Source organism: Jaculus jaculus, chromosome 9 (assembly GCF_020740685.1).
Source record: "Jaculus jaculus isolate mJacJac1 chromosome 9, mJacJac1.mat.Y.cur, whole genome shotgun sequence".
Taxonomy (NCBI): Eukaryota; Metazoa; Chordata; class Mammalia; order Rodentia; family Dipodidae; genus Jaculus; species Jaculus jaculus.
In genome coordinates this window covers 77,254,976-77,399,154 of record NC_059110.1, presented here as the reverse complement: position 1 = coordinate 77,399,154, position 144,179 = coordinate 77,254,976, and the positions used below count along the sequence as shown (strand labels likewise).

At 43.4% G+C, this 144,179-nt stretch overlaps 3 protein-coding genes and 1 pseudogene across 5 annotated transcripts; 3 read left to right on the top strand and 1 right to left on the bottom strand.

Moving 5' to 3' along the window:
• Nucleotides 1–26,089: 26,089 nt before the first annotated feature.
• Nucleotides 26,090–70,267, top strand: Trpv1 (transient receptor potential cation channel subfamily V member 1). The gene is made up of 15 exons (XM_004672386.2): nt 26,090–26,397; nt 27,316–27,482; nt 27,556–27,708; nt 28,207–28,347; nt 28,450–28,748; nt 29,613–29,792; nt 32,384–32,542; nt 33,794–33,889; nt 36,379–36,449; nt 44,077–44,242; nt 44,650–44,716; nt 47,823–48,139; nt 49,088–49,215; nt 49,897–50,012; nt 70,095–70,267. The coding sequence occupies exons 1-15, from the start codon at nt 26,114–26,116 to the stop codon at nt 70,265–70,267; spliced, it is 2,517 nt and encodes an 838-aa protein (XP_004672443.1). The 5' UTR covers nt 26,090–26,113.
• Nucleotides 55,903–56,451, top strand: LOC101612638 (annotated as a pseudogene).
• Trpv3 (transient receptor potential cation channel subfamily V member 3) lies at nt 70,266–116,002 on the top strand. Its single transcript, XM_004672385.2, has 20 exons — nt 70,266–70,371; nt 81,538–81,672; nt 82,923–83,043; nt 94,354–94,458; nt 94,584–94,670; nt 95,616–95,770; nt 96,487–96,663; nt 98,249–98,389; nt 99,981–100,261; nt 102,152–102,328; nt 103,235–103,393; nt 104,072–104,173; nt 105,476–105,549; nt 107,823–107,988; nt 111,126–111,192; nt 112,591–112,865; nt 113,851–113,963; nt 115,117–115,196; nt 115,653–115,655; nt 115,908–116,002. Exons 1-20 carry the CDS (start codon nt 70,299–70,301, stop codon nt 116,000–116,002), a joined length of 2,586 nt encoding a protein of 861 aa, XP_004672442.2. The 5' UTR covers nt 70,266–70,298.
• Nucleotides 116,003–123,841: 7,839 nt separating this feature from the next.
• Aspa (aspartoacylase) lies at nt 123,842–142,125 on the bottom strand. 3 transcript variants are annotated; one of them, XM_004672383.2, is made up of 6 exons: nt 141,749–142,125; nt 139,054–139,249; nt 136,598–136,691; nt 132,394–132,501; nt 128,826–128,935; nt 123,842–125,048 (listed from the first exon to the last, which is right to left on the bottom strand). In XM_004672383.2, exons 1-6 carry the CDS (start codon nt 141,982–141,984, stop codon nt 124,851–124,853), a joined length of 942 nt encoding a protein of 313 aa, XP_004672440.1. In that variant the 5' UTR covers nt 141,985–142,125; the 3' UTR covers nt 123,842–124,850. The 3 variants fall into 3 exon arrangements, with proteins under 3 accessions (XP_004672440.1, XP_045015023.1, XP_045015021.1); XM_045159088.1 differs by having other exon boundaries at nt 123,842–124,010; XM_045159086.1 differs by lacking the exon at nt 123,842–125,048 and adding an exon at nt 125,135–125,302.
• Nucleotides 142,126–144,179: the final 2,054 nt, after the last annotated feature.

Sequence of the window (144,179 nt, the reverse complement as noted above, 5' to 3'; positions counted from 1 at the left end):
CTCGAACTCATGGCAATCCTCCCACTTACCTCTGCCTCCCAAGTGCTGTGATTAAAGGCATGTGCCACCACGCTGGCTAATTTTATCTTTTATTAAAGATTGAAAGTAAATTTGCATACTAATGAGATGGATGTGCTTGTTTGACAATCCAATCCAAAGAAAAACTTATTTGATATTTACTAAGGATGTAAGGACACAAAGGAATGATGGTAGGGGAATACTAAATCTGTTTTTTGTAATTAAACTATTTTATTTTAAAAGAGCAGAAAACTTTGTAAGTACAGTAAAAGCAATGTTACTAATAACATACCAAGGCCTTGAATCCGAGCCATGTTTCAGTTGGCATTCATTGGTGATGTGTGGTATGTAGTTTGGCAGTATACACAGTACCAAGTGTGAGTTCATAACCAAAGCTGCAGTGAAGTTGCGTGATGCAACTCTTGCAGGCAGGGGCTGCCAGAGAACTCCTACAATTAATTTTGAATTATTATTATTATTATTATTATTATTATTATTATTATTGGTTTTTCGAGGTAGGGTCTCACAATGTAGTCTCAGTATGACCTCGAACTCACAGTGATCCTCCTACCTCTGCCTCATGTACCACCACACCTGGCTTGAATTAATTTTTGATTATTGAGTGCTCAGAAACCTTTCACTGTTGTCAGTGTTTTTGTTTTTTTTTTTTTTTTGCAACCACCATATTCAGGTATGTAACCACATATGGAGTTATAACCCATAGTTTAAGAAGCTTTGCTTGGGCTAAGGAGATGGATAAATGGTTAAAAGTGTTTGCTGGCAAAGCCTATTGGGTCAGGGTTGAGTCTTCCAGTACCCACATAAAGCCAGATGCACAAGGTGGTTCATGTGTCTGGAGTTCAGTTACAGTGGTAAGAGGTAGTTGCAGTCTGTCTCTCTTTCTCCTTTCAAATAAATATATTTTAAAAAAGAAGCTTTGCTTGGGGCTGGAGAGATGGTTTATCAGGTAAAGACTCTTGCTTTCAAAGCCTGTTGACAACCCAGGTTCAATTCCCCACACATACAGGGTGGCACATGTATTTGTTTGCAGTGGCAAGAGGTCCTATGGTGTGCCTATTCTCTCTCATTGCAAATAAATAAATAAAAATAAATAAATAGAGGCTTTGCTTTAAAGTATGCATGAGTTCTCTGCTTTCTACCTATATCAGAAAGTCTAGCTTTAAATTTGAGAGGAAGAGCCAGACATGATGGCTCATGCCTATAATCTTGGCACTTGGGAGGAGAGGCAGGAGGATATCCAGAAGTCTGAGGTAAGCCTGGTCTACATAATGAGTTCCAGGCCAACCATGGGTGCATAGTGAGACTCTATATCTAAAGCTAAAATTAAGCAAACAAACAAAAACCAAAAAAGAATCAGAAAAGAAAAATTTCAACTGAAGCTTAGAAGCCCCAGAGGAGACCAGTGCAGTTGTCACTGTTCTTGGGCAGGGCATGTCGCCTGTCTATGCTTTATTTTCTTATCTATAAAATCATACCCAGTGTCATGACAGAGTCTGACGAGAGAGAGAGAGAGGGAGAAGTGTGTATCCCAATCTGGAACATTATGTGCACTCAGTAAGCATTCATGACAGTGTTGTTGTCATTGTGATCATAGGTGTCACTTGCCACAGGAAGTATATAGGTGAGTTTTCTGTACAGGCATAGAGGTGAGTACATAGAGGTGAGGGTAAGCTTATGGAATCCCAGCATCCATAGGTCTCACCTGGCACCTGAAAACTGGCTAGGTTGTGTTGCGCCCCTCCCGCCAGCAGGAAGAACAACAACAACAGGATTCTTCTCAAGCACACTTTATTGGGAGCTCCAGACTGAAAGAGAGAAGGACCCTGACCCTACAGAGCCCCAAGCTTATATACTAGTGGTCAGATGATTGTGCAGTGTCGTCTGATTGGCTTAAGTCTCATCAGCTGACTATGCATCACCCAATCGGGATAGGTGAGCAGCCATGTTAGGATAACATCATGTGCTCATGCACAGACAATTAGGATACAAAAGCAGTAAACAAGCTGACACAGCAAAGCCTGATAAAGCCAGCATGGCTTCCCACAGTAGCTGACACAGCAAAGCCTGATAAAGCCAGCATGGCTTCCCACAGTTCCCCCTTTAAAAATTGTTTTGAACCTCAGGATACCCGATCCAGGACCAGCCCTCATGATGGCCAGTCCGATCAAGGGTAGAGCCCAGGACCAAAAGCCTGCTTCAGCACCTTCCCGAGTGCAATGGAAAAATCCCTTCAGGGTGCAAAGGCTGCTCATGCAGGAATGTAAGCCTTCCAAGGTGCAATGACAACAAGGTCACTTGGTGTGCAAAGGCCTTACAGTAAGCAGGGTGGAACTAACCATTTTGTAGGCTTGCCAGCCACACTTGTGGAGATGCTCCTTGATCCAAAGCTATAAGTGCCTGAACAATCTTTATGTTATCCTGGTGACGTTGTCGTCTGATTCGACAGATAAGCCAGAGACAGAACACCATACCACACAAAAGGGCTGCTCCAAACATAGCCACCCCCACCCATTCCTTAAAGAAAGAAAATGCAGAAGATAACCAAGAAGTAAAATCTCCCAAAGAGATTGGCTCCAAATGAGTTCCATTCAGCTGTACAATCTGGAACAGTAACTTCCGAGATAGCTGCTCTCCTTTACGCGTCCAGTTTCCTGCCAAAAATTCAGCTAGCTTGTGACTCTGATTAAAAGAAGCAGTAAAATTAAATTGCAAAGGAGTAATACACAAATGTTGATACTGAGACACACATCCAAGTTGTATTATTTTATATAATTTCTCTACTTGATTCTGCACCAAATCTACTCTTTGATTGACTAGATGAATACCAGCAAGAAGGTGTGTATTAATTGTTTCTTGTGTTTTTAATGCTGTAGAAGTCTTTTCTACTATATTATTAACAACTTCCACAGTTTGGGCCTGAAATGTCATGGCAATAGCAGCAGTAGTTGCTGCTGCAGCTGAAATGACGATGGCGGAAATGATTGCTGTAGTAATACCAAAATCTCTTTTATGACGAATAAGTCCTACTAAAGGAAAGGTATTTGGATCCGCCTCTATTGGAATGGGGACAAAAGTAGGTAATTTTACTATTAAAGCTAGATTAACTCTAGCATTCCAGCACTCTGCAAGCCAACATGTGATATTTCTACAATCTATCAAAGAGATGTTAGTGCTAACATTTGCTGTCAGAAAAAAGAATGGAGCTTGTACACAAATTGAGGCTGGATTAAAGCTACTATTAATCCATTGGTGATTTTTATTTATGTCTTTAATATAAATTTTATCATTTATATTAACTCTAACTGCTGAAACATTCCATAATGCATGTTTAGTTCCCAATAATCCTGCTAAAGCTGACACATCTGCCATTGCACCGGCCTCATTGGACAGAAGCCATTTATACCAGGGCCAACCAGCACTATTACTAAGAGTATCATCTCCTTTACTTTTAAATTGGTAACGCCTTAATGGAGGGGTCATTTGAAATCCCTGTAAGATCTGTTTCTGGATTTTATCTGAACTCTGACATGGAGTAAACATCGGAGGAAATGCATAATTAGGTTCACACCAGGGAGCACCTTTTACATTACTAGCATTTATCTTAAGATTGGGCTGTCTAGAAGGGACAGTCACTTCATTCTGTATCAATAATGTGGTAATATTAACATTTGTAACATTACCTCCCTCTCCTGACCCATTTTGTTTTTCCTTAGTAATCTGAGTTAAAGTTGCAAGTATTATACTCATATCAACTTTAGACTTTTCTAATGGGTCCTGCCAAGCACTAAGATTTTGTTTTTGTAATACAATACATGGGGGAGCTAGGTTCTTATTACCCTGGAAAAAACACAAAGTGCCATTCAGATGAAAAGAAGTTTGATTATAAATTGTTGGTGTTTGCATAGGATCCCTGATGTAAGGCATTTCCCCTTGGCAAGATGTGGAAAATAGAGTAGGTAAGACACTAGAATATGAATGAACTGGCATAGGGACAGGCCATGTTCTGGCCACAGCCCAAAACTGCATCTTAATTCCCTTTATCATCATCGGCAGGAACAGGCTCAGGATCATCAGTAGTAATACGGAGGTTGTCATTCCTTGTTGTCTCATGACGCACGATTCGAGTCAACCGCTCTGGCACCCAGATAGGATCAGCTTGGCCCTGTGGAAAAACACAAACAGCTCCCCTGGATCTGGCTATAACTGGATTTGGGCCTTTCCAGACATTTTCAAGTACATCCTTCCATTTTGCATCTTCGTAACAAGGAGGGGATTGGGTCACATGACGATCAGCTGCCGTCAGACCCGCAGCATCAATTGTCAGAAAATTCAAAGTAAAAAGTACTAGAGATAATTTATTCTTTGGGGTGTGGCCTTGGCCTATTCCCCTTTTTTGTTTTTGTAAGTATTCCTTAAGAGAACGATGGGCTCGTTCAACAATGCCCTGCCCTTGTGGATTATAAGGAAGGCCAGTAGTATGAACTACTCCCATAGCATCACAAAAGTGGCGAAAACTTTTAGCAGTATAAGCAGGGCCATTATCCGTCTTCAATGCCCGGGGCTTACCCCAAGCTGCCCAGGCCTCCCGACAGTGAGTGATAACATGGTGAGTACGTTCACCAGCAAGGGGAGAAGCATGAACAATACCTGAACAAGTATCAATAGATACATGTACATATTGCAATTTACCAAAAGATGAGATATGAGTAACATCCATTTGCCAAATTTCTCCCGAACGTAGTCCTCGGGGATTAATACCAACATGAGGAGAATGTAAGAAAGGGACGCGAGCAGGACAGTTAACTACAATGTCACGTGCCATGGCCCGAGAGATATGAAATTTTTTGCGTAATACTGCAGAAGATACATGATACAAATTATGAAAATCACGAGCCTTAGACAATGTATCAGAAGAGAATAAAAAAAAGGCTCTGGTGGCTTTGTCAGCAAGATCATTGCCAACAGCCATGGGACCAGAAAGCATAGAATGAGCTCTAATATGTTGAATAAAAAATGGGTTAGTTCGAGACCAAATTAAACGTTGCAGCTGTGATAAATGTACAGCAACAGGACTAGTATCCTTAATAAGACCTGCTACTTCTAAATTTTTAACAGCATTAACTACATATTGAGAATCAGAAATTAGATTAAAGGATTCACTGAAAAGTGCAAATACATGACACACAATTTGACATTCTACTAGTTGAGCAGTATTCGGTTCAAATTGTACAGTAACTGGTTGTTGTCCCTGAATAACATAAGCTCCAAGACCCGTCTTAGAGCCATCGTAAAAGAAGCATTTATCCCATAAGTTCTAGCAGCTTCTGTAAGATCCTTGAGTTCCTTATATCCTATAGCTTCATGATATCTATTATTGGTATTAGGATCCTCAAAGACTGGATAAGCACTAGCCAGCTTTTTCCAAGTATCTGGTTTTATCAGACTACATCCGGACGAAGGACGTGCCCCAAACGGAAGTCGGCCATCTTGTTGTTTACATTTTTTACTCATAGAAGTATAAGCTGGAGGAGAAGCAAAGACGCCATCTTGTCTGGGTCTAGAACACTCCCGACCACATTCAGTCTCTACTTCCTCAAAATCCTGTTCTTCCTCTGGAGTTAATTCTTCTCCCTCAGATTCACTAGAACTTTTTATATATAAATTTGCAAGTTCCATTAAATCTGGATATAACTTAGGACCTGAATTTGGCCCTTCCTTTTGTGATTTATTTTTATTCTGCGCACTTTTATTCTGTTCTATTTGAAACCTAGGTTCTCTTTTTATTTTAACCTTTTTTTGTTTTCCCCTTTTACTTTCTTCAGACTCTGACATACTATCTTGATGATGTGCTAATATGCGTTGACCTTCCCTGATCACTTCTTCACAATGTTTGTCCTCCAAACAGGATCGCACCAAACGCCATAAGGGCTGTGTACCTGCGCGCAACTTTCGCGTTTTTGACTCACGGTCAATGTCTCTGCCTAATTTATCCCAGCAGGTCAAATTTAAACCTCCAGTCAGCTCAAACCAAGGCGCTATCATAGCCACTTCTTCCAAAAACCCTTTAAGAGTTTTATCTGAAATCTTAAGTCTACGTTGTGTTAGTACTTCCTGAAGTGGCTCCAAAAAGGTGGAGTGGTGTTGTCCCATTTTGCAACCTTATGTATGTTACTTAGAGATCAGTTACAGGCCAAAACTTATCATATAGCACCAGGGGAACTTACCGGTACCGCCGCTCCGTATGTTGAGTTCTGAATCCTCCCTCGGAAGTATCCTCAGGGGTCCTCTCAATTGGCCGTTTGTTGACAAGTTCCCGGGTTTCGGCACCACTTGTTGCGCCCCTCCCGCCAGCAGGAAGAACAACAACAACAGGATTCTTCTCAAGCACACTTTATTGGGAGCTCCAGACTGAAAGAGAGAAGGACCCTGACCCTACAGAGCCCCAAGCTTATATACTAGTGGTCAGATGATTGTGCAGTGTCGTCTGATTGGCTTAAGTCTCATCAGCTGACTATGCATCACCCAATCGGGATAGGTGAGCAGCCATGTTAGGATAACATCATGTGCTCATGCACAGACAATTAGGATACAAAAGCAGTAAACAAGCTGACACAGCAAAGCCTGATAAAGCCAGCATGGCTTCCCACAGTAGCTGACACAGCAAAGCCTGATAAAGCCAGCATGGCTTCCCACAAGGTTGGTTGGTTGATGGGATGGCAGTACAAGCAAGTTGGGCAAAAGGAAGGTGGGGAGGTGTGTGGAGGCAGGTGTGGTGAATATGGCTCTGCAGGGGTGACCCCATGATGGTAAAGGACCAGATATGGTGGAAGAGAAGATGGGCTATGGACCCAAGGTATAAGGCTGAGGGCTGGGACTTCCTTAACAACTACTGAGAGGCTGGGGGCATGGTCAGGATGACTGGTGATCAGGAAGTGGGGGTGGGAGGCACTTCTGATGCTTCAGGTAAGCAGAAGGGGCTTCCAGGTAGAAGGAGGGGTGAGTGGGAGGCACAAAACAACTCAGGTAGAGGACAGAGAAGGAGAGGCTAGAGATGACAACAGAGAACATCAGATTTGGGGAGCAGAAGAAAGACGGTTTCTTCATAGGTAGGGGATGTTGAATGTAGATAGATAGAAGCAGAATTCATACTGAGACATGCCAAGGAAAGGATTGCTTTCTCTACCTGCATGTTCTGGGAGGCATGGAGGGAGCTCAGAGCTGGCCTGAATAATGGATGAAGGTGTCAGTGGCTTGGAGATGTCAGATGGGTCTGGGGACATCCCCAGGCAGGGCAGGGGTGGATGGCACTAATGGAGAGGACTAGCTATTGAGAAACTCTTGTGCATGGGGAACACATGGCCAAGAGGAGCAGACACAGAGATTAAGAAGGAAGTGCTGAGGAGGAAGAGGAGAGCCAGGACCCCCCAGCAGACCTTGGAGCATGAAAAGTTGTCTGTAGACTCTGGGGGATACTGTTAGTACCTAAGGGCTCTGCTAACACAGGTTTAGCAACATGTACTATCTTTATGGGAATCAGAAATTACCTTGGAGGTTAGGAGGTGGCCCTGCTGAAGTGTTAACCAAGACTTGTGGGTATTGCTCTGGTCCACATGGTTAGAGGAAAAATGGTTTGACCCTGCTGGCAATGAAACAGGTAGGGACCACCATAAAAAGACAAAAGATAAATAAACCCTGGCCCTTAACCTGTTAGTTAAAATCATGTTTAGAATAGCTTTGTCATAAAACACCATGTCAGGCCATAAGGCAAGAATGTTTACAGACTGGAAACCCCTTCTGACACAACCTAGTGAATAAGAGATAGAGACACAGGTGACAGACAAATAAGGACAAGGGAGTCCTCTAGTGTCACTTACTCTAGTTAACTTAAAAACTACTCATTTTGTAAACTAAAATATTTTTTTAAAGATTATAAAAAGGAGCTGGAGAGATGGCTTAGTGGTTAAGGCATTTGTCTGTGAAGCCAAAGGACTCAGGTTTGATTCCCCAGGACCCACGTAAGCCAGATGTACAAGGTGGCACATGCCTTTGAAGTTCATTTACAGTGACTAAAGGGCCTGGCATGCCCATTTTCTCTCATAATAAATTACATTAAATTACAAAAAAAAGATTTAAGGGCTGGAGAGATGGCTTAGCAGTTAAGGCACTTGCCTGCAAAGCCAAAGAACCTCGGTTTGATTCTCCAGGACCCAAGTAAGCCAGATGCACAAGAGAGTGCTTGTATCAGAAGTTCGTTTGCAGTGGCTGGAAGCCCTGGCACGCCCATTCTTTTTCTCTCTCTGCCTCTTTTTCTCTCTAAGATAAATAAATAAAAACAAAATTAAAAAAGAGTTAAAAAATTCCATTCATTTTGGAGAGCACGCAATTCAGTTAGCTTCTTGCCAGCTTGCAGAGATTACACCTCTGATATGTGAGCTGTCACTCTTCTCTTGAGCTGACAGACATCTCAAAGTGTACTAAAATGGAATAAAAGTCTAGCCTTCTCTGTCTTCATATTGTCTCTGTTCTCTTTGCTGCCCTGGCCTTTGAGTCAGTCTGCTCAGCTCTACATGTAGATGTGTTGGTCATTTGAAAGACTGGAATTCAGAGTGAATTTGGCCTGTTGCCTATTGGAACAGGCACATACATGTTGCTTCTACCTGACATTTGCACTTTCTCAGCCAGTCATGCACTGGAAGTTTATCCGCTCTATCACGGGGCTGTTATGAAAGATGATGATGTCAGCTTTAACTCAGCAGTTTCTGAGGGAATTGACTACCTGCTAACTCACCAAGGATAGGTCCATCCAGGATGACTGGCAAAAAGAAAAGACACTTTGTCTCCTCAAATCATGCTCAGGACTAATAGATAACTACCAAACTTTAACACTCCTCCCAAATCAAGAAAAGCCTGCTGCTCCCATGTGTTAGGTGAAGATCATCTGATACCCTTTCCCCATCTGTGGCTCAAGCTGAAGTACCAGGAAAGGAGCCTGGTCTGTGGCATTTTTTTTTAAAGTATTTATTAGCATTTTCCATGATGATTAAAAAAATCCCATGATAATTCCCTCCCTCCCCACCCCCCACACTTTCCCCTTTGATATTCCATTCTCCATCATATTACCTCCCCATCACAATCATTGTACTTACATATATACAATATCAACCTATTAAGTACCCTCCTCCCTTCCTTTCTCTTCCCTTTATGTCTCCTTTTTAACTAACTGGCCTCTGCTACTAAGTATTTTCATTCACACGCAGAAGCCCAGTCATCTATAGCTAGTATCCACATATGAGAGAGAACATGTGGCACTTGGCTTTCTGGGCCTGGGTTACCTCAATTAGTATAATCCCTTCCAGGTCCATCCATTTTTCTGCAAATTTCATAACTTCATTTTTCTTTACTGCTGAGTAGAACTCCATTGTATAAATGTGCCACATCTTCATTATCCACTCATCAGTTGAGGGACATTTAGGCTGGTTCCATTTCCCAGCTATTATAAATTGAGCAGCAATAAACATGGTTGAGCACGTATTTCTAAGGAGATGAGATGAGTCCTTAGGATATATGCCTAGGAGTGCTATAGCTGGGTCACATGGTAGATCAATCTTTAGCTGTTTTAGGAACCTCCACACTGATTTCCACAATGGCTGGACCAGATTGCATTCCCACCAGCAGTGTAGAATGGTTCCTCTTTTTCCACATCCCCGCCAACATTTATGATCATTTGTATTCCTGATGGTGGCCAATCTGACAGGAGTGAGATGGTATCTCAATGTAGTTTTAATCTGCATTTCCCTGATGGCTAGTGACGTGGAACATTTTTTTGGATGCTTATATGCCATTCGTATTTCTTTCTTTGAGAATGCTCTATTTAGCTCCATAGCCCATTTTTTGATTGGCTTGTTTGATTCCTTATTAGTTAACTTTTTGAGTTCTTTGTATATCCTAGATATTAATCCTCTATCAGATATATAGCCGGCGAAGATTTTTTCCCATTCTGTAGGTTACCTCTTTGCTTTTTTCACTGTGTCCTTTGCAGTGCAAAATCTTTGTAATTTCATGAGGTCCCAGTGATTAATCTGTGGTTTTATTGCCTGAGCAATTGGGGTTGTATTCAGAAAGTCTTTGCCAAGACCAACATGTTGAAGGGTTTCCCCTACTTTTTCCTCTAGCAGTTTCAGAGTTTCAGGTCTGATGTTAAGGTCTTTAATCCATTTGGACTTAATTCTTGTGCATGGAGAGAGAGAAGAATCTATTTTCATCCTTCTGCAGATATATATCCAGTTTTCCCAACACCATTTGCTGAAGAGGCTGTCTTTTCTCCAATGAGTATTTTGGGCATTTTTATCGAATATCAGGTGGCTATAGCTACTTGGGCTTACATCTGGGTCCTCTATTCTGTTCCACTGATCTACATGTCTGTTTTTGTGCCAGTACCACGCTGTTTTTGTTACTATGGCTCTGTAGTATAGGTTAAAATCAGGTATGGTGATACCACCAGCCTTATTTTTGTTGCTCAGTAATATTTTAGATATTTGAGGTTTTTTGTGATTCCAAATGAATTTTTGGATTGTTTTTTTCTATTTCCATGAAGAATGCTTTTGGAATTTTGATAGGGATTGCGTTAAATGTGTAGATTGCTTTTGGTAAGATTGCCATTTTCACAATATTGATTCTTCCAATCCAGGAACAGGAGATGTTTTTCCACTTTCTAGTGTCTTCTGCAATTTCTTGCTTGAGTGTTTTAAAGTTCTCATTGTAGAGATTCTTTACTTCCTTGTTAGGTTTATTCCAAGGAACTTTATTTTTTTTGATGCAATTGTGAATGGGAGTGATTCTCTGATTTCATCCTCTGTGTGTTTGTTGTTAGCATATATGAAGGCTACTGATTTCTGTATATTTATTTTGTATCCTGCTACATAGCTGTAGGTTTTGATCAGCTCTAACAGCTTGCTAGTAGAGTTTTTAGGGTCCTTTATGTATAGAATCATGTCATCTGCAAATAATGATAACTTGATTTCTTCCTTTCCAATTTGTATCCCTTTTATGTGTGTCTCTTGCCTTATTGCTATGGCTAAGACTTCCAGACTATATTAAATAAAAGTGGGGACAGTGGACACCCTTGTCTTGTTCCTGATTTTAGTGGAAAAGCTTCCAGTTTTTCCCCGTTTAGTAATATATGTTGGCTGTAGGCTTGTCATAAATAGCTTTTATTATATTGAGATATGTTCCTTCTATTCCCAGTCTCTGTAGGACTTTTATCATGAAGGGATGTTGGATTTTGTCAAAGGCTTTCTCTGCGTCCAATGAGATGATCAAGTGATTTTTGTCCTTCAACCCGTTTATGTGATGTATTACATTTATAGATTTGCGTATATTGAACCATCCCTGCATCTCTGGGATAAAGCCTACTTGGTCAGGGTGAATGATCTTTTTGATATACTCTTGTAATCTGTTTGCCAATATTTTATTGAGAATTTTTGCATCTATGTTCATGAGGGAGATTGGTCTGTAATTTTCTTTTTTTGTTCTATCTTTGCCTGGTTTTGGTATGAGGGTGATGCTGGCCTCATAGAAGGAGTTTGGTAGAATTCCTTCTTTTTCTATTTCCTGGAAAAGCTTAAGAAGCAATGGTGTTAACTCTTCCTTAAAGGTCTGGTAAAATTCAGCAGTGAATCCATCTGGACCTGGGCTTTTTTTAGATGGGAGATTATTGATAAGTATTCGGATCTCCATGTTTGTTATTGGTCTATTTAAGTGATTAATCTCATTTTGATTTAATTTAGGTCGGTCATATAAATAAAGGAAATCATTCATTTCTTTCAGATTTTCATACTTTGTGGAGTATATGCTTTTATAGTATGTCCCTATGATTTTTTGAATTTCTCTGGAATCTGTTGTGATGTTACCTTGTTCATCTCTGATTTTATTAATTTGTGTCTCTTCTCTCTTTCTTTTGGTCAGATTTGCTAAGGGTTTATCAATCTTGTTTATCCTTTCAAAGAACTAACTCTTTGTTTCATTAATTCTTTGGATTGTTTTTTTGTTTCTATTTCATTAATTTCTGACCTAATCTTTATTATTTCTTCCTGTCTACTGATTTTTGGTTTGCCTTGTTCTTCGTTTTCCAAGGCTTTAAGGTGAAGCATTAGGTCATTTACCTGTGACCTTTCTAATTTCTTAATATAGGCACTTAAGGCTATAAATTTACCTCTTAGAACTGCCTTCATTGTGTCCCAGAGATTTTGATATGTTGTATTCTCATTATCATTTGACTCTATGAATTTTTTGATTTCCTTCTTGATTTCTTCATTGACCCATTCATCATTTAGTAGTGCATTGTTTAGTTTCCATGATTTTGTGTATGCTCTATAGCCTTTCTTGCTACTGATTTGTAGTTTAATTCCATTGTGGTCAGATAGAATGTAAGGAATTATTTCAATTTTCCAGAATTTGTTAAGATTTGCTTTGTGTCCTAATATATGGTCTATTTTAGAGAATGTTCCATGTGCTGCTGAAAAGAATGTATATTCTGCAGCCTTTGGATGAAATGTCCTGTATATATCTGTTAGGTCCATTCCTTCTATGACCTCATTTAGTCCAGCTGCCTCTCTGTTTATTTTTTCCTGGGATGACTTGTCAATTGATGAGACTGGGGTGTTAAAGTCACCCACTACCACTGTGTTTGGTGTTATCTGTGACCTTAGTTCTAATAGTGTTTGTTTGATGAATTTGGGAGCCCCCATGTTAGGTGCATATATGTTTAGGATTGTAATGTCCTCCTGTTGGAGTGTGCCCTTAATCAATATAAAGTGACCTTACTTATCTTTCTTGACTAACGTTGGACTGAAGTCTACCTTGTTAGATATTAGGATAGCAACCCCTGCTTGTTTTCTAGGCCCATTTGCTTTAAACACCGTCTTCCAACCTTTCACCCTAAGATAATGTCTATCCTTTGTAGAAAGGTGAGTTTCTTGGAGACAACAAATTGTAGGATCCTGCTTTTTTTTTTTTTTTTTGGTTTTTTGAGATAGGGTCTCACTCTAGCCCAGGATGACCTGGAATTCACTATGTAGTCTCAGGGTGGCCTCGAACTCATGGTGATCCTCCTACCTCTGCCTCCCAAGTGCTGGGATTAAAGGTGTGTGCCACCACGCCTAGCTGGATCCTGCTTTTTAACCCAGTCTTTTCGTTGGGGTATTGAGGCTGTTGATATTAAGAGATATTATTGAAAGGTGTGTATTTATATTTGCCATTTTTTTTTTGTGGTTCCGGTTCTACCTGTGCTCTTTTAACAAGTATTTGAGTATTGGTTGTTTTTTCTAGGTTCCTTATATGTGTGCTTTTCCTTTTCTTCAGCATGGAGGATTCTATCAAGTATTTTCTGTAGAGCTGGTTTTGTCTTCAAATACTCCTTTAGCCTGCTTTTGTCATGGAATGTCCTTATTTCCCCGTCTATTTGAATGGATAACTTTGCAGGATAAAGTAACCTTGGTTGACAGTTGTTATCTTTCAGAACTTGGAATATATTACTCCAAGCCCTTCTGGATTTAAAAGTTTGTGTTGAATAATCTGCTGTAATCCTGATGGGCTTACTTTTGTAGGTAACTTGATTTTTCTCTCTAACTGCTTTCAATATTTTTTCTTTGGTGTGTGTGTTTGGAAGTTTGATTATAATATGGCGAGGAGAGGTTCTTTCCAGGTTTTGTCTGGCTGGGGTTCTAAAGGCTTCCTGTATCTGTATTGGCACCTCTTTCCCAATTTGGGGGAAATTTTCTTCTATGATTTTGTTGAAGACACCTACTATGCCTTTGGAGTGGAATTCTTCTCCTTCTACTATGCCCTGAATTCTAATATTTGATCTTTTCATAGTGTCCCGAATATCTTGAAATTCCCACTCATACTTTTCTATAAGTTTGTCTTTCTCTTTGTTGGCTTGTATTAGATCTGCCACCTGGTCTTCTAGCTTAGATATTCTGTCCTCTCCTTCATCCATTCTACTGGTGAGATTTTCTACAGAGTTTTTGATTTCACTAACTGTGTTCTTCATTGCTAGTAATTCTGACTGGTTTTTCTTTATTATTTCTATTTCCTTATTTATGTCTTGTATTGCCTTCTTTATTTCATTAAATTGGTGTCCTGCATTTCTTTGATACCTTTGATTTCTTCTTTAAGTTCCTCTTTGACTCCTTTGATTTGTTCTCTGACTTCTTTGAACATACTTACAATCATTCTTTTGAAATGTTTCTCAGGCATTTCCTCTAACTCGATCTCATTGGAGGTCATTTTTGATGCATTAATACTTTTAGGTGGATTTATATCATCTTGCTTTTTAGTGTTTCTTGTGTTATAATGTATATATTTTTGCATCTTGGATTAAGTTAATGCTTGGATTTTCTAGCTAGCTGGGTATTCTTAGCTGTATCAATTGGTTTGATGTTATATATTTTCAGGGTAGGAGCTTGAGGTGTTAGATGTGGCTCTTAAGACTCTGAGAGTATCTACAAAGGTGCTCCTAGGGGTTGAGTTTCCCTGCTATGGGGGTATTCAAGTAGGCTGAGTGGAATAAAATACAGGTAGATTCTAAAAGTTAACTAAACACTGTACCCATTCAGTCAAAAACAGCCCCAAGTATGTATGCCAGAGTAGTTATTATAACAACCAGATCCTCTATCAACAGAGAGGTTAAGATTTCTGGTCTGTTGAGGGATCCAAGTCAGCTTATGACCAAGTGAGACCTTTCCCTGGTGCAAACCCAGTTACCTTGGATGAGTTTGGTCTCAGTCAAGTTGCTGCCTGGGTCATCGGGCTGCTGTTGTGATTTCTGGAGCTGGGCACTGGCTTTTTCTGCAGGGCAAGCCAAGCCTGGCAACTGTGGCCCTGCAGATCAGCTCCCCCACTGGGTCTGTCAGCAGCTGAAGCTTCTGCTTCTGGGTCGGCTTTTGTTGCTGCTCCTGGGTCTGCTGCTGCTTGGGTCGCTGTTACCGGTGCCGGAGCCGCTGATGTTGCTGCCAAACTCTGCTCCTGCTTGGGTCCTGCTGTCAGCTCAGGTTGGCGTGGCTGGGTCCTGGGACCGCTGCTCTGTTCACTGGAGCTGGGCTCAGGCAGTGGGGGAGGGGAGGGAGCCGCAGCTGCTCCGGTTCTCTCGCTGCTCCACGTGTTCTTCTACCTCGCGGTCTGCTCCACCGCTGCTCACTGCCGCTCTCCCTTCACGTTTCCTGAGTTGCGGAGAGCGCAGTGTGAGTGGAAGCTCCCGCACCTGGCTTTTCCTTCGGCTGGAGCCGAGCCTGGTGGCTTTCTGGTGCGCCCCGCCGTCGTGGTTGGCCGAGCTGCTGGAGCCGCTTTTGCCGGCCTGTGTGTGCTCTGGATGCTCTGGAGCTCTCCTACTTCTCCGCTGCTGCTTCAATTTCCTATACACCTCACTTTTTAGTAAATGTGTGTATTTTGCTGAGTTTTTTTTGGTCTTTTTTCCCCCCAGGCTGCTTTGGCGTGGTACCTACGCTGCCATGTTAACCGGAAGTCTGTGGCATTTCTTTTGATAACCATTTTATTTATTTATGGGTCCTGGGGAATTGAACCTGGGTCCTTAGGCTTTATAGGCAAGCACCTTAACCACTCTCTCCAGCCTAGGTGCTTGAATTTCTACTGTTTTCATGCCATAAGATCTTGCCATATGATACCAGTGAGTCCTTTATACAATAGTTTCCACCTCTGGGCAGACAGGGCCCCAATGAATCAGAAGCAGGAGCAGAACTACCGAGCTGCACTAGTCCTGAGCATATGCACAAAAGAATATATGTCAGCATACCACAGACATTCTTGCATACCAGTGTTTATTGCTGCACACGTTCCAATAGTCACAATAGTCATGGGATTAAAGGCATGTGCCCCCATGCCTACCCAGCAGAAAAATTTTTATTAAGATTTTTTTCCCCAACATTTGAGAGGCTGAAATAGGAAGACCATTGTGAGTTCAAGGCCAGCCTGAGACTGCATAGTGAATTCCAGGTCAGCCTAGGCTAGAGTGAGACCTAACCTTAAACAGCCCTCCCCCCAATTTTTTTTTTTTTTTTTTTTTTTGCTTATGTGTGTGTGTGGTGTGGTTTATGCATGTGCATGTGCCTTTGAGCACCTCATGTGGTGGGTGGAACAGAAAGCCTGGTGTCCTGCTCCATCACTATTCCACCCTTTCTTGTTTGAGCTGGTATCTCTTACTGATCCTGAAGCTTGTCATTTTGCCAGCTCTGACAGTTCCTAGGTCTTTGCTCTCCTATGTGGGTTCTGAAAATTTCAGCTGGGGTGGTCTCAGGCTTCCTCAGGTCCTCATGCTTGTGCAAGAAGCACACTTAACTGCTGAGCCATCTCTCTAGTCCTACTCTTTTCATTTTTGACACTCACACCCACACCCACACACACACACACATTTTGATCTTAGACTTCCTGATTACCCTCACTTTATTTCCTTCCCTTTCCATCAATACTCATCTTTGTTTCTATTAATCCCCATCTAACATCCATGCCTTTTTTCCCCCACACCTTTTTTGACCCACTGAGTTAAATTAGGGGTGCTTGCATGACTATTGGTGGAAGGTTACTTACTGTGAAATGGGCATGATTCCCTCTCTCCTAGTAACTACTAGTGGTTGGGAAGTGTGAGGTCATATGAATCCTTTTCCCATTCATGATGAAACATCAACGGGCTCAGTCTGATGCAGGAAACTGGTTGCTATGAACTCACAGCACTCCTACTCATCTTCCTGCTTTTATAGCTTCCTGCTCCCTTTTCTGCCAGGTTCCCTGAGCCTGGGAGGGGCTGGTCCAGGTGTCCTGTTAGAGGCAGAGCACAAAGTAGTCACTTACTCTCAGCAATTTTGTCAGCTATGTAGCTTTGCATTAACCTCTGCCCATTACAGTATGAAACTTCTGTGATTGAGGCTTCAAGCACTACTAATTTAGATACTAATATAGATACTTAGAAGGCAGGTTGACATGCAGCCCCTTTAGCATAACCACAGTAGTAGATTCCCTCTTAGGGTGTATGTCTGTAGCCATGGGCTTTTGGCTAGGTTTACAGTATCAGGCATGAACTCCCTCCTGTGAAGTGACCCTCAAATCTAATCAGAAAGTGGATGGTTACACCAGTAACATTCATGCCACTTTTGCACCAGTGAGCATACCTTGCCTGGCAGGTCAGTTGTGGAGTATACAGGGTTCACTGTTGGGTAGAACTGATAGATTTTCTCCCCTAGCAGGGTACAGAGAAAGTTATCCTGCAGGGAGGCGTCTTCCATCTCGTTCCATCTTAATTTCTCTGCATCCTGCAACTGAAACATGACACTGGAATTTAATTCAGCCATAAAGAAGAGTAGTTATGTCATTTTTAGGAAAATGGATGGAATTAGAGATTTTCATGTTCCAGACTCAGACAATGTTTTCTCTCACATGTAGAATCTAGATGAAAAAAATATGAATGTAGAAAATGGACCATGTGGAGGGAAGAAGAAGTCTAAGAGGTATAAAGAGATGGGGGAGGAGACAAGTGAGGATAAAGGGGGAGACAAAAGAAAATATATATCATATGTTTTCTTTCAAATGGTGTACCTAGACTGTGTGTGGTAAGGGGAGAGGGAGAAAAGGGGACTATTTAGGGGGAGGAAGAGGATTAGTAGGAGGGGAAAAGAGAAGCTGATGGAGGGGAAAATATGAGCAAAAAGCACAATGATGTTTGAAAATGTCATAAAGATGCCTGGGTAAATGGCTCAGAGGATAAAGTGCTTGCCACTCAAGACTCAGCACCTGAGTTTGATCCCTAGACCCCCACATAAAAATGCTTGAAGCCATGGAGGCTTCTGTCATCTCAGCACTCTGATGGGTAGAGACAGGAGAAGTTCCAAGGAGCTCACACAAAAAGAAAATGTCATGAGAGGCCCATTATTTTACATGCATATTAAAATGATAAAAATTAACAGTCGCAGTTTTTTCTATTCCAATAATAATAATAATGATAATACACACACACACACACACACACACACACACACACACATATATATATATATATTTTTTTTTTGGAGACAGGTTCTCATGTAGCCCAGTCTGGCGTCGAATTTGCTATGACCCGCCCACTTTCTTTTTCTTCTCCTCCTCCTTTAAAAAAAAAACAAACCAAAAAACTTCTATTAGCTGAGCCTTTAATCACAGCACTGGGGAGGCAGATAGGAGGACTGGCATGAGTTCAAAGCCACCCTGAGACTACAAAGTGAATTCTAGGTTAGCCTGGGCCAGGAGTGAAACCCTACTTTGAAGCCCCTCCCCCACCAAAAAATACCTTCAATTGACACCTGCCATTCATGTTCACAAGGTTCTCTGATCACATTCCTCTCTGACTACTCTCTTTTGTACACTCTCCCCTATCCCCTCCCCTAAATCACTTCTTTCCAACTGGTCCCTCTTCTATTTTGTTGCAATTTTTTTTTTTTTTGGCCCTCCTATTATGCAGGTCTGGTGTAAATATTGTCAGCCACTGTGAGGTCATGAATACAAAGACCACTTCCTGTTTAGAAAACAGCATTCCAAGGCACTCCTCCTCTTCCTTTGGCTTTCTTTCCACCACTGCTTCCCCAATGGTCCCTGAGCCTTGGGGGATGTGGTAAAGATGTCTCACTTCTGAACACTCCACTGTTACTTCTCAGCACTTTGATGAGTTTTAAGTCTTCCCACTGATAATGCCATCTAAAAAGAGAAGCTTCTTAGCTGGGCGTGGTGGCACATGCCTTTAATCCCAGCACTCGGGGGGCAGAGGTAGGAGGATCGCCATGAATTCAAGGCCACCCTGACACTACAGAGTGATTTCCAGGTTGGCCTGAGCTAGAGTGAGAGCCTACCTCAAAAAAGCAAAAAAAAAAAAAAAAAAAAAAAAGCTTCTCTATGCTGAATTGAGGAGTTGGGTTCCTCTTTGTTGCACTATGGGCTTGTCTCAGCTGACTATGTCACTTAGAGGTTCCCAGTTTTTTTTTTTTTTTTAATGTGGGTGTTCAGGATTCTAACATACTCATACTTACATAGCAAGCACTTTGCTGACTGAGCCATCTCCCCAGCCACATGATATCAATTTTTAATTAACTATGTTGTTATCAAATGAGAAATATTAGAATTATTAAGAGTAAATGATGAATTTTCTGGAAAAAATGTGACCTATCAAAGGTCATTGCACATAATTTACATTCAACTGTACTAATTTCCTGAGAATTAACAAGAAGTTATATAACTTTAAGCGAAAATAAAAAAGAGATGTTATTATACTCAGTAAAAGGAACAAGCCACAACGAAATCAAATTTCAGAAAATGAAATCCACAGAAGTAGAAATAAACTGTTGCCAGGGCCTGGAGATTATTGTAAGGGAGAAAGAAGGTGTGGGGAGGGCATCTCCTCTCCCTCTCTTCTTCCCTCTCATCCTTCTCCCTTGTCCTCCTTCCCCCTTCTCCTCTTCTTTCTTCTTCTCTTTAATTTAATTTAATTAATTTATTTAGAGAGAGGCAGAGGGAGAGGGGGAGAGAGAGAGAGAGATGGAGAGAGAGAAAGAGGGATGGGCACACTAGGGCCCCCTTCCACAGCAAATGAACTCTAGAGGTATGATCCATTTTGTGCATCTGACTTTATTTGGGTACTGGGGAATCAAACCCAGCCTGGCAGGTTTTGTAAGTAAGCACCTTTCAGTGTTGAGCCATCTGTCCAGCCCCTTCTTTTTGAGATAGGGTCTGGTCTAGCCCAGGCTGGTTTCCAACTTGCAATGTAGCTGAGAATGATACTAAACTTCTGATCTTTCTGTCTTCATTTCAAAATGCTGGGATTGTAGTTATATACTACCATGCCAGAGGAGGTTTGTTTTTGAGGAAATAAAATATTCCAAAATTCATTGTAATAATGGTTGTAGAAATCTGTGGATATATCATAAATCATTGATATTTTAACAACAAAAGAAAAAAAAAAGGCAGAACTAGGAATAGATATTTGCACTCTTATGTTTAGAGCAGCATCAGTCCGAATGGCCAACAGGTGGAAGCATCCTTGTTGTCAATCAACCAGAGAATGGGCAAGCACAGTATGGTGTGGACACACAATGGACTGTCACTCAGCCTTCAAAGGGAAGGAAGTCCGACACATGCTGCCATATGGGCAAACCTTGCTGAGTGAAAGAAGCCAGTCACATAGGAATACTGTCTCATGGAAGGCACTTGATTGAATTCTTAGCGACAATAAGTAGAGTTGTGCTTGGCACAGACTGGGAGAATGAGGAAGGAGGAATTGTTTAATGAAGTCAGAGTTTGAGTTAGGAAAGACAGAAAATCTCTGCTTGTGTGACAGTGTGAATGTAATGGATGCTGCTTAATGGTGTACTTAAAATGGATAAGATGGCTTTTTTTTTTTTTTTTTTTTTTGAGGCAGTGTCACACTCTAGCCCAGGCTGACCTGGAATTCCCTCTGTTGTCCCATGCTGGCCTCAAACTCATGGCAATCCTCCTACTTCTGCCTCCTGAGTGCTGGGGTTAAAGGCATGTGCCACCATGCCTGGCTAAATTTTGGGATATATATTATCTTACTATAACTTAAAAATGATAAAGAATTCTAGGGGTCATGTTAACTGAATTTTAAATGGCATATGTAATAGAAAAAGAAGTGTGACACGTCCTGCACGTCCTTAGCTCTAATGCCCAGAACAGCCATATGGTACAGATTTCTCCCTGTAATCTGGGCGTGGAAGTCTCTGCCCACCCACAGCCTGGGGTTGTTGCAGGGCCTGGGAGCTGGGTTTGGTGAAGCTCTTTGTAACCCCTTCCGTGGGATCTGTGGGAGTGACTCCACTTTAGCGCCTCCACTCTGGCCATAATTGTGCTACTCCTGTGGGGCTGCAGTGGGCTTCTGGCCCTGGTTACTTCCTCTAGGCTATGTCTGTCTGTGGCTTGTTCAAGTCCCATCAGGTTCCTAGTGGTACTGCTCTAATGGCTTCTGCAGGGTACTTTGGCTTATAGCTTCTATGCACACCCAGAAAGACGGCGACTTTTCTTTAGCAGGTCCTAGGAGAGAAGTAACCAACTGTGCATGATGAATACACTTGTCTCCTTGCCTTTAGGATTGTCCCAGGGGAAGTGAGAAAGCAGACATTCATAACTTTCTGTAGTTCACTGAGGAACTCCACTTGAGAAAAGCTGGGACCTGACAGTCCTAGAAGCCCTTCAACCTCAGTACCCATCCTGATCTCGAACACGATATAAACCTGAGGCCCAAAGAGGCACGGCCTCTGGACACCTCCCCAAATACCAGGCTAATACTGTGTGACTGGTGCCAAGAGGGTCCCACTCCTCCTTCACTTTGAAAATAGGGTGGCTCTAAGAGGCTGAATGCTGCATCTCTGACTGTGACAATCCATCTGGAGAGCTGCTCCCAGACCATGACATGTGGGAGAGGTGAGTTTGGGAGGCTGAGGCTCTTCTGCTCCAAGAGCTCAGGCTGGACCAGGCTTCAGGCAATAAGTACACTGTGGTCCTGGCATGGTTGGAGGCGGGCAGCAGCTAAGTGGTTTCTGAAAAAGGGCAAAAATGATGGGAAAAGCTTTGGGATCCTCTGGGAATCAGAGCCGTGGCAACAGCAGCTGCTGCCATTGCTGGAAATGCTTCCTTGAACGGCAGAGTATGCTCACAGCCCACCCCTGCAGCTCATCCAGGGGAGGGGCAAGGACCCTCACACAGGCAGGAAGACAGCTCTTCCCCCACACCAGACCAACTCTCCCACCAAGAGCAGTTGCTGCCTGCTCCCTGGTGCCTGCCAGGTCTGGGGTGTGCCTGCACCTAGCTGGTGAGTCCCTTCTCCATTTGATGGCCAGTGCAGATATTTTTAGAACGGTTATCATAAAACTCACAAGCCAGGCCTGCCACTTTTCGGCTGTGTGCAATTCCACTGGCCTCTTGAGGGCCTCAGTTACCCCATCTGAAAACTGGGGCTAGGAAGAATGGCTGTTTCAGGGTTGCTGGGAGGTGAAAGTGACACTGTTGAACACTTGCTTGGCTGATTATGGGCATGGGGTCAGTGGAAATGGTGGTTGTTAGTGTCTTGTGCTTGTTATATTGGTTCCTGCACCAAGGGTATCGAGGCCGCAGCTGTTGCAGAGGTTGGAGGTTTGTGGTGGAGGATTTTAGCATACTGGCCTTGCTGTGTGGAGGGTGAATGCAGGGCTGGCTGGCAACGGTGGGCAGAGGAAGCCTGGGTTCTTGTCCCAACTCTTCTCTCTGTGCTTCCTGGCTTTGGGAGCCCATAGTTCTATGTTTTTCCTGACTTGTTGCTCAGCTTGGAGGAGCGGTGAGAACAGTGGGGCTGACCATGTTGCCTTAGCTTCTCAAAGCTGAGGGAGGAGGGAGGTTCTCAACATCCTGCCAGCAGGGCAGCTTTGGGCTGGGCAGAGGCAAATGGAAGAACTACCTTCAGGATCTCCTCCCTGGGCTGGGAGAAAGGGGGCACTCTTCCTGGCTGCCTGGCTCTGGTGGTGAGACAGATGCGGAAGTCAAGCCAAGTCTTGGTGGGCAGGCTTTAGGGACAATCCTTTAGTGCATGTTGAGTTTGTAGCCTTGACGTAAAGCTGAATCCTTATCTTCACCAGACAAATAACACGAGTCTGCCTAAAACACGGCTGCATTTCCCCTTGATCTCTTTAAAACCTTTGCAATGGCAGGAATGGCACTGGGGAGTACATGTGCGTGGGTCACCCCAAGTCTGGCTACAACAGACTGTCCTGTCTCTGTCTCCCTCCCATCCCACTGCAAATGCCTCTCTCAATACCTTTACCATCCTTACGCGTGGGTAAATCTTGGTTTCCAACGGGGAACTAGGTGGAGAGTGTGCAAAGCTCATTCAGGGTTTGTTGATTGACTGAATGATGATACCTTGAGAACTGTTTCCTGGGTTTGGTTAGGTTGGGACCAGTCAGAGAAAAAGGCAGTATCTTAGCCAAGAATACTGCTGAAAAGTTCATGGGGCTCATGCTGGTAAGTTCTCTCTTGTTGGGCTGCTAAGAGCTGCTAGCCAAAGATTTCCTTTTTTTTTTTTTTAAAGTTTTTCAAGGTAGGGTCTTTCTCTAGGCCAGGCTGACCTGGAATTCACTCTGTAGTTCAAGGGTGGCCTTGAACTCATGGTGATCCTCCTACCTCTGCCTCCCAAATGCTGGGATTAAAGGGGTATGCCACCACTCCCGGCACCAGGGATTTCTTTATCTTGGTTTAGCAGTCAGCCTTACCAGAGGGGACCATCGACATCACTGGGAGGGTGAGGTATGAGACATGGCCTATATATTATTTGCACATTGTTTGTAGTTTGGAGCTTTTTAGGGTGCTTGTTTAATCAGGAGAGTGCTTTAGGTTTGGGGCTTCTGCCTAGTGCCATAGGTGGCAGTGTCTGGTATGATTTTTTGCCCACCCTGACCCTAGCACAGGGGTCAAGTTTAGCATGTGAGCAAGAACCCTGAGCTTTCCAGAGAGGTGGTAGGGTACTAGAGATGTTCCAGAATCTAGATTAAATCGAGGTTCCTGTTCCTATATGTGTGACCTTGAAGTAGTGACATGACCTCTCTGTGAACTATTTGTCTCTTGGAGATGTTGTGAGAAATTGAGTGAATGCAAGTAATGTGTTTGGGGCAGTGTTTGCTTTGCACATAGTATGTGTTGGAACATGTCAGCTATTCTTATTCTCATTTACCTCCAGTGTCTTTCATTTACTTGAGAGAAAGAAAAAAAAAATATATGGGGGAATGAGGTACACCAAAGCCTCTAGCCACTGCAAACAAACTCCAGATGCATGTTCCACCTTGTGCATCTGGCTTACATGGGTACTGGGGAATTGAACCTGAGTCCTTAGGCTTCACAGGCAAACACCTTAACTGCTAATCCATCTCTCCATCTCCATCATTTACTTATTTTTAATTAGTCTTTGTAGTGTTGGGGATGGAACACAGGACCTCATGCATACTCAGCAAACATTCTACCATCGAGCTCATCCCGAGCCCTGCTGTGTTTTTAGAACCAACGAGGCTCCTACACTACGAACAGTCTTTGCAGGAAATTATCTTTCGACAGCCCTGTCTAGCACCTAGTCTCCATTTTTCTGAAGCTCATCTTGGCTTCCACACAATTACGTCTACATTCTGCTGTCCACACAATCATGTCTACATTTTGCTTCTTGGCCTTCAAGGCCTGCAGCCATCTGCTCCTGCCATTCCTCTGACTTCCTCTTTACTAGCTGTCCCTGGGTCCCATCTTCTCCCCAGCCTCAGCTCAGCTGCTTCACTTTCAGGCTCAGTTCATCTGTCACCTTCTCCACAAAGCCTCTGACAGGATCCAAAGCCCTCTATGTTTCATCTGTCCTAGCTCTGCCTCTGGTCAGAGCTGTGGCATAGTGCTGGACATCCATGGGATGTCACAGATGGGTGGGTGCTGAGGGTGGCTGGAAGCAGGACTTTCTGTGGCTGGTAATCTTCCCTATAGGAGTGGTCACTTGATGTACAAATCAGAGACTAAGCGCTCTTTAGAGCAGACCAGCAGGGGAAGGAGAGGCTGGTGCCCAGCTGTCTGCCCACTGTACATTGATGAGGATATCTCGTTTTATTTTTCCTGGCTCTGGACATCAGAGCACAGCTGATTTATTGGCCTGGCTTGGCCATGTGTTTGGCATTTGTATTGCTTGAACTTTCCCTTGAAAATGAAGGACTGGAAAGCCCTTTTTGGATGGTTGCTTTCCAGAGTCCAGACACGGCTGGCTGGAACATTAATTCTCCATATGTGACATTTTCCATAGCTGATGGCAGAAATGAGCATGAGGAGGGTCCGTGTCTTGATTGCTCTCATTTCTCATGCAGACACTAGGTCAGGCAAAGTCACTGCCCATGAGGAGGTCACAGGGTACAGGGAGTGAAAACATAGAAATATCTAGACCACATGCTGGGCTGTGCTAAGAGGGCTATGAGAATGGATAGATCAGGAGTCTGGCTGCTTCAGAAGGGGAAAGGGGGCATGGCTGATGCAGGGACAAGGGGGCTTTGTGGAGGTGGCTATATCAGTGCTATATCCTGAGGGGAGGTTGCATCTGAGAGCTGGGAGGATTTGGAGGAGAGGAAGAAGAGAAAGAAGAAGAGGAAGAGGTGGAAAAATCACCTTAGGTGAAAGTACCATGGGAACAAAGGCCACTGAGATGGGGCAGTCTTGGGCACCAGAAAGTGGGAAGCCAAGCAGGTGGAGGGGCTTCCACTTAAGCTGGGTGGACCCACCCAAGTAGCCAGTTTACCTCTAGAGGCTCAGATCTGAAAGGTCTGCCAGACCCACGTCACTTCAAGCCTCAAAGTGTAGGCTGGGATGCTTGAAATACACTAATTTCACAAAAATGGCCAAAAGCTGCACACCTCTTTCTAAGTCAGTGGCTGAAGCAGACATGAGGAAGGGCACAGAAAGGTAGTACGAGTGGCACATGGGCATCAGGTGCGGAGGTCTGCGCAGTGCACAGTGGGGATGTTACCCCTTTGTGGGAACACAGACATCCTAGCTCTTCGGGGCCTGGTCATCTTCATCACCCTCACCACCAAACCAAGTTCTTCCCTGAATCCAGTACAAAATGAGGCCATTCTTGTGATTTCTCTATTCCTATTTGGGGAGACAGGCAAAGCAGTGGTCTTCAGAACAGATAGCTGAGGCCCAGGGAATTCCAGGGCCAGGGTCCTTGTGACTGCAGCCCCAGAACATGTTGGCTCTAAACTGGAGAATGTGACCACCTCAAAATTAAGAGCTGTGACTACAGGACCACCTGGGTACTGCAAGCCTGCTCGCTTGGGGTGCTGGGGTTGGGGGTATGGGCCTGAAAGCTTTAGATTTAGGGACTGGGGTAGCACTGGGTGGGATTTGGCAGTGTCTTGCTTCACAGGATCCTTGACAAAGAGAGCAGGGAGGAGCTAGGAAAGTGACTCTTCAAGCTGGACACAAACACCTTCCCTGTGGCTATCTGCAGGTTGCAGTGCATTGGGCCACAGAAGACCTGGGAAGGATGGAGAAATGGTCTAGCTTAGACTGGAAGGCATCTGAGGCTATACCCCAAGAAGACTCTTGCCTGGATCCCCTAGAAGGAGACCCTAATTCCAAGCCACCTCTAGCCAAGCCCCAGATTGTCATGGCCAAGAGCCGCACTCGGCTCTTTGGGAAGGGTGACTCTGAGGAGGCATCACCTATGGATTGTGCTTATGAGGAAGGTGGGATGGCCTCATGCCCTACCATCACCGTCAGCTCTGTGGTCACTCTACAGAGACCTAGAGATGGTCCCACCTATGCCAGGTAAGTCTGGAGGCCTTTTCCTGCCAGAGTCCAACTGGCTGTGCTGCTGGTAGCCCTGGTGATGGGGCTAATATCACAAAATGACACTGCTTCTGGGATCAAGGAGCTGGGGAGCCTTCAGGGGTGGGCTGTCCCAGTGTCTACGCTCATATGACCTCATGGGACACAATCATGGATACTGGCATGTATATACTGATCCCAGCTGCCAGTATATTTGTAGGTGTCTAGGCATGGGATATTTATGATCCCCCAAAACTTGGACATCAGGGTCAGGTGTGGTGGCGCACGCCTTTAATCCCAGCACTTGGAAGGCAGAGGCAGGAGGATAACCTTGAGTTCAAGGCCACCCTGAGACTACATAGTGAATTCCAAGTCAGCCTGGGCTAGAGTGAGAACCTACCTTGAAAAACCAAGAAAAAAAAAAAACCAAAAAATGCCACAAAAAACAAACTTGGACATCGAGTTCAATACCTGGAGCTTATAGATTAAGAGGGCAAACAACTCTACTGAGGAGTTTATCGGCCCTTTGCTTCCTTCAAGGCAAGGCAGGAGGACACTTAGATTAGTGAGTTATGGCAGTGTAATGATACATTTTTATTCAGCAGGGTCCATGCCAATCCTGCCCCCAGCCCTCCAGGCTCCTATGTCTTGAGCCCCAGCAGAAAGGCAGGTTGTAATAGCACTGGATGCAAGAAGGGTGGTAGTGGCCAAAACGTTTTCCATTATGCCTATAGAGAGGACACGGGCAGGAGGGGATTATATATGCCCCAGACTCCCCTGAGAGTCCACTGGTTTCCTAAGCAGGATGGCCTTCATATCATGTTTTTTTCCCTGTGGGTTTGCCTTGGGATTTAGTCACATTCCCAAAGGCTTCATGGGAGGTCAGGGCCTGAGATGAGGATATTATCTGCTCCCCAGGCAGTCATCGCAAGACTCTGTCTCTGCCAGTGCTGAGAAACCCCTCAAGCTCTACGACCGCAGGAGCATCTTCGATGCTGTGGCTCAGAGTAACTGCCAGGAGCTGGAGAGCCTGCTGCCCTTCCTGCAGAAGAGCAAGAAGCGCCTCACGGACAGCGAGTTCAAAGGTGGCCCTGAGAGGCTCCCGGAATCTGCCCTTCCCTGCTCAGGCCTGGCTCTGACGATCCCTCTGTCTTTCAGATCCCGAGACAGGGAAGACCTGTCTGCTGAAAGCCATGCTCAACTTGCACGATGGGCAGAATGACACCATTGCCCTGCTCCTGGACATAGCCCGGCAAACGGACAGCCTGAAGCAGTTCGTCAACGCCAGCTACACAGACAGCTACTACAAGGGTGAGGTGGAGGGGCCTGGCTCAGCTGAAGCACATTGGACCCCAAGGGAGATTCCTCCGTGCTTCTTGCTTCCAGTCCCAGCCACTGTGTTACTTTCATCTGGGTCTGACCTTTCCCACCTGTCATCTCTTCCATGGTCCTGGGGACCCTGCTGCCCTCCTACTGACGTGGGGGACCCTACTCTCCTCGCTGTCATAGTCTCTGGCCTAGCCCTTCTCTCTCTCTCTCTCTGCTATAATCCCTTGTTCCCAGGTGTCTTTGCCTCCTTTCTGTTGCAATCTGGTATCTTCTGTTCACAGGAGTCTCTACTCCTGCTTCAAGGCCTCTCTGGCCTACTTTGGGGACTCTGACCTAGACTCCTGCCAAGAGGGGGGTTGTCTAGGCACTTTCTGCTTGGTTCTTCCAGTAGCAGTTGCTACCAGCCCAGGCCCTTTTCTGGGTGTTCTGTCTAGCTCCCCAGAATGCGGTCATGAAGCCAACAGTGGGCATCCTCTATAGGCCAGACGGCTCTGCACATTGCCATCGAGAGGCGGAATATGGCACTGGTGACCCTCCTGGTGGAGAATGGAGCAGATGTCCAGGCTGCAGCCAATGGAGACTTCTTTAAGAAAACCAAAGGGCGGCCTGGTTTCTACTTTGGTAGGGAGGCCATGTGGTAGATATGAAGACTAGAGGACTGTTGGTTCAGGGACCAGCCAGTCTAATTCCTGACACCTACTGGGGACTCTGTGTTGGCTACAGGAGAGCTGCCCCTGTCCCTTGCTGCGTGCACCAACCAGCTGGGCATCGTGAAGTTCCTGCTGCAGAATTCCTGGCAGCCAGCAGATATCAGCGCTCGGGACTCAGTGGGCAACACTGTGCTGCATGCCCTGGTGGAGGTGGCTGACAACACGGCTGACAACACCAAGTTTGTGACAAGCATGTACAATGAAATTCTGATCCTAGGGGCCAAACTCCACCCCACACTGAAGCTGGAGGAGCTCACCAACAAGAAGGGACTCACACCGCTGTCTCTGGCTGCCAGCACTGGGAAGATTGGGGTACGGGGGATTTTGGCTCTGAGCTGGAAGTAGCAGGTGGGGAGAACCATGTGCAGGACTCTGAGTCCACAAGCTCAGGCTGTTAGGATAAATCAGAAAAATTGTGACCTTCTAAGAAGAAATGGGCAAGGCAGACATGGCCATTTCTAATTTCCAACTCTGCGGGTCACTGAAACTTGGGTTGGCAATAAATCCTAGGGTGAGGTAGAAATAGGCTGTTGCTGTTTTTCCAGGGTGAGCAAGATTTTTGGATGACAAGGAGGATCCTGCCTTGAGGTAGGCTAGGCCCAAGTCATGTCAGGGTCCTGTGGATGTCAGGCCATGGAGGCTGATGATTGGGGTTTGGGTCTGCTGTAATTGGAGGGGAGAGGGACTTTCACTACCAGGGCATTCTGGAAGCTTGTGCCTGCTCATTAAATCTCAAAGGAGCCTGGCTTTATGACTTTAGCTTTTTTTTTTTTTTGTACAAACTTTTTTTTGAAATAGGGCCTAGGCTAGCCTCAAACTCATAGTAATCTCTGCCTCAGCCTCCTAAGTGCTGGGATTATAGGCATAAGTCATCATACCCATTTTATTTCTAGGATTTTGATCATTTCTGTCTGGCTTAAGGTTTATTTTTCTTTCTTTCTTTCTCTCTCTCTTTCTTTCTTTTTTAAAATTTATTTGGCAGGGAAAGAAGGGGGAGAGAGAGAGAGAAAGAGACAGAGAGAGAATGGGCACATTCCAGGGCCTCCAGCCACTGGAAATGAACTCCAGATGCGTGTGCCCCTTGTGCATCTGGCTAACGTGGGTCCTGGGGAATCAAACCTGGGTCCTGTGGCCTGGCCCTCAGCTGGCCTAAAATGGTTCTTTTCCCTGCTGCAGGTCTTAGCTTATATTCTCCAGAGGGAGATCCAGGAGCCTGAGTGCCGGCACCTGTCCAGGAAGTTCACTGAGTGGGCCTACGGGCCAGTACATTCCTCACTCTATGACCTGTCCTGCATTGACACCTGTGAGAAGAACTCGGTGCTAGAGGTGATTGCATACAGCAGCAGTGAGACCCCTGTGAGTGGCTGGGGCTGGGACACAGCAGACCCTACCCCTCCCACCCCTTGCTCCTATTCTGGCTCCCCCTTACCTTTCACTATGCAACCTGCTGCCCAGAGCCCAGGTCCTGCTGCCTTAGCCCGTCTTCCCATTGAGTGCGTTCTTAACAACAAATAATCATTGACTCATAAAAATGACCTTGTTTGGAACTTTACAGACAGGATGGAAATGGAAATCATATCATACATATTGTAGAATGACCAGCTTTTTTCACTCAGTGGCATACCTTGTAGATAGTACATATGAGTTTGTCCCATGTAAAGAATTATCACAATTGTTGCATAAGAATATTGCATACTGAGGATGAGGAATAAGTGTCCACGAGACAGTCAAGATACTTGTGGTTCTTCATGCTATTACCATGCTGCAACCATTTGGTACTGGCTTGAGAGTTTTTCTGAAACACATATGAAACTGGAATTTTCAAATCAAAAAGTATGTGAACTTAATTTTTTCTGGATCTATTTTTAAAAATATTTTATTTGTTTCTTTACTACAGAGGGGGTTAAAGAATGGGCATGCCAGGGCCTCCAGCCACTGCAAACAAACTCCATATGCATGCACCACCTTGTGCATCTAGCTTATGTGGGTCCTGGGGAATCGTGTCTGGGTCCTTAGGCTTCGCAAGGAGGTACTTTAACCTCTAAGCCATCTCTCCAGCCCATAGTTCTAGTTTTTTTTTTTTTTCTTTTAAAGACAGAGTCTTGTTATATTGCCCAGGCTGGCCCTGAATTTATGATCCTTCTCCCTCCCAAGTGCTGGGGTTATGAGTGTGTATGTGCAACTACGCCCAGCTCCTAACCCTCATTCTTGATTACTATGAGGTAGAACATTTTTATGTATTTACTGACCTTTCAAATTTCTTTGGTGGATTTCCAGAGATTCACAGGACTGTTTCCTGACTCCTTTTTGGTCTGTAGATGGTCTTTCTACAGATGTATCCATCTTTTCTCTGTGGTTCATGTTGCAAAGATTCTTTTTCACTCTTAGCTTGCCTCTTGCCTTTTCATTTCATTTATGGTATTGCTTACTTATAAAATGCTTTCATTTTGATAATGTTAAGCTGGCTTACCTTTTTTTTTTTTAATAGCTTATGTAACCTGTGCCTTATTTGAGAGGTCCTTGCTGTCCCAAGTCACATACCTAGCCTTCTTGTTTCCTTTTAGCTCTTTTCTAGGTATTATACTTTATCTAGAATGTATTTTTGTGTAGGTGTGGTGATGACATTTTACTTCAATATTTGGTTCTAAGTGAAGATCCAATGTTGTTGAATAGTACTTTCTGTAATCACTACTTTGAAAGACTACTTCATCTGTCACCTCTCTCTGTGATGATGCCCCAAGCTCCCAAAGCAGACTTGGGACCGGGGTTTGTGCTGTTGATACTGAGGGAGTGCCATGGTGCCTCACTGGACAAGGTTGCATAGCCCAGGGAGGTTGGGCCTAGCCTGCTCTGCTCTGTTAGCCACACCTGGCCTGCCGTGCTAAATCTTGCTTCTGACTCATAGTCCCACATGCAAGCACTCCCACAGAGATGGTCTGGATAGGAAATGTCCTCATAATGGACTGAGGAGTTCACTTGGCAGGGAGAAAGCTCTGGGGCTGCCACCAATCTCTTTATGTCTCCAAAGGCTCTCTAGGGCTAAGAACCTGGGCCTGTTCTGGGGTTATTAAGTCAGAGCGCAGATCACTGGTAGAAGGTAGAGAAGACCAAATTTATTTCAAATCATAGATCATCCCTGCTGTTGGTACTTCCCCAAGGGCTCTTTGAGGGAGTGGGGAGCTTCCCATCCCCCAAGATATTCGAGAACAGGGAACTTGCTGGTGGAGCTCAAGCTTGGGCTTGGACTCAAGGGCCCCAGAGAGGCTAGGGCAAGCCAATTTGGGATTGTTATCCTATAGTCTAGGATCACTTGTGCTTTAATAAAGCCTCCTGACAAGAAACTTTGCCTAAACCTTAGGCCCTAAGGCATGCTTATAATGACAGCATGTGGGTAGCAGTAGTTCTCTGTTACAGGAAAGACCTCGGAGGTTCCTTCATGTCTCAGGCATAGGTAATTGCCACCCCTGTCTAACAGAGCTACAAAGATATGAGAAATGAAGCATGCACAGGCTCCTTCTTGCTCACCCTCATCCCTGCTGGAGTAGCTGCGTGCTAGGCTCTGCTTGAGCCAGTTTCCTCTTGTTACGGGAATAAGAAGGATGACGGTTCTTGAAGTGAGTTGTTAGCGATAGTGGGCATGGAATGTTGGGAAATATCCTGGGTCCTTAAGTGGACACTTAGGTTTTGTCCAGTTTCTCCCTAATCATTGTACCCAAGGGCATACTGAGGGTGGGTCACTCAAAGCCACAGCCAAGCTGGGACCAGCCTCAGGTCTTGGCTACCTGATGGTTTAAACTTCCAGTAACCTTTGGTTGCTTAGCTGGCTGAAAGGATGTTATGCCTACACTATGTGGGTGACATGGGTGATAGGAACACCATGGGATGATGTGGGTGTCCAAGACAGTTCCTGGTGGGGGAATGAGCGGCACTCCTCTTTGCTTCTTTAGAATCGCCATGACATGCTCCTGGTGGAGCCCTTGAACCGACTTCTACAGGACAAGTGGGACAGATTTGTCAAGCGCATCTTCTACTTCAACTTCTTTGTCTACTGCCTGTACATGATGGTCTTCACCACGGCTGCCTACTACAGGCCTGTGGATGGCTTGGTGAGGCCCTTGGTGTGGGCTTTGGTTGGGGAATGACTTGAGGATGGGATGCTCTCTTATCTCCATAAACCTTGACTGCCCCGGACCTGTTTCTGGCTCACTGAGAGGTGAAAGAAACTCATGGGAAGCCTTAGTTCCTCTGACCCTGACCTCAGTTTCTCCCTTCACAGATTGTCCTGTGTCTTCCCATGTCTGGGCTTTCTCATTTGGTCCATAGTCCTGGGAGCCTGAGCCTCTTCTCAAGGAGCTCCCCAAGCATGGGGACTCAGAGATGGGAAGCAGTTGCTCATGGGCTGGGTGTCTGTGGATCATGACCTCCTGGCCTGCACTGTTTGCTCTCCTGCTTGCTCAGTATTTGCCTCCTGGACTATGCTGTGAGCTAGGTCTCAGAGCAGCTTAAGATGAAAGTTTTCTTTCTACCCTGAATCACAGACCCCACCGTGTTTCTGAATTGAGTCCTTCTCATTCAATACCATGCCTCTTAATTTCTGGGATAGTCTGTCTATAAATTTACTTTAAAAACTCCATTTCCTAGTCAAGTGAAATCTGATTGCTATCCATCTATTAAGGGCATTTAATGACTTCATTTGAAGGGAAAAGAGAAGGGTTATGGCTGCAGCTCAGTGGTGCAGTGCTTGCCTGGCATGTGCAAAGCCTTGGTTTAATCCTCAGCACCATATTAAAGAAAGAGAGAAGGAAGAAAGAAAGAAAGAAGGAATATGCACATTTTATTAAAGAGAGAAAAGAGAAATATACTAATAAATAAGACAAGTTGTGAACAAGTAAGTACTTAGAAAACACCAATGGTGACCCTTTCCAGAAAACAGTGGCTGAAACACAAGGCCTGCACCCAAAGTGTGCATGGGATAGCCCCTCCCCTCTCATCCACGGGACATTCTGACTTTGCCTCCTGGGAGAGCAGGTGCACACCACAAGCTGTGGGAGGAGTGGGGCTCTGAATGCAAAGGGTTCGTAAGAGTGCCTCCACCCACCCATTGCCCTGCTTTCATCTGGGAGACAGTGTGGCACTCAGAAACTTACACTGTGGGGAAATCAAGTCTCACAGAGGGGCTTCCTTGCATGTGTCCCATAATCATGCTTTGTGGTTTGTTGTGGCTCTCTCTCTTAATGGAGCCTGTGTTTCCTAGGCTTGGGCTGAGTCTTAATCACAAGGCTTGGCATCTGGTAAACGTTTGTTGAATGAATGAACGAGTGAATAAATAGAATCACCAGCTTCTCTCCATCCCACAGCCCCCCTATAAGCTGAAGAACACGGTTGGAGACTACTTCCGAGTCACTGGAGAGATCCTGTCTGTGTTGGGAGGCGTCTACTTTTTTTTCCGAGGGGTAAGCATTCCTTCACATGCTGTGAGTTTCTGCTATTGCTGGGAAAAGGCCAAGAAAACCACTTGTTGCTCACTCATCTCTGAGCTATGAGCAAGTGGAGCTGAGAATCCTTTAGGCATTCATGGATAGGGTGGGAGGACCACTCAGCGTGTCCCAGGGGCCCAGGTGGTCAAGCCTGAAGTCTGGCAGTCTGGGATTTCCACCATTTGCCTCCCATGGGATGTAATGTTTAATTACAGGAGTAGAGTGGAAGCCTTTTAAGTGAAAATCCTTTTTAAAATTTTTTTTATTTTAATTAATTATTTATTTATTTGAGAGCGACAGACACAGAGAGAAAGACAGATAGAGGGAGAGAGAGAGAATGGGCGCGCCAGGGCTTCCAGCCTCTGCAAACGAACTCCAGACGTGTGCGCCCCCTTGTGCATCTGGCTAACGTGGGACCTGGGGAACCGAGCCTCAAACCGGGGTCCTTAGGCTTCACAGGCAAGCACTTAACCGCTAAGCCATCTCTCCAGCCCGAAAATCCTTTAATTCGTCAAAATAGTTTTTTAAAGCTCAGAATCAGTGAAATCTACATGTATATTTGAACCACTTTATTGTGACTGAAATCTCATGCATATACATTTCTTGGCCATTCTTCATGTGGGAGTGATCTTTTCTTTCTTTGAATGGGGGTCTGTCTTGTAGAATTTTCCATCAACTTTCTTTTTTTTTAATTTTTATTAACATTTTCCATGATTATAAAATATATCCCATGGTAATTCCCTCCCTCCCCACCCCCACACTTTCCCATTTGAAATTCCATTCTCCATCATATTACCTCCCCATTACAATCATTGTAATTACATATATACAAAATCAACCTATTAAGTATCCTCCTCCCTTCCTTTCTCCACCCTTTATGTCTCCTTTTCAACTTACTGGCCTCTGCTACTAAGTATTTTCATTCTCACGCAGAAGCCCAGTCATCTGTAGCTAGGATCCACATATGAGAGAGAACATGTGGCTCTTGGCTTTCTGGGCCTAGGTTACCTGACTTAGTATAATACTTTCCAGGTCCATCCATTTTTCTGCAAATTTCATAACTTCATTTTTCTTTACTGCTGAGTAGAACTCCATTGTATAAATGTACCACATCTTCATTATCCACTCATCAGTTGAGGGACATCTAGGCTGGTTCCATTTCCCAGCTATTATAAATTGAGCAGCAATAAACATGGTTGAGCATGTACTTCTAAGGAAATGAGATGAGTCCTTTGAATATATGCCTAGGAGTATAGCTGGGTCATTCCATCAACTTTCTTACAAAAACCAGAGTGATAAGGAATGCATGGTTTATAATCTCTAGTTTTGTTTTATTTAAATAGGAGTTAAAGTCAAAACTATAAACAAGATTTGAATGCAATATTTGAAATTTTATTTATTTGAGAGAGTTGGGTTGAGGGGGGAAGAGAGAGAGAGAGAATGGGTATGCCAGGGCCTCCAGCCATTGCAAATGGACTCTAGATACATGTGCCACCTTGTGCATCTGGCTATGTGGGTCCTAGGGAATAAAACCAGGGTCCTTTGGCTCTGCAGGCAAATGCCTTAACCTCTAAGCCATTCCCTCCATCTCTGAAGTCATTATTATTAACTTTTTTTTTTGAGATAGTCTCACTATCTCCAGACTGACCTGGAGTTAACTAGTCTCAGGGTGGCCCCGAACTCATAGTGATCCTCCTACCTCTGAGTGTCAGTGCTAGTATTAAAGGCATGTATCGCCACACCCAGCTTTAACTTTTTATTTTGAAATGGGATCTTTCCATATAGCCCAGGTTGACCTTGAGCTCATAGCCCTCCTTGCTGCAGCCTCTGTGCACTTGGATGATAGGTGTGCCACCATGCCCAGTAAGAGCAATATGAATTTTTGGTGTAAACCACATCCATTTTTTTTTCAGTGACTTACTTTTATAGACTCTCTATAATCACTGGACTTTGTCTTCCCAGAAACAGCTGTCTTTCTTTTTACATCCATAGTTTACATTCTAACAAAGCATAAAGCCCTAGTAGCAAGTGCAGCTGGGACAAACATGCTCTTGGCAAAGACAGCATTAACCTGGGAGGGGCAGATGTATGTCAATGTCCTGCAGGGGAATCTCCCACCTGCCAGCCATTAATCTGGTGAACTAGTTCAGTGGAAGCTGGATAAACAAAATTTTACTATAATGTTTAAGGGAAACAATGAAACAAAGCACTAATTAAAAAGAATATAAATTGCCCAGTCTTAACATTAAATCACAGCATTTAATAACATTTAAGTGATTTTTCATTTCATTGTAATTGCACTGTAATTAAAAAAAATTTCCCTGAGTCACATGACATCACCCACTCGCCTGATCCATTCTGTCTTCACATGCCAGTGGTCCATCACGGTGACAGAAGGCATGCTGTGCTCACTATTGAGCCACATCTGACATCTCCCAGGGATTTACTCCTTCTCTGTTCTACAGATTCAGTATTTCCTGCAGAGGCGGCCATCCATCAAGAGTTTGTTTGTGGACAGCTACAGTGAGATGCTCTTGTAAGTGACTGACGTGTGTGCTCTTTGTGACCTCCTGAGTTGACAGCGGTCATTTCTCCCTCTTTCCCTCACTTGTGCTGTACCGGGCACCTAAGTAAGCCTCTAAACATGGTGAAGCAATGGTGGGAAGCATTCAATCAACACTTGTTGACTCTCTGTCAGACCAGTACCTGGTACTGGGGTCGTCAAGCTCTGCTAAAAGCTCATAAGACTTATAGTCTGAGTTTGATGTTCCCTTATTCATTTTGTCTATCATTTGTGCATCCCTCTGCCATCCACTGGGTTGGCACTGGGAGACTGAAGTGAAATAGACACAGTTCCTTCCTGTAAGAATTTCCAGTTTTTAAAACAGGCTTTCTTTACTTAGCTTCATTAGCTTTATTTGGATGAGTGAGCTCTTAACTGCTGTTGCGGGGTGGGGAGTCCTGCATTGAGGGGTATAGTAGTAGTGCCATTGGCCATTCTCTACCAGATGCCAGCAGCTTTCCCCAGTCCCTGTCCTCCAGGCTTGACAATAAAAATGTCTGCAAGATTGCCAAAGGCTCCCCACTTGATGTGGTATGTGTGTGTGTGTGTGTGTGTGTGTGTGTGTGTGTGTGTGTGTACTCACACCAGAAATTCCCTTGCTTGAGAGCCCCTACTTTAGGAGGGGGCAGAGAAGAAAAAGCATGGTTGTATGATGTTGTGGATGCCTTCATTACATAAGCTGGGACCTCTGAGCCACATAGGCACAGTGCACAGGGCCTTTCAGACAGGAAACCTGTCTCCTGGGATCTTGACTCATGAAATCTATTTGATCCCAAGATTTCCCTCAATCCAGGATGTGTCTTTTCATTCCTGGTGTGGCTAAAGAGTTAATTTCTTATGTTATTCTGGCTAGCTTGTCTGCAGGATCCATAGACCCCATGTTTCTCTTCTGTTCTTGAGGTACCTGTACTTTAGCCCCAAAGAGCAAAACTAAAAGTACTGATTTGCCTAAGAGAAGTTATGTTCTCATAAACTCAACATTCTACCTCTAGGAAGACATAACCACATTGTGGTTTAAAAATATATACATGCTGGGCATGGTGGTGCACACCTTTAATCCCAGCACTTAGGAGGCAGAGGTAGGAGGATTGCTGTGAGTTCAAGGCTACCCTGAGACTACATAGTGAATTCCAGGTCAGCCTGAGCTAGAGTGAAACCCTACCTTGAAAAACAAACAAACAAACAAACAACCCCCCCAACAATTAAAATATACACATGAATATATATATTTGTATATGTCTACACATTACACAGGTGAATATATAACACTTTTATCAAAGCTACTCATGCACATTGTACGATGACAAGAATACAAAAAAACTTATAACCAAGCATAGGAGTTTCTTGTCCCAACCCTTTCTATTCTCTGAACTCCCCCTTCTTTGGACACTACCCAGTCCTTTAGCTCTTCTTCTTCCTCCTCCTACTTTTTTTGTTTTTCTGAGGCAGAGTCTCATTCTAGTCTAGGCTGACCTGGAACTCACTCTGTAGTCCCAGGCTGGCCTGGAACTCATGGCAATCTGCCCACCTATGTCTCTCTAGTACTGGGATTAAAAGCGTGCACCATGACTGGCCTTTTTAAAAAAATAATTTTATTTATTTATTTATTTACAAGCAGAGAGACAGATATGTAGAGACAGAGAGAATGGGTGTACCAGGGCCTCTAGCCCCTGCAAATGAAATCCAGATGCATGTGCTACTTTGTGCATCTGGCTTTATTTTACATGGGTACTGAGGAATTAAACTTGGGTTAGGTTTTGTAGGCAAATGCCTTGACTCTTAAGCCATCTCTCCAGCCCGAAAGTTTTTTTTTTTTTTAATTTTTAAAATGTCTTATTTACTTACTTGAGAGAGAGAAAGAGGCAGAAAAAGTGAGAGAGGAGAAAGAGAGAGACAGAAGGAGAATGGGCGCACCAGGGCCTCTAGCCACTGCAAACAAACCCAAGATGATGCTCCCCCTTGTGCATCTTGCTTACGTGGGTCCTGGAGAATTGAACTGGGATCCTTTGGCTTTGCAGGCAAATGCCTTAACCACTAAGCCATCTCACCAGCCCCAGTTTAGTTATTTATTTATTTTTTGAGGCAGAGTTTCACTCTAGCTCAGGCTGTTCTGGAATTCATTATGTAGTCTCAGAGTGGCCTCAAACTCATGGTGATCCTCCTACCTCTGCCTCCTGAGTGCTGGGATTAAAGATGTGTACCACTATGCCTGACTCCAAAAGTTTTTTTTCTGACAATCTTTTTTTGAGGTAGGGTCTAGCTGTAGCCCAGGCTATCCTGGAATTCACTATGTAGTCTCACACTGGTCTTGAACTCACAGCAACCCTTTAACCTTTGCATTCCTAGTGCTGGGATTAAAGGTGTGTGCCACCATGCCTAGCCTTTTTTTAAAAATTTTATGTTTAGAAAAGCTCATTCTTCTTACATGTACCTAAATAGTTGATAAGAATTTAACATCTCCTTTCCCTTAGGCTTCTCTATTTCCTTCCTTCTAATGTGATTATGTGATATTTTATTTTAAACAGGAATCTGTATTCACATTCTTATGTCCTCTTAAATATTGAGAATAGTTGAGATTTATAATATTTCATCATATTTATTTCTTTTTTGGTTCATTTTGAAGTTAATGGTTACTGTATTTTCTTGTTTATTTTTCTTTGTGTACAATGCTAATACCATACTTTCTAAAGGAGGTACAGGTTTTCTCAAAGGAATCTTTTTAAAAAAAAAATCCTAAGTATTTTTTTTTTTAGGTAAGCCCAACAGATTGGCCTTTTTCTTATGCAAGAGATAGAGAGAAAGAGAGAGAGAGAGAGACAGAGAGAGAGAGAGAGAAAGAGGGAGAATTGGCATGCCAGGGCTTTAGCCACTACAATTGAATTCCAGATGCATGCATCTCCTTGCGCATGTGTGCAACCTTGTGTGCTTGTGTCCATGTGCATCTGATTAACATGGGACCTGGAGAGTAGAACATGAATCCTTAGGCTTTGCTAAGCCATCTCTCCAGCCCAAATCCTAAGTATTAAAAAAAAAACATTTTTGCCGGGCGTGGTGGCGCACGCCTTTAATCTCAGCACTCGGGAGGCAGAGGTAGGAGGATCACCGAGAGTTCAAGGCCACCCTGAGACTACATAGTGAATTCCAGGTCAGACTGAGCCAGAGTGAGACCCTACCTCAAAAAACCAAAAAAAAAAAAAAAAAAATTATTTATTTATTTGAAAGAGAGAGAGAGAAAGAGAGAGAGAGAGAAAGAAAGGGCACAATAGGGCCTCCAGAAACTGCAAACAAACTCCAGACACATATTCTACCATGTATGTCTGACTTACGTGGGAATTGAACTTGGGTCCTTAGTCTTCATAGGCAAGTTCCTTAACCACTAAGCAATCTTTCCAGCCCACCTTTCAAAAATATTTTATTTGTTTATTTGAGAGAGTGAGTGATCTTAAGAAGCAGGCGGCAGGTGGGGGGGGGGGGAATGTACACATTCTGCCACCACAAAGGAACTCCAGACACATGTGCCACCTTGTGCATCTGGCTTTCATGGGTAAACTAGGGGATTAAACCTTGATCCTTAGGCTTCACAGGCAAGCACCTTAACAGCTAAGCCATCTCTCAAGCCCATCAAAAGGAATCTTTCTCTGTTTTTCCTCAAGGGAATTCTTTCTGGAGTCCGGTTTCCTTTTTTTTTTTTTTTTTTTTTTTTTTTTTGAGGCAAGGCCTTATTATGTAGCCCAGGCTGGCCTCTAACTTGCAGCAATCCCCCTGAATCTGTCTTTGGAGGGCTGGGATTACAGGAGTGCACAGCTTCCTGTTTGCTCTTTCTGGCTGAGTAGGTGGTTTTTCCAGGCTTCCGGTTGAGCTTTTTCCCAGATGTCAACCTGGAGTTCTCTTTGCTTCTGGCCTTTCAATTCACATTGTATCTGTCTCTCATGGCTTTCTCTGTCTTGCCTTTTCCTTTTGTTTTTGGTTTTCTGAGGTAGGATCTTACTCTAGCCCAAGCTGACCTGGAATTTTCTATGTAGTTTCAGGGTGGCCTTGAATTCACAGTGATCCTCCTACCTCTGTCTCCCAAGTGCTGGGAATAAAGTCATGTGCCACCACATCCAGCTCCTTATTTTATTTAAGTACATTCTTTTAGTATTTTCATCTGGTGGAGAAAGGTTGTTACAATGGCAGAGGACACAGGGATGATACTTTGAACATCCTTGAATCTTGAGTCATACCACTCCCATTTGCACAGGCACCTTCCATTCTCATCAAGGAGACTACTTTCACTTCTCTCCTGGCTTATCTCTTGTGTTTTGAGGCAAATGTCTCCCTCTTTTCTGGTTTACTGTCTTGTGGGGGAGAACATCTTGAACTGAAGAGGAAAGGCATGTGGTGGGCAAAAGGTGAGTGAAATTTAAATTTTGTATGTCTGAAAACATCTCTACTCTATCATCACATTTGATTGATAATTTGGTTGGTATAGCAGTTAACTTCTTGCTTGGACAAAACATCCAGCCAGAAACAGTTTATGGGAGAAAAGAGTTTATTCCAGGCTTACAGTTTTAAAGGGAAATTTCATCATGGTGGAGAAAGCATGGTAGAGCAGGCAGCTGGGACATCACATTTCTATATGAAACAGGAAGGAAATCATCCAAATGAGTCAGATCTCAACACCCAGTAGGTCTGGACTAACCAATCCCAAGGTCTGCCCCAGCAACACACCTCCTCCAGAAAGGCTCCACCTCCCAAGGGCTCCTCCAACAGGGGAATAAGTAGGAAGCTTAGTCAAAAACACTTGAGACCATGGGGGACATATTATATACAAACCACCACAGTTAGATATAAAATTCTTTAAAAACCCAGATATTTCTCCATTTTTTCCTAGTTTCTAGTATTATAGATGAAACCACTATGATTTTGGGTCCTTTATTAAGATCTTTTATTTTGGGCTGGAGAGATAGCTTAGTGGTTAAGCGCTTGCCTGTGAAGCCTAAGGACCCCAGTTTGAGGCTCAATTCCCTAGGACCCACATTAGCCAGATGCACAAGGGGGCATACTCATCTGGAGTTCATTACAGAGGCTGGAAGCTCTGGCATGCCCATTCTTTCTCTCTCTCCCCCTCCTTCTCTCTGTCATTCTCAAATAAATAAATAAACAAATAAATTAAAAAAAGATCTTTTATTTTATCTTTGTAAATATTTACCTCTTCTTTTAAAAATATTTTATTTTTATTTATTTATTTGACAGAGAAAGAGAGAGAGAAAGAGAGAGAGAGAGAGAGAGAGAGAGAGAGAGAGAGAGAGATAATGGCATGCCAGGGCCTTCAGCCACTGCAAACAAACTCTAGATGCGTGCACCCCATTGTGCATCTGGCTAACGTGGGTTCTGGGGAATCAAACCTATGTCCTTTGGCTTTACTGGCAGACGCCTTAGCTATTAAGCTATCCCTCCAGCCCTTCACCTCTTCTTTTTGTTCTTAGTAGTCTAAACTTGATGATGTGTTTTAAAAAATATATTCATTTATTTATTTGAGAGGGAGAGAAAGAAGCAGAGGCAGAGAGAGAGAGAATGAGTGCATCAGAGCCTCCAGCCACTACAAACAAACTCAAGATGTATGTGCCACCTTATGCATCTGGCTTATGTGGAATCAAACCTGAGTGCTTAGGCCTCACAGGCAAATGTGTTAGCCACTAATTCATCTGTCCAGCCCAATAAAATGTTTTCATATGGGTTTACTGAGCATTTACTGGCTCTTTCAATCTGGAAAATTTTGTCCTTTAGCTTTGGGATTTTTTTTTCTTGAATTATTTCTTGGTCTCTTCTGGAACTCCTGGTTTATATATTGAGCTTCCTGAATGATTCCTGTGGTAGTTTGATCAGATGTCCTCCATAAATTGTTTTCTCCATTTATTTTTGTCTCATCATTATGTTAGAAGCTGTCCTTAGGTGTCTGCTTGTGATTAAGAATGGAAGACTTAAAAATTGTCTGTAAACTCTTCATGGGTAGGTGGGAATGTGGTTCATCACAGTAAGGAAGGCATGGCACAGCAGCAAGAGGACACAGCTGGTCACATTGCATCCATAATCAGGAAGTGGACAGTGATGGATGTAGTCCAGGGCTTCAGGACACAATTAGAGAGGCTCTTGCCACCTCAATTAACCTAATCTAGAAACTTCCTCACAGACAAGCCCAGAGGTTTGTTTCCATAATGATTAAGCTCCATCAAGGTGAGAAGATCAACCACCTCATACACTCACACCATAGCCTGCATCTGGTACCATCCCAGTACTTCCAGTGCACTCAGATCCCAAAGCCCTCTGTTTTGTCTTCTTTACAGACAAAACCTAAATCTTCCTTATTTTGGCTTTCTTGGGTCTGCCAAGCCACTTTTCACTTGTCCACTGCTTTCCAGTTCCCAAATTCATATGTGGGAACCACATCTGTCATCAGAGACAACTTTTTTCCTGTGTCACTGGTGTCAGTTCTCTTTTTGGCACACGGTTTTGCACATGCCAATGAAGCCTTTTCTTTGTGATAGAACTATAACATGGATCCCAGATGGTGGATCTGTTTTCCACATGGTGGTATGAGACTCACACCACTCCAAGGTGACTTTCGGTTGAGTCCTGTTGCATATAAGAGGTTATATGGCCAGTGTGGTGTCCAGTGGAAATGCAGCCAGGAGGACTTTCTGGAAGAGGTCATGATGAGTAAGGACACTTGGGCTGTTGAGTGGATCTGTCACACCATCACTCAGATGTCCTCCTTCTTGGCCCCTGGACTGAGCAGCTGAGACAAAACTTCCCTGGCTGAGTCTGAGGGCATGACCAGCTGCTTGCTCCTGCCCTTGAACTTCTAGCAGAGCATGGCCTGCCTCTTCATAGGCTGAGGGCTCCTGTGCCATTTGCTGTCTAGGGAGGCGCTTATCCTTGGGCAACAAAAAGGAAAGTTGTTGGGGCTAAAGCGGTGTTTCTTAGCCAAAACTTTTTCATTTTTACATTTTTAGATTTTTACCCCTAATTTGTACCCATACAAGATTAAAACTTTTTATTGACAACTGCTGTATCTCCCCATGAAATTTTAAAGGTCAATTATACTATATATCTTTTTAAGTACAGATTATCCCAAATTTAGGATGACTAGACTTAACGGGTGTTTGAATTTACAATGGTAGGTTTGTCATAGGCATGAGATAGAAACTGTATTTCAAGTTTTGAACTTGAATCTTTTCTTGGGCTGCATGCTTATGGTACAGTTGCAAGGTAAACAGCTGACACTCTGTAGAACACTGTGTGCCCAAGCTTTGATGGCCAGGAGGTTAGGGGCATTCACTGCATTTCTACTTGCAATATTTTCAGCATATGATGAGTTTTCTGGGATGTAACCCTATCAGAAATCTATGCTATATTTGTACCTGGCCTTATGGGATTTTTCCTACCCACCTCAACCAATTTTTGTCTCTTGCTCCTGCTAAGAATGTGTGGGCTAAAGGAAGCAGGGCAACCTAGCCTCGGCTCCTCTGCAGCCACACTCTTGGCCTTCAGATTCCCATAGTTCAAGACCTTTTGTTCGCGCCCCCATGAACAGAGCTGCTTGTCTCTCTGCCCTCAGCTTTGTTCAGTCGCTGTTCATGCTGGTGTCTGTGGTGCTGTACTTCAGCCACCGTAAGGAGTATGTGGCCTCCATGGTGTTCTCGCTGGCCATGGGCTGGACCAACATGCTCTACTATACCCGCGGCTTCCAGCAGATGGGCATCTATGCTGTCATGATTGAGAAGGTGGGTGCCCCGGGCCCAAGTGCACTCTTCACAAGGCCTTGTTTGCCCCATGAGCGTGAGACATTGTCTCTCACACTGACCAGTCTCTCTATCATCTGCTTAGCTTCCAGCCCATTTCTCAAGAATCAAGCAATCTGGCCTGGATCCCTGTGTGGGGGCTCCCCTGGAACTTGATCCCTTTGCACCCCAGGTCTCCTTCTAATCAGAACAAAGGCTATAGAGGGTGGGAGTGGTTCTTTCTTGGCACCTGAAATGAAAATCATGGAACCTGCCTACTAATTGTTTTTGATGTATGTTTCAGGGTTTGGCTCCAGGCAGATGTAGCCTTGGGGGCCCCCCTTGTTCCTCCCAGGGTCAGGCTGACCTTTGACAAGAGCTTTTTTTTTTTTTTTTTTTTTTCCCTACAGATGATCCTCAGAGACCTGTGTCGATTCATGTTTGTTTATATCGTGTTCTTGTTCGGGTTTTCCACAGGTAATGGGGCTTAATCAGGCTGGTGGTAGGCAGATATTCTGCTTGCCTGAGCTCCTGAGGGCTTTGGGGGGCTGGGAGAGGGTGGTGGGAAGACAGGTCCAGGGCTGCAGGTGGATGGAGAACACACTGAAATGAGCCCAAGAACTTATATAAGTGGTTGAGAAAATGTTTTTAAAATAGAAGTGTTGTTTGCTTATAGTATAGCTACATTTTGTAGTGTAATTCAATTTTTTTGAAGTAGGTCTCACTCTAACCCAGGCTGACCTAGAACACACTCTGTAGCTCCAGGCTGGCTTTCAACTCACAGTGATCCTTCCTCAGTCTCCCTGAAGACTGAAGGCCTGGGCTACTACATCTGGCTTATAGCTCATTTTTTCCAAGTTATTATTTTTTTTAAATTTTTATTTATTTATTTATTTGAGAGAGACAGACACAGAGAGAAAGACAGATAGAGGGAGAGAGAGAGAATGGGCGCGCCAGGGCTTCCAGCCTCTGCAAACGAACTCCAGACGCGTGCGCCCCCTTGTGCATCTGGCTAACGTGGGACCTGGGGAACCGAGCCTCGAACTGGGGTCCTTAGGCTTCACAGGCAAGCGCTTAACCGCTAAGCCATCTCTCCAGCCCTTTCCAAGTTATTTTAATGCTATTTCAGACATCAGAAAGTTTTAAGTATAGTAAAATTAACTATTTTTCTTATTCGGATTCTTCAAATATCACCACTTTTAAAATCATTTTGTTTATACACACATAAACTTCAAAAAAATCTTTTTGAGAATTAAGTTTCAGGTGTGATCAGCTTGCTTTTTTTTTTTTTTTTTTTGCCACTAACTACTTCAGTGTTTGTTTCCTTCAAACAAGGACATCCTTTTTATATAAGCATAATTCAATTATCAAAATGAGAAAAAAATAGCATCAACATGTACTATGAACTAACTGATAGCCCCTATTCCCAGTCTCTATTATCAGTCTAACAACATCTTAATGGAAAGTGAAAACTGGGACTTTGATCACATTCCTTTGCCATGCCCTTTTGGACTCCTTCCATCTGGCTCACACTCTTCATCTTTCCTTTCTCTTCCCACCTTAGTATTCTAGTAAGCAAAGGTCAACTGTTTTGTCCTGTGTCCCTCAACCCAAATTGAGTATGGAAAGGCTGCTGTTTCTTCTGATTAGACTCAGGTGTGCATTTGTGGCCAGAATATCAAGGAAGTGGTTTGTGTTGGCGTATTATATCAGGAATTACATGACATCTGGTTATCCCATTTCCTGTGATGTGAAGGTTGATGACTTAGTTTTGGTGAATGTACCAAACTTCTCACTATAGTTGTGGTCTTTCCCATTGTACGTTTTAAGTAGTTAGGGAAGAGCTCTACCAGGCTGTTTTTCTCATCAAACTTTAACCCAGTAGTTTCAGCATCCACTGACAATGCTTACCTGATCATATGACTGCCAAATGGTATCTGTTCTTCCCTTCCTTTCCCTTCCCCCCATTTTCCCTCCCCTTTCTTTCCATTTCTTGTGGTGCTAGAGATTGAACCCAGGGCCTAATACATGCCATGCAAGTGCTCACTGAGCTACACTACCAGCCCTCAAGTGATTTTGTAGCTTCATCGTTCCTTATACATTTAGTGCCTGGCAATTTATTTTTATTTATACACACACACACACACACACACACACACACACACACACACACTTTTTTTTTTTTTTTTGGTTTTTCAAGGTAGGGTCTCACTGTAGCCCAGGCTGACCTTGAATTCACTATGGAGTCTCAGGGTGGCCTTGAACTCATGGTGATCCTCCTACCTCTGTGTCTGAGTGCTGGGATTAAGGGCATGTGACACCATACCTGGAAAGTGCCTGGCATTTTATTCTAAGGAAGAGTCATTCTTCCCATCAATCCATTTAAAAACTTTTTTGTTTATTTTTGTTTATTAATTTGAGAGAGAGAGAGAAAGAGAGAGAGAGTGGGGGGAGGGGGGGAGAGAATGGGTGCATCAGGACCTTCAGCCACTGCAAATGAACTCTAGACACATACACCACCTCGTGCATCTGGCTTATGTGGGTACTGGGGAATTGAGCCTCAAATTGGGGTCCTTAGGCTTCACAGGCAAGCACTTAACTGCTAAGCCATCTCTCCAACTCCATCAATCCATTTTTTAAACATCAGATGGCCTCCTGGCTTCTCTTCCTCCTTCTTCTCCCTCTTCCCCCTCCTCTTCTTCTTCCTCCCTTTCTTTCCCTTCTCTTCCCTTCCCCTCCCCTCCTCCTCCACTTCTTTTCCTTCTTCATGGATTGTCATTGCTAAATGGGTCACAGCCCTGGCTATCATCAGTATTTTGAAGCTTGCCTTGTTTGAGATGTAGTCCTGGGAGTCCCCTCAAGCTGGCTCCTGTGGGCCTTTGACTGGTCTACATCATGTTTTGAGCATGTGGCTGGCTCTGCTTCCATCTTCATCTGAGTCCTGCAGTCACGTGGTTCCTGTGGTATGCCCACCTTGCAGTTTGTTTTGGACACTCTCTCTGGGAGGATGGACAGCTATGACTAGGTAGGACACGATATGTGTGGGCTGAGCACCTGATCTGAAGCCCCACATATCTGTGGCCACAGGAAGAGATTAGGCCCATGGAGTAAGTGAGTACCCATCTCCAGTCAGTATAGGGCACTGATGCTTAGCAGCTCTACGGCTTAGACTACACTTCCAGAGAATGTGAGCAGAGGTTACTCTTCTTTGAGCTGCTTGACCTCCATAGTTCAGTGGCTTTCTAAGAGACATGGGCAAGCATGGTGTGGCTGACAAAGTGGGTGTGAAGCTAGGGTTGACTAGTTAGACTCAGCAGGTTGTGTACTTCACAGAGGTGATTATATTTGCGCTGTATACATAGTTTTGTAAATTTATTTGAACTCCTTTTCTAATAGATAATTACAGCATTCTTATTATAACAAAGCATATGCTATGATAATTTTCTGACAGTTTTGGGGCAATGGTGCTACATGGTTGAACAACCTTCCACTGTAGTCCCATCCTGGGAAAGGAGGGTGCATGTCAGGGGACCTGGGGTCTTGATATCCATCCAGCTTCACCCCTTCCTTCTGTGGCCTGTAGCGGTGGTGACACTGATTGAGGATGGCAAGAATAACTCTGAACTGGCTGAGTCCACACCACATAAGTTTCGGGGCTGCAGGTCCCCAGACAACTCCTACAATAGCCTGTACTCTACCTGTCTGGAGCTGTTCAAGTTCACCATTGGCATGGGAGACCTGGAGTTCACTGAGAACTATGACTTCAAGGCCGTCTTCATCATCTTGCTGCTAGCCTACGTGATCCTCACTTACATCCTCCTGCTCAACATGCTCATAGCACTCATGGGCGAGACTGTCAACAAGATCGCGCAGGAGAGCAAGAACATCTGGAAGCTGCAGGTGGGTTGGCTGGTGGGATGTATGGCCCGGAGGGTGTTGGCTGCTCTGCTGCTGTTACTTAGCTTGGCACATGGGTCCCTATGGGATTTCAGGAGTGGGCAGGAAGCCCATCTGGGCCCAGGGTGGCACAGCTCCCTTGGTGGACTCCCTTACCATGAGCGTCCATGCTGGGTATCACCTGCACAGGGTTCTGTTAGCTGAGCTGCACTTGACAGATGCTGTGTTCTCTTGGGGATGGGCATCCCTGAAGAAAAAGAAATGTTGTTCAGCTCCATGGGGTGTCCACCACAGGGGGTCTTGGTCTAGGTGGGCACCAGTCACCAGATTCTGGGTTCATCTCACATATGATAGGACCCTAAGAGCTCCTTACCAGACTCAAGGATGTGACTCACATGGGGTGGTACCCTGGGGGCTTCCTTTCTGAGCCATGTGGTCCATATTTACCTTCCTGACTCCCACTAGTAGAACATTGTCTTTATTAAGTAGCATTTATTGGAGAGTTCTGCTCTAAGTCTGACTTACCTGATATTATGTAATCCTCCCACAAAGGGTTTCTGTCACTATCCCCCCTTTATTTGAAGGCTCAGAGACACCAGCTGTCTGTGTTTCAGGCCACACCATTAATAGGTAGCAGAGCAGAATTCAAACCAGGTGATGCCACTCCCAAGACCCTGTTCTTACCAGCTACACTGTGTTGTCTCTTTGTGAGCTCCTCAGGGAAGGCCTGAGACACTGCACATCACTCATGGAGCTTCTCTGCTCAGACTCAGAAGTCATACAGCCGAGCACAGGCAGGACTAGACTAGGATTCTTCACAGAATGCATGCCTGCCAGGCTGTGTAAATGAAATGGGTCTCATATAGGAAGGGATGTAGAGGGGCACCAGGGACTGGGAGAGACCCTGGAGAGGCTGATCTAGACTGGTTGTCTCTGACCCTATTCCTGCAGCGAGCCATCACCATCCTGGACACAGAGAAGAGCTTTCTGAAGTGCATGAGGAAGGCCTTCCGCTCGGGCAAGCTGCTGCAGGTGGGGTTCACTCCTGATGGCAAGGATGATTACCGGTGGTGTTTTAGGTAAGGCTCAAACCGAGTCAGGCTTGAGAACTGCTGAGCTCTGTCATGGCACTGGGGGGCACACGTGGGGCCAGCTTAGGTGTAGACAACAGTCTTAGCATTCCTTGTTGTTAGTCATCAGAGACTGGGGCTCCCAAAGCCATCAGAAGGTACAGGACCCACTGTAGGATTTAGCTGTGGGCACAGGACCTACTTCAGATCTCAGAGGATAGGACCCTAACATTAAATACTAGAAAATTTTTTTTTAAAATACTTTTTTTTATTATTTATTTATTTGAGAGTGACAGACACAGAGAGAAAGACAGATAGAGGGAGAGAGAGAGAATGGGCGCGCCAGGGCTTCCAGCCTCTGCAAACGAACTCCAGACGCGTGCGCCCCCTTGTGCATCTGGCTAACGTGGGACCTGGGGAACCGAGCCTCGAACCGGGGTCCTTAGGCTTCACAGGCAAGCGCTTAACTGCTAAGCCATCTCTCCAGCCCAATACTAGAAAATTTGAGGTGGCCAGAGGGGGCCATCTGGTGACTTTGATCAAAACCAGGAATCCAGTGTTTAAAATCCCTGTGCCTGGTGGTGTGGTTGGGGAGGCATGGTATCCAAAAGGCAGGTCCTGTGTCCCCTTTGACATACGAGATGTGAGGCCTTAGGCAGCTTGCCCCTGAACCCTGTCCCTTTCCTACAGGGTTGATGAGGTGAATTGGACTACCTGGAACACCAATGTGGGCATCATTAATGAGGACCCGGGCTACTGTGAGGGCGTCAAACGCACCCTGAGCTTCTCCTTGAGGTCAGGCCGAGGTGAGGTGTGAAAGGTGATCCTGTAGCGGTGAGGGACCTGATTCTGGGCAGGTGGGTTCCCCAATCCTGAAAGGCCTTCTTCATACAAGACCTGGGCTCTGTAACAGCCCCAGATGCCAGCCATCCATACACTCAGTCAGTGGTACTGTTGGGAATCCTTGACATGCCTGTGCAACTGAGCACCCAGTGTGAACCCACATGCTGTCCATGCCTGCATCCCTAGCCCAGGCACTGTACTTGGTGCTCCAGAGGAAGCAGCTCAGGCCTCTTCTATCCTGTGGAATGGCTAGCTCATGTGGATTGCTCATGTTCTCTGCGCGGTCCCTCACACCTGTGTGCAGAGTCCCGTGAAGCTGAAGGGACACAAACAGGTGCATCTGAACACTTCTTTTTTTTTTTTTAATTTTTATTTATTTATTTGAGAGCGACAGACACAGAGAGAAAGACAGATAGAGGGAGAGAGAGAGAATGGGCGCGCCAGGGCTTCCAGCCTCTGCAAACGAACTCCAGACGTGTGCGCCCCTTTGTGCATCTGGCTAATGTGGGACCTGGGGAACCGAGCCTCGAACCTTAGGCTTCACAGGCAAGCGCTTAACCGCTAAGCCATCTCTCCAGCCCTGAACACTTCTTTTACATGATGCATCCAGATGGGTGGAAAGAAGGGTAGGAGAGAAAAGGTCACACCTGAGCAGAAAGGTCCTAGGGAAAAGTATAACCAGAAAGCCACCTAGCAGTAATAATAGCAAACATTTCACAGGAAGTGATATAGGTCTAATTGAGGACATTTATTTGAAAATGAAGCAAACATAGCTTATATTGAACATTTAATTTTGAGTCATAATTATAAGTTTACACTAATTTATTGTTTTTATTTTATTAAAAAATTTAATTATAGTATAGGGGCATAACCATTTTGTTGATGTCATTCTTTTTTTTTTTTTTTTTTTTTGTTGTTTTTCAAGGTAGGGTCTCACTCTGGCTCAGGCTGACCTGGAATTCACTATGTAGTCTCAGGGTGGCCTCGAACTCTCAGCAATCCTCCTACCTCTTCCTCCCGAGTGCTGGGATTAAAGGCATGCACCACCACGCCCAGCAATGTCATTATTTTTTTTTTGTTGTTGTTGTTATTTTTGTTCTTAAAATAGGAATTTATTCTAGCTTAGGCTGGCCTGGAGTTCACTATGTAGTCTCAGGGTGGCCTCAAACTCACAGTGATCCTCCTACCTCAGCCTCCCAAGTGCTGGGATTAAAGGCGTGCGCCACCACGCCCAGCAATGTCATTCTTTTTTTTTGTTGTTGTTATTTTTGTTCTTAAAATAGGAACTTATTCTAGCTTAGGCTGGCCTGGAGTTCACTATGTAGTCTCAGGGTGGCCTCAAACTCACAGTGATCCTCCTACCTCAGCCTCCCAAGTGCTGGGATTACAGTCGTGTGCCACCACACCAAGGAGTGGGCTGGTGCGGGTGGGGGGTGGGTGGAGAGAATGGACACGCCAGGGCCTCTAGCCACTGCAAACAAACTCCAGCTGTATGTGCATCTAGCTTTTATTTGAGTACTGGGGAATGGGCTTTATGGGCAAGCACCTTAACCACTGAATCATCTCTCCAGCCTTGTTGATGTCATGCTTGAACTCATTCTTAAAATGAATTAAAAAAATCAACTTCACTGAGATATAATTTGCACATAAAATGTACTAATTTTGTTCATTTTTTAAAAGAGAAGATTCTCACTATGCAATCCTAGGCCCAAGTAATCCTCCTGTCTCAACCTCCTGTGTAGTTGGGACTGCAGGCATTCTACCACAACAACCTTAAAATGCACACATTTAAAATATACAGTAAGGTGTGACAAGTGTGCATGTGTATACTCAGGCAGCTGCCACTCTACTCGAGATAGCACCATACACTTTTCAGCTTCTGATTCAGTGACTACCTTATGGGTAGTCAATTTTACCTTCCCCATATCAGGTACCCATATGATTTCTATCATTACAGATTTGTAAATCAGCTTTTGTTCATCTGAAGTACCTGTTTCATCCTTATATTTGTTTCTCTTTTTTTAAAAATATAATTTTTATTGACAACTTCTATACTTATAGAAAATAAACCATGATATTTCCTTCCCCTCCCCCAATTTCCCCTTCACAACTCTGCTTTCCATCATATACCCTCCCTCTCTCTTTTAGTCTCTCTTTTATTTTTTATTTATTTTTAATTTAATTTTTATTAACATTTTCCATGATTATAAAAAAAAATCCCATGGTAATACTCTCCCTCCCCCCCACACTTTCCCCTTTGACATTCCATTCTCCATCATATTACCTCCCCATCTCAATCATTGTACTTACATATATACAATAGCAACCTATTAAGTACCCTCCTCCCTTCCTTTCTGTTCCCTTTATATCTCCTTTTTAACTTACTGGCCTCTGCTACTAAGTATTTTCCTTTTCATGCAGAAGCCCACTCATCTGTAGCTAGGATCCACATATGAGGGAGAACATGTGGCGCTTGGCTTTCTGGGCCTGGGTTACCTCACTTAGTATAATCTTTTCCAAGTCCATCCATTTTTCTGCAAATTTCATAACTTCATTTTTCTTTACCGCTGAGTAGAACTCCATTGTATAAATGTGCCACATCTTCATTATCCACTCATAAGTTGAGGGACATCTAGGCTGGTTCCATTTCCCAGCTATTATAAATTGAGCAGCAATAAACATGGTTGAGCATGTACTTCTAAGGAAATGAAATGAGTCCTTAGGATATATGCCTAGGAGTGCTATAGCTGGGTCATATGGTAGATCAATCTTTAGCTGTTTTAGGAACTTCCACACTGATTTCCACAACGGCTGGACCAGATTGCATTCCCACCAGCAGTGTAGAGGGGTTCCTCTTTTTCCACATCTCCGCCAACATTTATGATCATTTGTTTTCATGATGGTGGCCAATCTGACAGGAGTGAGATGGGATCTCAATGTAGTTTTAATGTGCATTTCCCTGATGACTAGTGACGTAGAACATTTTTTTAGATGCTTATATGCCATTCGTATTTCTTCCTTTGAGAATGCTCTATTTAGCTCCATAGCCCATTTTTTGATTGGCTTGTTTGATTCCTTATTAGTTAACTTTTTGAGTTCTTTGTATATCCTAGATATTAATCCTCTATCAGATATATAGCTGGCGAAGATTTTTTTCCCATTCTGTAGGTTGCCTCTTTGCTTTTTTCACTGTGTCCTTTGCAGTGCAAAATCTTTGTAATTTCATGAGGTCCCAGTGATTAATCTGTGGTTTTATTGCCTGAGCAATTGAGGTTGTATTTAGAAAGTCTTTGCCAAGACCAATATGTTGAAGGGTTTCCCCTACTTTTTCCTCTAGCAGTTTCAGAGTTTCAGGTCTGATGTTAAGGTCTTTAGTCCATTTGGACTTAATTCTTGTGCATGGCGAGAGAGAAGAATCTATTTTCATCCTTCTGCAGATATATATCCAGTTTTCCCAACACCATTTGCTGAAGAGGCTGTCTTTTTTCCAATGAGTATTTTTGGCATTTTTATCAAATATCAGGTGGCTATAGCTACCTGGGTTTACATCTGGGTCCTCTATTCTGTTCCACTGATCTACATGTCTGTTTTTGTGCCAGTACCATGCTGTTTTTGTTACTATGGCTCTGTAGTATAGGTTAAAATCAGGTATGGTGATACCACCAGCCTTATTTTTGTTGCTCAGTATTATTTAGATATTCGATGTTTTCTGTGATTCCAAATGAATTTTTGGATTCTTTTTTCTATTTCCATGAAGAATGATTTTGGAATTTTGATAGGGATTGCGTTAAATGTGTAGATTGCTTTTGGTAAGATTGCCATTTTCACAATATTGATTCTTCCAATCCAGGAACAAGGGATGTTTCTCCACTTTCTAGTGTCTTCTGTAGTTTCTCGCTTGAGTGTTTTAAAGTTCTCATTGTAGAGATTCTTTACTTCCTTGGTTGGGTTTATTCCAAGGTACTTTATTTTTGTTGATGCAATTGTGAATGGGAGTGATTCTCTGATTTCATCCTCTGTGTGTTTGTTGTTAGCATATATGAAGGCTACTGGTTTCTGTGTATTTATTTTGTATCCTGCTACATGGCTATATGTTTTTATCAGCTCTAGCAGTTTTCTAGTAGAGTCTTTAGGGTCTTTTATGTATAGAATCGTGTCATCTGCAAATAATGATAACTTGATCTCTTCCTTTCCAATTTGTATCCCTTTTATGTGTGTCTCTTGCCTTATTGCTATGGCTAAGACTTCCAAAACTATGTTAAATAAAAGTGGAGACAGTGGACACCCTTGTCTTATTCCTGATTTTAGTGGAAAAGCTTCCAGTTTTTCCCCATTTACTAATATGTTGGCTGTAGGCTTGTCATAAATATCTTTTATTATATTGAGATATGTTCCTTCTATTCCCAGTCTCTGTAGGACTTTTATCATGAAGGGATGTTGGATTTTGTCAAATGCTTTCTCTGCATCTAATGAGATGATCATGTGATTTTTGGCCTTCAACCCATTTACCTAATGTATTACATTTATAGATTTGCGTATATTGAACCATCCCTGCATCTCTGGGATAAAGCCTACTTGGTCAGGGTGAATGATCTTTCTGATATATTCTTGTATTCTGTTTGCCAATATTTTATTGAGAATTTTTGCATCTATGTTCATGAGGGAGATTGGTCTATAATTTTCTTTTTTTGTTCTATCTTTGCCTGGTTTTGGTATGAGGGTGATGCTGGCCTCATAGAAGGAGTTTGGTAGAATTCCTTCTTTTTCTATTTCCTGGAAAAGCTTAAGAAGGAATGGTGTTAGTTCTTCCTTAAAGGTCTGGTAAAATTCAGCAGTGAATCCATCTGGGCCTGGGCTTTTTTTAGATGGGAGATTATTGATAAGTGTTCGGATCTCCATGTTTGTTATAGGTCTATTTAAGTGATTAATCTCATTTTGATTTAATTTAGGTAGGTCATATTCGTCTCTCTTTTAATTTGACGTCATCATTTTTTTCTCCTATTATGAAGGTCTTGTGTAGGTATTGTTAGATACTGTGAGGTCATGGATATTGAGGCCAATTTCTATCTGGACAGTTGCATTGTAAGAAGTGGTACCCTTCCTTAGGCCCTTACATTCTTTTCACCACTTCTTCTGCAATGGACCCTGAGCCTTGGAGGGTGGTAGAGATGTTTCAGTGCTGGATACTTCTCTGTCCCTTCTTCTCAGCATTATGTTGCCTTTTGGGTCATCCCAGTGGCTATCACCATCTGTTTCAATTCCCCAGTACCTACATAAAGCCAGATGAACAAAGGGGCACATGTGTCTGGAGTTCACTTGTAGCAGATAGAGGGCCTGGGATGACCATTCTCTCTCTCTGTCTATCTCTGTCTGTCTCTCTGCTTGCAAATAAATATATTTTTTTTAATAAAAATGAACTATTTGGCTGGAGAGATGGCTTAGTGGTTAAGGCATCTTCCTGAGAAGCCTAAGGCCCCAGGTTCAATTCCACAGGACCCATATAAGCCAGGTACACAAGGGGGCACATGAGTCTGTAGTTCCCTTAAATGTGTTAGCTGGGAGTAATGGTGCATACTTTTAACCCCAGCAATTGGGAGACAGAGGTAGGAAGATCACTATGAGTTCCAGGCCACCCTGAAACCACACAGCCTGGACTAGAGTGAGACCCTATCTCAAAAAACCAAAAAAAGAAGAGGAAGAAAAAAAAATATTTTAGCAACTAAAACTTCAATTAAAAAATGTACTATTTTCAGTTATGTGTATATACCACAGTTTTAACTGCTGAACCATTTCCTGAGCCCCATTAGCAATTTTCAAACCCAAACATTTTGCTTTGCCACATCTACTGTGAGAATGAAGACCATTCTCAGCAATCACACTGTTGACAGTCCATAAAATGTTGACATCGCTCAGATGGGATGCACAGTGACTGTGAAGGGCCCAGAGGGACCCTCTGGAGGAACTTTAGCCATACTGATTAGAGCTCAGTCTCTTTGGAAAGAAGAGGCTCTGAGTTGACAAATGGTGGGGAAATAGAAAGGAAAGTGGTTACTGTTTGTACCATTTGTAGTCATGTGCAGAGCACATTCTGTTACAAGATGAGGTCTGTGGATGCCCAGTTTCCCATAAACCTTGTTGTTTAGGAGAATGGGTCTCTTGCTGAAATCTGAAACCGTTTGGATGAAAAATACACTCACAGTATTCTGATGAGGACATGCATTACTTGTTTTGCTCCTCAAGCTCAGAAAGATGAGTTAATCCTTGAAGGAAATGACATTGAACTTGTTTTAAATTTAGCTGCTTTGATTCAGCAAGTCACAATAGTTAGAAACAAGGATATCCCAGAGTGATTAGATGGTATCTATTTCTGAAGAAGAAAAAGTACAGCAGGCTGATGAATAAGATCTACGTTATCCAGCTACAGAAACAAGACCCCGGGTTACAAGAACAATTTGTGCTTTATTGAAACAGTAAAAGGCTTCTATTGATTTGGGACACACTCCATCTTTTCCAATTACTTTGGCACATCAATAGGTCAACTAGCAATGCATTTGAAGAAACAGAACAAGGATTGTTTTTTCTTCATTTGAACAAGTACCTTCAATCTGATTCTTGAGGGAAAAACATGATGTTTCAGGCAAGAGGAGTGTGTTATCAAGGACGGACAACCACCTGCCTGGCTGCTCAATGAATGGAGCACTTTGGGAAGATCCCAGAGTTGTTCAGTATTGCCCAGGCATAAGGTGTTCTTGATTACTTAGGAAAAAAAAAGCTGAGAAGTGGAACAAAGCACTATAGTGTCAGTAAGGGCTAGAAAATACAGTTAATTTGTATTCATGAAGGTCAGAGGGTGGTTTATATGCACCATCTCAATCTCACTAGGCCTGGGGTTGCAAGCCTGTAATTCCAGCACCGGGGATGCTGAAGCCAGCCTGAGTTACAAGCATAAAAAGCGACAAACCAGGCTGGAGTCATGGCTTAGCAGTTAAGGTGCTTGCCTGCAAAGCCTAAGGACCCAGGTTCAACTCCCCAGAACCCAAGCAAGCCAGATACACATGGTGGTACACATGTCTGGAGTTTGTCTGCAGAGGCTAGAGGCCCTGGCATGCCCATTCTCTCTCAATACATAAGTAAAAATAAAATAAAACTTTAAAAAAAGCAACAAACCTTAAGTTTGTGATGGATAAATTGAAGTGGGCTATAGGAACTGAATACAGAACTCTAGGTGAAGTAAGAACACTTATAAATTGATAATTTTTTTTGGGGGGGGGTTTGAAGTAGAGTCTCACTCTAGCCCAGGCTGACCTGGAATTCACTATGGAGTCTCAGGGTGGCCTCGAACTCATGGCAATCCTCCTACCTCTGCCTCCCGAGTGCTGGGATTAAAGGCGTGTGCCACCACACCCGGCTTAAATTGATAATTCTTGAAAACAAATGACAGGAGTTCATTATACTAATAAATTTAAAATCATGAAAGTTTCAGTAATATAGAAAATAAAGCATGGCATATTTCAACTGGAAAAACAAAACAAAGAAAACCTATTCTAACACAATATGATGTGCAGATCTGCTAACTTGATGCTTACCAAATAGTCTCTGTGGTAGGAAGAGGTGGGAGAAGGCAGGAGGGAAAGACCAGAAAGAAAAGTGGCAAGTAGAGGATCAGGGAGTATGCACGGAGGGGTGTCAGCACTGGAATGTGGTGAGCTCCATACCTTCTTGGAGGACCCTGTAACTGGGGCTAGGTCAAATCATTCCTGAGGCTGGGTATCTCTACCCATGGTTAGTATCCCATAGGACAACTGGCTTGTCACCTAGTGTGCCTTCCTGTTTCTTTGCCCAGGGATCCTCCCTTGGCAATTGGTGCTTTATATCTGCTTGGGGTGGTTGGTGGTGGGGATCAGGCCAGACCCACAAGGGTACCATTAGCAGACCTGGAGAATTCAGCTGGAAAAGTCACAATGAAACCAACCTCCGGCATTCCCAATACCTTTGAGATGTGGCCAGTTTTGGACATCAGCAGAGGGGTCTAGATCATGGCCTGAGGCCAACGGGTGTGAATTTAGGTGGGTTTTCCAGAGAGATTAGACACAAGGGGGCCAACCCGAGGGCCTCGCTGACCAGCAAAATGGAAGGAGAGCACAGATGGCTTGCCCTCTTGGCTGACATTTCTCCCAGGTGGCCAGAGGGTGGAAGCAGCTATGGAGTTCCCCAGGAGCTCCCTGGGATTTCAGGCAATGCTGTACTTTCCACTTGAGTCCCAGTGACACCATGCTTTCCCTGGTATTTTTCCAATCTGCTATATTCTCTTTTTTTTAAGATTAATTTTTTTATTATCTTACAAAAAATTATGGTGTTTTCATACAATTTTTAAAGTTTTTGTCTATTTATTTATTTGAGAGTGACAGACAGAGAGAGCAAGAGGCAGGGAGAGAGAGAGAGAGAGAGAGAGAGAGAGAGAGAGAGAACGGGCACGCCAGGACTTCCAGCCACTGCAAACAAACTCCAGACACGTGTGCCCTGTTGTGCCTCTCCAGCCCACAATTTTGTTTTGTACATCTAAGTTTTTTTTTTTTTTTTCAAGGTAGGGTCTTTCTGTAGCCCAGGCTGACCTGAAATTTACTATGTAGTCTCAGGGTGGCCTCAAACGCACAGCAATCCTCCTACCTCTGCCTCCCGAGTGCTGGGATTAAAGGTGTGTGCCACCACACCTGACCATCTAAGTTTTTTAAAAAAAGATTTATTTATTTACTTCCTTATGAGAGAGAGAGAATGAATGGGTGCTCCAGGGCCTCTAGCCACTGCAAATGAACTCCAGGTGCATGCACCACCATGTGCATCTGTCTTATGGGGGACCTGGAGAATCAAACCGGGATCCTTAGGCTTTGCAGGCATGCACCGTAACCACTAAGCCATCTCTCCAGCCCCAACTAAGTTTTTAAAATGTATAATTTTATTATTTACAACTTTTATACTTACAGACAATAAACCATGATAATTTCCTCCCTCCCTCACTTTCCCCTTCACAACTCCACTCTCCATCATATCTCCTCCCTCTCTCTGTTAGCCTCTTTTATTTTGATGTCATCACCTTTTTCTCCTATTATGAAGGTCTCATGTGAGGTCATGGGTATCAAGGCCAATTTCTGTCTGGACAGTTGCATTATGAGGCATTGTACCCTTCCTTTGGTTCTTACATTCTTTCTGCCACCTCTTCTGCAATGGACCCTGAGTCTTGGAGGGCGTGATAGAGATGTTTCAGTGCTGGATACTCCTTCGTCACTTCTCAACGCTATGTTGCCTTTTGGGTCATCCCCATCTGAAAAGAGAAGCTTATCTAACCAAAAGTGAGAGTAGCCTTAACATATGATGAATATGATGAATGTGAACATTAAGTGTAGGGCTTACTGGGCAGTTTGGTGAGCATAACATGCATTTAACCAGACAAGAGCAGGCTTTACACCCCTAAGGCTCATGACCTCCCCTGCCATAGGCTTTTGATTAGGTTTTAGTACCAGGCATGTATTCCCTCTCATAGAGTGGGCCTCTAGTCCAATTGGAGAGCAGTTGGTTTCCCCTAGAGCAGACATGCAACTATTGCACCTGTTCGGTCATTTGGCCTGTTTGGCCAAACTTGAGGCTTCCAGTGTCCATTGTTTTCACCGCTGATGACTTCTGTCTCCCATAGGGCTACATGCAGTGCAAATTTGTCCAGCTTTCAGCTAGCTGGTCTATAGGGAGGAGGTTTTCAGCTCAGCCCCAGCTTGATTGCTCAGTGACCTTGCTGCCCAGGCATATGAAGTCTTCAGCAGCAATAGGGTCTTACCATCTATTACTCATGGGAAACCAAGGGCCTTGGCAATAGCCTGTAATGTGTTGGAGGTAACAGGGCCCTCCCTGGCCAACAACTCACTGGAGGGTATCCCGTCCCTGGCACTGAAAATTTTCTAGTAATAATCTGTGGCTTCTGTATGTGCCATTACCAAAAACATAGGTTTTCATATGCCTTATTCAGCATATCTTGAATTGTGATTGACCCCTCACCCTTCTTTTACTCAATTTCTTCCCCTAACCTCGCTTAAGCCATTCCACTCCCTGTGATTGGTTCTTCTACTTACATATATACAATACCATACCCTCAAGTTCTTTCCTCTCCTTCCTCCCTTATATCCTTTTTCTAGCTTACTGGCCTCTGCTACCAATTTTTGGTTCTTGTTCACACACGAGTACACATTTGTAGCTAGAATCCACATATGAGAGAGAACATGTGACATTTGGCTTTCTGGGCCTGGGTTACCTCACTTAGTGTAATCCTTTCTAGACCCATCCATTTCCCTGCAAATTTCATAATTTCATTTTTCTTTACCACTGGATAGAACTCCCATTGTGTAAATGTACCATATCTTCATTATCCATTCATCTGTGGAGGGACATCTAGGCTGGTTCCATTTCCTAGCTAATGTGAATAATGCAGCAATAAACATGGTTGTGCAAGTATCTCTAAGGCAGTGAGATAAGTCATTAGGATATATGCCTAGGAGGGCTATAGCTGGATTGTATGGTAAATTTATTTTTAGCTGTCTCAAGAATCTCCACACTGATTTCCACAATGGCTGTACCAGACTACATTCCCACCAACAGTATGGAAGGGTTCCGCCTTTTCTACATCCTTGCCAACATTTACTGTCATTTGTTTGCTGGATGATAGCCATTCTGACAAGAGTGAGATGGAATCTCGAAGTAGTTTTAATTTGAATTTCCCTGATAGTTAAGAATATAGAACACTTTTGTTAGATGTTTATGAGTCATCTGTATTTCATTTTTTAAAAAAATTTTATTATTTATTTATTTACTTGACAGAGAAAGAGGGACAGAGAGAGAATGGGCACTCAAGGGCCTCCAGCCCCTGCAAACCAACTCCAGACATGTGCACCCCCTTGTGAATCTGGCTAACGTGGGTCTCGGGGAATTGAACTTGGGTCCTTTGGCTTTGCAGGGAAAATGACTTGACCATCAAGCCATCCCTCTGGCCCTGTATTTCTTCTTTTGAAAACTCTCTATTTAGTCCCACAGCCCATTTTTTGATAGGATTGTTTGATTTCTTATTGTTTTGTTTTTTGAATTCTTTGTATATTCTGGATGTTAATCTTCTGTCTGATGTATAGCTGGCAAAGACTTTCTCCCATTCTGTAGGTTGTCTCTTTGCTCTTTTCACAGGGTCCTTTGCTGTACAAAAGCTCTGTAACTTGATAGGATCCCAGTGATTGATTAGTAGTTTTATTTCCTGAGCAACTGGGATTATATTCAGAAAGTCATTGCCTATGCCAATATGTAGAAGTATTTCCCCTACTTTTCCCTCTAGCACTTTTAGAGTTTCAGGTCTGATATTAAGGTCCTTGATCCATTTGGACTTAATTCTTGTGCATGGAGGAAGACAAAGATCTATTTTCATCCTTCTACATATAGATATCCAGTCTTCCCAGCACCACTTGTTGAAGAGGCTGTCTTTTCTCCAATAAATATTTTTGGCATTTTTTGTCAAAAATCAGATAGCGGTAGCTGCCTGGATTAACATCTGGGTCTTCTATTCTGTTCTTCTATTTTTTTTTCTTTTTTTTTCCATGGGACCAATTCTACTTTCAGTAAATGTTTGACAGCTTTTTACTTAATAACAGCCTCAGCCTCAGCCCCTTTCTTTCTTTCTTTCTTTCTTTTCTTTTCTTTTTTTTTTTTGGTTTTTCGAGGTAGGGTCTCACTTTAGCTCAGGCTGACCTGGAATTCTCTATGTAGTCTCAGGGTGGCCTCGAACTCACGGTGATCCTCCTACCTCTGCCTCCCGAGGGCTGGGATTAAAGGTGTACGCCACCACGCCCGGCCTGTTTTTCTACTTTTGTTTTTGTTTTTTTAAGGTAGGGTCTCACTTTGGTCCAGGCTGATCTGGAATTAACTATGTAGTCTCAGGGTGGCCTTGAACTCATGGCAATCCTTCTACCTCTGCCTCCTGAGTGTTGGGATTAAAGGTATGTGCCACCACACCCAGCTTTCTATTCTGTTCAGTTCTACATGTCTGGCTTTGTGCCACTACCATGTTTTTGTTACTATGGCTTTGTAATATAGTTTAAAATTGGGTATGGTGATGCCACCAGCCTTACTTTTGTTGCTCAAAGTTATTTTGGCTATTTGAGGACTTTTTGTGTTTCCAAATGAATTTTAGGATTGTTTCTATTTCTGTGAAGAATACTATTGGGATTTTAATGGGGATTGCATTAAATGTGTATATTGCTTTTGGTAAGATTGCTATTTTCATATTATCGGTTCTTGCAATCCAAGAACATGGAATGTCTTTCCATTTCCTAGTGTCTTCTGCAATTTCTCACTTGAGTTTTTGAAAGTTCTCATTGTAGAGATCCTTCATTTCCTTGATTAGGTTTACTCCAAGGTACTTTATTTATTTTTTTGAGGCAATTGTGAATAGGGAGAGTCTGTGATTTCATTCTTTGCACATTTGTTGTTAGTATATAGGAAAGCTACTGATTTCTGTACGTTTATTTTTTGTATCCTGCTACATTGCTAAAAGTGTTTACCAGCCCCAAAATGTTTGCTGGTAGAGTCTTTTGGGTCTTATATGTATAGAATTATATCATGTGCAGATAAACGATAATTAGATCTCTTCCTTTCCAATTTGTATCCCTTTTATGTGTGTCTCTTGGCTTATTGCTATAGCTAAGACTTCTAGTAATATATTAAATAAAAGTGGGGACACCCTGTCTTGTTCCTGAATTTAGTGGAAAAGCTTCAAGATTTTCCCCATTTAGTATTATGTTGGCTGTAGGTTTTTCATAGCTTTTATTATGTTGATATATGTTCCTTCTATTCCCAGGTTCTGTAGGACTTTTACCATGAAGGGATGTTGGATTTTGTCAAATGCCTTTTTCTGCATCTATTGAGATGGTCATGTGATTTTTGTTCTTCAGTGCATTTATATAGTATATTACATTTATTTATTTGCGTATGTTGAACCATCCCTGCAACTCTGGGATAAAGCCTACTCAGTTGGGGTGAATAATCTTTCTGGTATATTCTTGTATTCTGTTTGCCAATATTTTGTTCAGAATTTTGGCATCTAAATTCCTGAGGGAGATTAGTCTGTAGTTTTCTTTCTTTCTTTTCTTTTCTTTTTTTTTTTTTTTTTGGTTCTGTTTTTGTCTGGTTTTGGTATTAGAATAATGCTGGGTTTGTAGAAGGAGTTTGGTAGAATTCCTTCCTTTTCTATTTTATGGAAAAGTTTGAGAAGCAGTGGTGTTAGTTCTTCCATGAAGGTCTGGCAAAATTCACCAGTGAATTCATCTGGGCCTGGACGTTTTTCAGTTGGGAGATTTTTCAAAACTGCTTTTATCTCTATACTTGTTATATGTCTTTTTTTTTTCCTCCCCAGGTAGGGTCTCACTCTGGTCCAGGCTGACCTGGAATTTACTATGTAACCTCAGGGTGGCCTCAAATTTATGATGATCCTCTGATCTCTGCCTCCCGAGTGTTGGGATTACAGGTGTGTACCACCACGTCTGGCTCATTGTTATAGGTCTATTTAAATGGTTTATCTCATCTGGATTTATTTTTCGTAGATCTTATGAATCAAGGAAATCATCCATATCTTTCATATTTTCAAACTTATAGGCATACATATTTTAAAAATATGTCCTTATAATTTTCTGAATTTTTTTGGTATCTGTTGTAATGGTAATTTTTTCAACTTTTATTAATTTTATTAATTTTTGTCTCTTGTCTCTTCCTTTTGGTCAGATTTGCTAAGGGTTTATCAATGTTGTTTATCCTTTCAAAGAACCAAGTCTGGGCCGGGCGTGGTGGCGCACATCTTTAATCCCAGCCCTCGGGAGGCAGAGGTAGGAGGATTGCCATGAGTTCAAGGCCACCCTGAGATTACATAGTGAATTCCAGGTCAGCCTGGGCTAGAGTGAGATTCTGCCTCGAAAAACCAAAAACAAACAAACAAACAAACAAAAAAAACCAAAGAACCAAGTCTTTGTTTCATTGATTTTTTGGATTGTTTTTTTGCTTTCTATTTCATTAATTTCTGCCCTAATTTTTATTATTTCTTCTTGTCTACTGATTTTTAGTTTGCCTTGTTCTTTTTTCAAGGCCTTAAGGTGAGGAATGAAATTGTTTATTGTGAACTCTCTATTTTCTTAATATAGGCACTTAGAGCTATAAATTTCCCTCTTAGGACTGCCTTCATTGTGTCCCAAAGGTTTTGGTATGTTGTATTCTCATCATCATTTGATTCTATGAACTTATTGATTTCCTTTTTGATTTCTTCAATGACCCATTCATCATTCAATAGTGTACTGTTTAGTCTTCATGAATTTGTGAATGCACTGTAGTTTTTCTTGTTGCGGATTTGTAGTTTAATCCCATTGTGGTCAGATAGAGTACAAGGGATTATTTCAGTTTTCCTGTATTTGTTAAGATTTGCTTTGCATCCTGATATATGGTCTATTTTGGGGAATGTTCCATGTGCTGCTGAGAAAAATGTATACTCTTCAGCATGTAGATGGAATGTTCTGTAGATATCTGTTAGGTCCATTTCATTTGTTCCATGACATCATTTAATACAGATGCCTCTCTGTTTATTTTTTGCTGGGTGACCTGTCAATTGATTACAGTGGGGTACTGAAGTCACTCACTACCATTGTGTTTGGTGTTATCTGTGACCTTAAGTCTAATAGTGCTTGTTTGATGAAACTGGGAGCCCCATGTTAGGTGCATATATGTTTAGAATTATAATATCCTCCTGTTGGAGTGTTCCTTTAATCAGTATAAACTGACCTTCTTTATCTTCCCTCATTAATGTTGGTTTGAAGTCTATCCTGTCAGATATTAGAATAGCAACCCCTGCTTGTTTCCTAGGCCCATTTACTTGAGATACCATTTTCTATCCTTTCATCCTAAGGCGTTGTCTATCTTTTATTGGCAGATGAGTTTCCTGGAGGAAACAAACAGCAGGATCCTGACTTTTAGTTCAGTCTGCAAGCCTGTGTCTTTTGGTTGGGGCATTGAGGCATTGATATTAAGAGTTGTTATTGAAAGGCATGTATTTATTCTTTCCATTCTTCTTGTTTCGTAGTGTTTCCTGTTTCTCTTTACTCTCTTGGTTTTTTTGGTGGGGGGTGACTTTTTTCAGTTTTTTTTCTCAATTTTTATTAACATTTTCCATGATTATAAAAAAAATATCCCACATGTTCTTACTCTCTTGTTTTAACTGTTATTTGAGTATGGTTTATTTTTTCCTATTTCCTCATGTGTGTGCTTTGCTTTCTCTTCAGCATGAAGGATTCTTTCAGGTATTTTCTGTATAGCTGGCTTAGTTGTCATAAATTCCGTTAGCCTGTTTTTGTTGTAGAATGTCCTTATTTCTTCTTCAATTTGGATAGATGGCTTTGCAGGATAAAGTAATCTTGGTCAGGGTTGAAGGGGTGGCTTAGCAGTTAAGGCATTTGCCTGCAAAGCCAAAGGACTCTGGTTCGATTCCCTGGGACCCACATCAGTCAGATGCACAAGGGGATGCACATATCTGGAGTTTGTTTGCAGTGGCTGGAGACCCTGACATGCCCATTCTCTCTCTCTCCCCGTCTTTCTCTGTTAAATAAATAAAATAAAAATTTAAACAAAATAAAAAATTAAAAAAATAGTAATCTTGGTTTACAGTTGTAATCTTTATGAACATGGAATACATCTTTCCAAGCCCTTCTGGTTTTTAAAGTTTGTGTTGAGTAATCTTCTGTGATCCTGGTGGGCTTGTCTTTATAGGTAACTTGCTTTTTCTCTCTAACTGCTTTCAATATATTTTCTTTGGTTTGTATGTTTAGTAGTTTAATTATAACATGGCGAGGAGAGGTTCTTTCCAGGTTTTTTCTGTTTGGTGTTCTAAAAACTTCCTGCATCTGCACTGGAATTTCTTTCCCAATTTGGGGAAAATTTTCTTCTATGATTTTGTTGAAAACTCCTACTAAACTTCTGGATTAAAATTCTTTTCCTTCTATTATACTTTGAATTCTATGTTTGATCTTTTCATAGTGTCCCAGATAGCTTGAAATTCCCACTCATACCTTTTTATTAGCTTGTCTTTCTCTTTGTTGGACTGTGTTAGATCTGCCACCTGGCCTTCCAGTTCAGATATTCTGTTCTTGCCTCCATCCATTCTACTGGTGAGACTTTCCACAGAATTTTTTATTTGTGTTTTTTTTTTTTTTTTTTTTTTTTTGTGTGTGTGTGTGTGTGTGTTTCAGTGCTAGAATTTCTGCCTGGTTTTTCTTCAGTATTTCTATTTCCTTACTTTTGTTTTATAATGACCTCCTTATTTCATTAAACTGGTTTCCTGTGTTCTCTTGGAATTCCTTCAGGAGTTTGTTTTCTTCTTTAATTCCTTATTACTTTTTTTTTGATTCCTTTGATTTCTTTGAGTATAGATGAAGTCATTTTTTTGAAATCTTTATTAGGCACTTCATCTAAAACAGTCTCATTTGGAATCATTTCTGATGGATTTATAATTTTAGGTGGAGTTGTATTATCTTGATTCTTTGTGTCTCTTGTATTATAACGTAGTGATTTTTGCATCCTGAGTTGACTTGATGCTTGGGTTTTCTAATTATCTATGGTGCTCTTAGACTTGGAATCTCTTACTTCAGAGTAGGAGTTTCAGGTGCCAAGTGTAGCTCTTGTACTCCAGTCCAACTGCAGAAGTCATCCTAGGTATTGAGTTTGCTATTCAAGTATTCTGGTGGGCTGGGTGGAGCAATTTTCTGGTAAAATTCTAAAATTCAACTGAGCAATATGCACATTCAAAAAACAAGCAAACAAAAACAGCACAGAGTATGCAAGCGTGGGATTGAAACAAATAGATAACCTTATAAAGCCCAAATTCCTAAGGGTGTGTCTTGCTTTACACCCTTAATCCTGTCAGCTGGGAAGTTGAGATTTCTGTTCTGCAATGTGTTCCAGGTTAGCCTGGATCAGAATCAGACCCTGTCCCCAATAGTGACAGAAGAAAGAGACAAAGGTCCTATGAATCTGAAAACATCAAAGGCAACAATAGTCACCCCCAAATATAGCTTAATTGAAAATGGTAAAGCCAAAAACAAATATGTAACCCATAACCTGCCCTGACATGGAAAGAGAGATTAGCACTTCTAGTGCAGCCTATGTACCTGCTTTTTTGTCAGTCAGCCTTGTTACCTTTTGGGGTGGTTTCCAATCTCATCAATGCTGAATACCCACCTCTATCTCCCTGTGTTGTGCTATGGAGCTGGTGTTCTGATCAGCTGTGCTGGATGCCCTGCTGCAGGGGGTTGAATGTATTCTCTGGAGGTTCCCGGTTCTGATAGTTGGGGGATGGGAGAGTGCAGGAAGCCTGGAGTTGTATTGGAACTGGTCAGCTGGTCCCACCAGTATTCCAGCTGATCCCCTTCAGGTTTGATGAGGTTGGAAAATCCTGTTGTTTTGTCTTTTCTCCTGCAGCTGGGCACCTGGCCAGGCGGGTGTGAGGATCCATATGGGATTTTCTCCTTTCTGGTAGATCTTGGTCTCTCCTGCTTCTCCACTGTGGCTGATAAAAATCTATACACCTTCACTGTTCAGAAGAAAAGTGTATTTTGCTGTAGTTTTGCTTAAATCCCTCCCTAGGCTGGTTTGGTATTACTCCCCTGCAGCCTTCTTACCAGGAACTCCCCCTGTACATCTCCAACCTGCTATATTCTGATTCCACTTGGACCCCACATCTTGATTTTTTTGTTGATGTTCATCACCCTAGAGCTGACCTAGTATGAAATTGCCCTGTGGGAACCTGTTCTCTCTGTCATTGAACAGGGAGGCTATGGAGGCTTACAAGGTCACAGATGTTAGAATAGGATGGAGGGTGGAGGAACAGAGACTATGGTGTGGCCTGTGAGGATAAGGATGAGGTTCCTTGAGCGGCTGAGGGGAAAGGAAAGCTGCCCTGATGCAGGAGCCTCAGGATGCCTGGACCTCCTTTCTCTTCATTTCCCTTTTTTGTTTCTGTTATTTAAAAATCAATTAATTTATTTTTAGACAATTTTACATATCCATATAATATATTTTGGCCCCTTTACCCTGTCTTTCCTTCTCTTATCCACTCTTCACTCCTTACTTATGTCCTTTTATTGGGAACCCACTGAGTTTGAGGAAGGTTACTTGTATGAGCATGGATGGGCAACTTACCAGTGGCTACACCATTTAAGAAATTTAAGAAAATGTCTCCCCATTCCTGAGCAACTGTTAACTGCCAGGCATTCCTCAGAGATGGGTGGAGCCACATAAGCCACTCTCTCATCCATGACAGAAGATTGACAGGCCTACTCTTGTCCAGGTCTTGCTCAGGTAACCACACAGCTGCTGTGAGTTCGTGATTACAATGCCCATGGAATGTCGGGAAGATAGCATTCCATAGCACTCCTCCCCTGGCTTGTACATTCTTTCTTCCCTTTCTTCCATAGCCTTAGGGGGACTGATATAGACATCCCACTCATGGCTGAACATTCAGAATTCACTTTTTCTCAGCACTTTAACCAGTTATGAGCCTTTGCAGTAATTTCCATGCACTGCAAACAAAACAAAACAAAACAAAACAAAACAAAAGAAACATACACCAAACTTTTTCTACCAAGGCTCAGAGTAGCATTGATCTATGGGGATAAGCATGAATATTTAGAAGACAGTTTGAGAGGTATAACATGTCTATTTAGCAAAACAATAGTAGTAGCTTTCTCCCTAGGGCCTATAACCTCACTAACCATGGGTTTTTAACCAGGTTACAATATCAGGCATAAGTTCCCTCCTGTGGAATGACCCTCATATCCAATCAGATACCAGTTGGTTGTCGCCTGGCAGGCTAGTTGTGTAGCATGCAGGATTCACAGCTGGGTAAAACTGCTGATGACTTTTCTCCCCCAGGAGCCTGCAGAACACCTTCTGGCAATATGAAAGCCAGTCAGAAAGATATCTGTATTCCGAAAACCAAAATGTGCTGGTGTCTTCAGCAACAGGGATTTACCATCTAGTTCCAAGAGCCATGACAAAGGCCTCTATTGTTTTAGGGACCTCTGTAGCATCCCTGACAAACAATTCATAGGGTAGTATCTCCCCACTGTGCTAGGATTTTTGATTAATAACCTATGGCTTCTGGGAGCAGTTTTATTCACCTATGCAGAGTACCTTCATTCAAACTTCTTTAAAAATATACTTTAATTATTTCACAAAGTAGTAGGTTTTCATATGGCTTTTTTCATATATCCTTAGTTTTGGTTAATAACCCCTTTACCTCCTTCTCTCCCCTATTCGCATGCCCCCATCCCCAGTTAAACCTTTCTAGTCCCAGCATTGCCCCTTACTTTCATATCTCATGTGTTTTACTATCCCATCCCACTCCCTTTAATGCCTCTTTTCCTCTCCCTCTTGCCCTCTTGCAGCCCCTTTCTAGCTTCCTGTGTTTTGCAGACATTCCATTTTAGACAGACAAATCAAATTTGAAGCTGGTATCTGCATATAAGAGAGAATGTGTAGCATTTGTCATTTTGAGCCTAGACCATGTACTTAGTATAATATTTTCATATTCCACCCATTTTCCTGAAAAATATTATAATTTAATTATTCTTTACAGCTAAACAAAACTCCATTGTGTATATGAGCTATATCTTCATTATCCATTAATCAGTTGATAAACATCTAAGCTGATTTCATTTTTGATCTATTGTGAATAGAGCAGCAGTGAATATGGATCTACAAGTATATCTGTGCTGGGATAGTGTCCTCTGGGTATATTCTCAGGGTATATATATCCCTAGGAATGAAATAGCTGAGTCATATATGGTAGATCTATTTTTAGCTTTCTGAGAACCTCCACACTGACTTCCATAGCTGCCATACCAATATCTATCTATCATCTATCTGACAGCCACAAGTAAACTTGTTTGTTTTGCTACTTCCAAAATAGTAATGATGTTTTTCTTCCTCAGTTTCAGGGAGAAACTGGAAGAACTTTACCCTGGTTCCCCTTTTGAGGGATGCAAGCACTCGAGATAGGCACCCTGCCCAGCCTGAGGAAGTTCATCTAAAGCACTTCTCAGGGTCTCTAAAACCAGAGGATGCTGAAGTCTTTAAGGATTCAATGACTTCAGGGGAGAAGTGAGGGACTGTCTGCGGGGTTCCCTTGTCTCTGGATGTTTGGATGCCCACTGCCACCAGAAATGCCAGAGCTTTGTCTGCACTCTGGCCTGCTCTGTGCCTGCCCAGGTACATTCCTAGGACTGCACTGAACATGCTGTGGGAAGCATGGGTGGGTGCATGGGAAGACATCTACATATACAACCATCACCCTCCCCAGGCGAATCTTCAGTGATCTCCCTTGAATCTTTAGTAATCTGCTTTTAACTTTTTACTGACTTCATCAGACAGTATGAATGAATGGTAGATCTCTACCTGGACACATGTTAGGCCTTTTGGTTTTTAGATTGCTTAGAGTACAAGTAAATGAAGTCCAGGGAAATAACCTTTGAGAACCCAACACTTCCTTTGATGTCAAGTGCAGAAACCCTTCCTTTCTCCATTCTGCTCAACACCTCACCTGCCTAGAGAGATCTTGGAGGGGTTTGTCATTTGATAAGCCACCCAGAGAAGGTGGAAGAGACTTGTCCCATTTCCAGTTCTTGTTCCAGAAGTGACATTTCCCTTCAGACTTTGAAATATCAAAGTCCTCCCAAGTATTAGCTCTGCTGCTGTTTAAATAAAAGTATAAAATCATATCCAAGGGACATAGCAGGGAATTTTTCAGTGAGCTTCCATTTGTAGTAACCATAGTCTTGTGCCCTTGCACTGTTAAATGCTTCTATCCTGTCCATCTTGCCAACTATAAAATAAATTAAAACATGTATGGATGTGCACACATGCATTGTAACAAGTGTGAACTTTATGGCAGTAGTTGTGCTGGCATAGCTAGTTGGTGTTCTGTGCAGTCTGGGTGTGCCTGTTAATGTGTGTGCATGCATATATGCAGACTTCCCATATGGCTAGGAGCCTTTAATCACTCTTTAGTTGTTATCCATGGGTGAGGTCACTTCTTCACACTTACATTGTTCCACATGGACTGATCTGTCACCTGTTTTTATAACTAAGATTTCACTGGAACACAGCCTCACCCATTCATTTGCTATCATTTATGGCCACTTTCTTGTTAAAATGTAGAACTTGAGTAGCTGTTACAGAGCTTGAAGAGCTTACAAAGCCCAAAATGCTTATATCTGGCCATTTCCAGAAAAGGTCTGTTGACTGCTTTAGTAGAATAGAACTTAAGTAATCCAGAAGTCAGATCTGTTCCAGACATGGATGTGCTGTGTTAATGTCTGTGGAGTGTCTTGTTTAATTGAGAAATTACTGCACAAGGGTTCCTAAAAGAATGGATGGCTTTAGCTGAGGCCAGGACTTTGGACATACCGTGAGGGGCTGTGTTAGTCACATGTCTTATGGCTATTATGGAATACCTGACTGAAAAAAATTAAGGAAGGAAGGATTTACTTTGTCTTACAGTTTAAGGTAGTATAGTCTACCATAGGGAAGACAGGCAGCTAGAAACAATTTGGTCAGTGGAAATATGAGTTTGTGGTGAGGTTTCTTCACATCTCTGTGGATCAAAGCAGAAAGCTTGGGACAGAAATGGAGTAGGTCTATAACCCTCAAGCCTTGCCCCTAAAGCCATGTATTTGCTAGTTATGCCATGCCAGGGTTGATGGTGATAAAGTACCAGATCAGATCAGACATGGAAAAGATTTATTAAAGAAAATATGCTAAAACAGGCATAGTAGTGCACACCTTTAATCCCTGCTCTTGCAAGGCAGAGGCAGGAGGATCTCTGTTTTTGTGGCCAGCCTGGGACTACATGGGTCAGACTGGCTAGAGTGAGACCCTACCTTGAAAAAAACCACAAAAGGAAGAAAATATTCTGGAAGAGTAGAAAGTGACACAGTTAAATGAAGTCTCAAAGCAAGTACTCCCTTTATCCCCACCCCAGGGAGTAGGAGTTCTTTTATAATAGTTAATGGAAAGTTATTTGGTCTGATCTCCTGTGTGTGCCCATATCTGATTAGATAAGTGGACAGCTCATTATTTTGTTAAGTAGTAATTTTATAGCATCAGTTGCCTTCTTTGGACTGACCATTTTGGGATAACACCCAAGAGGTCATTAGGAAATAGGTTCTACATGTTTGTAATAAGACATCACAAGTCATTGAAGTCACTCTCCAAGTAGTCAGGGTCTGATTACTAAAGCCCGGAAATTCCTATGATTATTTGTCATCTTTTTGTCTCTATAAACTATGTTCCAGGTCCAAATGGATCTACAACCTCCTAAAACAGTGCCATTGTTAGCAACCAAGTGTTCAAACACATGCGTCTATTGGGGACCACTTCATATTCAAATCATATAGGGGGTGAGTCTGGAGGAAATATTGAGTTCCCTTCTCCATGTTCTCCAGCACTATGTCAGCCCCACATTTGAGGCCTGGCACAGGAGCCCAAAGTGGGCCCTTGAGGTGCCCGTCAGTGAAGTAAGATGTGTACTGCCCATAGGACAGCAGGGCAAGGAGGAGGGTACAGACCTCCAGGATTGTTAGCGTGTTTATGAAATTACTTAATGTGCATTATCTTTTTTTTTTTTTGAGGTAGGATCTACTTCAGGCTGACCTGGAATTCACTATGTCATCTAAGGGTGGCCTTGAACTCACCATAATCCTCCTACCTATGCCTCTCGAGTGCTGAGATTAAAGATGTGCACCACCATGCCGCCCCCCCCCCCTTTTTTTTTGAGGTAGGATTTCACTCTAGCTCGGGTTTACTTGAAAGTTACACTGTAGCCCCAGGCTGGCCTTGAGTTCACAGCAATCCTCCTACCTCAGCCTCCCAAATGCTGGAATTAAAAGTTTGTGCCACCATGCCTGGCTGATGTGCATTATCTTTTAAGCTTCATCACAATTCATGAGGAAGCTATTATTAGCTCCATTTTATAGATGAGAACATCAAGGTTCCAACAGTTAGTAAGGTTTACAAGCAGCTAAGAGTGTGACCTGGGTTTGACCCATGGCAGCCTGACTCCAAAGCAGTCTTTATTGCTGAGTTAGGCTGCTTGGGGCATGGTGACCCATTCCAACATCAGAAAGGAGTAGGGCTGGCTTCTTGCTGCCTACTATGGGCCTGGGACCCCTTGTTTTACCTTTAACCCTTCTTAGAAAATGTATGGTTGTTTTGCACTTGCAGATTTCTGCAAATGAGCCAGCTGTTTGAATGTATTTGGAGCTGCCTGGAATCATGTGCATGTTCCTTTACCAAACAAAGGATTAAAGTCTTTTGTGCAAAAACTGGATGTGGTGGTACACACTTGGGAGGCAGAGGTAGGAGGATTGCTGTGAGTTCGAAGCCACCCTGAGACTGTATAGTGAATTCCAGGTCAGCTTGGACTAGAGTAAGATCCTTCCTCAACCCCACCCCCACAAAAAAAAATCTTTTGTGTATATTGAGGCCAGGCTGTGCTTTGCCCTAAGTCGTTCCATATGGTATAAAACAGTGGTTTTACAGACTGTGTCTTGTTCTGAGAAATTCCATTTTACAAGCATCATTTAACTCCATTTGAGGATGGAGGATGATATCTTACCTTGGTGGGCACAGGAATGGCACTATCTGTCTGGCACCATCCATGAGACACAGACTAATAATTTCTTCCTAAAAGTAGAAAGGGCACCACCCTATTAATTTCTCAAAGTAAATCAGGATGACAGGAGCACATGGATGTATTAAAATCGAATCAGGATAACCAGACCTGAGGATTCATCTGGACAGACCTGGGTCTCATAAAGAGAGGATACCCAACACAGCGATGGCTCCAGCCCCACCTGTCATCTGGCCACCCAGTGTGTGTGTGTGTCAAGGGACTAACTAGCTGAGAATTCCAAACTGTCCCAAGGGCCTTCACAGCTCACCTCCAACCTCACTACGGGTGCTGCCTACTTGAATTGCCCTGGGCCTACTTTGTGCTCTGTGATCCCCAGTCTGTACTTTGCTTCTGGAGCTCAACTTGATCCAAAGGCTCGGCTCAACTCTGACCCTGCTGCCAGCCCCACTCTGTGGTGACACCATTGGCTTCAGAGGCAGCGGCAGCAGCATCTCCAGCAGACCTCCAGTTCAGTTCCTTATTCCTTCAGACTCTTTCTGCATTCCTAACAGCCTATCCTTGCAGCTTCTGCCTCTCATACCTCTTTGAAACTCCTGGAACTTTGCTGTGGTCTCTTTATCCCTTTGTTGCCATTCTGTAACTTGCACATACATATTTACTGTGTGATGTGTAATGTGTGATTTGAGTGTTAAAATTAATAATTAAGACTAGAATAAAAAAAAAAAAAACCCTGTGTCTACCTTGGCCTGGCTATCATAAAAAAGGGACTACTTGACAAATTACTGCTAACAAAACTGATGCAGCTTGTGAATTTGTCATCCAGTCTATCCTGATTTTATGGAAAGACATAGATGTGCTCAGCTGCGTTTCTGACAGTGTGCTCATGACAGTGTAAAATAGGATGTTTAAAGAAGGTCATGCTTACATCTGGCCCTTCTTTCTATTTCTTTAAAAAAATATTTTATTTATTTATTTGAGAGAGAGAGAGAAAAAGAGAGAGAGAGAGAGAGGAATCAGTAAACAGAGAGAAAGAGAAAATGGGCATGCCAGGGCCTCTAGCCACTGCAAATGAACTCCAGATGCATGTGCTCCCTTGTGCATCTGGCTTACGTGGGTTCTGGGGAACTGAACTGGGGTCATTAGGTTTTGTCTTAACTGCTAAGCCATTTCTCCAGCCCCATATTTCCTTTTAAAATCAATACACTATTTTTAGAGCAGTTTTAGATTCATAGCAAAATTGAGAAGTGAAGATTTCCTACATATTCCCTATCTCTTCACCCCCAGCCGCCCTTGCCACTGACATCCTGCCAAGAACGATGCATTTGTGACAATTGAGTCTATGTGGACACATCTTTATCACATAGCACCCATCAAGGGTCACTTTGGGGGTGTACTTCTTTGGATTCTGGGAAATGTGTAAGTATGTTATCCATCATGGTAATATCATACAGAGTAGTTTACAGAATTGAAACTCCTCTGTGCTCCAGGAATCCCCTCTAGCAACCATTATTAACCTTTTCCCTAACTCCATGGTTTTACCTTTCGCATAATGTCATCAGCTAGACTGATAGTTTGTAGAACCTTTGGGTTACACTTCTTTCCTTTAATACAATGTACTTTAGTTTTTTCTCATGCCTTTTCATATCTTGACAGCTCTTTATTTAGTATTGGATGAAATCCCATGATCTGGATGTATCACAGTGTATTTATCCATCCACTAACTGCACTATATCTTGGATGCTTCAAAGTTTTGGCAATTATGAGTAAAGCTGACATGTGTATCCATCTGTAGGCTTTTGTGTGGACATGTTTCTAAGTCTTTGAATAAATATGAAGGAGTACACTTGCTGGGACACATGGCAAGAGTATGTTCACTTATCTGAGAAATGTCATTTTGTTTTACAATGTAACAACATTTACATTTCTACCAGCAGTGCACGCAGGTTCTTGCTCTGTATCTGCACTAGCATTTGGTGCTGTCAGCATGTTGGCCTGGCCATCCTAATACATGTGAAGTGTATTGACTTTTTTGTTTATGTCTCTCTTATATTTTCATTTCATTTCTTTCTTTCTTTTATTTTTTGAGGTAGGGTCTCACTCTGGCCCAGGCTGACCTGGAATTAACTATGTAGTCTCAGGGTGGCCTTGATCTCATGGCAATCCTCCTACCTCTACCTCCAAGTGCTGGGATTAAAGACATGCACCACCACACCCAGCTCTTCATTTCTTTCTTTACTAAGAAATTGAATATATGAACATATGGCAAGTTGGCCTTGCTCCCCCAGGTTGCACTCTCATGCCCCCTCGTTCCCACCCTCATTTCACTGAGTATTGACTAATGTGCTATACACATTTGCATTTTAGTATGTTATATTTTTGTTGAGAACATGGTCTTTTTCACTTTTCGATATTTTTTTTTTTACTAATTCTCTTGTATAGAGAAATGATAAAGGAGTCAAACAAAGCAACACTTTTGTTTAATGAGATGTTATTATTGTTTAATTATTTACTTGCAAGCAGAGAGAGACAGAAAGCAGAGAAACAAAGACAGAGAGAGAGAGAGAGAGAGGAGAGTGAATGGGTATACCAGGGCCTCTAAGCCACTGCAAATGAACTCCAGATGCATGTATCACTTTGGGCATCTGGCTTTACATGGTTGGGCAATGAAATAAAGATTGTCAGGCTGGATGTGGTGTACATGCCTTTAATCCCAGAATTTGGGAGGCAGAAGTAGGAGGATCGCTGTGAGTTCGAGGCTAACCTGAGACTATGTAGCTAATTCCAGGTCAACCTGGGCTAGGGTGAGACCCCACCTCAAAAAACCAAAATAAACAAACAAACAAACAAACAAAGATTGTCAGGCTTTGTGGGCAAGTGCCTTAACTGCTAAGCCATCTCTCCAATCTGAGATGCTACTATTAATTTATGTATTTGTATGCTTTAAATTTTCACTTCTTAGCCGGGCATGGTGGCTCACACCTTTAATCCCAGAACTTGGGAGGCAGAGGTAGGAGGATTGCCATGAGTTTTGCCATGAGGATTGCCACCCTGAGATGACCTAGTGAATTCCAGGTCAGCCTGGGCTAGAATGAGAACCTACCTTGAAAAACCAAAACAAAGGTTTTAAATAGTTGGCTATTTATCTCAATCATGTGTATAATAATGAAGTGGGAACAAAGTAAATGGCAAACTGCAAGATAGTATTTAAAGAAAGAAGCTGGGCCCAGCATTTGGGAGGCAGAGGTAGGAGGACTGCCATGAGTTTGAGGCCACCCTGAGACTACATAGTTAATTCTAGGTCACCCTGAACTAGATTGAGACTCTACTTCAGTAAACAAAAACAAACAAATAAAAAAAGGTTTTTTCACTTCTTTTTAACTGGCAAGTATATAGATAGCATATATGTATGCATACATTGTAAAATCAAGCTACTCAACAAAAGCATCATCTCGCAACTTACCTTGATATTTTATTTATTTATTTGGTTTCAACACTAACAAGACTTTATTTTTAAACATTAATAACTTGTTTATTAACTTATAAATTATAACTTATTTACTTTTAAAGTTATATTTGAATGACTTGAAATGGTTAAAATACAAGATTTTTAACCCCCCAAATGCCTATGGAATCCATTTGAAAAATAATGCATTACTTTTTAAAATATTAACATCATATGAAAACAGAGGGGAGCATCACTTAAGAAAGAATTTATTTTTATAATGAGACAGAGAGAATTGGTACACTAGGGCCTCAGCCCTGCAATCAAACTCCAGATGTTTGTGCCACCTAGTGGGCATGTGCAGCCTTGTGCTTACCTCACCTTTGTGTGTCTGGTTTACGTGGGATTGGGAGAGTTGAATATGGGTCCTTAGGCTTCACAGGCAAGCATCCTAACTGCTAAGCCACCTCTGCAGCCCACCACTGATATTTTAAAATATTTGTGTGTGTGTATAAGAGAGAGAGAGAGAGAGAGAGAGAGAATATGGGAGGGCCAGAGCCTCTAGCCTTTGCAAACAAAGTATAGACTTATATGACACTTTGTGCATCTGGCTTTGTGTGGGTGCTTGGGAATTGAACCTGGGCCAGTGGTCTTTGCAAGCAAGCAGCTTTACCATTTAGAAATATCTCCAGCAGCAGTTTATCATGTTTTTGTGATGAGAACATTTTTAGCAGTTAAGACATTTGCCTGCAAAGCCAAAGGTATAGCACATGCATCTGGAGTTCATTTGCAGTGGCTAGAGGCCCTGGCACACCCATTCTCAATCTCTCTCTTTCTCTCTCTCCCTCTTTCTCTCTTGCTCTCTCAAATAAATAAATTAATAAAAAGAAATGTCAGGCTGGAGGGATGGCTTAGCGATTAAGGCATTTGCCTGCAAAGCCAAAGGATCCGGGTTCAGTTCCTCAGGATCCACGTTAACCAGATGCACAAGGGGGGCGCAAGCATCTGGAGTTCATGTGCAGTGGCTGGAAGCCCTGGTGCACCCATATTCTCTCTCTCTCCCCCTCTTTCTCCGTCAAATTAAAAAAAAATTAAAAAATATAAAAAAGAAATGTCTATTATTTTAAAAAATCTATTCTGTTGGCAATTTTTAAAGTTTTTTTTAAAGATTTTATTTTTATTTATTTATTGCAGTCAGAGAGAGAGGGGGGAGAGAGAGAGAGAGAGAGAGAGAGAGAGGGAGAGAGAGAGAAAGAGAGAGAAAGAGAGAGAGAGAGAATGAGCTGGCTAGGGCTTCTAGCCACTGCAAATGAACTCCAGATGCATGCTCCACTATGTGCATCTGGCTTACATGGGACCTAGAGAATCAAATCTGGGTCCTTAGGCTTTGCAGACATGTGCCTTAACTGCTAAGCCATCTCTCCAGCCCTCTCTTGGCAATTTTTAAGTTGGCTGCTGTTTCTTTTCTGCTGTCCCTGTGTCCCTCCCTCCAGAACCTGAGAGTAAGACAAGCCCCACCCAGGAACCCCATGGGGTAGCTAGCTGCTCAGCTCTCCTAACCTGGGATGGCTGTGCAGTCTGTCACAAAGCATGCAGACCCTCTTCTGATCACATCAGGGCGATATTTCAAGCCTGAGGAGGGTGATGCACTCTGCTCCACTTCCACCATCTCTTCAGCAGCAAGTGGAACATTTCTTAATGTGTCAAGTAGTTGGCTCCTCCCTGCCTGCTCCCACCCCACAGACTCCTTCTCCTCTTTCCTTTTGAGATGGAACTTGTGGGTTTTGCCTGGTATCTGTGGGTTTTAAGAGGTGCAGAAAGTGAAGAGTGTTGGCTTAATCTCACCTCCTGCCATGTGTTCTCTGCATTAGACAGACTCTGTAGACAGACTGCTAACTAGGGCTTTAGCTGTGACCTCAGCTGAGGCCCACATGGGTATCTAGGCAGATGTCTAGGGGTTGTCTGGTCAGGCCTCTGGGAGGCAGGCTGGGACAAGAATATCCAGAGGCTTCCAGTTTACCCTCCCTGCCTGCCCTGTGACCTCACTGCCTGTGTTATTCTTTTCTACACGTACGCCTGATCTGAAAGGCTTCTTGGGACTATAGTGTGTTCTATCCATTGTAGGAAGAGGGTCTAAGCCACCAAGGAAAGGTGTGCATAGCAAAGCTCATGGCTGCTTCAGGAACCTGGTAATGGAGGATAGTTTTAACTGTTGGGGCCTTGGGAATGAGCCCCATGGGTCACTCATGTGGCTGGCAATATTGCGAAGGTTGCAGGCTCAGTAGAAGGAGGTGGGACTTCTGACAGTATGCACCTGTGACTGTGCTGTGTGGACCCCAGACTCTGGATAGGAATCCCTGGGGGCAAGCTCAGCATGGTCTACAAAGGCAGAAGTGCCTGTGGGGTGCTGTACTGGTGCAGCTGGCCTGGGTCAGTTACCTGCCTGGCCGCAGTGGTGACAGTGTCCCTGACAGGCCATGAGCCAACACAGCTGTAGGTGACTAAGGGGTCAAGGCTGACCCAGCAGGGCTGACTTAGAGCCACTCATTAGGCTGTACGTCAGCTCCATGTCTAATTGTCTGGTGAGTTCATACACTGCCCCGGGTATATTACCATGCCTTCATGGGGAGTTGACTCTGCGGATGCAGTTTCTGTCCTTTCAGGTCTACAAATGCTCTCTCTGCCTTGAGCCCATCCTAATCTTTCCATTAGATGACTCTCTCCCTCTTTGGGTGGACCTTGTTAACTTCATAGATTATGATCCCTAACAAAGCTGTTTTCATCTGTGTCCACAAGTATCTTGAGGATGGAGATGGCCTCAGGTTGGACTCAGTGAGACTGAATATAGACCAGCCCAATGGAGCTGTGCTTCCTCTGCGTTTGGGCTTCCATGAAGCTGTTTCTGTTTCTGTTGCCACTTGCAGGAGAGGGGCCTTTGCTCATGCTCTTCTCTTGGGTGGGAGACAAGGGGCTGTTTTATCTAGACCCCACAGCTGTTCCCTGAGGAAAAGCATGAACACAAGGGAAGCTTCAACACTGAGACAGGAATGGCCTCATGCACAGGTTTCTTAAATAGCCAGAAGCAAGCCAGGAGGGGCAAGAGCTGAGTCAGGCCCAGACAGGCTTCATCCAAGGTAGGGCTTTGATGTGGTATTTCAGGCACAGCAGAGAGATTTCAGAACATGAGTGGGAACTTTCGGGCCCTGTTGGTTTAAACTGCACACACAGCCCCCTACCTCAGTCACACCCAAAGCCTGCTCTGACCTGTGCTGGCTACAGGTCATGCTCTCTCATGTCCTTGAAGCCTGACTCTACTTCCTGTGGGGCTCCCCAGGCCTCATAGGTTGCAATGATCCAGCATGTTGCCTCCTGGAGGCAGCTGGGAAAGTCCCTGCTGCGTCAACCCCAGCACGGTCACAGCAGGGACTTCCACTCCATCTTCTTTGCTCACCTCTTCCCTGTAGGCGCAGGTGTGCAGTTCCCAAGTCAAGCCTTGCTCCACCCACTTCCCAGCAGCCACGTGGCCAGCAGGGAGGGCACAGAGTCTTCCTGCAGTGCTCTGGCCAGTTCTGGGAGAACAAATTGGCAGGACAATAACAATAACAGATTCCTGAATTCATTCTGCACATGGGCCTTGTTCTAGCCATTTCCAATGGGTCTTGCATAGTGACCCTGCAGGGTGGGTTATGCCTGTTTCACTGGTGAGGAAACCAATGCTTGGGAGAAATGACTGAAGCAGTGAGGCTATCTCACATGTAGGTCTATGATGCTCAGTTACTGCTGGAAAGTCCTGGACTTCTTCTGCCCCTGAGGGGCCTGATTCCAGGGACTGACTTTGAAGGATGGATGCTAAGTCTTGAGGCTGGCTACCCTTGGGGTCAACCAGACCAGCCCTAGGCTATAGCCTCTCTCAGGGACTAGGGCAGAGCAATGGATTTTTCATGAAGCCTTCTTGCCTCCATGATCTTTTGGCTCCTGATAACACCCTTTGGAAGTAAGTTCTCTATTATCTTATAGACATACATACATATAAGTATGTATACATATTCCATTATTATATCTATTCCCATTTTCCAAATGAGGAACTTGAGGCTTTTGATCAGATAAAAGAGAAGGAAGAGTAGAAATCAGACTTTCAGTCTTGTACCAAAGCAGGTGCATCCCCTACCTTTTCTCCTATGGGATGAGGCAGCTGTGTGGTGTGGGGGTGACTCACACAGGGCACGTGGGTGGGGGTGTGGCCTGCCTGGCGCCAAGGGCAGGTGGCCTAGCCAGTTCTGCTTCTGATGCCTCATTCCAGCCATCAGCTATCCTTGTGCCTGCGATGAGAGCCTCTCGCCGCCGCCTCATCTACCTTCCCAACGGGGAGTCTTCAGCCCCAGACATGCGGTGAACTTAGAACAAGGGCTGTCACCACCACCCATAATCTCACCAGGTGAGTCCTTGCCTTACAGGGCAGCGACCCTCTGTTGCCTCTGGGGAGTCTAGAGTGTGGGCTTGGGCTCCTCTTGGCCATGACATCTCTTTGCTTGTGGGCCTCATGGAAGGTGATGAGGGAGCTGTGATTCTAGTGAGAGTTACAAAGTCAAGTGGACCTTTGGCCACAAGTGTGTGAGAGAATGCAGGTTCTGACAGGCCAAGGGACCTTTTCCTGAGGACTGGGAATCCCAAGAAGGAAGAGGTTTCATCACCCTAGGGCCAAGGCTTGGTTTGTGTCTCCTTCAGCCAGCTCAGAGATGTGAGTCCCCATGGCAGGAGGGTGGTAGGTAACCTAGTGGTAGGGGGACAGGGCCTAGGCACCCATAGGTCTTGAGACAGCAGATGTGGGGTTCTCCTTGTGGGTCCTGAGCCTGTCTCTGTCTCTGCGACAGACCATTTCAATCAGTGTCAGGTCCTGGGAGGTGTGACATACACTCCCTGGGTGAGGAAGCTGGATCCTGGGTGGCAAGAGAGTCCCGCAGGTGAGAACACAGGGCTTATGGGGTGACTCAGGAGCTAATTATAGCTGATACAATCCCAGCCCAGATTGTCCTGACCCTTCCCGGTCCCAGCTGCCTGGAACAGCCACCTTCCTGGGCCCAGTTCATGAAGGATGGAACAACTGTTGTCATGGGTTAGGACCCCCCGCAAGGGGAGGGGTGTCTAACAACAGCCAATCATGAGCTGGTTAGGCTCAGCTTTAGGGAGGGGCAAAGGAAATGATGACCTGCAGAGACTACCTGGGCACTGAGAAATACAGAGGCTATGTTACTTCGAGCAGAATGTCTAGAGAAAAGAAATGAGAAAAGAAGGTGATACTTCTGTTGTTTTAATCTTTGACCTTGACAAATGGATCTAAACATTCACTGAGTCACCTAAGGAGGACATGGAGAGAGCAGAGCTAATTCTCCTGAGTCCATTTGGAGAGTAGTAGGGATGATGATTTGGGGGAGGTTGGGATTAACAGTGGATTTTACTTGGAGGCTTTTTTCGGGTTCTCTCAGGACTTTAGAGTCAAGGAACATGAAAGTTTCAGGGACAGTTTGCCTGTCCCAAGAACAACTGGCAGCCTGGAAAGACAGGGAGTGAGCTCCCTGTCCCAGGGGTGTGAGTGGGAGGTAGATGGTACCCAATGGGTGTACGAAGCTTCCAGAAACACCCTTTTGCCTTCTCAATGTGAACATATGCCCTGTGATCATATTCCAGCCATGAATGCCCACCCCAAGGAGATGGTGCCCCTCATGGGTAGGAGAACCACCGCCCCCAGTGGGAACTCTGTAGTGCTGACAGAGAAGAGGCCGGCGGAACTCACCCCCACCAAAAAGAGGTAGGACTGCAGGCTGGGGCCGGGCTTGGTCCAGTTCAGGGCACAGGAGGCATCCATCTGAGGAATTCCTTGCATCCTGTGGATCCATCCAAGTGTCATCTAGGATGGCTGATGCCCAACTGGTTATCACTGGGGGACAGCTCTGCATACTCAGAGGCTTTTGCTGAGGAGGTCTTCATGATTGGCACAATCAGAGAGGTCTCCCTGAAGGGATCAGAAAACACTGAAGCAAGAACATCCAGGAATGCTTTTGAAGGGGATTAGGGTTTCTCGAGCCACTCTTGAGAACATGATCAAAACAGTGGGTGGTCATTCTAGATAGCTCAGACCTTCACCTGGGTATTTGTTTCACACACACCATTTTCAGTCCACTGTGTGCCCAGCTTGGTTTCTCAGGCCTCCTAACCCCATCTGTGTAATGGGATGTATTAGGAAAACTAGAAGGGCAGATGATGCTGCTGGAAGAAAGAGACAGAGATCAGGAAATGTGCAAAGTATAATTTTTTTTAGGGACGTAGGATCAGAAGCATGTTTTGGGAAGAACTTGTCACCTCAAGGCAGTCAGAATGGTTATCTTGAGCCATGGTCAATCAGAAGGTGCCTGGCTTTCTCATGGCCAATGTCAATTAAGAAATAGGCTAGGCACCAGTGTCCAGCACAATAACACTCTTGGGTGAGTTTTATTCCCCTGAGATAGTGTCTTATGTTACTTAGGTTGGTCTCAAACTTGATATATAGCCCAGGATAGCTCATCATGCCTCAGTCTTCTGAGTACTAGGATTACTGGTGTGTACTACCAGGTCTAGCTTTGGATACCAAGTGAATTTGTGTACCCTGTGGGGAATGGTCATGGCATTGTCTTAGGATGCAAGGTCACCTGATGGGTAAAATGGAGGCTATAAGCAAGATGACTTGAGTTGTGTTACATTGGCCTTACATGGGGACATCAGTAATTGCATCAACTAACAGGATGATAACTAATTGAGATTGTACCAACAAAGTACTCAGCACAGTGCCTGGTGTGAGATCAGTGCTCAGCACAGTGTCTGGTGTGTGTTCAGTGCTCAGCACAGTTCATGGTATGAGGTCAGTGCTTGGTATATGCTTATTCTGGTACTGTTTTTATTTCCTTCATCACCACCATGGCTGTTACTCCATGGGGCTGCTAGGAACTGGGCAATAATGGGATGGTTAGGCTTAATTACCAGCTGGCGACATGAAGGATACTGAGACAGAGAAAGAACTCCTCTAGAAACACACCTTTCTCCTTTCATAGCTGCTTTTCCACCTTTCAGTTTATTGGGTGCTTTTCAATTGGGCCAATCTAGACCAGGCCACCTCAGCTGTGCTTCCCATGGTCCTGGGTGGCCTGCAGCCTAGGATGGCTCATTTGATGTGATTCCTCTGCCCCTACCTAAGCCCCCCTCTTGGGTTGTGGGTGAGCTTGGGTTGATTCAAATCATAATCTCTGAAGTGTGTTTTGTGCACCAGGGGATGGAAAACTAAGGACATAAGAGAAAGAACACGAGATGCTGCTCATAGCCTTGGTGGAAGAGCTTCAAAGAGAATGTGGGAAGTATCTAGAGTGAGGCAAACTAGGGGACAGATGAAGACAGAGGGGTGGGTCATTCTGACCCTGTGGAACATCTCAGTGCACTTCCTAGAGGAGGTAGTGCTAGAGTGGACCTTGGTAGGTAGAGCTGAAGGGAAAGGGCATATCAGGTAGTGGGTCAATGGGAACAAAGACTGGGAGGAAGGACTGAGGAGGATTTATGGTAGCTGAAGTGCTAGGTAAATAGAGGAGCCTTTAGGGAGATGGGTATGTTTGGGGCTGAATCTTGGATGGCCAGTTAAGGAATGTGGACAATCCCAAGGAGATTGGGGAGCCACAGGAAGAGTTCCCGAGGGAGGAAAGCAGGCCACAGTGAGATTTGCATTTTGGAAAATTTGCTGAATGACCCATGTGGACAATGAATTGGAGGGGAGGCTGAGGTCAGGGAGACCATTAGGAAGCAGTTGAGAAGTTCAGATGGCAGATGGTAAGGTCTGAAGCTGGGTGGTCAAGGATGGAGAAAGGCATGGATCAAAGAGGTGCTAGTCATGGGATCTTCGGTGGGAGACAAGAAGAAAGAAGACTCAAGAGGTGTCTGCTTATGCCAGTGGGATGGGATGGCAGGGCTACTTCTACCATGAACCTGCCAGAGGAGAAGGAACAAAGTCAGGAAGAATGTGCCAAGTTTATGTGTGAAGGACTAAGAGGAGTCTGAAGAACATCAAGCAGAGCCTCCAGTTTGGGATGCAGAAGAGAAAACTGGGAGGAGGCGGAGGTAGGGCAGATAAGACATGGGAGCATGAGGCTAGTTTGGATCTTCATGCGTCCATCCCGGAAGGATCAAAAGCATCACTGAGCTAAGCTGGTGAGGACCACCCTCCTGGATCTTCTCCCCTTTCATTTCCCCAGAAGATGTTTGGATATGGGGAAAGACTGAGGACAGGCTCTCAGGAAAACCCTAAGCTCTTCCCCATCAGGACTAGCTGAGCTGTTTTTATGGAGCCCACTAAGTTCATGAACTATGTTCCATGCTAAGCACTACTGACCAAATGACTGACTGCTTGGCCTAGCCAAGGGTATGAGGTGGCACTTTTGTGTCTTTAAATGGTGGTTCCAAAGACTCTCTGAGGACCCTCATGTGAAGGTTTGGGCCCTTCCCTCAGAACTGAGTATAGACTTGGGCCAAGGGGACTGGGGAGATTTCTCCGTGGTTAAAGCCTTGCTTTTTAGCCTGCTGGCCTAAGTTTGACTCCCCAGCAATCATTCAAAAGTGGGATGTATGGAGCCGGTCATGGTGGCACACACCTTTAATCCCAGCACTCAGGAGGCTGAGGTAGGAGAATCGCTGTGGGTTCAAGGCCACCCTGAGACTATGTAGTGAATTCCAGGTCAGCCCGGGCTAGAGTGAGACCCTACTTAGAAAAACCAAAAAGAAAAAAAAAAAGTGGGACGCAACATGGCACATGTGTCTGCAATCACAGTGAGAGGTTGAGTCAGAAGAATCTGGAAGCTTGAGGGACAAATATGGTACACACAAAGCGAAGTGGCAAAAAGAAAATAATAAGGGAGACTCTGTCTCAGGCAGGGTGCAGGGATAGGGCAAATACCCTGAGGCTGTCCTCAGACCTTTCACATGTGCCATGGGATGAACATGCCCACACGTCATATACATCCACACATAAGTACAGATACACATGTAATAATTAATAAGAGACTTGGCTCTATTTCTTTCTCTTAAATAAATAAGTAAATAAATAAAGATAAAATATTAATTAAAGGGGGAGGGCTGGAGAGATGGACTAGCAGTTAAAGTCCTTGCCTGTGAAGCCTAATGACTCAGATTTGATTCCCCAGAACACATGTAAGACAGATGCACATGATGGTGCATGTGTCTGGAATTCACTTGCAGTGGCTAGAGGCCCTGGCACACCCATTCTCTCTCTCTCGCTCTCTCTCTGTCTGTGTCTCTGTTCCTCTGTCTCTAATAAATAAAAAAAATATGAACACTAAAAAAAAGACTTGGGCCTAGAAAGAAAAAGGAGCGAATAAGATAAATGTAAAGACAGAGAGAGAGCAACCTCAGCTACATTGTAATGATGTAATGTAATGATGGGATTGAAGGCGCCAGGAGGTCTACAGGTGACAGATTTTTGGACCTGAGAACTTTTCCTGAACTATCATGCCATTCGCTAAGTAGCTTCCATCATGGCTTCCTTCCTGGGCCCTTGGCAAAGTGATGTCTAGGATCAGGGGTGCAGGCTGTGGAGGAGCTGGCCTTGAAGAGCTCAGAGCACTTGGGTATTTCTTAGGTAAAATCATATGGCTGGACAAGCTTCTTTCTAGCATAGGGGTTTCTTCTAGCCCCAGAGTTGTCTCTCAAAGGGGCAGAAATGCAGAAGAAATAGAGCACATATCTCTGTGCACCTGATTTAATTATACCCAGGTGATGCCCTTTGGCCTGGATGGAGGGTAGGAAGTTGAAATAAACAATGAGGATCGAAAGCAGCAGGAGCCAGGATGTCATGTGGCCAAGACCTCACCATGTGCTTACAATGGTGGGTGGGATTCTGGCATGCAGAGGCAAGTAGGACAGTTGTGGGTCAGGCCCTGCCCTGGAAGTTAGGCCCTTGCCCAACAACCTGATCTTCCCTCACCTGATGTCATCACTCCTCTCTCCACATCCAGTTCTTCAGGCATCAGAGGGTTTTTTCCTCAGAACACTGTTTCTCTTCCAACCCAGGAGGCTTTTCTCATGCTCGTCTCCACCTCAGGGCATTACACAAACCACAGGTATGCTTCAAGACCCAGGCAGCATCCTTTCCTTGAACTTCCATAGTCCATATCTCCCTGAGGAAGTTGATGTGGTCACTGGGGCAATGTCAGTAGTGATTGAGATCTCTGAGGATGGAGCTCCTGGAAGGACCATCTGTCCTCTCTCTGCCCACTAAGCTTACTACACTGAATAAATGCGTAGTTAATGGATGAATCGAAGAAGGATCAAGCGAGGAAATAAGAGAAGGAGATGATGAGCTGATGCAGCAGCCCCGTGGCCCAGCCTCAGTGAGGTCACTGTACTGTGAAGTGCTACTTTTTCCCCCTTCATCTTCTGGACCCTCAGTCTCTGGCATGGTTACTTCATATTTTCATAACATGGCTTTCTGGGCTAAACCTGGGCTCTTGGAGAAGGCCTTGAGAAGAGGTAAAGAACCCTTCATCAGTTTTGTGCATAAGACTGGGAAGGGGTGGGCTTAGGAAGAGGTGAGGGTTCCAAGCTACTGGGAACACAGTCAAATCACTGGAAGAATTCAGCTTCTTACATTTGTAGTTTAAGGTAGTATTGTTCTGCCTGAGGACTGATCTTGTCCACAGACTTCTCCATCTATTCACTTTATCTACCCACTTGTGTGCTCATTATCCATCCATCCATCTTTCCTTCCATCCTTCCATCATTTACCCATCATTCAGCCTCTTGTCTGCTCGTTTGTCTGATCAGCCACTCTTCCTTCCACTGGATTATTTTTCACTCCTCCTTCCACACATCCCTTCAGTGAGGTCTTTGAGTATAGGACCAGTGTTGGAGAACCAAGGATGATACTGGAGAGTCAAAGGTGATGTCAGTATAGTCTCCTCCACTGAGGGACTTACAGCTGGAGGACAGTGTATTGTCCTTGTAAGTTCAATAAGAAGCCATTGCTTGGCTTTACTGTGACCTGGTTTCACCTTGGTGGGGCCATTTCTGACCAACCCATTGGCATCACTGGGAAGAAGGATTCTGCTCACTGCCACCCCAGTTCTAGAAGAGTGCCTGGCATTTCATAGATCCTTGATAGGTATTTGTTGAGTAAAGCCTACTAAGGTTTCACATAGGTAGAGCAGAGTGGGCTCAGGGAAGCAGACCAACTGTCTTGGGAAAAAGCCATGGGTATAAACTTGGGGGCTCTGTATGGAATTTGGCAACCCTCAAGCAGGATGTTTTGAGGGTGAGCCTCCAGCAGATGTGCTTGGTCTCTGACTCAAGCTGCCACAGTGGAGTGGGGCCAGCTTTGGAGTGGCAGAGAGGAGTGTGGTAATTAGACTAGTTGACCTCTGATGCCTCCTTCAGATGGACATTCCATGAATTGGATGACCTCAGAGTTGCCTTGACTCAGGTTCAGGCCTTAGGAATCATCTCCCCAACCATTATCCCATTGGGCCCAGACATGGAAAGTGTCCATGTTGGACCTGCAAGAGACATGCAGAACTGGGCCAGTACTAAGGTTTTGTGTCCCCAGGTAAGGGTTTTCTTATCCATTTACCTTCTTTTTGAAAGGAGGATTTGCTTTAGGTCATGTCAGGTGTTTATCTCTCTCTCCTCTCTATCGCTCTCTCTCAAAAGAGCCTCACTCTGTAGTGCAGACTGGCCTTGAACTTGAGCAATTCTTCTTGCATGTGTGAGCCACCACACCTGGCAGAAGGTTTCCTTTTATGGTCCGGATACAGGAAGGCAAGGGCCAGAATGTCCCCTGCCTCATTTATGCTTCATTTCTGGAGTAGCTCTAGACTTCCAGGCATGTCTGTGTCTGAAATGAAGCAAGGGACTGCTGAGGCCAGCCTGGGACACTCCTACCAACTCCACCTGGACACGCTCCTTCTGGGGCTGCCCCATGTAGTGGCTTCAGCTTGTAGCAAGTCAGGAGGACTAAGTCAAGAGCAGGGCAGTGTGGACTGCCCCATCAGTTGTGAACTTGAACATTGGGAAGCAGGCACTCTGACCAGTTTGCTTCTGCCCTGGGGGAGCTGCTTCCGCACCTTGAGTCTCCATTGCTTCCTCTTTAGAATGGGCTCTGTCCTGCGTTGTTGCCCTCCTTTCTGAACCTGACATGGGTGTGATTGAACTCTTGGAGCTCCTCTGAGGTACCATGTGGAAGGCAAGGGCCACACTGATCCTTCTTGGCCTTAGGAAGGAAGTGTCACCAGACGGTTCATCTCCCAGTGTGCAATGTAGGGTCTAAGGTCACATATGTCTGTAGGTGTGGCAGAAGGTGGGCCTGGCTGGGAGTCATAGCTTAGACATGTGTCTTGCTTTTCTAGGGGCAGTGTCCCCATTCCCTATGGAGGAAGATAACTGTGGTCCCAACCTTTCCCCTCCACTGCCTGACATGTTTTCCCAGGGTTTCCTTTGCCCTCCTTCATTCCCCCCTCTCTGAGGAAAAGCTCTGGGTATAAGTTTAAGCTTTCTCCCCCCTCCTTCCTTTTTTCCTCCGTCTGTCTTTCTATTAAAATTTTATTAACATCTATTAATTATACAAGGAGTTTCATTATGATATTACTGTACAAGTTCATACTGTACTTTGGTTATATTCACCTCTTGTTACTTTTTCTCATTCCCCTTCTACTTTTATTATTTTCCTTCTATATCCCAAGCATCTCTCCTTTTAGTTTTATGTCCTTTTTTCTTACCTTCCACTTATGAGAGAAAACACATGATAACTTGTCTGGCATATTTCACTTAACATGCCATTCTCCAGTTACAAACATTTTCCTGCAAATTGCATAATTTTGTTATTCTTTGTGGCTAAATAAAACACCATTGTGTATTTATGTCACATTACATTTACCTATTCACCTAGGTTAATTCCATAACTCAGCTATTATGAATAGTACTGTAATAAACATGGATATGCAGATGTCTTGATAAGAAACTGACTTCAATTTTTTTGGATAGGTATATACTCAGAAATATGTAGATGGAGCACATGGAAGTTCCATTTTGTAAATTTTGTTTATTATTTATTTGTTAGAAGAGAGAGAGAATATGGATGGATGTGTCAGGGCTTCTTGCCACTGCAAAAGAACTCCAGATGCATGCACCACTTTGTGCATTTGAGTTTACATGGGTTCTGGGGAATCAAACCCAGGTCCTCAGGCTTTGCATGCAAGTGCCTTTAACCACTGAGCCATCTCTCCAGCCTTGGAAGTTCCATTTTTAATTATTTGAGGAGCCCCAGAGTAACTGCACCAATTTATATTTCTAGTAGCAGTACACAAGCCCCTCACCGTACAACCTCATCATTGTTTTTTTAATATTTTATTTTTATTTATAAGAGAGAGAGAGACAGAAAGTTGTGTGTGTGTGTGTGTGTGTGTATGTGTGTGTGTGTGTGTGTGTGTGTGAGAGAGAGAGAGAGAGAGAGAGAGAGAGAGAGAGAGAGAGAATGGGTGCACCAGGGCCTCTAGCCACTGCAAACAAACTCCAGATACATTGCACCACCATGTGCATCGGGCTTACGTGGGTTCTGGGGAATTGAACCTAGGTCCTTAGTCTTCTCAGGCAAGTGCCTTAACTGCTATTCTATCTCTCCAGCCCTTCAGCATGTTGTTTTGATGGTAAATAGCCATTCTCACATTTTTCTCTTTTCAGACAGTGTTGCTATGTAGGCCAGGCCAACCTTGAACTTGTGACCCTTCTGCTTCAGCCTCCTGAGTGTTGGGAATATGTGCATATCCCACCATGCCTGGTCTGGGTTTTCTTTCTGAATTGGTGATTCTTAGCTCTGTTCCTAACCCCTCTAGTTCTCCCTGTTCTAGATCAACTTTCTCAGCCCCTTTTCTTTTCTTTTATTTCCTTTCCTTTCCTCTTCTCTTCTCTTTTCTTTGTTTGTTTGTTTGTTTCTTTCTTTTTTAGGAATTACTGGGGAAATAGCATAGCAGTTCAGGTGCTTGCCTGCAAAGTTTAAGGGTCCATGTTAGACTCTCCAGGTGCCATGTAAGCCAGACACACAAGATGACACAAGTGTGTTAGGTCACACATACATGTAAGATGGTGCACACATCTGGAATTCAATTGTAGTGGCTGGAGGCTCTGGCACACCAATTTTCTCTTTCACACAAAAACATAAAAATAAATAAATAAATAAAATTACTGAAAAATAAATTCCAAGCTTTTTGGTGTTTGTTTATGCATACATTTGCTTTAAATAAAATCAATATTATTATATACATGTATACAAGTCAAGTTTATAGTTAGATAATTTTTTTTATGAGAGAGAGAAAAAATTGGCACACCAGGGCCTTGAGCCCCTGCAATTGAACTCCAGACGTGTGTGCCACCTGATGCGCATATACTGCCTTGCATGCTTGTGTCACCTTGTGGGTCTGGCTTATGTGTAATCTGGAGAGTTGGATATGGGTTCTTAGGCTTTGCAAGCAGGTACCTTAACCACTAAGCCATCTCTCCAGCCCTAGATACATTTTTACAAGGGAAACACATTCCTCCAACACACACACACACACACACACACACACACACACACACACACACGTCAAGAAACAAAAATTGCCAGAACTCCATAAAATTCTTTTTTATTTTACTCTAATTTATTACTACTTACCCTAAACAACCAGAATCCTCATCTTCTAACGCCACAGACAAATATACAACTTTTGCCTCATTTAAATTTTTTTTCTATGTAGAAAGTTGCATAGATACATCATATGTTAGTACCATCATTCCCATCCTCCCTGTTCCCATTCCGCTGAGGGCCCTCCTTAGTGGGCTTGCTGGTATTCCCCCTAGGTTTGTAGGTTATGAGGCGTGAGAGCATTAGTCAGTCATTGTAATGGGGGGGGGGCAGTACCTCTGGACATTCCTTTTCACTCTGTGGCTCATTCTTTCCACCTCCTCTTCTGCAAAATTTCCTGAGCTGTGGTGGGCATGTTTTAAGTCTACTTTAGTATTGCGCTATCAGCAGGTTCTGGGTTTCTGCTTTGGTGTGTTTTGAGTGTCCTATGTGTGTGCCTGTGTCCATGACCTTGGCGCTGGTTGACAGGCTCGCTATTGAAGCAGCATTCTTGCTCATCTCATCAATTCCTCTGTGGCTTCACCTGGGTCCTGGCTGATGTGTGAAGGGTTGTTTATCTCCTCATTCTAGCTGCCTTCTGGAAAAAAAAAAAACAAAACAGATTCTACAAAGGAGACTGAGGTCAGCATAGGTTCAATGGGATAAGCATTATTAATTAAAAGAGATTTAGGTGGGTGTAGCCACTCTTTTGGCCAAAGACTAGTGGGAGGTTGCTGGAGTCCATGATTTTGGTTTTCATAGGTTTCTAACTCAGTTACCAGTTCCAGCTAAGGGCTTCTTTCCACTGAGTCAATCTCTTAGCTCATCCGAGAGTTGTTGGTTACCCACCTAGGCTGGGTACCACTGTTGCACAGGCATGTCCCCTGTCAGCACATAAGATTATTGGTCATTTTCCCACAGCAGCTCATTGTAGTACTTTCTAGTATTATATGATTTGCCTAATTTATTTTTTATTATTTTTTCTTTTTCTTTATGAGAAAGAGAGAGAGAGAGAGAGAGAGAGAGAGAGAGAGAGAGAGAGAGAGAGAGGGAGCAAGATAGAAGGAAAGAGAGAGAGAGAGAGAGAATTGGTGCACCGGGGCCTCCAGACACTACAACCAAACTCCAGACACTTGTGCCACCTTCTGTGCACATGCATACTTGTACACTTCCGTCATCTTGTGTGTCTGGCTTACATGGGACCTGGGGAGTTGAACATGGGCCCTTAGGCTTCACAGACAAGTGCCTTAATCACTAAGCTATCTCTCCAGCCTGATTGGCTTCGTTTAAAAACATTTTATTTTTATTTATTTGACAGAGAGAGAAAGGGGGGGAGGGAAAGAGAGAGAGAGAGAGAAAGAGAGAGAGAGAGAGAATGGGTACTCCAGGGCCTCCAGCCACTGCAAACAAACTCTAGATGTGTGCACCCCCTTGTGCATCTGGCTAATTAATGTAGGACCTGGGGAATCGAACCTGGGTCCTTTGGCTTTGCAGGCAAATGCCTTAACTGCTACGCCATCCCTCCAGCCCTTCATTTTTAACATCATATTTTATGTTATAAAAGGTTAAACTCTGTATCCCCTACCCCTACTCCCCTTTATCTGAGGACCCACCTCAGTGGGGTTGCTGGTATTCACTGTGGGGTCATGAAGGCCTCAGTCATTCTCTGTTGGGGGGAGGGGCTCAGGACATCCCTACCTACTCTGTGGCCCTTACAATTCTGCAATGTTCTCTGAGACATGGGGGTCAGCCCATTTTCTTTTGTGACAAAAAGTGCAAGCTAGTCAGGTGTGGTGGTACATACCTTTAGTCCTAGCAGTCAGGGGGGCAGAGATAGGAGGATCCCGATGAGGCCACCCTGAGACTATATAGTGAATTTCAGGTCAGCCTGAGCTAGAGCTAGACCCCATCTCCAAAGACAAAAAGAAAAGAAAAAAGCACAAGTTCTGATTAAAGGTAGTGTGGGCAGTGTGAGAACAGCCAGTGTGACGACACTGGCCCTTCCCTTCTCCCTCAAGATGCTGGAAGGCCTGATAGGATCTGATCTAACCCAGCATGTCTCTCCTTTCAGGCCTGAGTTTCAGAAGCATCTGGGTGGAGATGGGGAAGCAATTCCTATTGTCACGTGCTGGCCTTTGAAGGGCCTCACATCTGGGTGTAGTTGCAGACCCTCAGATAGTGGGCCACCTGCAGTGATCTTCTTGGGCCCAGATGCATGCTATTTCCAGGGATAGGAGTCCTCCCAGGGTCCATGTGTAAAATGTGGCTGATGATATTGTGCACATACACAGGGCTGCTGTGAGCGCTGGAAGAAGACATGTGGCACAGAGTTGGAGGGTGAAGGTTCAGTGTGGGTGGCCTTTTGTGGCAGGGCTGCAGAACACACAAATAGACAGGCCCTCCCTCAGCTCTAACAGCCTTGCTTGGGTGTCCCCTCAGTGCCCACTTCTTCTTGGAGATAGAAGGGTTTGAGCCCAATCCCACAGTCACCAAGACCTCCCCTCCTATCTTCTCCAAGCCCATGGACTCCAACATCCGCCAGTGGTAAGTACCAGCCCCTGGTGCAACCCTTTCCTCCAACGAGCAGTCCGTGACTGGCCTGGGCCATTTGGCCAGCTTGGGTGTGGCATACTAGCTGGCTCTCTGTCTTCCCTACCCCACACCTCCAGCATCTCTGGCAACTGTGATGACATGGACTCCCCTCAGTCTCCTCAGGATGATGTGACAGAGACCCCATCCAATCCCAACAGTCCAAGGTGAGTGTGGTACTTCCTGTCATCTCATTGTGCCCAGCAAAGGGAAGTGTCACAGGGATGGCCTTCACAGGAGAGCAGAAGAAGCTTCCAGGCGAGTTGGGACAAATATCTGAAGACCTAGACCTTGGCTATGACTGTGACATGTAGGGAATTTTGTGTGTGTGTGGGGAATGGAATACCAAAGCTTATAAATTATAGTATAATACCCATTTATCATAAGACCTTCAAACACTATATAGAAGAATGATATTTTTAGCATGAGACTTATAAGAATATTATTTTTATTTTTATTTGAGAAAGAGAGAGAGAGAGATAGTGAAAGAATGGTTGTGCCAGGTTCTCTAGCCACTGCAAATGAACTCCAGACACATATGCCACCTTGTACATCTGGTGTTATGTGGTTATTGGGGAATCAAACTTAGGTCCTTAGGCTTTGCAGGCAAGCACCTTAACCGCTTAGCCATCTCTCCAGCCCGAGCATGGGACTTTCGTGTAAATTTCAAATTCATGCATACAAAACAGCAGTATGCATTTTGTAAGAAGACATCCAAACAAAAATAGATACATCTGCACTATAATGATTATCTACTTGGAGTGTGGGACAGGGAAAAAAGTTCACAAAATATTAAAAGGAACTTTTCTTTTCCTTACTTAGTCCCATATTTCAAAGTAATGGCTCTGGTAGGAATACACCCTTCTTGATCATTCCCACATGTTTATCAACATATTTTGATAAGTGTGCTTGATATGGACTGGAAAGGGAGCCTGATGGGTCAACACAGAACCCTGGGCCAGAGCATAAGCGCAGGGATTGAGGACATTGAGACAGGCATGGAAGGTGTGGGGGCCAGCGCAATGCCCTGGAAGTGGGCAGCTTTGATGCAGGAGGAGGAGGAGGAGGCTAGAGTGCATGCGTGGTGAGCTGGCAGCATTTTTCGGCCTCAGTGCAAACCTGGCCAAGGAAGAGCAGAGGCAGAAGAAGAAACATCTGAAGAAGTACATCTTCATGGCCGTGTCTGAGGGCTGTGTGGAGGAGCTCATGGAACTGCTGCTGGAGCTGCAGGAGCTTTGCTCAAGGCGCCGTGGCCTGGACGTGCCTGGTCAGTGCCTGGTCCTGGAAGTGGGTACAGGGCGGAAGCCCTTATTTGGCTCTGCTTGTCCCATCTCCTGTTGGGTTGTAGTGTGAGGAGCCCTAAGTGCTGGGCTATTAACCTTGAACTTAACTGAGAGGGCATGGGGAGCCATGGATGGGTGTAGGCAGCTGAGAGGCATGGTTAACTGTTACTGGAGAAGACTGCTATTAAGACACTGTAGGGTCTCTGAAGCAGGTCTTGGAGGGCAGGGGATGGGGAGTTCTGGTGAGTTCTTCAGGCAGTAGCATTAGCAGAAATTAAGGGACTTGGGCAGCCTTGGGGATGTGGTTGGGGAGTAGCTCCCTGAAGGACCAGATTGAAGGGGAGGAGATGAGCTGTTCTTAGAGTCCATGAGGAGGGCACAGGCTAGAGATGTAGATTTCATGTCCCCCTCCCCCACCACCATGGAGAAGGTGCTGAGGTCAAAGAAAAGAGGCCACAGATGAGCTCTCATGGGTGGTGGAACCTGGGATAAGGAACCAGGGAAGGAGCTGGAGAGGAAGAAAGAGTGCTGGTGGGGTGGTCTGGGTGGAGGGAGTGGTGATCAGGAAGGGCCATACAGGGTGGAAGATGTGCAGTGCACTCTTGATGTGTGAAGCTGTAACTCTCACATCCTCTTCTGGCTAGGAGGCCCAGGGCGACTGGCCTCCTGCCCACACCTCCATCCTTGGCTTTGCCTGCAGACTTCCTCATGCACAAGCTAACAGCTTCAGACACAGGGAAGACCTGCCTGATGAAGGCCTTGCTCAACATCAACCCCAGCACCAAGGAGATTGTGCGAATCCTGCTGGCTTTTGCTGAGGAGAATGGCATCCTGGACAGATTCATCAATGCTGAATACACAGAGGAGGCCTATGAAGGTAGTCTGAGGCCAGAGGGCTAAGGATAAGGTTTTCTAGGGTGGGTGAGGCCACAGGCCATGCTGGCCTTGCCACACAGAGGCATTTTAGCTATGGAGAATCCAGATAAGCAACAGGAACCTTTTTGCCCTTCCTTCTTTCTGCAATAGTGTTGCACCCTAACTGTGTGCCCCGGTGGCGCAGTGACGAACACACTGACCGTGGGCCCCCGTGGCGCAGTGACGGACACACTGACCGTGGGCCCCCGTGGTGCAGTGACGGACACACTGACCGTGGGCCCCCGTGGTGCAGTGACGGACACTGACTGTGGGCCCCGGTGGCGCAGTGATAGACAAGTCAGATTAAGACCACTGCTTTAAGTAAGGTCATTTTAGACAGAATATGCCATATGCACATTAATAAAATAAGAGAAAGTACTATAACAGAGAGTCAATGGGGATGGGTGACTTTAGAGTGAATGCTTGACTCATAATTTGCATGGTAAGAAGGATCCAGAATGAGGCCAGGACAGAGCCCTTGGTTGGGGATGGATTTGGCAGCTTTGAGCGTTGGGAAGATGGCTGCATGGGTGAGGATGTAGCTTAATGGGGAGGGTAGTGCTTGCCTACCATGTGTAAGGCCCTGGGTCTCAACCAGTGCCACCAAACAATCAAAAATAAATAGATAAGTATATAAATAAATGAATAGAGCTAAGGTTAGAGAGTCAGGCCAGATCTAGCAGAAGCAGCCGTCAATGCCATTATCCTCATCACTACTAACTGTGCCATTTTAGTCTAGTTTGGTGGTTTGCCTCACAGAAGGGACAACATTTAGGATCTTTCATTTTTTTTCCTGCCTGGGAAATCCATTGTGAGTATTTAATAATATAGTCCTCATTTGAGTTTTTGGAGTTAGTAGACAGCCCAGTGTGGTTAGGGGCTTGTAGCAAAAATGATCAGCTCATGATTAGCCATTATGCCGACATGTCAGGGGACACTATAAGCATTTCACCTTCTCCAGGTGAGAGCCTAGCTTGGGTCCTTAACCCTTCTCATGTGGGAATGTCATATTGATTTATTATTTGAACTCTGAAGACCTTCAAAAGGTTTTTTTTAAAAATAATTTTATTTATTAGAGAGAGAGAGAGACAGAGAGAGAGGGAGAGGGAGAGAGAGGGAGAATGGGGGTTGTGTCAGGGCCTCCAGCCACTGCAAACAAACTTCAGGTGCATGAGCCACCTTGTGTTTTAGCTTTGCAGGCAAGTGCCTTAACTGGTAGCTAAGCCATCTCTCCAGCCCCAAAGCATTTTTTTTTTCGAGGTAGGGTCTCACTCTAGCCCAGGCTGACCTGGAATTCACTATGGAGTCTCAGGGTGGCCTCGAACTCACGTCCATCCTCCTACCTGTCTCTGATGTGCTGGGATTAAAGGCGTGGCTGCCTCTGGGTTTTTAGGGGACTCTTTGCTGTGTTGTGCTTGCAGGGGGCGGTGGGTGTTCCTCCCTCCACAGTGGGGAGCAGCTTATTACTGCTTTCCCAGAACACAACCTGGGGCTGAGGGCTCCGGGATCACTAGGTTGGTGTCACCCCAACTCCACTCGGTCCACAGGGCAGACTGCGCTGAACATCGCCATCGAGCGGCGCCAGGGAGACATCACCGCCTTGCTCATCGCTGCGGGCGCCGACGTCAACGCCCACGCCAAGGGCGTGTTCTTCAATCCCAAGTACCAGCACGAAGGCTTCTACTTCGGTGGGTGGAGCCCCGAGCCGCTGGGGGACAGGCGAGGCTTGAGTGGGGGTCCCCGGCCCGGTGCTTCACCGCAGCCGTCCCCACCGCAATGGGTAGCTGTCGGCCAGCGACCCCCTCTGTGGGTCACAGCCCGACCCCGACCCGGGAGGCTGGGCTGGTCAGTGCGAGAAGGACCCCAGTGAACCAGAGGTGTGGGCTGGGGTGGAGGAGCCTGCCCGCAGGGAGCAGAGACCTGGGGCGGGGCTTGGGGACACAGACACAATCTCATTTTACAGGCCAGGAGGCAGAGCCGAGGGAAAGTGACCTTTCCCAGAGCAGTAAGGCTTAGATGGAGGTGGGTGTCCTGGCTTCCAACTCTGTTCTCTGTGCCCAGCCCTCTCAGGACTGCAGACTGGGGCCTCCAAAGCGAGAAGAGGCAAACTTCTGATAGGCCAGGAAGCCCAGAAGCCATTGTGGTTAGGTTAACCTAAGGAAAAAAAAAAAAAAAAAAGCAAAATCAGGTTTTTCAAAGAGGAGCATGTATGTATGTGGTGAGAAGCCCTTATGCCATAGGAAACCATGGGTGTATTCAAGGAGGCGAGGCAAGGGCTGGTTTCTGACGACAAAAACGAAGAATATTTTGAAACAGCAATTCTTGGCCCTGTGGATAAATAACATACACGTGTGCCGGACAGATGTTCCCACAGAAGTGCTTTTGGTATAAGGCTGTGGTTCTGGCAGTCTTTGTGGTAGTTACTGTCTGACTGTCATGCCTGAGATAATTGATTCCTTGCTTCACAGCCTCCTGGCTTCACTTCTTCTTTTTTTTTTTTTTTTTGTGGGGGGAGTAGTAGAGGGAGGTCAGGATTGCCAGAAGGGACTCTTTTTAGTCTGACAATGTTACCATTTTCTTTACAGAGCTTTGGGTGGAAAAAAAAAAGGTGAAATGTGTAACTTAGGTGCAGTGAAATTTGCCCACTTCAGAGGACTAGATGGGAATCCTGAAGGATTCTCGTTCAGCCAATCTTGTGCCAGCACAGGACCAGATTGCAGCCAGTATGGGGAACACTGTTGGATGGGGCCAGCAGTTCTCACTGGGGTGGGAGGGAAGGGAATTTTAATTGTGAGTAAGTAGTTAGAGTGACTCATTGGAAGGTGATTGATCAAGACTGGAAGTAGGTGGGAGAGTGAGCAAGGCAGAAGGAACAGCCTGGGAAAAGGCCCTGCAGTTGGAAAATGCCCAGGATGTTGAACAGGAAGAAGGCCAAAGGGGAGCCAGTGAGGGAATGAGGTCAGGAGATGTAGGGCTTTGTGCACTGTGCTGGAACTTAAGCTTTCATTCTAGGAAGGTGAGATTCACACATTCACAGAGTGGGTCTGGCTGCTGTGCTGAGCCAATGTTGCAGGGCCAGCAGGGAGTGGAGAGACCAGTGAAGTGGCCACTGCAGTGATCTAGCTGCAGTCTGTCCTGTGCAAGGGCAGGAGGGGAGATAGTCAGAGAAACTCAGTGGTCAATGCTGCTGAGATGCTTAGCATATGCTCCTGGTCCAGAACCTGGGGGACATTGCTTCTGGCCCATGAGAGGACTGAGGGCAGTGCTTCCCTTCCCCAGGTGAGACACCCCTGGCCCTGGCAGCATGCACTAACCAGCCAGAGATCGTTCAGCTGTTGATGGAGAATGATCAGACGGATATCACCTCGCAGGACTCCCGGGGAAACAACATCCTGCATGCACTGGTGACTGTGGCTGAGGACTTCAGGACCCAGAACGACTTCGTTAAGCACATGTATGACATGATCCTGCTGAGGAGTGGCAACTGGGAGCTGGAGACCATGCGCAACAATGATGGCCTCACACCACTGCAGCTGGCAGCCAAGATGGGCAAGGCCGAGGTGGGGCCCTGGGGTGAAAGGGGAGATTGGTGAGGCGCAGCTGCCACTCTGCCAGACTGGGGATCTTCTGAAGATCTCACAGTTCTCCCAGCCTCAGTCTTGGGAAGGGCCCAGCCTTAGGTCTGGAAATGTAGTGGTGGCCCAGTGAAATGCAGTATGTGAGCTTTAGTCCTGTACTCCATGGTTCTGTCTCTTATTCTGGGATTTCCTAAGTGGGACCAGAATGGGGAATCCCTAAGGCCAAGATGATGTAACAGCTCACATGTTTTGTGGCTGAGCATGCCTAGGTGGTGACGTTCAAGACTTCCAGCCTCTTGTGAAGATATCAGTTCTAGACTATCTGCTCTGAGTCTATAGCTAATGGGCTTCTGCTGCTTGGTGATGGAGAGAATCCCAGCCTGGTAATCAGGCCTCATCCCCAGCAGAGGGCATGGCTATATGGCCTTTGTGCTCGTGTGATGTGGCTGAGGAACTCCAGGGAAACCCCAGGTTGGGCTGGACCTGAGGTGTCTATGAGTGGTCAGAGCCATAGCTTGGCTGAGGTCAAGTCAAGGACTCATGTCCTTCTCAGGCGACATATCCTAGAAGGGCATTGTGTCCTCTGAGAGGACAGGAGGTTATTGGGTGGGTGGCAGCTATTGTACACTTCCAGCTGTGTGCCTGCCTCCCCAGTCAGCTGCCCTGAAGGCCTTGGGTCCTGTCTCAGTGGCCATGGCTGGAGCTAACAAAGGATCTTTTTATTTCCTTATGGGAGAGGGAGAGATGGAGTAGGGCTTCAACAGAGGAGGAATTGTGTTCCTGTCCCCACCCCCTCTTCCCCTGCTATCCCAGGGTTACAGCATGCTGGGGCTCTGAGGAAAGTCAGAAGGCACTTGCAGGTCAAGCATCCTCCAAAGGTCTTGTTCTTGTGTGCTCCAGTGTCATTTACTCTCCCTGCCACCCAAGCCTGGGAGGAGATATGCTGTAGGGAGATGGCTGTGGATCACTTTTGCTCTACAGAAGAGTGTTCTCATTGGGGCTGGTCTGGAGGAGGTGCCCACACCCTTCCTGGCTCCTTCTATTCTTTATTCAGTGTCCCCTGGAAAATTCTGCCAAAGTGGCCACCATGCTGGGAGTGGAGGCACAGTGATTTCTAGGACACAGACCTGACCTTGGGGCTTTTTTGAAGGTTATGTGGTGCTCTGTGCCTGGGCTATCATGGGAGCTGCAATGGTGATGCTTCAAGGTTGTATGACATCCATGCTCTTGGATCTTGGGTTCATGTCCTTGGATGTGCTGATCCCAGCTTAGGGTGATCCAATGTTCAGCTTATTGGAAATAGTGAACTGGATATCAGTAGTCTTCCACCAGTTCTGCACATAGGATCTACTGGGGGAACTTTGTAAAACATCCTCCAGGTTTCTCCTCCCTTTGCTTGTGAGCTAGATTTCAGGGTTTTAAAAACTCCCGAGATTTCGACAATCGCTGACCATTTGGCTGGAGCCTGATGTCACCGTTTGTCTGACCAGAGTGGTGAGCCTCAGCTGAAGGGTGTGGACTGAGGGTGGCATGGGGAAACTGGAGAAACAGATAGCTTCAAGTCCAGGCCCCATGGAAATTATTTTGAAAGATGATTAATTGTTGCTGGATACTCCCCTGACCTGGTATAGGGATTTATAAGCTGATGGTGCAGCTTTCTGTAGCATGCATGTGAAAGGGCCTCCATACCTTTGGTCCCAGAAAGACAAGCAGAACCACAAACTAGTCTATTCTACAGGTATATCTGGGGACCAGGGTCAGGTGAAGGTGGCACTCACACCATCTTTGGTGGGAATGTTTTCCTGGTCAGCTTACTTCTGACTGATCCAGCCATATGGGCTACTGATGGTCTGTTTTTCTTCTCATTCCCAGATCCTGAAGTACATCCTCAGTCGTGAGATCAAGGAGAAACCTCTCCGGAGCCTATCTAGGAAGTTCACAGACTGGGCATATGGTCCTGTGTCGTCCTCACTCTATGACCTCACAAATGTGGACACCATGACAGACAACTCTGTGCTGGAAATCATTGTCTACAACACCAACATTGATGTGTGTCTCCCAGGCAGGCTGGCAGGGTCAGGGAGTGAGGGCTGGATGTCAGGTCAGGGCTCCTGAGTCCTAGGAAGGCCTGTGCCATAGTTCCCTCGTTGCTTGGTTCTTGTCTCAGTGGTGGAGTCTGGTACAGACAGGGTGAGACCCAGGTAGATACTGAGTGTCTCTGTTGCGGTCAACTATAGACCTTAGTGGTGGGGAGTGTTCTGGCTTCAGAATCTTATGCAGTTTGCGGGTGGATAGGGATGAGGAGGTATGTGGTATTGATCTTTTCTCACTCCCTCAACCAGATAATTCATTTGGCCTGGCTTAGAGTTCTCTCTTCCTCTAAGTCTAAGAGATCATAGGTGAGAGAGTACAAAGTGTGAGAACAATCTGGGTCCTTTCTGGATGAGGTTAGTGAAGCTGGAGGGGAAGAGGGAGGATCAGCTCTGACAGGTCTCAGCTTCCGAGGGTGGTTACGTAGCAGGCTGGGTGCCCATCTTTTGTATCTTACCAACAGCACTGCTTCCTAGAGCTTGCCTTATCTAGCTTCTCTGCCTACCTTCACTGCATCCTGATTGGCAGAGAAGGGATTTGTGGATGAAGTGATGAGGCTCAGAGAGGGTCAGGAGATGTCCTAAGGATATGCAGGGACTAGAACCTTTTTCTAGTTCTCATTCCCTGCTATACATCAGACCCTCCAACCAGAAACTCCAGGTTCCTGTGGTATTTGCATACACTGGGGAGGAGCTTCAGGAGCCAGAAGTTACCCTCCCAACATTTCCAGTCAAGCCAGTCCACTGGGCATGACTGGAGCCTTCTGCCTTGCTCTGACTCAGAGTTCCTGATGGGCCCTTTAAAAATGGTCCCTCCCTGCCTGCCTCAGCTCCATGGTGACTGGTGGTGGTGTTCTGTCCCCAGAACCGGCATGAGATGCTGACCCTTGAGCCCCTGCACACGCTGTTGCATATGAAGTGGAAGAAATTTGCCAAGTACATGTTCTTCCTGTCCTTCTGCTTCTACTTCTTCTACAACATCACCCTGACACTTGTCTCTTATTACCGTCCCCGGGAGGAGGAGGTATGAGGGTCCTTGGGGCGGAGGAATGGGAATCTGAGATGGAGGAACTTAGAGCTGCCTCATATGCAGATAGGGAAACTGAGGCCCCAAGAAGCCAAGATATTTTGATGAAGTCATCCAATTGTTGTACTCAAAGGTCCTAGGGAACAGAATATATTTTCAAGGCTTAGTGGAGCTAATACCCAGGTGTTCAGCTCCAGCCAGACTCATGTTGGGAGAAAGTTGGGCAATGAAGAGTCCAGGCCCTGCAAGGGCTTTTTATCTGAGTCTAGAATGGACTAAGCATTTCTACTGAGGCTCACAGGAGGAGGCCTAGCTTCCCTTCCACTCTGGACTTATGGGCCTCAGTTTCCCACCCATTAGTGGAGTGCAGAATCTCGGCTTTGCTGAACTGTGTTATGAAGCCCCATTGAGTGTCTGGTGGGTGAGCTTGGGAAGGTGGGAATGTGAGATTGTTAGCACACACTGCATTGTGCTCCTTCCTGTGGAATTCTGGGTTCAGAGGGTGGGGAGGGCAGGGTCAGAGGGCTGCCAGTTCTCTTGCCCTCTACAGAGACGGGGTTCCATGTTGGCCTCTGATCCAGTTTTAGGGTCTGGCATGTGTGTGTGTCATGGTCCCTCCAAAGCTTCCTTTTACAGCCCACTCTATCCGCATCACCTTCCTACCTTCTTTTCCAGGCCCTCCCACACCCCTTGGCCCTGACGCACAAGATGGGCTGGCTGCAGCTCTTAGGGAGGATGTTTGTGCTCATCTGGGCCACATGCATCTCTGTGAAAGAGGTAAGTGGGCTTCTATATCCTTCCAGACTGCACCTTGAAGCAGACAGGCTGAGCACAGGCCCAACTTTCCTCCTTCATACTACATATGCAGATGCCATTGCTTCTGGTACTGGGTGAAGTTGGGGAAGCACTTCCTTTCTAAGCTTTAGATTCCTGAGTTACAACATGGGAGTAAGTGAGTAAGGCAGGCCTGTTCTACCTGCTCCAGCCCCTCCATTCGTCTGCTGAACTGTCCAGTTACCTGTCCTTCCAGCCACTCAGTTCCCATCCACATTCCCTGTTTAGTCATATGCCTCCCACCATCCACCCAGATACTCATTCATCCATTTAAAACCCCACATAAGGGGCTGGAGGGATGGCTTGGTAGTTAAGGCTCTTGCCTGCAAAGCCAAAGGACCCAAGTTTGACTCCCCAGAACCCAGATAAGCCAGATGCACAAGGGGGCATATGCATCTGGAGTTTGTTTGTAGTGGCTGGAGGCCCTGGAATGCCCATTCTATCTCTCTCTACCTGCCTGTTTTTCTCTCTCTCTCTCAAAAAAATAAAAAAAAAATACTTAAAAAATAAAATAAAACCCCACATAGCTTCATCTTCCATCCTTTCGTTCTTTTTCTAACCATCTTTCCATCTGTTCACCCATTCATCCCCACACCTAACCAGCCAAGAAATCAACCTACAAATTCTGAGCTGTCCATATGTGGGGCACTGGGGGAGGTGATAGGGATGGAGGAAGTTTGCTTTTCTTGTGTAACAGTTTAAAGGAGGTAAGTAACATGGGTACAAACATCTAGACTTTAAGGTTGACTCTGATAGGGCTTGAATTGGTCTGAGACCAGTGCTCAGAAGAAGGGAGATGACTTACCTGGCTGCAGGAGGAGGGAGGGAAACTTGAAGACAGAGATGGCACTAATACTGGAAGGATGGGACACATGGACATTGGTCACAGGTCATTACAGGGAAGGCATGAGGAACAGTGGGTATGAAAACTCAGAGGCTGGAAAGTGAGGCACATTTGTGGAGTGATGGGTAGCTTTAGTAATTTTGTTGCTTCACAGGTTCTGGGGTGAGGGTGGGAGTGAAGATTCAGAGAGGTAAGAAGTTTATGGGAGCATCCACCCTCACTGTGGGGTCACCGATGTCCTCCAGGCACAGGTTGCCTTCCAAATCCCACCCATGGTCTCTGGCTGGGTCACCATACATTCAGCCCTCCCCAAGGATCCATGGTGGAGAAGCATTCCTTCCTTGGAGTTTTGGGTGAAGGGCAGGAAGAAGGTTCAATTTGTCTTTCCTGTCTGGTCCCAGGGCATTGCCATCTTCCTGCTGAGACCCTCAGATCTGCAGTCCATCCTGTCGGATGCTTGGTTTCACTTTGTCTTGTAAGTAGGCCTGTCCCTTTGCTCCACTTGATAGGCAAGGCTGAAGTCCCTTTGGAATAGCCACCTAACCATATCACTATGTCCAGGCATTCTGCAATTGTTACAGTCCAAGGATCTCCCCTCTGTCTTTTAAACAGAGGCACATACATGCCTGTGAAGAGGACTAGAAACCCTTAAGACAGAGCCCACCATCTTCTGGCAGGGCTGGCTGACTCTACCTGTCAGAGAGCTCCAGGTGGCAGACACTGTGGAGAAGGTAGGCAGAAGCTTAGCAGTTCTGTTGGCAGAGTTCCAGGGCAGCCCCTCCTGGCTGCAAGGGACCTCACAGTTGCCATCTGGGAATTTGGCAGATCAGTACTAGAAGGCACCTAAGAAATCAGTCTCACCTATGGACACTCCTGAAGCTCCCAGGGAACTGAGTCACCCAGTCACATAGTGCTCTAGTGGTGCTGTTGCCCAGCCCCCAAGTCATCTTTACCCCCTTCACTCCACTGCTTGTGGCCCCAAGGCCCCAGCTGAAAAGCCCAGCTCAGCAGCCTTTCTGCATGAGTTAGTCATGTGCAACTGACATCAGAGGCTTCTGTGACCCCACTTTAGCCAGCAGAGGCTGACTCAGCTGGACACCTGTAGTCACGGGATAGAGGCTGTATCTGGGAGTGAAGAGCACTGGGCTCTCAGGTGTGTCCACTCCAACAACATCTCTCACCTGAGTATTTAGGAGGCTGGGTCTATGTGAACTAAAGTAATTGACCTGGATTTTCCAAATAGCTTGGATTTAAAAAATTTTTATGTTTATCTGTGCATTCCAGAGGCACAGACCAAGGTCTTTGTCTCTGAGGCCAGCTGTGACACTGCCTCACAGGCTGCAAGTATGCCTGTCATTGTTGAGGAAGTACCAGTTCCAGAGCACAGTCTGCGTTCCGCAGCTAGTTTTAGTGCACTCTCCTGCTCTTCTGCCTTTGTTAGTATGAAGGAGGTGGAGACATCCTTTCTCACTCCAGTCCCAAGTGCAGTACAGTCAGAGGTCCCTGCTCTTCACAAGCCTGAGTGTGGTCTCTTTTCCTTTAGTTTATTTATTTATTTATTTATTTTTTGAGGTAGGTCTCACTGTAGCCCAGGCTGACCTGGAATTCACTAGGTAGTCTCGGAGTGGCCTCGAACTCATGCCTCCCATGTGCTGGGATTAAAGGTATGTGCCACCACACTTGGCCTCCCTTATATATATATTTTTCAAGGTAGGGTCTCACTCTAGCTCAGACTGGTCTGGAATTTACTATGTAGCCTCAGGGTTGCCTCGTGCTCACAGTGATCCTCCTACCTCTGCCTCCCACGTGTGCTGGCATTAAAGATGTGTGCACTACATCCAGCCCCTTAGATGTTTTATAATTGTGGAAATTGCTCCAAAATGTTTTTAACCAGTTCCTGCAAAACTGGAAATTCAGACACTGTTTAGGAGTACATTTTTATCATATATGTCTGTTAGACCTTGCATTTAAAAAAAATATAATTAGGAAAAATGTCACCTCACATGAAAGTTTCCATGTTGGCTGCTTTTGAGTGTATGGCTCAAAGCTGTGACAGGCATTCACACTGAAACATGTGCAGCTTCCAGTATGCATGTCTTGTAAAAGCAAAACTCTATTCCCAGTAAGTCACAACTCTCCATTATGCCTTTCCCTCTGGCAACCAATGTTCCACTTTAAGTCTTTATGAGTTTGTCTACTCTGGGTTCCTTATATAAGTGGAAAGACAGTGTGTGTCATTTTGTGACTAGCTTTTTCTTTTAGTTACAAAAAAGATCAACAGGGACCTTTTTTTTTTTCTTCTCCCAGAGGTAGGGTCTCTCTCTAGCCCAGGCTCACCTGGAATTCACTATATAGTCTCAGTGTGGCCTTGAACTCATGGTGATCCTTTGCAAGTGCTGGGATTAAAGGCATGTACCACCACTCCTAGCCTGTATACATTTTTAATGTCCCTATCAGATTGGTAGTACTTTTGTTACTGCCCAATCCACTCTCTGCTCCTTGCAGTGTACTCAATAATCTTTTTTTTTTTTTTTTTCAAAAATGAAAATCTTTGTCATCCATAGCCAATCTGTACTGGCTCCAACTTGCACCTGGTCTACAGGGCTGGAGCTTAGATGCAGTTGAATGGACCCAAGGTAGCCTTCGCATCAGCTACCAGGGGGACTGTGCAAGGGCTAAGGTTTGGGGTTTGAATGTCTTCCCTGTTGCTGAGAAGTAAGGCCTTTGTCTCCTGTGTCTCCTGAACAGTTTTGTCCAAGCTGTGCTTGTGATACTGTCTGTCTTCTTGTACTTGTTTGCCTACAAAGAGTACCTCGCCTGCCTCGTGCTGGCCATGGCCCTGGGCTGGGGGAACATGCTCTACTACACACGTGGCTTCCAGTCCATGGGCATGTACAGCGTCATGATCCAGAAGGTACACTGGGGACCATGCAGTTGGGAGGGCCCTCAGAGGATGTCCACTTTTCAGATGGAGAAACTGAGGCTTGGAGAATAAAGGATGTAACCAGTGGAAGCCCAGTTCTCTTTTCCCAAATGTCAAAATCTCCATTTGGTTTTGGTCACACTTGAAGTGTTTAAACCTTAAAATGTCCAGGCTCAGTAGGCATTGGAAAGGGACACAGTTTGTAAAGAATGTCTGACTCGTGTTCAGGAAAATGTCTAATAATTGCTCTTTGGGGATATATGTGTATACATAAAATGTATACATGTATGCATATACATATTATATATATTGATAAAGTATATGTGTACACTGAATGCATACATGGGCTTATAAATTTTAATATAAAAAGATGTGTTAGAATACTTTATTGCTTTCTGAAACTAAATTCTTTTTTTTTTTTAATTTTTTTAAATTTATTTGAGAGCAAGACACAGAGAGAAAGACAGATAGAGAGAGAGAGAGAGAGGGAATGGGCATGCCAGGGCTTCCAGCCTCTGCAAACGAACTCCAGATGCATGCGCCCCCTTGTGCATCTGGCTAACGTGGGACCTGGGGAACTGAGCCTCGAACCGGGGTCCTTAGGCTTTACAGGCAAGCGCTTAACCGCTAAGCCATCTGTCCAGCCCAACTAAATTCTTATATCTGTTTCCAGATATAGGAATATATGTGTATGTGTTACTTCTTTCTGACATGAATGTTGGTTGATATTTTAGTTTAAAAGCAGTAAGATGCAAATAGAACAATTATGTTGGGACTTGTTTGCCATTAATATGGGCAAGCTTTTTTGCTGATTTGGATAATTGTTTGCAAATGCTAGAGGATATCTTGTTAATCAATATTCTATGCACTAGTCACAATACAGTAGCTACAGTCAGTATAGTTTTTTTATTTTTATGTTTTTGTTTTTTAAGGCAAGCACAATAGATTGGCCTTTATTATTAATGAGAAAGAGAGAGAATGAATTAGGGTGCCAGGTCTCCAGCTTGTGATGGAACTCCAGACACATGTGCCCCCTTATGCGCATGGGCAATCTTGAGCACTTGTGTCACCTTGTGCATCTGGCTTATGTGGGATCTGGAGAATTGACCATAAGTCCTTAGGATTCATAGGCAAGTGCCTTAACTGCTAAGTTATCTCTCTAGCCCTTGGTACAATTCTTTTTTTTTAAAGATTTTTAAAAAATTTATTTGACAGAGATAGAGGGAGAGGGAGAGGGGGAGGGGGAGGGAGAGGGAGAGAGAGAGAGAGAGAGAGAGGGAGGGAGGGAGGGAGGGAGGGAGAGAGAGAGAGAGAGAGAGAGAGAGAGAGAGAGAGAGAAAGAGAATGGGTGCGCCAGGGCCTCCAGCCATTGAAAACAAACTCCAGACATGTGTGCCCCCTTGTGCATCTGGCTAAAGTGGGTCCTGGGGAATCGAACCTGGGGGTCCTTTGGCTTTGCAGGCAAACGCCTTAACCGCTAAGCCATCCCTCCAGCCCTGGTACAATTCTTAATATGCTTAACATTTTCTCCATCACTGTCTTGAACCTAGAGGCAAACACCAACAAAACACTGAGCCAATTTCTGATTTGTGTCATTTGCCAATCAATTTTCATAGTGTAATTATTTTTATTGTAGCAAATAGATTTCTAGTTGCTGACATTATGTCCCTGAACAGAAGTTGGGAAGAGATGCACTTTATTATGTAGTATTTCCATCATATCTACAATAGCAATAAATAATTACCAAAGCATAGATAATTGTCAAATGTAGTAAAGTAGGAGAGATCAATTTTAAATATGTATTATCTTTATTTTTATATGCCTTATTTAATTATAAGGTGATATATAATTGATATATATATATATATATATATATATATATATATATATATATATATACACATACACACACACACACACACACACACACACACACACATACATGAGGGGGGAATGAATGAGAATGGGCACACCAGGGCCTAGTGCCACTGCAAACAAATTCCAAATTCATGTGCTGCTTTGTGCATCTGGCTTTACATGAGTACTGTGGAATTATACCCAGGCTGTAAGGCTTTGTAAGCAAGCACCTTTAACTGCTGAGCCATCTCTCCACCCCACCATATAATTTATTTTTTTTCTTTTTTCTTAGTTTTTTTTTTTTTTTTTTCCAGGTAGGGTCTCATTCTAGCCCAGGCTGACCTGGATCTCACCCCATAGGCTCTGGCCAGGCTCAAACTCACAGTGATCCTCCTTCCTCTTTCTTCTGAGTGCTGGGATTAAAGGTATATGTCACCATGCCTGGCTATAATTTATTTTTTTGAGTCAAAGTCACACTAGCTCAGGCTGGCCTTAGAGTCACCATGTTTGAGCCTCAGTCTTCAGAGTACTGGGACTACAACTGTGTACTACTGAGCTCAGCTTATATGATTAAGTATTTTTGAATAAAAAATTCTTTTTTCCTTTGTTTTCTTGAGGTATAATTGAAAAAATCATATATACATTTAAGATACACAATGTAAGGATTGAATATAGATATGTATTGTGAAGTGATTACCAATGCCAAGTTAGTTAACACATCCATCACATCACATGGGTACATTTATGCATTTATGTATGTGTGTATGAGAACATTGGAGACCTACACTCTTCCCATGCTTTTGCTGCACAATTTGATATAATTTTGTATTGTTAAGTACAGTCACCATGGGGTTCACGAGAGTCCCAGAACTTATTCATCTTGCTACTATAAGTTTTGGTTAGTTCTTTGTAATGGTGGTGCTTCCAAAATACATAAAAATTTAACAATAAGCTCTAGAGAGCTTATTGGCATGAGCTGGTTTCTGCATGTCATTGCCCATAGGGAGTCATGTCTCCAGATGTGAGACTCCATAGAGAAAGGAACAGACAGACAGTGTCCCTGGAGGTGGAAGAGGAGAGACCCCGGGGTTGGAGCAGGACAGAAATCTTTCTGGAGAAGTTGAGCCTGGGAGCACCAAGGGGATTCTGCTGGGAAGAGGGAGAATGGCCTGTGTGAAGGCAGGGTTAGGTGGCTGGGAGAGGGCAGAAGTTAGGTGCACAATGATTATGTGCTTAGACTGCACACCTCAATCATGTTCATTTCTTTGTAGGTCATTTTGCATGATGTTCTGAAGTTCTTGTTTGTATATATCCTGTTCTTACTTGGATTTGGAGTAGGTAATTGATTTTTAAAAAATATTTTATTTTATTTATGAGAGAGAGAGAGAGAGAGAGAGGGAGGGAGAGAATGGGCGTGCCAGGACCTCCAGCCATTGAAGAAGAACACCAGACACATGTGCCCCCTTGTGCATCTGGCTAATGTGGGTCTTGGGGAATCGAACGTGGCTCCTTTGGCTTTGCAGGCAAGTGCCTTAACTGCTAAGCCATCACTCCAGCCCTGGAGTAGGTAATTGATTTAACATTAGTATAGTAATTTCTACATTTGTAAAGCACTGTATACAGATGTCAGAATAACAAAGCACACAGCAGCCCTAGCAACTCTGATAGCAGTTACAGGCAAGACATCCACCACATTAACATTGGCCAAGTGGTATCTGTTTACTTCTCCTAGCAGTTTATCAGGTAGGACTCATCATCCCTGACCCCAAGATCATGGAGGCTTAGGTGCTCAGCCTGTTACCCTTACCCATGTACACCTTTGTCTGCCTCTACTTTCATATCCCTTATCTCTGGCCTTCACAATCTGAGGTAGATTCAGCAGGTGTTCCCACCCCCATTTTACAGATGGGGAAATGAAAGTTCACAGAACCTTGAGGGGTGGTCTTCAAAAAACAAGAGCAAGGTAATGCATTGAGCTAACTTCCTTTGACCCTCCACATCTCCACATCTAGTCTTTGTGGAAACCTATGGTCTTCTGGGGAGCCCCTTTTAAAGTCCCTCCATTTACTCCAGAGGGAATAGTACAGTTGGATTTTACTTCTAATCTCTATATAGAGGAATACAATTTCCTCCCATTTTTTCCGCCCCCTCCCCCAGTGATCATTGGCATCCATCTGTCTGGGTCAAAATGTGCTTATTTCTTTGCTCCTTCATTTGCTCATTCATTCCTCCTTACATTTACTCACACATGAGTTTATACATTCATTCACCCAGTAATAAATCTGTGTTATGTTGTGTTGTAAGAAGAGAAAAGCAAGCCCAGGTCTTGTACACAGGGATGCCACAATAGTGCATTAGGAGGGACACAAGATTATATGGCCTTTGGGGAGGCCACATAGGCTACAGGAAGTCAGGAGCTTAAGGTCTGGCAGGGAGCCTGAAATACACACATGATAATTGTCAATTCTTCAAGTCTGTGAATGGCAAGGGCCAAACTGTGGGGTAGAGGAGAGGGAACAACATGGGCTTCATTGGGTGGGACGGGCTTTCTGCAGGCCAGGCAGAGCAACCAACTTCATAAAGCCGGGGCTGGAGAATTTAGCCTGGAGATGGAGAGCAAAGAAATGAGTATTAGGAGGCTAGAAGTATGGAGGCAACAGGCTTGCAGTATGGCTATGGGTGGACACTGGGTAACCAGCCAGAGAGGCCCAGGGAACATCTCTTGTGTCCTCCCAGCACTGGCTTCGCTGATCGAGAAGTGCTCCAAGGACAAGAAGGACTGCAGCTCCTATGGCAGCTTCAGTGACGCAGTGCTGGAGCTCTTCAAGCTCACCATAGGCCTGGGTGACCTCAACATCCAGCAGAACTCCACCTACCCCATCCTGTTCCTCTTCCTGCTCATCACCTATGTCATTCTCACCTTTGTCCTCCTCCTCAACATGCTCATTGCCCTGATGGGGGAGACCGTGGAGAATGTTTCCAAGGAGAGCGAGAGAATCTGGCGTCTGCAGGTGAGCTGTGCACAGGCCTCCACAGGGACTCTGTTCAGTACTTGGTCATTGACATCTGTCAGCACCAGTGATCTGGGGGGTGCATATTGGAAACCTGTATAAGATGGCTCTGAGGAAACTTTCTTTGAGAACAGGGTCTAGGAAATATGGCTGGACAACAGCACATATGAGAGAAATGCAGGTTTTAGAGATGCTGTGTTCACTGTCAACCCTGTGTTATGTAAATCCTGAAATGTGACCTTAGGTTGAATTAAGAGAAGTAAGTGTCTAGAGTAGTAAAGGTAACAGACATGCTCTGCTCCATCCTGGCCTTGATACTCATCACCTTCCCCTCCCCTCATCCTACTGCTGGCAAGGACATCAACTCACAAAATGAGTCCAGAGGTGGTGGGTGACTAGAGACTGCCAAAGAAGAAATGCTTCTTGGAATGAGGGTCGAAGACAGGATAGTTTCTTCATATATCTGTAGAGCTACCTGTCAGAGAAGGAACAGCTTCCTTCCGTGGTCCCAGCAAGCAGAACTGAGGTACCTAAGGGGATGACAGGAGAAAAGCTTTGGTTTGACACAGGTTTCCTGTTGTGAGCAACTTCCTAATTGGATTGTTGTTAGTGTTGTGGAGAGATTAGACACATTATGGCCAAGAGAGCTGCCAGGGGACTCAATACTTGCAAGTAGGTGTGGGAATACATGGCTTCCAAACTCTCCTCCACCACCTGGTGTGATTCCAGGATCCTAACAGTTAGAAGACTCCTGACTTCCAGAGATATTATTTATGTCAAGCTTGAAGCAATTTGAACACCTTTCCCAAGCTTTCTGCTTCTTTCTCATCTTTGAATTCTGTAGCATAGGTGAACCCTCACGACCCATGCATTAAGCATTGAGTATGGCTGAGAGTGGTAGGTGCATGTGCATGAGTGTACTCCCATGAAGCTGGGCTTGAGGCCTGGTTCTGAGCAACTAGTTTAGGTTTCTTTATATCCCCAGAGAGCCAGGACGATTTTGGAGTTTGAGAAAATGTTACCAGAATGGCTGAGGAGCAGATTCCGAATGGGAGAGCTGTGCAAAGTAGCAGAGGGGGACTTCCGGCTATGTTTGCGGTAACAAGGGGAAAGGGCTCCGGGATATGATGTATTCTTGGAAGTGGGTAGAGGGAGATGAGTTAGCAAACAGGACATTAGAAAAACGTGGCTGATACTTGCTTGTGGTAACCATGCCGTTGTCTCCCAGATCCTCCTCTGAAGTTGGAATTTCTTCTATGTGGGTATGGGCCTGGGGTGAGGGTGTCCAATCTTTGGAAGAAAATGGAAGATTTCTGCCAGTGGGTCCACCCCCTGTTTTTATGGAGGTGCCTCTCCAGCCTTCCCTGTCCAGTGTTGGCTTAGAAAAGATTTGTCAGCTCAGTAGTCTCTGTATGTCTGTCTATTCTCTATGGGTTCATGTAACACTGGGTACCTGGGGCATGTTTATCACCAATAAATGGAAAACAAGACAGTGAGTTTCCACACATCTCAAGTTTTCCTTTTCTTTTCTTTAGAAACAATTGGCAGCATTGGGAATTGAACCTGGGGCCTTATACATGTTAGGCAGGTGCTCTGCCAGTGAGCTATTCCCACTTCAAGCATCAGAGTTTCAAAACAATCCTTTCACAGTCCACAACCACATTTTCAGTTTATTATGCTTCTCCCCCACACAACCTGAATGTTTGACCCTACAGATGCTCTGTTCTTAACTTACTCTGACTGTAGTCTGTGCCTAGTGGGACTCCCACTGTATGGTTCCTGAATAAGTCAAATTGGCTTCTGCACTTGTATTCTAATGCCACAGGGGCATGGGCCCTAATTCATGGGCCCTTCTCTCAGTGCATCCTTAGCCCATAGCTTCTAGAGCTCTAATCCTCCAGCCTTCTAAACGTGTCCCTTCCCTTCTTTCTTCTCCCTTTAGTCTGTGTTGGTTCCCTCTCCCCAGTCAGGCTCAGTGGCTGGTGTCAGAGGGTGTACCTTCACACCAGTCCAGGCAACTTATAAGACTTCTGGTTCCCCTGCACTGGGAGGAGAACTTGAGGTCTGGGAAAATGGGGATGTGGGCAAAAGTTTCAAGCCCTAACCATGCTGGTGATGTGTAGGGTGGGAGTGTTCCTATGTCTGGGGAGAGAAAAGCTATGTAGAAACTAGGGCATCTTGAATGTGGTGCTATTAGTTGGCCTGTAATAGGATACTTGTGACGTAGTAAGAATGATGACCACACTTGCAGGATCAACGAGGTGAAGTGGACTGAGTGGAAAACACATGTGTCCTTCCTTAATGAGGATCCAGGGCCCATAAGACGGACAGGTACTGCTGCTACTGTGAACTGGTATGGGGTTTCCGCTCATGGACCATGTGACCTAAGTCCAAGGGCCTGGTGGCCCTTATCTGGAAAATAGGAGGCTCGAATTAAGTTGATTCTCAGGTCCCCTGAAATTCTGACATTTTGGAACCCTATGTAGAACAAATTTTTTTTTTAAAGGGTTTATTTTGGCTTATAGACTTGAGGGGGAGCTCCATGATGGCATGAAAAATGATGGCATGAGCAGAGGGTGTACATCACCTCCTGTCAAACATCAGGTGGCCAACAACAACAGGAGAGTGTGCCAAACACTGGCGAGGTGAAACTGGCTAACAGCCATAACTCTGTCCCAAACAATACACTCGCTCCAGGAGGTGTTAACTCCCAAATCTCCATCAGCTGCAAACCTAGCATTCAGAACATCTAAGTTTATGGGGGACATCTGAATCAAACCACCACAGCTGGTTTTTCGAGGTAGGGTCTCACTTTAGCCCAGGCTGACCTGGAATTCACTATGGAGACTCAGGGTAGCCTTGAACTCACCAACCTCTACCTCTACCTCCCGAGTGCTGGGATTAAAGGTGTGTGCTATCCCACCTGGTTAAGAACAACTTTTAAATGTTAAGTTGTGAGGGGCTGGAGGTGTAGCTCAGCCCCTGGGTTCAGGCATACACAGTAATGTACTTCTAAAATAGTCTCTCTTTCTCTTTCTGCAGATTTCAACAAAATCCAGGATTCTTCCAGGAGTAATAGCAAAACCACCCTCAATGCATTTGATGAAATAGATGAATTTCCAGAAACTTCAGTATAAAAGCAGAGCTCAGAGCTGACGTGAGCATGGCATTCTGATGCTGTGGACTAAGTCCTGGACTCAGTGCTGAGGGGCTGTACAGTGTCCCCTCCATACTGACTGGTGTCTAAGAGGGAAACACGTTGGGTTTCTGTGACTTGAAAGAGTTAGCATAAAGCTGTGGCTAACTATCCTGAGCCTGAAAGCCTCCTGAAGTCCAGGGTGAAATCCAACTGCAGGCTAGGATGGCTGCTGGGGAAGGGAGAAGCTGGGGTAGGAGGAGCAGGCAGTTTTTCCTTTTGCTGGTGTCTTCCTGTTAGACCAACTTCAGCCCACAGGTTCCTCCATATCCCTGAGTGAATGAATCACCTGAATTTGTGGGAGACTTTTGATCATGTCCCAGAGTGTTCAGGGAACTGAGCTAAGCCAGATATTCTGGGAGAAAAGGAGACTGAGCTAATGAAAATGCTCCTCAGACCCTTCAGGAAACAGGAAACTGGAAACCATCCTTGGAATGAAACCCAAGTCTCAAACTGTCTCCAACTGAGAGATGTTTTTATAGTATAATGAACACAAGGTTTTTATTTTTAGTTCAGAAAAGACATTTCAGTTTTGAATGAAAATTACTTCAGGTGAAGTAGGCAACTTTAAAAGCTGAGAAATAGATTTTGGGCTTTTGTACTACATGTAAGTATTATATACTTGCGTTAAGAGTGGCCAGAGCCTGCACAACAAGCTTTTCTTCACAGACACAAAAGTCCCAGGGAGATAGACTGTGATCTGGGGGAAAGGGCTTGGCACCTTTCTTCATCCGGTTTTACCACAGTGCCAGCCTCACTTTTTCTGAGACAGATATAGCAGTTGTTCTGTTTATGTGGTGTTAAGGCTCAGAGGAGACTAGCATATCCCAGTGTTTTTAATTGAGGGAATTTAGCAAAATACTTGAAATGTACTGGTAGTATATATTTTTGTTAACTGTGAATTTTGAAGCCTCAGAGGATAGTTTTTCAGGGATGAATGTTTGCCAAGACTTTGGTCTTATTTTCAGATGCTCATACTCAGATTTTCTTCTTTTCTGAAATTCTACCAAGACAGTTTGGGGAACAGAGTTGAAGTAGATATTGAAGAAAGTTTCCAGCTGACTAAAGCCCAAATAACATCCATATCCATGGACCTCTGGCATTTAGTGAAAGGACTCACATGGGAATTTTCGAGATAGAATTTAAAAAATTATCAGCAAGATTTTAACTTTAAATGGAATAAAAAAAGGGTTGGGCCTTCAGATAACTCGGCAATTAGCGAGGTTGTCTGCAAAAAGCAAACAGATCAAGCACTCCACTCTGGCTAGTTTCTCCATTCTGGGTGGCTCTGGGTGTCAGCTTAGCTGGGCAGGTGGAAACTTGGACACTGCATGCCTGATGGGCCAGGGCTGGGGACAGACTGGTGGACGGTGCAGTGCCCAGTTTTCCCGGGGCTGTGTCCAGACCATACTTAGGTGTGAACAGAGGAGAGACAGTGCAGCATCTGCTTCCTGAAAAGAGAAGACTTGAGGAGGATGTCATGAGTCTTCTAAAAGGAGCAGATGTATTCTAGATGGGCAGAACTAGAGAACTGGAGAAAGATTTTGGATCAGTTCAGACCCCAGCTGTTCCGGCTACTGGAGATGTTCAGAAATTAGCCAACTGCTTAGGAGGATATATTGTCAAAGAAGGTTAATTGGATGAATTTTAAGATTCTTTTTAAGCCTGGATAATCTACAAATCAGAACTTTTGTATTAGATATTCATCCCAACAGTGGGATTCCCAAAGGCTTTTGATGTAGAAGTCTGAGCTGTGGCAAGTTAATCAAGGCAAAGAGAGGCAGTGATTCAAACAGAACCTGGTCAGTAGGACCAAGTGCCTGGATATATACCAGGAGACCAAAGCTCTGGGCTGAACATAGGAATGCTCAAAGTCATGTTGGAGCAAGTGAGAACGGGATGAACAGGATGTGCTGATTTGTGGGCCACAGACACCCACCCCTTAATAGTTTTTCAGTATGGTTATTCAGTACATTTGAGCCTATCTGTGTGATTGGCACATTGAGGGGTTGGGGATTTTACTCAAGTCTTGGTAGCTATCTTTGTTCCCATGATCCCTAGGACTGGTCTAAGTTTAAAATGTTCAAACATTTGTCCCAAAGATGGACACACACACACACACACACACACACACACACACACACACACACACTCTGACCCTATGGGCCTATCAGGACTCAAAACTCCATGATTTACATTTCAGTAGTGTAAGGGGAAGAGACTTTCTAGGGATGGGATCTTCCCTGATTAGACAGTGGTTTTGGTGGCAAACACAGTTTTAGCTAAAGCTGTCCTCAGGAAGATTTACTGTTCTTGACATTCTGTCATGTGTCTGTTTGGAATAACAAGGGTGCTTACCTTCCTTCCTGGCAAGAGGAGAAGGTGTACACGGTTGTACTATGAAGTCATTAAACTCTGAGCAGGCTTCTGCTCAAGAGTACAGTATTATTGATGTGCTCATATTTCCTCAGAGCTTGGTGAACCGTGCCATTTTGCTCTGGGAGTGGCTCAAGGAGACGAGCCATCATCAGAGCCTGTAAGCCATACTTGATTTCTATATTGATACATTTTTTAAAAAACTGTGATCTCAGTTTTAAGCACAGAATTGTCACTCTGTTTTTACAGAATGTGCCTGATCCCTGTACATTCTGATTTATAGACTTGTTCTTATTATTCTGTGTATGGTACTAAGTTCCAGAAAATAATAATAAGTATGACTTCCCTTTGTCTCATTGAAGAAATGCTGTTTAGATTTTAATAAATATTTATTTTGTCTTATGTTATGAACATGTTTCATCCTTGCCTTGAATGTGTGAATATCAACACCAACTAGTGTTGCTTTAGAGGAATGGAGAAAAGAAAGGTTGGTTTTTGGATCTAAAGCATTATTACTGGGCCCACTTCAGGGACAGAGCCAGTGTGCTCTCAGATGTGACCTTCATGCAATGTCTACATCTGCAACTCTAGACATGTCTAGTACTCGATTTAAATTACTCAGTGACTTTGGAAGTAGTTTGAGTAAGGGAGTAACAGCCAGATGATGTTAGCAGTTCATGTTAACTCAACCTACCTTTGCTGGCTGTTAACTTTTTTGTCTGTGTATAAACCCACAACTCCTCCTTGAGACCAGGGTCCTGCTGCTTACCACCGAGGATTTTCTCAAGGAGGTAATGAGACAATTGGTATGAAGGAGCTGATATTGTTGCTATTATTGCCCATCAGCTCAACTCATATATCTGGGAAGTTTTCATTCTTTTGTGTTCTTTCATAAGGAAGAGACAAAGCCAAAGATAAAGAGACAAAGCCAAAGATATGGCTTTTGTGACGATGGGTTGCAGAAATTATAAGCAATTTATTTGTAAATGGGATAGTGCATTTGGTGAATTATTTACTTAACTCATGTGGTTATCAGAATACCTTCCTTCACTCAGTGTGTTGTGTTCACAGGCAAAGAAATGGGAATTGTACACAATCACATTCTAGCTTAAATAGATTTTGTTCATAATCCAGGCATGCATAATTCATGGGAACATCTTAGCAGGCTAATATCAAAAGGATAGAACCCCCATTTTAGGATATATTTCTCAGGCTGAAATACCTAGGTCATTGGGCATGAACATTTTCATGGCTATTAATTCTATGAAAAATTACCTGCCAAAGGATCATATAACTTTTTTTTAGTCTTTGAGATAGTAAAAAAAAAAAAAAAAAAATCACTTCCATTCACATTAGTTACCTTAACAACACAGTTTTGTAGGTTGGTAAATACACATTGCAGTTTATTTGGTAGCAAAATAAGACTTATCCAGGTAAAATTACATGCAAAGGTCACAGTATTTTTTCTTAGCCCAAGAGATCCAGGTTCTCTGAAGTTTGGTTAGACCAATATCAAGAGACACTGCCATTGTCAGTTTTCCACCAACTCTTTGTTCACTCTAGCACAGTTCTGTATGATGAAAGGGCTATAGTCCAATTCTATAAAAATGTATCTTATGGGGATAGAGATTACTTAGTGGTTAAGGTGCTTGCCTGTGAAGCCTAAGGACCCAGATTCAACTCCCCAGTACCCACATAAGCCAGATGCATCTGGGGTATTTTTGCAGTGGCTAGAGACTCTGATATGCCCATTCTCACTCTCCACCATTTTCTCTCTCAAATAAATACATAAATTAAATAAACTTTATTATTGTTATGTTTAAAAATGTATCTTATGTCTCAGACATGAGAATTTAGACTCAGTTCAACAAAAACTGGGCATCCAGTATGTGCAATAATAGAGGACCCAAACGTGAATAATTTCACAGAGAGAGAGGAGAAGGAAATGGGTACTTTTTGATGTCTACTATGTGCCATTCACTGTACACTCATTGTCTCATTCAGCCTGTGTGGTATCCCAGTGGTTCTTCTATTTTCCCCATCAGTTGTCTGGCTCTATTTTTCCAGTAGCTATCTTAAAACTATCATAAATGAGTTCACCACTTTCCTTTCAATATCTTTAATTGGTTTAATCTTGTACTTGGCAATAACAATGAAAGCCATCAGATGGGAACACCTCCAACTTTTGACCACCAGACCTATAAGTTTACTTGCCTCCACACCTACAACAGTAAAATATTTACCCAAGGAAACTCTCTGCTTACTTGAGAGTTCTTGTGTCATTTTCATATTGGTGAAAGCTGCTTCATCACTTAATAGATCTATTTCCTAAAAAATGAACTTTCACATTCAATATTTAGCCTATCGGAAGCTAACATAGCTCTAGGATTCTTTTCCTTTATAAATTATACTATAACAATTCCCTATAGATCCTAACTTTTGGCTGACTTTATTTCCTAGTTAAGTCCTTATTCTTTTTTTGGCCAAACAGAGGAAAAAAGTTTTGCTTCTTGGTTATATGAGATATAACATTCTGGGTGTTCACTTTGTAGATATGTGAATGGAGCCTGTTAAAGTTGTATACCATGAAACCACCAAGCCTGTGTGGCAGCTCTGGGTAGAATCCTCCATGGAAGTTCCTCTATGTGTTAAGCACTATGCAATCCCTCCACAAGAGTTCATTCTTTGTCACATGCTAATAAACTGGCATGTGATTGTTTGATTCAGGTGTCCCCATAAGCTTAGGTATTCTGAATGCTAGGTTCCCAGCTGATGGACATTTGGAAATCAATGCCTCCTGGAGGCAGTGTATTGTGGGGGTAGGCTTATGGGTATTAAAGCCAGTTTCCCCATGCCAGTGTCCAACACACTCTCTTGCTGTTGTACATCTGATGTTGGCTAAGAGGTGATGTCTACCCTCTGCTCATGCCACTGTTTTTCCTCTGCCATCATGGAGCTTCCCCTTGAGTCTATAAACCAAAATATACCTCCCCCCGCCAACCTACTCTTTGTCAGGTTATTTCTGCCAGCAATGTGAACCTGTCTGCAACATGGCACCTGCCAAGCACTGGACCAGCTTCTTTGTGTGGCAGTGTTGGGGTGGAGGATATAAAACAGTATCTCTGCAGGTAAGTGACAAGACTCCTGAAAGCATGGGAGGTGGACATATAGAGATTTAAAAAAAAGCTCTGAGTCCCCTAAGCAGTCACTCTCCTTCAGACTCTGTATTTGTGGGGTATGCACATACACATGCCTTTCAGACATGCGCTGGTCCTGTCCAGCTGCCTGGCATGTGTATGACATGTAGCCCCTATTCCAGCACCTTGGCCTCACACATGCCAGCTTTCAACGTCTCTAACTGCTCTTTCACTCACTCCTCCTACAGGAGCAGTGGCTGCATGGGGATCCCCAGTGCTGTCTTCTCTGATTCCCTAGTGGTATCTTTCATGGTCTTAGAATCACCCTTGGGCACTCAACAATTCACTTCCAGGAAGGACTTTCCATATGGTTTCATACTTACTGGGTCAACTCTCAAATTTACCAGGCAACATTTGTTTAGTTTCTGTTATATGCATTTAATGAGTGTGCCAAACACTGGCATGGGGAAACTGGCTATAACACCCATAAGCTTGCCCCCAACAGTGAATTCCCTACAGGAGGCAGTAATTCCCAAATCTCCATCAGGTGGGAATCTAGCATTCAGAACACCTAAGTTTATGGGGGACACCTGAACCAAACCACCACATTCCACCCCTGGCCCTCATAAACTGTTAACCATCCATGATGTAAAATGCAATGCATTCATCCAACTTTAAAATTACCCATTTTTTTAATCAATTTCAATGATGCTCATACATCCCCATATTTCAAAATCTTTTAACTGAGCCATAATACTAAAAAAGACACCCCAAATCCCATAATGGCATTAAACGCCATGGATACCGCAGAAAGCATGGCAAACACTATCCTGACTTGGAACTTTTGCAGTTTAATCAAAGAAACAAACGTTAATTGTCCTCTACTCTTAATTCCGCCAGTTATTGTTTTTGCAGTTTTGAGAAGTGCTAGGCTGGTAGTATTGATGAGCAACATGTGAAGGCAGGAACATTGGTGAAATGCAAGTGCATTTGGAGAGTGGTGGCATGTTTGAATACATTCATTTATTCTAGTAGCCTTTCTTGGGTGCAGACTGGATTTTAGATATTAATAACAATGCCACTAATGTTTTCAAGATGAGACAGAAGGAGAGGATGGAAAAGGGCCAACCAAGTCAGACAGAGGGAGGCTTAGGAGGTTGTACATGCAGTGAGAGTTGAGCTCATTTTGGAGGATCCACAGGAATTAGCTAGGGTAACTTTCAGCAAGGGTGTTGTAAGAAACTGGGAGAAAATGCTACAAGGAAGAATCAGCTTGGGTATACAGGAATAAAATGACATGAAGGCCTTAGGAACAGAGAGAACAGAAAAGGTGATGAATCTAGAGGTTGTGGGGCAGGGAAAGGCCAACCATGAAAGGCTTTTTGTGCTAGATTTGAACTTGAATAACTGATGAGTATATTCTCTGCTGGACACTGGGCTGAGTGCTTGCATGCATTAGCACATGTAATCCTCATGATGACCCCATGGGAGGACATTATTATAAGGATCACCCTCTTTCATAATGAGGAAACAGATTTTGTGGACTGTGCAAGATAATAAAAACAATATGCAACTGACAATGGGTAAAACCACATAGCAGAATGTTACATAGGAAAAATAATTACATGTAATTATCTAGTGAGAAATACTGAAGACCATAAAGATTGGGTCAGGGAAAAATTAGACTTCACAGAAACAATCCCCAAGCTGAAACTACAGCAACCTAAACTGCACATTTAAAATTTCATAAATTACTAAGACCTGATGGAAGAGTAAAGTATTCTTAATCTAATTTACTTTTGGGAAAAAAATGACTGAGTGTGGATGACGGAATACAATAAAGCAGCAACCACACCAGAGAAGGAAGCTTGGTGAAAGTCACCAGCAGAAGCTGACTGGTAGCTGCTACGTTCTACAGCCACATCCAGAAGGCAAAGTACAGAACAGATGTTAAAAACTTTAGAAACCACACAATTGTGTTTTATAAAACACTGAAGTCACTGTGGTGGTACACTCCTTTAATCCCAGTACTGGGGAGGCAGATGTAGGAGGATCACAGTGAGTTTAAGGGCAGCTTGGGGCTACAGAGTGTGTTCCAGGACAGGCTGGACTACAGTGAGACCCTACCTCAACAGCAAATAAACAAACAAAAAACCCATCGAGTATGGGGTGAAATTGGCTCAGTAGGTTTTGTTCTGGAAGCATGAAAATGTGTGTGTGTGTGTGTGTGTGTGTGTGTGTGTGTGTGTGTATGTATGTATTGGGCACTTAGTACACTGTAGACAGTGATGTAAAAATCTATTCCAAAGAATGTTTTTTGGAGTTCAAATCATGGGATAACAATGTTCCTTACTTGACTACTGTGGCTTCCGAGAGGAGGAGAGGAGAGGGAAATGGAGGGACTGGAAAGGGAGGCAGTCTTCAGTCACAGGTACTCTGAAGAGAAGAATCATGGGAGATAAGGCACTTAAGACATGGCAGAACTCCTTGGAAACATATTTGCAATCCAAGTCATGAGTTTGGGTCATATTTCCACTAGTGCCCGTTGCCCTCTGTTTCTAGTCTTCTCCACCTTGGGGGGTGGCTCCTATGCAGACTGAAGACCTCAATCAGGGCAAGAATGTTCTTTCAAAATGATGATTGCAAAGAATATGCCTCTTCCCAAGTTTGTAGAGAAGGACGGTAAGCTTGAGATGTCTATCCATGTGCCACCTTTACAGTCAACCCTCATTTCCCCTTCATATTTCACCTCCCAAAGAAGAACATTTAACATTTCTCACAGACATCACAACCACTTCTGAAGCTTATAGAATGGATATTTAATATACTGTCATTAATTCAAATATCAAAAATTTAACATACCTAATATGTACTGTTAATTTCTAGTAGCATTTAAATATTAATTGAAAATCTCTTTCATTCTGTCTCATTGTATGTCCAAGTGGGTAACTTTGCATATAGTATCTATTTTCATTTTATGGTTTGAATGTAAAGGGTATTTATTAATAACAATGTAAGCTATCAAAGTGTCATGTATAGACAGCTGTATAGAAATAAGAAGTATACTTCTTTGAATAAGCTACACATAAAATATGATATCCTTAAAAGGCATTCACTAATTAATTCTTCCCCTTTCCTGGTCTGCATGCTTACTGTGTGAGGCATGGGCCAGGGGACTTGGAGATGAACTAGAATAAGGCACAAGCATGCTCTTGAACAGCTCACAGATTCTAGAAGTTTTCAAGATGCCCTATAACGGTGAGCTAGCAGTGATTTCTAGTGGAAAGAGGAGCAAATGCTTTTTGCACTGAGTGTCAGTTTAATTGTCTTGGCGAAAGCTTCTTTCTTTTCATAATATGCAGCCTCATTCACAAACACAGGGTACACGGTACAGTCTCCACCCAGCGGAATCATCTTTCCATCAAGTGACACAAACACGGGATCCCCAGGGTGTAACGGTTTCCAGTCTTGATCCTCTCAGAAGACAATCAAAATTAATAAATTACTTTAAAATTAGAAGAGACAACTAACACTGTTTATTGAAGGAGGTGAGGTATGTGGAAGATGCATTGAGAAGCATGTGAACCTTCTTCTAACCCATGCTGACAGACCATAAGAACCGAAGAGCCTTTTCTCCAGCTTGGATGTGCCTGCAAAGCCCCCCGGGGAGTTGCTCATGCTGCAGATTCTGATTCCACAGGCCAGGGCAGGGTCTTGATTCTGCATACCTAACATTGCCAGTAGCATTAGCATCACTGGGAGTGTGCTAGGAAAGCAGAATTTCTCTCCCTGCAGCAGACATACTAAAACTCTTCATGTAAATAGCTTTTAGAGATTCATGTACATGACATTGACATTTGAGAATGGCTGCCTCATAGTGACTGTTTTCAACGCCAGCTTCACATTATGAGGACTTAGGAGTAATATGCATAATATATACACTCATTGGGAGAGGGGCTGGTCCCATCTCAGATACACAAAATTAGAATCTTGCATCTCAGAGACCAGAACAGGCTTAGCAGTCATTCAAAAATATTGAGATAATGAGCCCATCAATCCATCCTGTAGAAACCAGCCTTTTGTGGCACCAGGAATTAGCACATGCAGGCATGTGCTCTACCATTAAAGAAGGTTATATCCCCAGCCTTCTTTTTACTTTTTAAAATATTTTTATTTATTTGTTTGCAAGCAGAGAGAAAAAGAAGAGAGTCAGAAAGAATGGGTGTGCCAGGGCCTCCAGCTACTGCAAACGAACTGCAGATGCATGTGCCATCTTGTAACATCTGGCTTTGCTTGGTTACTGGAGAATCAAACCTAGGCCATTAGGTTTTGCAGGCAAGTTCCTTAACCACTGAACCATCTCTCCAGCCCTACTTTTTATTTTAAGACAGTGTTTCACTAATTTGCCCAGGTAGGCTTTGAATTTTTGATCCCGAGTAGCTAGAATTATAAACCTGTGCCACCAGGCCTGATTTGAGCCATTCCTTATTATCCATCTCTTTCAAATGATCTTCTTGATTTCCAGGACCTGCCACTAACTCAGTTGGTTACTGATCTCATTAACCTCCTCATGATTGCTTTTGTTTTTTTAATAAATTTAAAAAAAAATTATTTATTTATTTATTTGAGAGTGACAGACACAGAGAGAAAGACAGATAGAGGGAGAGAGAGAATGGGCGCGCCAGGGCTTCCAGCCTCTGCAAACAAACTCCAGACGCGTGCGCCCCCTTGTGCATCTGGCTAATGTGGGACCTGGGGAACCGAGCCTCGAACCGGGGTCCTTAAGCTTCACAGGCAAGCGCTTAACCGCTAAGCCATCTCTCCAGCCCCTCATGATTGCTTTTGTGCTTTCCAAGGATATCCTTGAGATGGGGCTGGAGAGATGGCTTAGCAGTTACAGTGCTTGCTGACAAAGCCAAAGGACCCAGGTTTGATTCCCCAGTACCCACAGAAAACCAGATGCACAAGGTGACGCATGTATCTGGAGTTTGTTTGCAGTGTCTAGAGGCCCTGGCATGCCCATTCTCATTTTCTTTATCTACCTCTTTTTCTCTCTTAAAATAAATAAATAAAATTTAAAAATATCCCTAAGGAAAATAAATTTGAAAAATTCCAAGTGTTTTTGCTTTTGATGATATCATCAGTGCGGCCTGAATTTCTTTTACTTGCTAATAATCATGGGCTTTCCTCCTTCTTCTCCCAGACCTAATCTTTAAAACATTGCCCAAGGTTCTTTCTTTTGGTTCCACGTGACTCCTATTAAGCCACAAGGCAGAATTTGCTCACAAGTTTCATTTATGGGCAGGATGCATGCCTGGATGACTATCAAATCATTAAACAGGAATTTGAACTGGATCCATGGTTTTCAGCCCCCATTGCTCAAGCCAGTAAAGCTAGATCATCTCAGAATCTTGGCATTATTCATTTTTAGAAAGTTCTCTAGGTAATGCGTGGTCAGTGTTGAAAAGTCCCTTACCAGATAACCAGCTTGGTCTATTCCACCTCTGAGCTCTGAGGTATCACAGTGGGGAGTGGGTATTTTAGCATTTGGAATCTTTGCTTCTTCTGCTTCCCCCTCCGTCCAGCTTACCCTTTCTAGACTTAAGTCTAGAAAAGTCTCTTTACCCTCCTTAAAGCCTTTTCTTGCTCTTTCACTATATCATTATTCACCATACAAGGCATACAAGGAGAGTCATAGACAGTCCCAGGAATGTCCCAGAGAAACAGGTTTTGATTGCTTTTCTCTAACTTATTCAGTGGTGACTACAGGGAGGTATGTGCAACAATGTGGTTAATTGCAAAGAACTTTAGCTTGTAGATATGGGACTGTTGTAACTTCTTCTCTTCTCCCTTCCTCTAGCTTTCCCTCCCTCTTCTTTTTGAAGATAGGGTCTTTCTAAGCAGCCTAGGTTGTCCTAGAATTTATGATACTTCTGTGTCAGCTTTCCAAATGTTGGGATTATAGGCATATACCCCTAGGCCAGGGTCAATGTCTATTTTAATTTTAAAATGTATGTATGTATGTATGTATGTATGCAGGTATGTATAGGTACATCAGGGTGTCTTTCCATTGCAAGCAAATGCCCATCTGGCTTTATATGTGTGGCTGGGGCATGGAACCCAGGCTGGTAGGCTTTGCAAGCAAGCACCTTTGAAAACTGAGAAACCGCCCCAATCTTTCAATGTCTATTTTAATGTAAGAATATAGGGGCTGAAAAGTTAAAAGTCAGAGCCAGGCATGGTGACTCACTTTGGTAATTCTAATTTTGGGAGGCTGAGGTAGGATTGTGAGTTTGATGATAGTATGGCTGCATAGGCAAAACTGGTTTCAAAAACAATAAATGAAAACAAAAATAAAATGCAAAATAAGATGGAAATAATTATTCTTACTAATTCCACATGCACAGGAATTTCACTCTCTGAGAGGTCTTGATCAGCCACCTCATTACGAGGTTATAGCATTTGACTATCTTCATTTCTCGACAGGACACTAGACTTTAGTGTGTTCAGACTATAAGTCCCATGAGACTACAGACCATGGCCACTAGTGTAGTATCAGGGCCAGCTCAGGTTATATTCAGTTAGTACCGAGAGAATGTCTGAATGCCTTCCTGCTGTAGTTTGGATATAGGTAGCTCCTCTGAAAAGTCCAGGTGTTAAAGTCTTGGTCCCCAGGGTGGTGCTATTAGGAGGTACAGTGGGCCTTTAGGAGGTGATCTGCATGGCAGGTCATTAGGTCATTAAAGATTTGTCCTTGAAGGGATTGTCACAGTCACTTTGCTTTTTGGCTCCTGGTGTGAGCAGTTCACTCTACCATACACTTCCCTTTATTACTGACATCCAGTACTTCTGCCAGAGATCCTAGAGCAATGAACTGGAATCTCCAAGATGCTGAGCTAAGTAAGACTGTTTTTCTTTGTAAATTATTTGCTTCAGTTATTTCATTATAGTGGTGTGAAAACTGACAAATACAACACTTTGAATATTAATAAATTAGCTAATGTGTACAAAATCATATAAGCTGTGCAGTTCTACTCAAAGGTAGAACATTATTATTTTGAACGTTTTAAAGAAATACTAAAGCTGATGGTGGCTCATGTCCATAATCCTAAGCATTTGGGAGTCTGGAGTAGGAGGATTGCCATGAGACTGAAACCAGCCTGGGCTACAGAGTGAGTTCCAGTTCAGCCTGGACTACAGTGAGACACTGTCTCAAAAACAATAAGAAAAGTAAGATACAGTAAGTGTTACCTGCAGATTAGGATGGATAACAGCTTCAATTTCTCCACTTTCATTCCTGGGATAATCAACTTTCTCTATTATTTTATACACTTCAATAGCACAAGGAGGAAATTCTTTTCCTATGAAAAAAATTCGGTGTGTTAATAGAAACTTAGAAAAAAAATCTAAAAAGGGGAATCTAAGAGGCTGAGGAGATGGCCCAGACCATAAAGTGCTTGCCACGCACTGGAGTTCAGATCTTCTGACTTATGTAAATGCTATTGATTCTGTGGGTTGGTGGGGCAGTACCTCTGATCTAGACAGGCTTTGACTGACTCGACTGTCTTGCTCACACATGCAGGGTGAGCTGGCAGGTCATCTGGAGGCCACATGATCTGAGATGGAGAGAGAACTGCCTGGTTGATGCAGGGATGAAGAGCAGGGTGTCCTGTAGCTGCCACTCCCTACCCATGTAATAGGGAATATGGACCATGATTTGGAAACCATGTTTACCACTCAGGCTTATGGCCTCCAACCTTTTAGATATGTCGTTTCTTAACATACAGTAGTTCCACGTTTACTATTTGTGTTTCTTGATCAATAGTACCACTAGAGAGTATAGAACCTGTCCTCAAAGATGGTGAACAGCTAATTTTTTGTTTGCAGGAATTTTGGGGGGAGGTCAAAAGAAAGATACCCAAGCATAGAAGTTTCTGTATTGCAGGAGAGTGCACATCTAAGGCTAGGGAATTATTCTCCCCATAGACACTGAGCTATACCTGAGTTACATCACCATAATTACTCCCCAACAATTTCCACTTGGTATGTTGGAATCATTATTTACATAGGATATCTCAGAATTTTAGTGCATTTTCAATTTTAAAGTAAATTTTCTTGTAATTAACAGATTTCTAAGTACATACATAATGTACTTAGATGTACATCAGTTCCATTACCTCTTCACTAGTCTCCGTTTACTTGGTATTACAGAAATAATACATGGATATGTTATTCTTAATGAATACAGCTAAAACAGCCTGGCTTGTTATTCTTCTTCATAATCACTATGGCAGTTTGCTCTGTTTTATTGTAGAACATTTTATATATATTAGCACATATGTATATGTATTCTAGCAGGTGATTGTTAATTAATTAATTCACTACTTTAAAGACAAGGTCTTTTTTGATGTTTGCTATCCTTATTGGGGTAAGGTGGAATCTCATAGTTGTTTTAATTTGCATTTCTCTGATGATTAGGGATGATGAACGTTTTATTAAGTGTGTGTTTGCCATTTGTATTTCAACTCTGTGAACTGCCTGCTCATCTCTTTGCCCCATCTTGTGAGTGGGGTGTTTGTCTTCTTATTGTTTAGATTTTTGAGTTCTTTGTAGATTCTAGAGATTAGGCCTCTATCAGTTGGATAACCCGTAAATATTTTCTCCCATTCTGTGGGTAATCTATTGGCTTTGCTTATTATTTGCTTGTCTGTAAAGAAACTCTTCAGCTTCATATGATCCCATTGGTTGAGTGACTGTTTAAGATCTTGAGCCACTGGGGTTTTGTTCAGGAAGTCTTTTTCTATTCCTATATCATGGAAAGTACTTCCTAAATTTTCTTCCAGTAGTATTCGAGTTTCTGGTCTTATGTTGAGGTTTTTGATCCATTTGGATTTGAGTATAGTGCATGGTGAAATGTGTGGATCAAGTTTCAGTTTCCTGCATGTGGTTATCCAGTTTGTCCAGCACCATTTGTTGAAGATGCTATCTTTTTTCCAGCCTATATTGTTCGGGCCTTTGTCGAAAAGTCCTCTCTCCAATATCAAGCTACATCAATCATGGGGTACAAGAGGGCCTACAACTATTAAACTCTCTATTAAAAAAGTGTTATCTCAATTTTCCGGGTGCTAACTTACTCTCGGTTGGAGAATCTGCTTCTCTTTTTCAGATAGATGCAGATCCTAAGGAGAGAGCTGCCCCAACATACCTCAAAAGGGGCCCGACTGAAACTAAGGACAATTGGCGAAACAAGCAAGGGTGATGTTTTCCTGATGAACCGGATACCAGCACAAAGGGGAAGGAGACCAACACAGAGAAAAATCAACTCCTACCAAACCAGAGAGCCAGAGCCTCAGAGGCCCCCAACACCTCAGCACTGAAGCAGACGAAAAATGAACCCAACATGGCTCAGGGAAATTTTGTGGAAGAGGGGGCGGAAAGAATGTCATAGTCACATGTTGGGTCATGATATGCAGAGACATTTATCGTACCAATAGCTGTGGGCTAACTCCACAATGCACGACCCATTTACATCAACAAGGAGGGGTCATTGGGAGGGGGTAGGTCATGGATGAACCTAAACAACGGTACCAAACTGCCTGTATTTGCTGAAAAGAAAACTAATAAATTAAAACAAAAAAAAAGACAAGGTCTTGCTATGTAGTCGAAGTTGGCCTTGGACTCATGATATTCCTGCCTCAGCTTTCCCAATGCTGATATTACAGACATATACCAACTTGCCCAGATTACCATTACTGTTATTATCTTTTTTTACTTTCTTTATTTATTTGCAAGGAGAGAGAGAGAGAGAGAGAATGGCTCCATATATGTGTGCTATTTTGTGCATCTAGCTTTATATGAGTACTGGGGAATGGAACCCAGGTTGTTAGACTTTGCAGGCCTTACCATTATTATTTTAAAGTCAGTTGATTTATTGTTTGTTTTGGTTTGCATCTTGTTTTTTTTTAATTAACATGTTTTAAAGATTCATCCATGTCTGTTTATTTAATTGTTCATAGCTGCTAACACTTAGGTAATTTCTATCATTTGCTGTTACAGAGTCACAATTACCAATAACCACTCCCAATCAACACAGTGTGTGTGTGTATTTGTGTATGTGTGTGTACTTGTGCCTTTGTTGAGATGGGCAATACCAGGTCATAAGATTTATGCATTTTTAGAAGTAGATACTTTAAAATTAGCATCTAAAGGGAACTTACTAATTTATATATTCCATTTTCCTACATCTTTACTAACATTTGATATAATAAGATTTTAATCTTTCCCCCATATAATGAGGAAATATGGTTTCTCACTTTACTGTGCACTTCTTTGATTAATCATGATGCTGCATGTCTTTTCTTATGTTTATTGGGACATTTGCATTTCCTAGTCATTCTTTGTAGAATGAAGAGTAATAGGAAATGACTTAATTTGAAGGCTTTATTTAGCCAATACTTTTTTTGAATGTGTATATTAGTCACTGAGGAATTGCTAAAAAATCTTCAGAAAGAATCTAAGATCTGTGTATGGTATACACCTCTAATCACATCATGCAGGAGGTGGAGGCAGGAGGATTGTGAGTTTGAGACCAGCTTGAGATACATAGTGAGACCTTGTGTTAAAAACAAAACCAAATCAAACAGAAACTTATAAAAAACAAAAAGGAAAAGAAAAACATTTAAGATTATGAGCATAACAAATTTGACCTTGGTTTCATTATGATTTCAATGTTTAATGGTTTTATATCCCCTCCCATATATACACACATACCTATGGTTAAGTCATACATTCAAGGACACAGCTCGCAGACTTCACTTACCTTCATTGAAATCATATATAAAATCAAGAGCATGTTTAATCATTTTTCTCATTTGATCCAAAATATCAGCTCTTAAAACACCTTGAGGCTGGGGACCAACTTCTATGCCTACAGTCAGGAGGAAATCCAATCATATTTACATAAGTATTAGAATATGTTATAAATTTAAACATTTTATAGTACAGAGATCTACAATACCATTGTTAAGCTTTAAAAATTATTTAAAGACTAGTATCATGGAAAATAGGGTAAAGTTAAAGTTACATGCATAGTAAATAAAAAATACAGAAAAAAATCAGAGTTGTGTTATAGTAGTAAGAACTCAGTGTCATTTTTTCTTTGAATGTCCTTCAATATTTTCAAAATATTAAAAATTATTATATAGTAAAAGATACAAAGTTAGGCTGACAAAATAATAGTTCGCCTCAAAGAGAAATGGTCACAGGCCTCATATTTAACATTAAGTGGAGGAAGGATGATACTGTCATCAGAAATCTGGCTAGCTGAGTCGTGGGTTTCAGTTAACATGACAATATATGTGACTCTGGGGCAATATTCTTGTCTTACTATCACAACTCATCTTGACAGGATCATGTGATGGCTTCTATTTTCTGTAGAGAACTGTATTCATTTCTTCTATCCCTAATAAAACTATGCCTCTATTATTAGGTTAGTTCATGTGGTAGTTAAACATTCATTTCCATACCTATGAAATATTCTTTCTAAAAATCACCTCTCTAGTCTCTTTCTCCTGTTCTAATCTCCCACAGTCACCCTGCCAATCATTATCTTCTCCATTCTTCAAACCATTTACCAAGTGGAATATTGCCCATGCTCATTTTTATTCCATTCAATTCACATACATTCTTTAATTCCCATCTTATTTTCACTAGTTTCTATTATTTTCTAATTCACAAAATCTTATTATATCCTCTAATCTTCATTTAAAACTATGTTGTGCTTAGTTTGCTTGTATGTGTGCATAGACATTTAAGCATATGGTATCCTAAATATTGGTAAAGTATGCATATGTGCATAGATAACATGAGCAATTGTGCAAAAGTGGTTATGGATATGCCTTGTGTATATTATAGATATTGCCCACCTCAAATTCATCTGATCTGCTCCCATTCGAATAGAATTCTAATTTTGGTTGAATGTTCATTCTTCAAGGTAAGTTAGCTCCTCCCCCCAATTCAGGTAAATATTCAGTAGCTTCAATGTCAGTTACATGAAGCCTAGCAGTCTTGTGATTGATTAAAGAATGGATGTGTGACTCAGTTCTGATGGAGGGCCCAGAATGAAAGCTCTGCAGGAGAATTCCTTAGGGTCTCTTTTATTCCATTACATACTGTCAAACTGGCATGTGATGCTTGGAACTACAGTGAATATCTTGTAGCTATGGGGACAACTAAGGACTACTAAAGATGGCGCACCAGAAATAAAAAGAAACTAGTCCCTCATGATATCGTTGAGCTGTTATAGAAAATAATGCATTTATATTATTGTTTAAGCCAATGGAGTTACTTATAGCCAAAAGTATTCTACATATTCTTGTCTTAGAGAGAGATACAGACAGACTATCTGAGATCTAACAAAATAGATTTTAAGTTGTAATAGTAATTTAATTATGTGTATTGGCAGAGAATTATGCAAATAGGTATTTCAAGAAAGAGAATGAAATTACCCTCACTATGGTCATTTATTATAATGAAGTAATTATCTGGGTTTTTTTTTTTTTTTTGGCCATCTTCTCATTAGATACTAAGCTCTTTTAAGATGTCCATTATTATAGCTTTAGATCTAGCATGGTATTGGTTTCAGACACAAAATAAACATCATTGAATGTTCAAATTTTTGCAATAATAGTTCAGTGGAGTGAAGTCAGAGAAAATTTCACAGAAGGTGACATTTCACTTGAGTCTTGGGGAAGAGCAGAATCAGAATAATTTGAATGACTAGACATTGTAGCAAAGGAAACAATATGAACAAACCCAGAAAGCTTCTCAGAGAAATTGAGGAAATTAGGAATAGTTACAGCCTGCATGGGATTAACTTGCTTATCATCTGAGAGTTACAAACATTAATGATATACAAGGTGCATATAAATGTTATTTTGTAAAAAATTAAACATTTATTTGAGAGAGAAAAAGGGTGGGGGGAGAGAGAGAATGAATGAGTGCACCAAGGCCTGTAGCAACTGCAAATAAACTCTAGATGCATGTGTCACCTTGTGCATCTGCTTACATGAGTACTGAGGAATCAAACCTGGGTCCTTAGACTTTGCAGGCAAGCACCTTAACTACTAAGTCATCTATCCAGTTCTAAATATTCATTTTTTTTTGTCTTTTTCAAGGCAGGGTCTCAATGCATATTGAGCTGACTTGGGACTCTCTCTCTCTGAAGCTCCAGGCTCACCTTGAACTCACTGCAATCTTCCTTCCTCAGCCTCCTGAATGTTGAGATTAAAGGCATTTTTTAAAACGAGTTTAAAAAATTATTTATTTATTTACTTATTTGAGAGAGGGGGGGGTGTACATAAAGAGAGAATGGGAATGCCAGGATCTCTAGTCACTGCAAAGGAACTCTAGGTGCATGTATCACCTTGTGCATCTAGCTTACGTGCATACTGAAGAATTGAACTTGGGTCCTTAGGCTTCATAGGCAAGTGCCTTAACTGCTAAGCCATCTCTCCAGTCCCCACAATGTTAGTTTTAAATTAAATTAAATTTATTTGTGTGTGTGTATGAGAGAGAGAGAGAGAGAGAGAGGGAGAGAGACTGAGAGAGAGGGAATGGGTATGCCAGGGTGTCCTTCCACTGCAAATGAACTCCAGAGGTATGTTCCACTTTGTATATCTGGCTTTACATGGGTACTGGGATTTGGATCAGTCCCTATAGGCTTTACAAGCAAGTGCCTTTAACCACTGGGCAATCTCCACAGCCCATATAAATATTATTTTAACATAGCTGGAGAGATTTCTTAGAGGTTAAGGTGCTTGCCAACAAAGGACCCAGGTTTGATTCCCTGGGATTCACATAAAGCCAAATGTACAAGGTGGTGCAGGTGTCTGGAGTTCATTTGCAGTGGCTAGAGGCTCTGGCATGCCCATTCTCTTTATCTACCTCTCTCTCTTTCTCTCTGTCAAATAAATAAATAAATAAGTAAATGCATAAATAAAGTTTTGGGCTGGAGAGATGGCTTAGTTATTAAGGTGGTACTTGACTGCAAAACCTAAGGACCCAGGTTTGACTCCCTAGAACTCATGTAAGACAGACACACAAGGTGATACATGTACACAAGGTCACCAATGTGTACAAGATGGCACACACATATGGAGTTTGATTTCAGTGAAGAAAGGCCCTAGTGCTCCAATTATCTCTCCCTCTCTCTCATAAAAATAAAATTTTTGCCGGGCGTGGTGGCGCACGCCTTTAATCCCAGCACTCGGGAGGCAGAGGTAGGAGGATCGCCGTGAGTTCAAGGCCACCCTGAGATGACAGAGTTAATTCCAGGTCAGCCTGGACCAGAGTGAGACCCTACCTCGAAAAACCAAAAAAAAAAAAAAAAATTTTCTTGGAGGCTCAAAAGATGGTTCAGCAGTTAAAGCTGCTTAAGTGCAAGCCTGATGACCCAAGTTTAATCCTTCTACCACCCACAGAAAGCTGGACACAAAATGGTCCACACACCTGTGATCCCAATGTGCCTCCTGTAATGAAAGATGTGCACATAATGGCAAAACCAGAGGGAGAGGATGGATGCTTTGAAGTTATCCTCTGACCTCTATACACTGTGGTATACATACCCCACAACGTACATAAATAAATCTTTTCTTTATTTAGAGTCCAGCAACTATAGCAGTTACCTTCTCATTTCTGGGATAAAACATCTGACCAGAAACAGCTCATGGAAACAAAGTGTTTATTTCAGCTTACAGTTTTGAGGGAAACTTTCACCATGGAGGAGAAAGCATGGCAGAGCAGACAACTGGACATTACATCTTGTCATTGAGCTGGGAAGCAGCAGCAAGAGAGAATTAAGCTATCACTGCACCTTTACTGCCCAAACGCTCTGCAACTTTCCCAAATTGCCACCTGCTGGGGACCATGTATTCAAAACACACAAGCCTATAGGGGACAGTACATTTAAACCACCACAGCTGGGATACATTTTATTCAGTTAGGGTAAAAGGAGTGTGACTTACCAACAGGATACTTGGCAATAGAACGAGTAGTTGCATATTTGAGAGAAGGATGATCAATAAGATAAATGTAGCAGGGTAATGGAGCCAAAGAAGTCTGAAAGGAATTCAAAACATCTTTCTTACTACGTAAAAATTATATTTTGTTCTCTTTGCTACTATGCAATCACTGGTACCTTCAATATGTTTTATTTCATCAACCAAGATTAGCCAGTCACATTTATGAGACACTTTGAAAACCCAGTATTACTATAGCTTTGGAAATACATAAATGATTTGTATATGAAATCAAATTATGTATAGATTTCTGGGTAAAGTGTACTTCTCTAGACCCATAACCAAAGAGTGATATAGGTTCCTTTGGAATAAATTTGGTTACTTTTGCTTTCATCATTGGCTATACTTACTATTTATTAGTATTCCTTTCTTTAAGAATTCTGTTTCCACCCCTCTGATCCTGGTCGCTACAGATGTTGAGTGATTCTCTCTCCTGCATATTTGAATGAGAATTTGAGTCAAGCCTCTTGTTTAACTGAATATGAGCCATACAGCTTCCATGTCTGGCAACCAAAGCATTTGGCTTTCCCTTCAATGAGGGAAAGAGGATAGCTGCATTCTGGTCTCCTACCAGAAACATTATCAAGTTCTTGTCAAAACAAAAGTAATGGTTAACTTTTGCTATGGAATACATCTTGAGTACTTTAGATACTTTATCTCATCAAAGGATTTCATGGTCTGGAGAGATGGCTTAGTGGTTAAGGCACTTGCCTGTGAAGCTTAAGGACCCAGGTTCAGTTCTCCAGGTCCTATGTAAGCCAGATGCATATGGTGGCACATGCATCTGAGTTTGTTTGCAGTGGCTAGAGGCCCTGGCACACTCACTCTCTTTCTCTCTCTCACTAACTCACTCTCTCTCTGTCTCTAATAAATAAAAAAAGTAAATTAAAAATACTTAAAAAAGGATTTCACAAGACACATGAGGTGTTATTAAGTTAAAATGATTTGAATTTTATAAAAGCAAGGTTTGGGGAGACGAGTATCTTGTCCAAAATTAATGAGTGGTAGTGTGTCACACTAAAACAACAAGGTAGAAGAGGGTCTAGTTCAGGGGAAGGGAGACAGGGATTAGAGACAATAGAAGGTAATGGGAGAGAATTATGATCAAAATGCATCATATAAATTTATAAAAATTGTCCATAAAAAGTTTTAAACAAATTAATGAGTGAGAAAGCCAAGATTTAACCTCAGGTTCTCCTGGCTACATAGATCTAATTCTTTCTACTAATTCATATAATAGTACCCAGGAAAGAATGGTATATATTACATAGAACTAAACATACAATTTATAATTCATATCTTTGTTGTTTGCTTCTAGCATATTTTCTTTAGCTATAGGTGCTGGATTGCTGAGATTTTCATTTTGTAGACTTCTGAGGTTTAAAATAATGAGCCCTTAGATAACTGACTAGTAACCTTGTCAGCATCCAGCTATTTCCAATAAACAAAAAGATGCTCCTGGCTACATGGTCAAACTCTGGAAGTACTCATGAAATACATACTGAATGACCAGACGTGTGTCAGAATCCTATCAGATATGTATCAGAATCAAGTGGGGACAAGGAAGGACTAGAGGAAGCCAGATCATTTCATCATGGGGTGTTAGCCAACATTAAATGACAACTCCTTGAATGTACTAGTCCTGTAATTGAGATGATTCAACCTCATTGTTAAAAATTTTAAATTTTAGTATTAATTTTACTTGGTTTTACCAAATATCCCATGGTTTGATGGCTATCTGGATAACATTTATAAATTTATAGATGTTGGCTGGGTGTGGTGGTGTATGCCTTTAATCCCAGCACTTGGGAGGCAGAGGTAGGAGGATCGCTGTGAGTTCAAGACCACCCTGAGGCCATAGTGAATTCCGGGTCAGCCTGGGCTACAGTGAGACCCTACCTCGAAAAACCAATAAATAAATAAATAAATTTATAGATGCAAGAGCCCACAAATATTTTGTACGTTGTATTTATTTTACTTCTTTTCTTTTCCCCTTGGCTTTCACCACTGCATCCGTATCCTGGTGCTGTAGTACCTCATCTCCCATTCTTTATTTTTAAAAAATTGCTTATTTTTATTTATTTATTTGAGAGCAAAAGATAGAGAGAAAAAGAGGCAGATGGAGAGAGAGAGAGAGACAGAAGAGAGAGAGAATGGGCACACCAGGGCCTCCAGATGCATACACCCCCTTGTGCATCTGGCTAATCAAGCCTCAAACCAGGGTCCTTAGGCTTTACAGGCAAGTACTTAACTGGTAAGCCATCTCTCCAGCCCACATCTCCCATTCTTGATATGAAATAGATCCAATTTCTCATTGGCCCTTTTCTTATTGATTTACATCTTCAAATGACATAAAAGTAAGGATCCTAAGTTAACTTATAAATTAGCAAAGTTGACATTACCTTAATATAGTGAAACATCTGAATTAAAAAGTCATTCCTGGAATCTTCAAGAATAAGAGTGCACCCCATATTAGAAGTAGTGTTATGAAGGTCAAAAATAATATCATAGCCGTCTTCACTATTTTTTGGACCAAATAAGTGGTTTATTTCTTGAGCCCTTCTCACTTCGTAGGGCAGATTCTCTGACATCCTTTTGCTGTTTGTAGCAGAAATAAAACGATTATCAACATTGTGACTAAGACAACCCAGATATACAATAATAACACAGTGTACAAAGAAAGAGTTGTCAAACCTTAAGTATTAAAAATCTGTGAAGGAAACATAAAGTTATCTGAAACCTTTGTAAAAGAAGTAAGTAGTGGCACACAGTCCATGTGGGTAACCAACTGCCCTCTGGATATGAGACCTGCTCTGTGGGAGAGAATTCATACCTCGTAGTGGTAACCAAGTCAGAACCCCGTGCTAAGAAACTCATAGACCCCAGAGAGAAGACCCCATTGCTCTCTGGATAAGAAGAGTAGGTATACACATCAAGAAGTATCTCAAAAGCCAGGCGCACACCTTTAATCCCAGCACTTGGGAGGCAGAGGTAGGAGGATCACCATGAGTTTGAGGCCACTCTGAGACCACATAGTGAATTCCAGGTCACTCTGAGCTAGAGTGAGACCCTATCTTGAAAGACAAACCAAAAAAAGAAGTCTCTCAAATCACTATGCATTTCCCTGTCAATCAAAGCTGTTCTCACTCTTGGTCAGAGAATCTATTTTATTTTACAAATAGCAGAGAATAGTAGGGAGCTTTAAGATCCAGCTATATGATAAGTAAAAATATCAGACTGCCTACCAACTTATTCATTTGTTCATCATTATACTCTATTGCCACCTAGATTAGGTTGCTGAGACATATATGGGACAGGAGACTTTAAAAGAATTTCTATTAGGGAAAAGGCATAAAATTTCCACAATTGCTACCATGTGGAGAATGGATGGCAGGGAACCTTAGTACATTCAGGTCTTTAAAGGAGATTTTCTATTTGTCCCCCAAAGAAATGAAGTAATGTAGGGAAAAGGGAGAAGAAGGATGACTTTGAGGAGTTCTTTTATATTTTTCACTGAACCTAGGGGCACAAGCATGATAGGCATGTGACACGTTTGGCATGTGATCTCTCACTGAGTCATATTGCTAGACCATTTTTTTATTTATGAGAGAGAGAGAGAGAGAGAGAGAAAGAGAGAGAGAAAGAGAGAGAGAAAGAGAGAGAGAGAGAGAGGGTGGGAGGGAGAGAATTGGTGCACTAGGGCCTCTAGCCACTGCAAATGAACACCAGAACACCTTGTGCATCTGGCTTACATGGATTCTGGGGAATCAAATCTGTATCTTTAGCTTTCACAGGCAAGAGCCTTAACTGCTAAGACATCTCTCAAGCCCCCTCACCCATTTTTATTATTTATTATGAGGTAGGGTCTTGCCAACTTTCCCAGGCTGGCCTTGATGCACTCTGTAGCCCAGGCTGGCCTTGTTCTGCTTCAGCCTCCCAAGTAGCTGAGGTTACAGGACTGTGCCACTATACTTGGCTGCTTGTGGAGTTCTTATAAGGAACATTTGGGAGGATTCACCAACCTACCAGACATGGAGGATGGAGTACGAAGAAGGTTCTAAGATGATGTCTACAGGGGATTTAGGGAATAATGATGCTGTCACTGAAATGAGGAATATAGAAAAAGGAATAAATTTAGAAGAGGAAAGATAAGAGAAGTCCATTAGTTTATGTATCTCATAACTACCCTGAGATAGAGCTATCTAGCCTCTTAAGAGTGTTAAAAATAAGCAGCAGAATGTGAATTCAAGTAAAAATACTACTGTCATCAAATGCACACTATTGGCTGTTCATAGTAATAAAACTCACCCTAGTATATTTCAGAGTTATTTGAGAAGTTAACACGCAGATTACAAGATTCATTCTTCAACAAATCTTACTTATGATATATGAATTAGTTAATAGATATTAGGTAAATGGACATTAGTTGAATTGCTATAAGCTCCATCATAAAGATAAAGCATTTTTGAAATTGAAACTTGTGCTAGTAAAATTATGATTTGGTACACAAAGTGTGAATGTTATGTAAGTTCCTTGGAAAACATATATTCCACAAAGTTAATTTGTACTAATATAATTTCCTACAAAGCTAACAAATATATGTAACACCAACTTAACTATTTTCTTCTTTCTTTCCTCCTTCCCTCCCTCCCTCCCTCCTTCCTTCCCTCCCTTTCTTCCTTCCTTCCTACCTTCTTTCTTGACATAGGGTCTCATGTAACTCAGTTTGGCCCTAACTTCTTATATAACTGAAAACACTAATTTAATGCAGAGTGTTATTAAATCTGTGTATTTTCAGATATGATTTTAAAATAAAAACCTTTCTTATTTGTTGTCATACACTGTATAGAATCCAGAAAATTAAAGATAAATCAGTGAAGAATACTGATGCTTTAAGAAGTTTACAAATGAGCATGTGAATGTCTCATTTTGGAAGTTGTACTATTTATAATGCAGCATGATTAAAAGTGAAAGTAATCTTACTAGATAGCCACTATGTTCAAATATGACTATTTGTTATATGCACAGAAATCTTTTCTCTCACACACACCATTTTCACACATACACATGCTCACACATAATAGAAAATAGTCTTACCCAAGATTTTCAAGGTTAAAAACACGATTCAGATCACAGTCAATATATCTGGTACACTTCTCCACTGCTCTTGGGTTGGTAATAAATGGTTTTACTTCCAGTCCTGTTCTCTGAATTTCAGCGCCATTCGTTAGCCAGTGCTTAACTAGAAATACTCCTGTTAGTTCGTTCCCATGAGTTCCTCCAAAGATAGCAACCTTTTTTATAGGTTCTTTAGCAACATGACAAGAGGTCATTTTTACCAAGTAGTTTTATCTGATCTCTGTAATTCAGAAGAGAGGAGATGAAAAGCTTATTTTCCTAAGAAAAGAAGTTAACCAAAGTGCAAAGTACAGCATTCCCTTGAGTGGAATTTTTTTCCTAAAATAAGTTTCAGTTACAATTTCTGAGCTCCATTTATTCTCTGGACACACCCTTCTGTAGCCCTGCCTGTTTCCATGTTTGGATCAAGATATGCAAAGATCAACTGAAGATGCAGTTGTAAACTTCTAACTCCCTCAGATGGTCAGTAGATCTAAGTACAGTCATAGATTAGTGTTTCCTACTTTTCCTTCTGCTGTTTTCTGTTCAGCTAAATTGTCATCCAATAGAGCTTTCATAATTATTTGTAATAATAGTGATATACAAATTCTAATCCCCACAAAATACTAAAATGTGGCTTATTCAGTATTTGTTTCCACTAGTATTCAAAAACATTTCTGAAATAAGCTCAGCACCTTCAATGATCTAAATCTGTTTGGGACTCATTTGTGTCATTTCTATAAATAGCCAAGGGCAGATGCTCAACATCTCCTTGGGCCAGTACTCATTCTTTCAGCATGCCTTGTCACAGCCAGAGACACAGGGCCCCAATCAGAGATCACTGGAATTGGAATTGAAAGAGCAACTTTGAGACATCCTTTGATTTATTTCTCATGAAGTTTTTTTTTTTTGAGGTAGGGTCTCGCTCTAGCCCAGGTTCACCTGGAATTCACTATGTACTCCCAGTTTGGCCTCAAACTCACAGCAATCCTTCTACTTCTGCCTCCTGAGTGCGGGGATTAAAGGTGTGCACCACCACACTCCACTAATAATTTTATTTTTAACATTTTATGTTAACTTCCTTAAGAATCTTGCTTAGATATCAAATGAAAAGCCACTAGTTTTTCAAATATTTGTAATCCCTGAAAATGTCTTAGGACATATGTGCATGATGCACATGCACACACACACACTCACACACTCACAACCCACACATTACATCATATGAGTTATATAGACACAGACTCATTTATTGGCAGCAGAGACTGAAGGCACAGTTCCAAAGGGGGTTTTACTAGGGGAAATTATCCAGAATACTAAGATGATTACATACCTTTGAACAAATAACACTAAGCCAAATCTGACTTAAGTTCATGCTCAATCACCCAGAAAGTGAAATATGCTCAAATACTGAAAATATTATACATTAGTAATGCCAGGTTGTTTGGCAAGAGTAATTCAATGCAATTCAGACTAGTTTAATCTACAGTGTTCCACACACATTAGCTCAGTATACTCATACAACCACTTTATAAGGTAGAATGGCTTGATTTGACATCTGCATTGTAGGATAAGGGAAGGAGATGTGAAGCAACCTGATTAAGTTTCCAGTTACATAGGAGAAAACTAGGCCAGAGATCTATGTTTCTAATTGAGTCCAGTGTTTTCCACAGGACAATAGAGTATCTCTGTTACTTTTAGACTCCTCTGAAGTTCTAATGTTTTCCTTTAGAGTTCACATAAACAGCAAATATGGTATAGAATCACAAAACATACAAACAAAATACATGATGGAACTATGAAATAAATGTTTAATAATACTTAAAAATCAATTCCTTTAAGAGAGTATAACTTAGAGATGAGGAAAGCAGAACAAAAATCTAAGTTTCCCCATTAAAACTACTGCTGTCATCTAAGACAAACTATCTATGGGCTCTGATTTTTCTATCCACCTCATAAAAACACCAAGCATGTCAGATGGTGCAGAAACAATGAAAACATGAAGTGTAAAGAAATTAAGTGCAAAGAAAGGGCAGTTCTGATGCTCCTTTAACCTTAATTTACTTCGATGAATTATTAACACTGCTGTTGTGTTTCCTCCTTCCTGGTTTGCAGTTTGCTTTGTCCTTTGCCCTAGTCTCTCTGGAAATGCGGCTTTAGTCATTTACCCATGGCTGGCACTTGTGACCTGAATTTCGAGGCTTATTTTATGGGATTTCACAGGTCAGTATTTGGCAGTACATTTCACATTCACAGAGTTTCTGCTACATGTCCAAATGAGTAACTTGTTGGTCAATTAATGAATTACAATAATTCTAATACTTACCCTGTTTATTGTGTACAGGCTGTGTCTTCTGCCAGAAGCTTTATTAGAAAAAGGAGAGCATTTCCTTAGAACTGGAGCAGCAGA

Bases quoted from the DNA above. Each gene is read 5' to 3' on its own strand.
- Trpv1 (XM_004672386.2), top strand. From the start codon at position 26,114: ATGGAGAAATGGTCTAGCTTAGACTGGAAGGCATCTGAGGCTATACCC. The intron at 26,398-27,315 runs GTAAGTCTGGAG...TCTGCTCCCCAG, and splicing joins GATGGTCCCACCTATGCCAG to GCAGTCATCGCAAGACTCTG. The intron at 44,717-47,822 runs GTAATGGGGCTT...TGTGGCCTGTAG, and splicing joins CTTGTTCGGGTTTTCCACAG to CGGTGGTGACACTGATTGAG.
- Aspa (XM_004672383.2), bottom strand. From the start codon at position 141,984: ATGACCTCTTGTCATGTTGCTAAAGAACCTATAAAAAAGGTTGCTATC. The intron at 139,250-141,748 runs GTAAGACTATTT...TGCTACAAACAG, and splicing joins TTTAACCTTGAAAATCTTGG to CAAAAGGATGTCAGAGAATC. The intron at 132,502-136,597 runs GTAAGTCACACT...TCCTGACTGTAG, and splicing joins TATTGCCAAGTATCCTGTTG to GCATAGAAGTTGGTCCCCAG.
- Trpv3 (XM_004672385.2), top strand. From the start codon at position 70,299: ATGTTTGGATGCCCACTGCCACCAGAAATGCCAGAGCTTTGTCTGCAC. The intron at 102,329-103,234 runs GTGTGTCTCCCA...TTCTGTCCCCAG, and splicing joins TCTACAACACCAACATTGAT to AACCGGCATGAGATGCTGAC. The intron at 107,989-111,125 runs GTACACTGGGGA...ATTTCTTTGTAG, and splicing joins ACAGCGTCATGATCCAGAAG to GTCATTTTGCATGATGTTCT.